We start from the raw sequence: 144,179 nt of genomic DNA, 5'->3' as shown, positions 1-144,179 counted from the left end.
TTTATAAGGTTGGCTAAGAGGTTGTCAATATTACTTTGTCTTTCAAGATCCACTTCTTCCATTCACTCATTCTCTGTACGATTTTCTTGCATTGTTTTCTGCTGTGATCTTTATAATGTCCCCTCTAGTACAAGCTTTGGGCTTGACTTGCTCTTCTCTTTCTAGAATCTTGAGGTTCAACAGTAAGGTGTTTATCAGAATTCATTCTGCATTTCTTATATGGGAATTCACTGCTGTAACTTTCCCTCATATGACTGCTTTTGGTATGTTATATGGGCATTATTATTTATTTGAGAAACTTTCTAATTTCTTCTTTAACTTTATCTCAGACCCATTGGTTGTTCAGAAGGATGTTATTTAATTTCTGTATGTCTATGGAGTTTTTCATGGTTTCTTTTCCATAGATTTCCAATTCATTTGCACTGGGCTCTGCTAATATACATGGAATGATTTCAATTCTTTTGCATTTACTGAAGCATGCTGTATGAGCCAGTGTACAGTCTAACTTGGAGAACATGTTGTGTGCAGCTGAGAAGAATGTGTATTCTGATATCATGGGGCAGAACACTCTGTAGACAACTACTAAGTCCATTTGTTCAAAAGTTTGCCTGGGTTCTGCTATTTCTTTTTCTGATTTGTCGTCTAGTTGATCTGCCTATTTTGTGGCAGTAAGGTATTGAGATCCCCCATTACAACTGTATGAGTGTTCATTTGACTTTTCATGTCTGTTAATGTTTGTTTTATATACTGGATGTTCTGATATTGGGTGATACATATTTATGACTGTTATAATCTCTTCCTCTTGGATTGATCCCTTTACAAGGATATGGTGACCTTCTTTGTCTCTTGACCAGTCTTGGCTTGAATCCACTTGGACTGCAAATAGAATAGCTAGCCCTGTTTTTTTTCCAGTTTCTGTCCCATGGAGCATTGTTTAGGAAGTTTCCTTCTGTCAACAAGGGCTTTTCTTTTTTATGTCCTGCTGCTATCTCCTGCTTTTTTACATTGACTTGAGTGACCTTATGTTATTCTTCTTTGCATCATCACATCGGTGACTAATGGTGATACTTTTTGTTTTTTAGGCTTGAGCATCTGGCTACTTTCTTTCAGCTAGCTGTGATAAAATGCACGTGTCAGTCCAGCATGACACAGCCAGTCAGATGATGGAAATACTTTCTCATGCTGATGTGTATGCCATGGTGATGCAATGATGTTGCAGCAGTTAAAGATTCCCAGACACTGTTCAGTACAGGCAGTGTCACTCTAAAAATTAAACAGTTACAGGCTAATAGGCTATTAAATTAGTACATCTGTAGACAAGAAAAATGCTGTTCTATACAAGACACAAGTTTAGGTACAAGCTTATGTGGTTTATTATCCAATACTTAGATTAAAAAACAACTGACTAAAAGTTATTGTATACTAAGATGAATATGTACATGTTTCAGAGATAATAAAAACACCTAAAAGTTCTGATATAACAATGCCATCATGATGGCTGTGCTAAAATTTTATGCTGTCCTTGATCTTAAGTTTTCTCTGTCAAGCTTTATAATTGTTATCAGTGAACTTTCTATAGGAATTTGACTTGTAAGACAACCATGACTGGTAACATCTACTTCCCATGGTTTCAAAAGCAATAAAATTTGACACAAAGGGATAAAAAAAAATAGAAATGATTGCACATGGCCTCAAAAAGACCCATAGAGAATACAGATAGCCATGTTCTACTGACTGGCTACGAGTCAAAATCAGTTCTCCACCACCGGCAGATACTCACACACTGAAACACACTCTTCAAAGACGCCAGAACATGGATAATGGCAGAAAAATGGGTGCGCCACAAAAACACATGTGTTTACAAAGGAAATATAAACAACTACTCAAGAGGTATGATATTTGAGCTGGGGATTTAGCTCAGTGGCATAAGTGCCTGCCTGGCAAATGCAAGATTGTGAGCTCAATCCCTTCAATCCCTGGTCTTGGACAGGAGTCAGAAAGGGGGTCCCCTAGGTAAGAATGGGATGGGTATTCAAGCCTAGAGGCTCTTGGCTTTTCTGGGCAGGTAGACGCTATCACTTGTAGCTATAAAGTCATCACTCTCTCCCCAATTCAATGATCTCCCAAGACTCCTAGCTCTGAGGGCACCAGGGTTTTGGGGGACCGTCCAGATGTAAACCGTAACACACTGTGAGAAAGAAAAAACAAAAGCAAGCAATCAAGAAAAAAAGTAAGAAACAAAAAGGCTGTTGATTAGGGAATGTCATCAGGTTTCCATTTCATTACGTTCATAAGAGTTTCACTTAAAAACCGTCCATTACGGTGTGAACTCGCCCCTCAACTCTTTCTCTTTTTGACCTGAAAAGGTTCCCCGATGTTTGCGGTATCTGAGTAGGGGGAAAACAGGTAGGCTTAGTGCAAGACAGTGGAGAGGCAGACTGAGCAGCAGCACCTCACTTTCTGGATCGCGCCTTTGGCTTAGATGGGGGAGGGGACAGCTCCATCTTTCCATTTTCCACTGTGAGGAAGGCCCTGAGGTGGGCCCTGGACGGTGACATTTCCCCTCATACGTCTGTGCTCCCAGGAATCCCAGAGCCACTGGCAAGGGTTGCACTTAGTGGCAGGTAAAAAAAAGCGCGAAGGGGGACCATGGAGGTTGGGAGAAAAGCTGACACCCTCAGAGGACTCTGCGGACACTGGGACGCCAAATGAGGCTGTTGAGGCGACAACCATGTGACCACGGCAAGGCACAGGCAAGGCAAATGCTAGCCTTGCTTTCCGATGACCAACCTACTGTGCATACACCTGCAGTACTCAGCTGCTCTAGTTTTAGAGACCTTCCGCTCTCTGGGCTAACCTTCGCTTCCTCCTTCACCCTCTCTCCATTTGTCTCTCTTTGCTTCTCATTCTGTTACGATTTAAAAACAATTCCCAGCCCCGGAGTGCGGGCCTGAGGGATGCTCCAGCCTCTGGGATCTCTGGGCTCCAGACCGGCCCCCTGCGATCCTGTCCTTCCCGGTGGAGCCCCTGTAGGCGGCTCCCCGCCCTTCTCTCCTCTTCCCCCACCTTCCCAGCCAGTTGAACCGGGGCCCAGCCTGCTGCACCCCTCCACCCGCACCGCACCCCCACCCCGAGCGGCTCACGAGGGGCCTCAGGGGGCATCAGAGGGCCTCCCGCTCCACTCCGCCGCCGAATGTGGAGAACCCGACCTGAAGACCGCTTTTGAATACGAACGTCTCCTTTCATGAACTCCTCGGATTGCACTGTAAGGTTTTTCCAAATTTAAAAGCGATAATGGGTGAACGCGCCAGGCTTCAGTTACTGAGATGAGGGTTCGGGCTGAATCCGGTTCTCGGGGACCCACTACGCCGTCACCGCCCACGCGGCTCTCCTGGCGGCCTGAGCTGCACGCAGGACTGCGATGCCGGCAGGGGAAGCTGCCCAGAGGCCGGCAAGAGTGAGCACAGCAGGCCGGTTCACCGCGGCTGGCGGTGAGGAGAGCAGGAAGCGCCACCACCAGGGCGCCCTGGGCGAGTCCCTGAAGCCGCTCCCGAAGCAGCTCTGGGCGGAGGTCACGGGGCGCTTCTGGCTTCGGGCTCCCCCACCCCAGGCTGAAAGGGTTGCTGGCCCAGGCGGGATTCTGTAGCCGGTAAAGCCAGGGAGCTCCTATGAGGTACCTGTGCATCCCTAATGCCCCTTGGGTTCCACCCCAGGCCGAGGCTACTTATGTGCCTCACTCCACGTGCTCAAGGGAGAGATCGCCAGCCCGGGGTGGAGATGCCACGCCCCGGGGGGTCGGGGGTGTCTCTCCCCGCATTCCCAAAATAAAGGTTACTTGTATTTTATACTTCTTATGTTTTCAGCCACCGCAGCCAATCCTCCTCCTCTTCCCCTTGACAGATCTATCACAGGCCACACAGATTTCCTTTTGAAACAACACCAGGATTTGCTGCTTGGCTCTCTCTGGGTCTCCTAGGCTTTGCGAGTAGCACATAAGTCCTGTGAAGCGTGGGGCCCAAGGAAGGAGCACGTGTTGGCTCAGAGCCCAAAGAGTGACTTCAGAGGGTCTCTGAATGGGTCAGATGGCCAGAACTGGTGGTGTGTCCAGCCCACCCTGCTAGGGCCAGCCATCACTTTTACCCTTTCCTGCACTTTGTCAGCTGCACTGTCCTCTTTGTCAAATTTAGTGCCACAAATGTGGGTAACGTTATGCTCCCGGTGTCCCAGCAAGGCCTTCTGACCCTGTTCCTGCATCCTACAGTAGTTGCTGGCCTCTCAGGGTGAGCCTGGTCCACAGCTGGACGGTGCCCGGTCGCTCCAGTCAGGTTGGTCAGACGCTCCAGAGAGCACGTTGCTGCTCCTGCCTGAACCACGCATGTCCTTGTGAGCGTCCACAGGGCCAGCCTGGATCAAGCTTTTGGCAGGCAGGTGCTAACCCCTCACCCAGTTCTTGATTTGTGGTAGATTGCCCTGTACTCCCGTGGCCTCACTGGCACTCGTACCACAGACCCCTTTGCCCCATGGTCTCCCAGAGGGCCTCCTCTAGTAGATGTTTTGGGACTCGAGCAGCAGAAAAAAAGCTATGGTGCCTGAAAGAAGAGTTCCAGCGCGCTTTGAGCTGGGTGTCTCCCCTCATCCCACAGTCCTTGCCTTTGGAGTTGATTACATCTAAAGCAAGACGATGCAGTGCTCTGGGCAGCACCTCAAGCAAGATTTCTCCCAGAATTTCAGTCCAGTTTGGACGATTTTGTTTCTGTCTTTGCAGGACAGAAAGTACTACATGAAGTGAACCTATGGTCTGCAAATGTCTGTTGAAGAGGTGATGTGACAAAATTCAGCTCCATGTGGGAGTGTTGTGGGGTCTCTTCTGCCAGCAGCATAGTTTTCTATTAAAAAGAAACCTGGAAGATACATGTGTTAGCTTAGAAGCCTATAAAACACCACCCTTAAGGCTGGCTGGGTTGTAGGGACCTGAGTGTGGTCTCTAGTTTCCTTCATACATATGGTCTTTCTTTTGATCTTGGAGAGCTTCCCATTTTAATTGGAATGCTACATTCCACCGAGAACCAAGTTGAAACAAACCACCTTCCTTTGCAGTCTTCTTGTTGTTGTCCTTATGAGTGTATGAGTGTGTGTGTGTGTGTGTGTGTGTGTGTGTGTGTGTGTGAGACAGGGTCTCGGACACGTAGTTCAGACTGGTTGCCACTTCGCTGTGCAGCCCAGGCCAGGCAGGGATTCCAGGCAGGCGTAGGACACCAAGTGCAGCTTCGTCTGTCAGCTTAAAAGCTCCACTGTGTGCCTTCGAAGTCATTATTTCAAAGAGGGTACCCCAGCCTCAGCAGGCAGCCCAAAGGCTCCTCCCTCTGACTGGGGAGCTCACGCGGAGATTCTCCCCTGGTTCCCAGTTCAGTTGCCAGTGCTCAGAAAGGAGCAAGGGGCAGACCTGGCTGCCTCCAGAAGGTGGAGGTTTCTTGCTTGTATTTATGCTATAGAGAGAATAACTTTATCAGGGCTGCTACTTGCCTGGAGTGCAGGATATTTTTCCATTGTAATGCAGATGTGCTTACCTCTGGAATTTTGCCAAATGTGGTGGGCACAGCTGCCTAACTTAGGGCAGCAGAGGGCTGGCCTCATGCTCTCTTTTGATGACTTGTCAATGGCTGTCTGATCTCAGTAGTAGGTTTCCACCCCATGTCTTTCTTTTTCTAAGCCTGTTGCTAGGTACGGTGGGGTCAAACCTTTTATTTATTTATTTATTTATTTATTTATTATTATTTTTTAAAATTTTATTTAAGGAGAAAAAAAGAAAAAAAACAGAAATAGGGTACAAGTTATACAGAATTTCAGAAAAAATAAACAGTAGGAAATCACTAGTTAATTACATATTGTCATCTTAGAAATAGTTGTTTAAGTTACAAAATTAAAGCATATAGAAGGGACTTTCAAACAGTGAGACTGTAAACAGTTTTGTTCAATGATCCAACAAAACTCAGTAATATGGTTATCTATCTTATACACTTAAATATATATGCAGTTATATCTTTTAGAGAACTTTCTTTTTCTTTCTTTTGTACAATGACAATTACACATTTTGGGTTTTATTACTCGGTGGGGTCAAATCTAATCTAAACATTTTGCTCTCAGTCGTGGGCCTAACCGTGGCTGGCCTGTGTCTCATGCATGTCAGATATGCTAGCTGGCTAACCAAGAAATGCAAGAAAATGTAAACTATGGGATTTAAAACGAGCAGAGAGACAGTAGAACAACTCTGCTCTCAACGTTGTTGTACAAGAGCCCAGGTGAACCATCAAAACTCACTCAAGGGGAAGCAATCTATTCAACAAATTAGACCTACTATTAACATTTGAAACCACCCCAACTGGACTAGGTGGCTTCAACTGCTGTTGGATCCAACGTTGTAAAAAGACATGTTTCCATATTGACTCCATCATTTTTTCCAGAAAACAAAAGCCAGGGAAGCACTTTGGAACTTGTTCTGCGAGGCACCACCGCGACCAGACAAGACAGCCAGGCTGCTGACCACCTCCTTGAAATCAGCCCTGGAAAGGATGCCAAGCAGCAAGAAGCAAACACGCCGAGCCGCAGCTCTGTAAAGAAGGGAGCTATTTTGATCTGGTGTGTGTGGAAAGTTGATGTTCCCGCGCAACAGACAGGAAGGATAAAAGCACTTTATGTTCTCTGGTGAATCATTCAAGGCTCTGGCCCAAATGCCTCTCTTACACCTTCAAGAAAGAAACGTACCAGCGGCTCTTACCCAGTAGGACACGGTGACAGCTGCGATGTGCTGTGTGGGACTTCCATGCGCTATGCTGAAAAGAGTGTATGCACACAGGAGAGAAGGAACCCCGTGGCCCTGGGCAGCCTTTCTCCCAGTCTTCCCCTCAGAAAGTGCGGAGGTAGGATGACCACAGGCCGCCTTCCCATGCTGCTTGGCCCTGAGAGCGAAAAGTGCTCCCCTTGCTGTCTAAAACCCTAGTGAGACAACTGATCTTGCTGTACCTGCTGCTCTTCACCTGGGCCCATCCGGCCTTTTCCCAGACCCGCCCAGGAGGAGTGGACCGGGTCTCCTCCAATCTCTCATCTCCTCAAGGTTCCTCCCCGACAGGCCACACCTTCCCTGGCCGGTTCGACTGGCCTCCCCACAGCGCAGGAGTGTCCCTGAGCACACCGGGCCTCTCCTTTGGGGAATGTGCTTTCTAGCCGCTGTCCTCGCAGTGAGGATCAGCTCAGTGATCTGTGCAAGGTCCAGGAAGTGAAGCAGAGAACACGGCGTGGATGCCAGGGACCCGCAAGAAGGAAACAACCTCCTAGTGTAGGTTTCAAGGTCTGATATGCAGAAGTGCAAAGATGAACGTGGTTCCTTTCCTGCTGAAAACAGCCCGCAGTTTGTGTCTCGGGAAAGTCTGTTGCTGAAGACCTGGAATCTGGCCCTAGTGGCCTGAGAAAAGCAGGCTAAAAAGGAAAAATTGCAATGCAAAGAGGTACACCCATGGGGAGGAGCTGCATTGGCCAGGAATCAAACCTGGGTCTGCCACATGGGAGGTAAGCATTCTACCACTGAGCCACCAATGCTCCCTGCTGGCAGGTCCCCTGTAAATCTTCTAGCAAAGACACACATCCCACTTCTGTGGTCCTCCAGTGCATCTTAGCTCTGCTTTCATTGACAGACAGCAAAACAGTGCTCAGCCCAACACTTGCCTAGGACCTTTACACTCCACAAAACCCACGGTTGGGGGCTTCAACAAAAACTGCCTGCCTTCAACAAAACCTTGGTGTTTTTGAGCACTCTGTCCATCTCCTAACAAGCTGCTCCAGGAAGAGGTCACAAATTCATCCACTGTTTGGTCTCTGCCTGCTCAGTGGGCTGCAAAAGAGGTGTAATTAGGGCTGGAGAAGGAATTATGAAAGAGGACGAGTTGTCCAAATTTTGTCAAAATGCAGGAGAGATTGTTTGATAGGGGTGAGTTGGGGTCAGGGGAGTCTCTGTGGTTCCAGGCCATCCCCCTAATGACCCATCTCCTGTGACCAGGCACTACCTCATTGCATTTAGCTGTGAACTCATCACTGGACTAATCTATTGGTGAGTATCTCACCCCTGTCATCTAATCACTTTCCCACAGCCCTGCGTAGGAGGGAGGCAGATGTACCTCTTCTCACTGTAACAAGACAGAAACCTAGAGCAGGAAGAGAGACTCCGGAATTTCTGGCTTCTCCTGACACAGTCCACCTAGGGGCCTGGGTGCTAGAGTGTCCATCTCCCTTGATGACCTCAGTTTCACTTCTCTTCTTGTGCACTTCTGGAAACTGGAGTTGGGTCCTCTCTTTCCTCTAAGGAGCACTGGGAAAATAATCCAATAGAGGCCAAGACTGGGTACAAAGGTAGTTTTGCTTAAGAGTGACTCCTCCAGTGTGGGTCTGTCCTTTTTCTCAGGCTGCCTTGAACAGAGGACAACAAAGCTAGGATGATTCAAGGTTCAGGGTAAGTAAAATCTGTAACATCTTGCCTATCTCCACCACCACCCCTAGCTCATCTCTAGCTAGAGCCTAGCTTCCACTGTGAGAGGCATGGCACCAACCATCTGGAAGCCCTGGTTTCAGGAGTCAGGCGATAGCTCTCATGATAACTCAGAAATTGACCTTTGCAACACCCAAGTTCTTTGAGAAACTCAGCCTTTTGGGGTTTCCTTACAGCATGGTTTCTCTGTGGTCTCTTGTGGCCTGCATTTTGCACATCTTTCTACACCTTGCATAGTACTATGCACAGATATTTTCTGACTTGGATTTCTTGGCCAAGGCTATTCCAGGTATTTCCAATGGCATTGAAGTCCTTGAGATGACAGGTGACAGTGTCTCCGTTGGAAGCCTCCTTAGAGCCACATATTCCCATTTTGCACCTCAGCTGCTTGCCCCAGTGCACCCACTCCCCACCTGCCCCTCACCTAACCCTTCTCCCTTAGCAGTGGGGTACACTTCCTACTCAGGCCGTGCTCAGGCTGGAGAGGCTGATGGCGGGTTCGGCCCCTGCCGGACAATCTCCAGTTCATATCAGAACTTGGTCTGACTTTCCAAAATGCCAAGCCAGGGGCTGGGGATTTAGCTCAGCAGCATAGGCGCCTGCCTTGTAAGCAGGCAGTTGTGAGTTCGATCCCTGGTACCGATAAAAAAAGAAAAAGACCAAAAAAAAAAAAAAAAAATGCCAAGCCATCTTACCAGTGTCCCCAGTTGTGACAGAGAAGCACCCACTGAGCTTCCATGGTGCTTTATCCATTCAGGCCTCAACTAAGGCAGCCTGGTCAAGTGTTTGGAGGTAGAAATGAAGCCATGGGTAGCACACCTCTTTCTTTAGCTCCTTGTGGAAGCAAGGAATTAGTCTAAGTCTTATTTATATCTCAGCTCATTATCTTCCATCATCAACTCTCAAAGTATCTATTTTCATTGCCTTTGTAATCACAAGTAGTACAAGCGAACCCTGGGAGACCCACATGTGATAAGTGAATTTCCTGATGTCACAACGCCTAGCTACAGTCTGAATTCAAACAACTTCATCATTCATTAAGGTTCAGAGTTACCACTCATTCCCAAATACTCAACCCCAGATCCTTTCTCCATTTGGCTTTTTAATCCAGGTTGACATTGAACTAGGAAACTCCTGCCTCGGCCACCCGAGTACTGGGGATAAAAGGCATGCTACCATAAGCTAAGCCTAAACTTTACATTGAACCGTTGGTATTTTCACTGTCCACATCTTGTCCCCTCTCCCTGTCTCTGTCTCTCGCTTTCTTTTTTCATTGAGTTGAGACAGGCTCTCACTCAGTGGCTGAGTTGTCCAGATTGCGCTTGAATTTGGCGGTCCTCCCTCCTTAGCTTACCAGCCTTCTGTGGTTACAGGCTTGTGCCACCAAGCAGCGCTATAGATACTGTTTATATTCATAATTTTGTTAGAAAAGGGTGCATATAAATTCTCTGAGTCTAGCTTTTCTCTTACGTATGATGGTGTTAATACATGTAAAGGATTTTGTTTCTTTTTCTCTTTTTTTTTAGTTAAAAAATAAAAAAAAGGAGATTATGATAAAAGAGGACATAGCAACATAACAACACAGGTCAAAACAGAACAATTTAAGCAACATAGTGTTTCACCACAAGATAACCTGATGTAACAGTAGTTACCATAGTGTCTCTTTCCTTGAAATATCTGCGTATAACTTCATATACTACAGCATCAAACATATCAAGACAGTGTAAAACCATTCAAGTATTACAGGGTATTTAGAACCAACTAACAGAAAATGAACAATGGTTTCTATATTATCTCCTTGTCTATAAAAAATTTTGTTTATACTATCACATATAATGAAGCCCAATAAGATACAACATGATAAAACCGATAGAGACAGAAGAACAAAAGCTTCATGAGACTTCAAAACAAGATGATATTAAATCAGCACTAGCTATTGTATGTCTTGTTTTCCTCAAAATAACTGGTCATACCATCACAGGCAATAAATCAAACAACCCAGAATAAAGTCATTCCAATTAATGAATGAAAACTTTATAAGGCTTCAAAACTATATAATGGGAAATAATGATTACCACATACTTTTATGTATTACTATTTCTTGCACTAGGGAAACTGTTCGGTATTTATACATGTGAGTTTGATTTATTTCGCTTATGAGTATGGTCTCAAGCTGCACCCATTTATTTATAAATACCTTAATGTGATCATTCTTTATAGCTGAGTAGTACTCCATTGTATAAAAATACCACAACTTTTTTTATCCATTCCTCAGTGGAGGGACATTTAGGTAGTTTCCAAGATTTGCCTATTACAAATTGTGCTGCTATAAACATGGGTGCACATATATCACTGTGGTATGATGTTTTCATTTCTTCTGGGAATATGCCTAGAAGTGGAATAGCTGGAACAAATAAGATTTCCAATCCCAGCTTTTTTTTTTTTTGTCTTTTTCTCTTCTATCGGTACCAGGGATCGAACTCATGACCACACACTTGCAAGGCAGGCGCTTATGCTGCTGAGCTAAGTCTCTAGGCCTCCAATCCCAGCTTTCTGAGAAATCTCCAGACTGACCCCCACAATGGTTGCACCAGTCTACACTCGCACCAACAGTGCAGGAGAGTTCCTTTTTCCCCACAGCCTCTCCAGCATTTGTTGTTGGTAGTTTTCTTGATCCTGGCCATTCTTTCAGGAGTGAGATGGAATCTCAGTGAGGTTTTAATTTGCATTTATCTAATGTGTAATGATGATGAACATTTTTTCATGTATTTATTTGCCATTTGTATTTCTTCATCTGAGAACTGTGTGTTCATCTCAAATACCCATTTTTGGATGGGCTCTTTGAATTTTTGGGGTCTAATTTTTCTTAATTCTTTATATATTTTAGACAGAAGTCCTTTGACTGAGAGACAGTTCACTAAGATTTTTTCCCAGTTTGTGGGTTTTCTTTTCACTATGCTGGAGATTTCTTTTGACATCTAGAAACTTTTTAAGAAGAGGTGATCCCAGTTATTGATTCTGGGAAGTATTTCCTATGCTGTTTGATTCCTGTTCATGAATTCTCTACCTACGCCTATGTCTTCAAGGTTTTTACCCAATTTGTCTTCTAATAGATTTAGTGTTTCTGTTTTAATATTCAGATCTTTGATCCATTTAGATTTTAATTTTAGTAGATTTGGTATATGGTTATAGGCATGGGTTTAGTTTTAGTTTTTGGCATATGGAGAGACAGTTTTTCCAACACCATTTATTAAAGAGACTGTCATTCTTCCAGTGAACATGTTTGACCCCTTTATCAAAGATAAGGTGGCTGAGTGTGTTTGTAGTTGTGGTTGTATCTTCTTATCTTTTCTATTGGTCTTCAGTTCTGTTTCTATTCCAGTACCATGCTGATTTTACTACAGTTGCTTTGTAGTATAACTTCAAGTCAGGGATTGTGATGCCTCCTGCCTTGCCTTTGCTGCTTAGAATTGTCTTTGCTATTCTAGGTCTCCCCTGGTTCCAGATGAATTTTAGGAGTGATTTCTCTAGATCTATGAGGTATGTTGATGATATTTTATTGGGATTGCATTTAATCTCTATAACAGTTTTGGAAGAATGGCCATTTTCACAATATTTATTCTTCCTATCCATGAGCAAGGGATATCTTTCCATTTTCTGAGATCCTCTTTAATTTCTTTTTTCAGTATATTATAATTTTCCCTGTATAGGTCTTTCACTTGTTTCATGAGAATAATTGCTAAATATTTCATATTTTTGGTTGCTAGTGTGAAGGGTGTGGCTTTTCTTATTTCTCTGTCAGTGATTTGTTGTTAGTGTATAATAATGCTATTGAGTTTTGAGTATTGATTTTGTATCCAGCTACATTGCTGAATTTATTTATTATATCCAAGAGTCTTTCAATGGAGTTTTGGAGGTCTTCTGTGTAGAGTGTCGTGTCATCTGCAAACAATGATAATTTAACTTCTTTTCCTATCTTTACCCCTTTTATTTCTCTCTCTTGTCTAATTTCTCTGGCTACTATTTCCAATACTATATTAAATAACAACAGTGATAAGGGACATCCTTGTCTTGTGCCTGGTTTTAAGGTAAAGGCCTTCAGTTTTTGGCCATTTAGTATGATACTGGCTGTTGGTTTGTCATGGATGGCCTTCATTATATTGAGGTAAAGACTATCTATTCCAATTTTCTGTAAGGTTCTTACCATAAATGAATATTAGACCTCATTGAAAGCTTTTTCTGCATCTATAGAAATGATCATGTGATTCTTAGTTTGGCTTTATTGATATGGTGAATTACATTTATCGATTTACGTATGTTGAACCATCCCTGCATCCCTGAGATGAATCCCACTTGGTCATGGTGTATAATCTTGATGATTTGCTGCATCTTATTTACCAAAATTTTATTGAGGGTTTTTGCATCTGTGTTCATTAGGGAGATTGGCCTATAGTTCTCTTTTGTAGTTGGGTCATTCTCAGGCATTGATACTAGAGTAATATTTGCTTCCAGCAATGACTTAGGATGGATTGGCTCCCTTTCAGTTTTTTTGAAGAGTTTGAGTAGTGTTGGCATTAAGTCTTCTTTGTATTTCTTGTAGAATTCTGCAGTGACTCTGTCTGGGCCTGGGTTCTTCTTTATAGGAAAGGGCTTAATTACATTTTCAATTGTATTAATAGAAATTGGGTTATTCAGCAGTTTTACATCCTCTTGACCCAACTTTGGTACTTCATATGTTTCTAGGAATCTGTCTATTTCTTCTGTGTTATCAAACCTATGAGAGTAGAGGTTTTTGAAAGAGGTGTTGATGATCTTTTGTATTTCTACAGAATCCGTAGTTATTTCACCTCTTTAATTCCTTATTGCATGAATTTGAGCTTTTTCTTCCCTTTTAAAAATGAGGTTGGCTAGGGGCTTATCAATTTTATTCTTTCAAAAAACCAATTCTTTGATTCATTGATTCTTTGGATTGTTTTCTTAGTCTCAATTGCATTCTGCTCTGAATTTTATAACTTCCTTCCTACTTTTGGCTTTGGGCTTGCCTTGCTCTTCTTTTTCCAAATGTTTGAGGTGTAGCATTGGGTTATTTATTTGTATTCTTTCTGTTTCCCTGATGTGGGAACTCAGTGCAATAAATTTTCCTCTGAGGACAGCTTTCATTGCATCCCACAGATTCCAGTAAGTTGTGTTTGTATTTTCATTTGCTTGTAGGTATTTTTAAATTTCTTCTCTAATTTCCCCTGTGATCGACTGATTACTCTAGAGTGTGTTACTCAGTTTCCATGTGTTTGTGGGCTTTTTGCAGTATCTTTTATCATTAATTTCTAATTTCATAGCGCTATGAACTCATAACGTGTAAGAGATAATTTCAACTCTTTTGCATTTATTTAAATAGGTTCTGTGAGCTAACATAAGGTCTGTTTTAGAGAATATCTCATGTACTGCTGAGAGGAATGTGTATTCTGATGTTGTTGGATGGAGCACTCTGTATATGTCTATTAAGTACATTTTGTTCACAAGTGTGATTCAGTTCTGTTATTTCTTTGCTGATTTTCTGTCTGGTTGATCTGTCCCTTGGTGTCAATGGTGTGTTAAGGTCTCCTGTTATAATTGTGTTACTACTAATTTGGTTTTTAATTTCTGTTAATACTTGTTTTATAGAACAATGTGCTGTGAAATTTGGTGCATATATATTTAAGATTGGTATGTCTTCCCCTTGAAGTTTTCCCCTAACTAGTATGTAATGATGTTCTTTATCCCTTTTGATCATTATTGGTTTGAATTTCACATTGTCTGAAAACAGAATAGCTACCCCTGTTTTTTGCGGGGTTTCCTGTTGCATGAAGTATTGTTTTCCATCCTTTGACTTTCAGTCTGTGATTATCCTTTTATAGACAGCATATAGTTGGATGTTGTTTCTGGATCCATTCTGCTAGTTTGTTCTTTTAATTGGTGCATTGAGACCATTTATACATTAATGGTTATAATTGTTATATGTTAGTTTATTGTTGACGTTATCTTTCTGCTGTTGTATCTTTATCTTTCTGTTCTGTTTAATTGTCTGCTTTGCTTAGTGGTTTTTTCCTAATTGTATCTAAACTGTCTTTCAATATTCTTTGCAGGGTTGGCTTGGTGATCATGAAGCTCTTCAGCTGTTCTTTGTCATGGAAGTATGTTATTTCTGCATCCATTTTGAAGGACAGTTTTGCAGGGTACATCAGTCTAGATTGGAAATCATTTTCCTTTAGGATCTGAAATACTTCACTCCATGCTCTTCTTGACTTTATTGTTTGTGCTGAGAAGTCTGCTGTGATTCTGATAGGTTTGCCTTTATAGGTGATCTGTCTTTTCTCTCTGACAGCTTTTAGTATTCTATAATTAGGTTGGATTTCTTGGATAGCAATTGTTATATGTCTGGGTGTAGTTTTATTTTGGTTATGGCTATTTGGAGTTCTATATGTTTCATTGATCCTGATGTCAGTTTCCATTCTCATTTTGGGAAATTGTTAGCTATTACTTCTCCAAATATCCTCTTGAAATCCTTTATGTTGTCCCCTTCTTTTTCATTTATTCCAATCAATGGTATGTTGTTTTTATTTACATCATCTTGCAGCTTTTGAATTGTTATTTCCTGATCCCTTGTTATTTTTAAAAGGTCTTTCCTTTCCTGTTCACTAGCTGCAATCTTGTCTTCAAGGTCTGAAATTCTATCTTCACTTTCTTTGAGTCAGTATTTACAACTTTCGTGATTTCGTGTATATCTCTTTGCATCTGCTTTATATATTCTGTTTGTTTCTTATATTGTTCATCCAGGGATTCTACCTTTTTGTTTAGTTCCTCCAATTTTTAAAGTGTGTCTTCTTTAGATATGTTCAATGTCTCTTTCATTTCTTTTGTCATTTCTTATTTTACCTGGGAGATTATTTCTAGTTTGAATTCCTTTAAAGCTTCCCAGAGTTGCTTCTTTATTTCAGTTGTGATTGTATTAGGTATTTCAGGTGTATGGCATATATTTTCTTCTATCTACATAGCTCCTAAGGTTTCTTGGGATGGGCTGGAGGTTTGAGATTGCATTATGTTTTGTCGTTTTCCTTTATTTCTGTGTTTCAAATGTTATTCCAAGGCTTCCCCAGGGCCTGTTGGAAATCCTCTTCTATGCCCTCAGCTCCTGGGAATCTGACCACACAGTTTCCCAGATTGAGAGAAGGTCACTGGCAGTAAGACAAGCAGTCCCAAGCCCTGTAAGGCAGGTTGAGTGTGGCAGGAAGCTGTGAAGTTCCTTGGCTGGTGGGAGCAATGATCCCAAACTCCCGGGTTCAGGATGGTGGACGGGCACTCACCTCAGGCCACCCCATCTCCAGAATTAAGGGTGCAGGCAGGCCCAAATCCCGAGTCCACTAAACATGGTAGGATGTGGGGAAGCCAGCGCAGGCCGGCTTAAGACCCGCTGAGCTGGTCCAGTGCAGCAGGAAGCCATGAAGTTCCCAGGCAAGGGCCCTAGGGAGAATCCTAAACTTGCTGGGCTCGGGCGATAATGGGGGGACACTCACCCCAGGCTGCCCAGCCTCTGGAACCGATGGCACCGATAGGCCTAGAACTCCAGAGTCTGCCAAGCATGGTAGGGAGGGGGAAGTTGACCTCTTTTTCTCTTTTTTAAAAATGAAATCACATTTGTCCTTACTGTAAATTTTTTTTTTCATTTTAAGGTTTTTTAAGAGTGTCTGAGAAATCCATCTACTCCAGGTCTAAGGACATTGTATCTTCTATTTAATTCTAAAAGCCTAAGATATTTTATTTTCACTTTTCAATCTATGACTCATCTGAAACCTATCATGACCCAGGCGGGGTTGGGAAGGCTAGCTGTTATGGAATGGTGGTATAACCAGCCTGTGACATAACTTCCCAGACACCGGCTTTGCATTTTTTTTTTAATTTTAAAGAGAATAAACCAAAACAAATCAAACAGCGTAAAGCTAATCAGAACAGAACAGTGAAATACAAGACTTCAAAACAAGATATTATGAAACAAACAATGTTCTTTGCATTTTTTATGTAAAAGCTTTCACAGTATTTTCATGCCCAGCTCTAGCTCTTTGCTCCTTGAGGCACCTCAGCCTCATATCCTGGGCTGGAGAAGGAGTGTCCAGGTGGAAACACTGGAAACTGTAACCCAAGAGTTTTCCTTCCTAACTGCCATCCAGGGATCAGGGAGTTGCCATGGTTTCCCTCACCGTGGTCTCTCACACCCACTAAAGTGGTGACAAGGAAAAAGACGGGACAACCAACTGTGAATTTGCCCTAACCCTCTGATTCCACAGCCTTATTGGCCATGAGCAACAGTAAGAGGAAAGTTGCTCACACTCTGCCAGCTTACTGAGGTAGATCTAATTAGTAGATTTTAATTCCTATACAGGGCCCAATCTGCAAGAGATTCTGAAAAGGATATGGTTAATTTTCCAATTTATGCAACTAGAAAGAGGATGGAACTGATTTTGGTTGGACCAACTAGCACTTAAAATCCCCCTCCCCAATGCTCTTCCCCAGAGCACTGTATATTTTGAAAGACATTTCCTATTTAAGTATGCAGAGAAATGGTGAGATGAGAGAACATGGACTAAGGCCTTGTTGCCTGCATTGCTTCAGGCAGAGAAGGGAACAGGAATGGAATCAGGACAAACACAGACAACCATCAAAGACTGTCATTGACCTGCTCAGAGGCCACTTTGCTGAGTTCCAAATATAGGAGTATGGAAAACATCTTAACTCACCTGGGATTTGAAATTTCAAAAAAACAATAGGAAAGCAGAGAATTTATCTAAGCAGAGTAGTCTAGTGAGGAAAGGTAGGGAGAGCTTCAAAGGTCAAAACAGGAAATGCACAATGAGATGGCTGAAATGAGACAAACTGAGAGCAATCATTTCCTTACTGTGATGAGTGCTACTCTAAGGGATCTAACCCTTTCCAATTACATATAATGCAAATACCAGCTATAGTGCACTTAGGCAAGAGCAGTGGACTCTGTATCAGACTAGCTGTAAGGAAAGGAATGAGATTTACAACACAAGTATTACACAAAGACAAATGGCAAAAGGAAAGCTTTGCATTGGAGAGCCAAGGAGCATGCTAGAATGGGCCCCACACACCAGTAGAACTGCTAGATCCTGAAGTAGGATCCTTGGGTCGGGGGAGAGGATATGGGGAAGGAGAGAACCCTTGGGATGAAACTTGTTTATTCACTCTTGAGTAAGTCTCTGCAAGTGTAAGAATTGAAAAGCAAGATTTGATCCTTTCTGCGGACACCTAAGAGGTATAGGAGGTGCAAAGCACCTTGAGGACCCAGAAGGTCTGGAATGAGCTCCTCTCATGTGCACTACAGCAGCTTCCAGGACCTGGGCTGTGCAGCTCACTTGAGTTGGTCTCCAGCGGGGAGGTGAGGATCTAAGAGCTTCCAACTGAAGGCAGAGAGAATATGCTCATTATTATTAGGAGATGAGGACATGAAAATATCATAGATTCTTGGAAGACATAGGCCAAGAGAGCAGACAGTGGATGAATTTGTGACATCTTGGAGCAGCTTGTTACGAAATGGTCGGTGGGCTCAAAAAGACCAAAGTTTTGTTGAAGGCAGGCAGTTTTTGTTGAAACCCCAACCATGGGGTTTTGTGGAGTATAAAGGTCCTAGCCAGGTCCTGACCAACTCCCTCCCTGCTGAAGTCTACAGGAAGCTCAGGGAAGACCTACCTAATGCTGCTATTCCTCAAACTCTAGTGAAGTTGAAAGGGAAGCAATACTCTGGAGTAATTCCTGGAAGCAAGCATTACTTGATACCAAAGCTGGAGAAGGAGCCAATCAAAAACAGAGAACTGCAGGCCAGTCTCACTAATGAGCATAGACGAGGAACTCTTCAATAAAATACTGTCCAACAGAATGCAGCAAATCATCTTGAGGATCACACACCATGACCAGGTAAAATTCCTCCCAGTGATGCAGGGAGGGCTCAATACATGCAAATCAATAAATGTGAATGAATGACATTCTTGATCTTGTAGATCAAGAACTACATGATCATCTCAATAAGCACAGAAAAATCATCAGATAAAGTTAAGATATAAACTTTACAGAAAATGGGACTAGACTGTCTTTAACTCAATCTGAAAAAAGCCATCTATGACAAACCAACAGGCAACATCATACTAAATGGTCAAAGCCTGAAAGTTTCCACTCTAACAATCAGCAACAGGAAGAGGAGGTCCATTACCACCACTCCTAGTCAGTAGGAGTTTTGGAAACATTAGGCAAAGCAATTAGACATGGGAAAGAAATAAAAGGGAAAAGGACAGGAAAGGAAGAAGTTAAGTTATCCCTATTTACATGTGACATGACACTCTATATAGAAAACTTCAAAAACACCACCAAAAGACATCTAGATTTAATAACCAATTTCAGTAGCATAGATGGATATGAAGTCAACACTCAAATATCAATAGCATGCGTGTACACAAGTAACAAACTCAGTGAGAGAGAAATTAAGGAAATTAGTCATTGCTATTGATTATCAAAGCACAAATGAAATTGCTGGAATGCAGAAGAGGTGTATGTTTAAGTTTAGGAGAAGCTAGCAAACTCTTTTCAAAAATCGTTGCCCTAAGGTATTTGGCGAACAGCAATGAGAGACACAGTGGCCCATTATTATGTAATCATGAGGTTTGCACTGTCTTAAGCATCACCTACTCTGGTGAGTGTGTAATGATTTCTGGTGGGTTTCTGAATGAACAGCAATGCTCAAAGTCCCTTCTCATGCCTTGTGAACCCAAAGAAATCCTCTTTTCTGAAGAGGCAAAGAAATCCTCTTTTCTGAAGAGACTCTGAGCCTTTTTCTACTTTTAATTAGCATGATATTCTTGCTTTGTAATACACATTTTACGTTGTATTTTTACAAAAACTGTTCTGTGCATAGTATAGAGAGTACACCCCAGCCCCCGTTTGTCCTATTTGCAGCATCTCACATAAGGATGGTGCATTTCTCAATTAATGAACATGCTCGCTGTTAAACAAAGTCCATGCTTTACTCAGATTTCTTTGGTTTTTGCCTACCACTCATTTTCTATTTCTGGACTCCATCTGGCATGTTCTATTGTATTAGCTGTCCTGGGTCCTTCTGCGCCTCCAGACTGTCACACTTTCCCAGACTTTCCTTGCTTTGATGGCCTTGAAAATGCTATCTGTAGTGGCCAGGTATTTTGTAGCTTGTCTCTCTAATGGGATTTGTCTGGTATTTTTCTCATTATTAAAGTGGGATGGTAGCTTATGGATGGCAAAGTGCCAGTGTCATGCCATTGTATGACAGACACATACTGTGGTGGATTGATGACTGGAGGTCAGCTTGTGGCACCAAGTGAGCCCAATCAACATGGTGCTGAGTGTGGATGAACTACGTGAGGACTGCTGCCAACCACATAGAAAGGAGAATCAGAGAACAAGATGTATTTGTCATTCTCTGCTTCTCCCATTGCCGAAGGCCATCCTGGAAGAGCTTGTCCAGCTTCTTTCCTGACATGAACTTGGCTGTTCTCATCCTTGGAGGGGCTTGGGACCTTGTTGCTGTGGAGAATGACTGTGGTTCACTTCGGGGGAGCTCTGGTCCTTACTTTGAGCATGGCTTGCTGGCTACAGAGGGGAAGAAGGTGTGCTGTCCAGTCTCCAGGAGAAGCTTGTCACACTGGCTCCCTGATATGAACTGGGCTGTTCTCATCCTCGGAGGGGCTTGGGGCCTCACTGTTGCTGAGGATGGCTGTGGTTCTTTTCAGGGGAGCTCTGGTTCTGACTTTGAGTGACACTTCCTGGCTCCAGTGCAGATCCCTCAGCCTGGTGACCCAGATCATTTGTTCTGCTGGCAGCGACTAGCTTCCACCACTGATGGTTGATCCTTCCCACCACAGATTCATGAAACACACTTGCATGAGCCATTGTTGTGGGCTCCAGGCCCCCAGGTGGACTCGTGGGTGGCATTGTTATGGGCCCTATGTCTTCGGCTGGACTCACCCAGGCTGTTGCCATGGGACCTGAACCCTCAGCTGGATTCTTTGGGGAGTTTAGTGTGTGGATGGATTTCAAAATACCTCGTGCTTCTGGTATATGTGACTCTTAGCGTGACTATTATAAAATAGTTCCATAAATTATGTGTCATGGATTAAATTGCTTGCCTTGCAAACCCTGACTACAACACACACTATCAACACAATTTCTCACTGTGCACATGAATCCAGATCACCTGGCTGAGGATGACTTTGCCATGTCTATCTCTAGTGATTTATTCTTTACCCCATTTGTGTACTGTTTCTTTGAATGGAAGTCACCATGGGTAGGAAGTTCTACCCCTGCATCTTGAGAGTGTAGTCGTGACCTCGACTGTTTGGGATACTTCTGCAAGGAATGGTTCTGCAAGGAATGTTTCATAAATTCTTTCCTGCTTGCTTGCTTTCTCTCTTTACCATCCCTTCCCTTCCCTTCCCTTCCCTTCCCTTCCCTTCCCTTCCCTTCCCTTCCCTTCCCTTCCCTTCCCTTCCCTTCCCTTCTCTTCCCTTCCCTTTCTTTCCCTTCCCTTTCCTATCCTTTCCATATGGACATGTGGATATTTCTTTCTTACTTTGGGGATAGGGTCAATATCACATTATTTTGTCATTCATATTATCCAACTAAATGGACTGTGATCTTTGCCAGTTGGCTGCGTATAACTTTGATATTTTCCATCCCTGTGTATCTGTTGTAGTGCTTCCTCATTTTCTGACATGGCAGGATGCCCCAGATGCAAGCAGATGTGGTAGACACAGCCCATAGTCGCCACTGTTTGGCAGCCTACGGCCGAATAGGGATTTTGAGGCTGCTCTGGTCACATAGTGAAACCCTCTGCTAAACTAAAGAAATAAATGTCTTGGCTACTTTGCTCTCATTTCTGGGACAAAATACCCAACACCCAGAATGAAGGAAAGAAAGATTTATTTAGCTCACTGCTTGTGGACATTTCAGTCCAAACTAAGCTGGCTCCAAGGCAGGGTGGCATGGCACTGGGGCAACACTTCAAGGCAGCCGCCAGAACAAAACAGGGAAGAACAAGCCTCTTTTCTTCCCTTCTATTGTACACAGGCCACCGCCATCCCCCCTCCAGGGAAGGTGTGGCACTCACAAAATGCCTGTGTCCTCCTCTTGCACAGGATGAGGATATTTGCAACCTAAGGATCCTGGCTCCCTGCTGAGTCTCTCAGGAAAACTTCTAAACTTCTAAAGTTGACCATGTAGCAACCAAAACAATCCACTCCTTGTCAACCTGGCAACCAGACATATTTCTTTAAATGATCCTCCAAATACAAAGGGATGCTTATTCTTAGCATTTCACAATTTGAATATTATAGCAGAGGTTTAACAATCCTTAACAGCCAGTATTAAGTCTATCCACATCATATTACATTAGAATCATAACATTCCGTCCTTGGCCCCTCAAAGATTCATGCACATCCCTCTACGCAACAGGCATCTAGTCCATCTGCAACAGTTGCTAAGTCCTAACAATTTCAGCATTGCTGAAAAGTTCAAGTCCCAAGTCTCCTATGTAATGGAAGGCAAACCCTTAGTTGCAAGGTCATGGCACAAGATAAACATTCCCATTCCAAATGGTACAAATAAGGGTATATAAAACATTGGAACCAAAGCAAGTCCAAAACCCAGCAGGGCAAAGGATAAGTCCTGTAGGCCCACAACCAGCATCAGAAGCAATCTGTGGCAAATAGTGACTCATGAAAGGCTTGTGTGATTCCACCCCTATAGCCCTTCTGGTGGTTGTAGCTCCCATGGCTTCTCTCTCAGGCTGCCTTTGCCCCGCTCCTTGCAGGTTTTCTTAGATGATCCATGCTCCTGGTTTTTGCAAACTTCTGGGTTCTCCATTGCACCTTTGGCTTCACCCTCACATATGCACACAGTCCTCGCAAGACTGGCCTCCTAGGCCTTCTGAAATCAGAGTAAAGGCCTTTTTAACCTCAAAACTTGTGCATTCTCCATGCTCCTAAAACCAGTGCCTCATGGATCTCGCAAGGTCCACTGTCAGCTGGAGCAAGAGCCATGCTTTTCTCTCTCTTGGCTTTAGGGGTCCAGTGCCTGGGTTACTCAGCTCTCTGAACCTGATTGTGAGGAACACATTCTCTATGCCATCACCAATCTGGAACCTCATGTGGCTTCCACTGCCACTCTGGATCATGGCCTGCTGTGGCTTTCTCCTCCAGGCAAAGTCTCTCACTTTTCAAGGTTTGAAGCTGCAAAGAGTGGACACCCACTACCTATTTCTGTGATGCCCTTGGCTATCTTTTTTGTTTTTCCATTCCTTCTCAGCAATTGAGGTCTCTGGTCTATCTTGACAGTCCACAGATTTCTGGTCAAACTCACAATGTTTTAAATCAACCTGCTAAGCTCTGTGCTCTTGATTCGCAGCATAAATCTGGCTCAAAGCCCCCAACAATATCCATACCACTGCCTCAACATTCGACTGCCTTGAAATTTGTTCTGCTAGATTCATTGATCTGCTTTCCTGAGTCTGAGACTCAGGCAAAGTCTCTGGACATAAGCAAAGTACAGACAAACTTTCTGCCAAGGCATAACACCCATCATCTGGAGTCCAGCACCCAATGCAGTTCCTCCTCCCAGTAGAAACCTCTGAAGCCTGGGCTTTACCAACAGGATTTCTATCAGCCTTCTTGTCTGCTGAACTCTGACCAGAATCTCCCCTACAGAACAGCCTAAGCCATTCCAGGGCTGCTTTTTCAGGTGACATCTCTGAACCTTTCCAAACTTTTCTCACAAGCCATTCCGAAGGGCTCTTCAGCCACTTGGTCAGGTACAGTTCCAGCAATGACCTCACTCCTGGTACCAATTTTTGTCTTGGTTACTTTTGTTTCATTGCTGGGGCAAAATAGCCAACACCCAAAATTAGAGAAGGCAAGTTTTATTTAGCTTACAGTTTTTCAAGGTTTCAGTCTATAATCAGCTGGCTGTATGGCAGGATGGCATGGCACTGGGGAAATACTTCAAGGCAGCAGCCAGGGCAAAGAGAGTAGAGCAAGCTTCTTCTCCTTCCTTATATCATACACAGACCACCCTTCTATGTCTAGGGTATATGTAGCATTCACAAAACCTCTGTGTCCTCCTCTTGCCCATGATGAGGATATTCACAATGTAAGGATCCTGGCTCCCTGCTGAGTCTCTTAGTAAAACTTCTAAACTTCTCAAGTTGACACAATCTGTCAACCACAGCAATAAATGATTTAAAATTTTTAAAAAAGAAAGAAAAAATTTAAGATGCTCCAGACTTATCTTTCAAGTTTCTTCCCCAGTCTAACAGTGAACTATTTCTCTGGAAAGCCAAGAGTTTTTGTTACAATTTCAATTTTTTAATAGGATGCATAAATATTTGCTCTATGTTTGCTTGGTTTGGTTTGGTTTATTTATTTATTTTTTCTTGAGGCTGTGTTGTTTTGCACTACTTTAATAGCACAGGCTAGCTTTCAACTAGGAACACTCCTGTTTCAGCCTTCTGAAGGGTGGGATTTCTAGGCACGCGATGGTACACTCAACTTAAACATTTTTTCTTTGGTGCTGACATTGAGTCCAGGGCCTTCATACTAAATGGCTCCCCAAACCTCTTTTCCTTTTTGTGTGAGACAAGGTTTTGCTAAACTGCCCCTTTAGGGCTTGAGTTTGGTAACTTTCCCTATTGAGTCTCGCAGCTTTCTAGGATTGTATTTAGAATTTGAGGGGATTTAGGTCAGCGGCATAAGCACCTGCCTTGCAAGCACGCAGTTGTGAGTTCGATTCCCGGTACTGATAAAAATGAAAAAGACAAAAAAAGAATTTGAGGCATTTGTTAGAAAAAAGTGTTGCATAAAAATTCGTCCAACCAGACCTGCCTTTGCATTTTCTTACAGTGATTTTTTTTCAAAAATGAAATCAGATTTCCTCTTATTCCTCTTTTAGTTTTCATTCTAGGGCATTTTATGTTATCGTAGAAATCTTTCCAATTGCAGGGTTAAGAATGCAATATAGTGTGTTTCATTCTAAAAGCTATAGCTGTTTCACTTTGAATATTGAACCTACCACTGATAGACATCCGGGTTAGCCAGGCAGCCTTGGATAGGCTAAACACTGGAGAACGGTGGTGGAGCCCACCACTAACACAAGTTCCCAGGTACCTGCTTCATGTGTTTTATATAAAATATTCACAGCATCTTCATGTTCATTTCTGTTTCTTTCTTCCTTGTGCCCTTTGTGAGCTTCAGTCCTTGCTGGAAAAGCAGTGTTCAAGAGGAATCATTGAAACATGGACAGAATTTCCTTTCAAACTGTCATTCAAGAATCAGAGAGCTGCCAGGGCTTCCCTCACCACCAGCTAAAGCAGTGACAAGAAACTACATGGTGACATCCGACCTCAAACATCTCTAAAGCCTCACCATTCCAAGGTCTTACTGGCCATCAGCAACAGCAGCAAGGTTACCTCTCCTGACTCTGCCCACCCCCTGGGGTGCATCTAATTAGCAGAACTGAATTCCCATGCAGAGCCCTACATGCAAGGGAAGCTGAGAAAGGTGATTTTTGCTTTTCCAACCCCTGCGATTAGCAAGAGGACAGAACTGATTTTGATTGCACCCACTCACACTTGAAGTTGTATTCATGCCAGCAGCCCCTCCCCCAGCACTGTATACTTTTAAACACGTTCCCTATTTAATTATGTAAAGAAACTTGGGGGTGAGAGTTCATGGACTAAAGCCCTGGAGCTTGTGTGCCTGAAAATGAAAAGGGGATATATGATTGGGTAGGAAACACACAGGAAAAAAAAGGGGGTGGGGGGGGAGAAAGAAAATGAGAGCCCTGGATGGCCTTGCTATGCACGGCTACTGTGCTAAGGTCCCAAGGTATGGAGCATGATTACTTTTACCCTCTGCACCCAAGATGGAAGACAAATCTTGCCTCACCAGGGACTTGGAGTATGAAACACTTCAGAAAAACAGAGCGTTTGTCCAACCAAAATAATCTAGTCGGGTGAGGTAAGAAGACATTTAAAGAACACAACTAGGAAAAAACAGGAACCACACAAAATACCCCAAGCAGCCAATGACAACTCTGAAAAGAAGTAATTTCAGATCCTTCTAGATTGGTTCTAGAAGCTAATTTCAGCTATTGCTCTTCAGTGGGCAGTAAAAGGTCAAACAGTAAGAGCAGTAAAATCTGTACTAGGCTAATTGTATAGCAAAGAATAAGGTTTAGAACAGCAGTGTTACACAAAGGAAAGTGGCAAAAGGAAAGCTTCACATGAGAAAGAGGAGAAGCACGCTAGAATGCCCCTCACAGTCAAGCAGAATTGTCTGTCTGTCTGTCTGTCTTCTTTGGTTAGGTTTTGTTTTGTTTGTTTTTGTTTTTCAGACAGGGTGCAACCACTATATCATTCAGGCTGAACTTGAACTCGCCATGTAGCCTGGGTTGGCCGGGAACTCATAGTTCTTTTCCTGCCTCAGCCTCCACTGTGCTGGTATTACAAGTATGTGCCACCATACTGGGACAGAAGAAGGCTTTTTCAAGGCCCATATTTCTCTCTCTTTGGAGCCACAGCATGATGTAAATCTCCTGTGGAAATGTTAACTTCTGTCTCTTCCAGATGATGCACAACTGAATGGAACACAGAGACATCTGTGTTTCAGTTGTGTAATTCTCACCTCCTGTGCGGGAGACTTGGGTTCGAATCCTGACCCATGCATGCTTCTTCACAACTTGTGTCCACCCTGTATTGGATCACTCTACAAACAAGTCAGGACATTTCTTGGCCACTAACTCCAGTAACAGCACCCAACTTAAGAGGAAAGACAAAACAACACAAAGCATGAGTGTGCCACCAAGGAAACTCAAAGGAAACCCACTGAGCTCTCCAATGGCCCTGGTCAGACGAAAGATGGGGAGCAGTGGGTACAAGAAGATCCGTTTTCTCACCTAACAGTTTCACGTTCCAGCAGGCAAGCTTCTGCTCAGGAGCACTTCATACTCTAGAGCCAAGCAGCACTGGGAGGAAGCCGTGGCCACCCTGGCTCTGGACCTTTGCAGGAGGAGACTCAAGCAAAGGCAGCCCAGGGCCATGTGGTTCATTCTCACCTGCTTCCATTAACTCTTCTCAGCCAAGCCATGGGAGTCACAGACAGACATTGCAGCTGCCCCTAGACACATTGGGTGACAGCCTCTGATGATTTTCTTTCTAGGAGGTGTGATAAACACAACTGGGTCAGAGCCCTGGAGTGATTTTCCTGGAGCAGAACAGGAGATGCTTTTCTCCATCTCTCTCCACTTCCTGGGAGGATCGGCCTTACATTTACACACACAGCAATCAATCATGGTCTTCAGTCTCTACCAAGGCTTTGGACTTGTAATACATTCTCCATGTCCTCTTTGCAGGTGTAATTCTTTTTCTTTTTCTTTTTTTTTTTTTTCGTTTTTCGTTTTTATCGGTACCAGGGATCGAACTCACAACTGCCTGCTTGCAAGGCAGGTGCTTATGCTGCTGAGCTAAATCCCCAGCCCCACAGGTGTACTTCTTCCATGTATGATTTTGAGGAGGCAGTTAGCAGCCCAGAGCACTTCAACGTTCATTCTGGATCCCAGATCTCTGGTTTTGGTACTGGCCTCACAGAATGAGAAAAACAAAACAAAAGAAGAAGGAGACATACAAAGATAACAAACAAATAAACACACACAAAAATGGTCCATTGGATTTTATATTTTGGAAGAGAATGTGGAAGGAGTTGGATCTATTCCTCTTTTAAAAGCATTTGGTAGAATTAGTCAGTCAAACCACCAGGAGGTGGTGTTCAGTTTTTGACAGTTACCAATTGCTGTTTTCATTTGTTTAATAGAAAAACACCTTTGCAGGTTGTCTGTTCTTTCTGGGTGAGTTTTGTAGATTGTGCCAAAAAATCTAGATTATGAAATTTGTGAGCAGAGGGTTTTGTTCTATTTTTATATGATATGTTGATGCACATGAAATCAGTGTTGAGGACCTTCCCTTTCTTTTTTGATATTCACAATCTGTATTTTTTATCTGGCTATTTTTTTCCTGAGGCAACCAAAAGTTGTTAATTTTCCCAATGATTGCAAAAAGGTAGCTATTTTATTGATTTTTGTACTAATTCCTTGTTTTCATATTCATGTACCTATACTACAGTCCTTATTGCTTCTTTTTACTGCTTACAGTGAATTTAATTTGCTCTTGAGTTTCTTGAATTGTTGATTTTAGATATTTTTTCTTTGTTTAGGTATGCATTTGTTGCTATGAATGTCCCTCTTTCAGTTACTTTTCTCCTGTTGCTGGGAGAAAATACCCAACATCCAAAATGAAGAAGCAAAGGTTTATTTAGCTCACTGTTTGTGGAGGTTTTAGTCCGTAATCAGCTGGCTCCCAGCCCCGTGGCATGTTCCAGGGGCAGCACTTCAAATGAGTAGCTAAGGAAAGCATCCAGAGCAAAACTAAAGTGTGGGGGTGGGCAAGTCTCTTTTCTTCCTTTATATTACACACAACCCAACCCCTCCAGGGACAATGTAGCATTCACAAAATCTCCTTGCCTTCTTCTTGTACAGAATGGGGATGCTTACAAAGGAAGAACCCTGGTTCCTTGCTGAGTCTCTTAGTTAAACTTGCAAACTTTCCAACTTGACACAATGTACCAACTGTAACAATCCCTTTTAGTACTACTTTCCGTGTAATGCCAATTTTATGAATTACATTTTTATTTTTTGAAAGGTAGTTTAGTCTGAAATCCAGAAATTCTCTTGAGACTATGTTCCTCACATTATTTAGAACTCCGTTGTTCAGTATCCAAACGTTTTGGCTTCTAGCTCTCTTTCTGTTCCTGCTTTCTTCCTGAGTTTCCCTGTGGCTTCAGAGCATGCTCCGTATAATTGCTACTCCTCTGCATTTATGGAAAGACACTTTATGGGCCAGGATAGCCGGTTCTCGGTGAGCATTTCCCATGAGCTTGAGAAGAATGTGTGCTCTGCTGTTGTTAAAGAAAGTGTCTGCAGACATCAGTGGATGCATTTGCCTGGTGGAGCTTTCAGGTTTGTCCTAACCGACTTTCTGCCAGCCTTGTGTTCATTTACTGACAAGAAGGTGAGGCCTCTAAGTATAACAGCATGTCTGTTCCTCTGCTGTGACTTTGAGCTTTGTCTCCTGTATTCTGATCTCAGATCACCTTGTCACATGTGTGCACTCCCAGTATGTAGCGATCCTATTTATCCTAGATGGTTTTCGTTGCCCCTATGGCTTCTCTGTATGAAATTAATATTTCTATCATATTGAGGTTTTCTTTTTATCAGTATCAGCACAGTTTATCTTTCTTCTTTTCTTTGTTTCTATTTTACCCGTATTTTGGCATTTGAAGTTAGTCTCCTGTTGGGCACAGTGGTCCATAGCAGTTGTCCTGTACCCTTGCAGGTGGAGGCAGAGGGCAGCTACCCCAGACCACACATTGAAACCCTGTGTCTTAAGGTCATATAAAGTACATATTTTCTGTGCACCTTATATTGGTGCTTTTTCTCCACCCTGATTTTCACTTTTAATCAGTGCATTTGGACCATTCTCCCTTAATGTGATAATGGGTGTAATTGAGTTAACAGCTACCATATCTATAACTGTTTCTAGGTGTTGACCTTCTTTATTGTTTGTTTGACTTTCATACTTCATTGTCTCCATTTCTCTGTCTGTCTGTCTGTCTGTCTGTCTCTCTCTCTCTCTCTCTCTCTCTCTCTCTGTGTGTGTGTGTGTGTGTGTGTGTGTGTGTGTGGTAGTGGTGGTGTAGTAGGCCTGGATCACATGATTTTCCCAAGAAGATACAGCTTTCGCCATTGCTTTTAATGTCATTTTCCTTTTGACACAAGTTTTCAGTTAATTAGTAAACTTCCCAAACTGGGCTTGATGTATGGCTCTTCCTGCCTCAGCTTCCCAGAGTGCTGGGATTACAGGCATGCCATCACACTTGTATTGTACTTTCTCTTCTTGGGCATTTTATACAACTCCCTTTTCTCTTCTGTCTAACTGTATATATTTTATTATTAATTACTTGTTTCATTCACTTATTGATATTGGAGATTGTCTATGTCTTAGTTACTTTTCCCTCACTGCTGATACAAAATACCCGACACCCAAAGTTAAAAGGGGAAAAATTTATGTAACTCACAGTTCCTAGAGGTTTCAGACCATAATCACAGGATCCAAGGCAGGGTAGCACATGGCAGAGGGGCAACAGTTCACGGAGGTGGAAGACAGCAAATGCAACAAGAGAGCTTAATAGCGCCTTTGTGTCCCTTTTATCTCATCAGGACTACCAGGATTAGGGTGGTGCCAAATCAGTCAGTGGACCGATTTAGTAATCTTACAGCCTTTACTCCAGCATCACACACTCTAGATTAGGCCCCTTCTGACAAGCCTATGATCCCATGAGGTGTTGAGGGGACATCTATTCATAAACCATAAGAGGCTCTATGGAAATCTTTCAGATAAATTGAGATATTAAGCTCTGTGTAGCTTAGCACAATTTGGTGTAGTATGTCGGGAGCAGCTGAGTTGGAGATCACTGGTATGTGAGGAGCTGAGAGCCTCGTGTGTCCGAGGAATTCCTGGAGGGCTGCAAGCACCCTGAGCAAATAGGCGTTCCAGCTATGAGAGGCCAGCTAGTTGTTAGGCACAGTGCTTTCATCTGACTTAAACCTGAGCATGTATAAATAAATGTGCTGCAGTTGTTCAGCCCTTTTTTTGTTTTCTGGGCATTTCGTTTTGTTTTGTTTTGGCCAAAGAGAGTTAGAGAGCTCCACCTGATCCCAGCCTTCTGTATTTTCTGTTTACTTCTTCACCTCACCGTCTGTCAAGGTCTTCACCCCAGGAAGTTCAGAAGCCTTGCTGGCCATAGCAGTTTGGCATTCTAACTGGATGGCACCCAGGCATCCTGTCCTGGTTTGGCACCCAGGACATGAGGAAATTCACCATTTGGCAGGTGAGCGGGACACCTCTGGTGTGTGCATAAAAGGGATAGAGGTGTGTCAAGATCAACAGTATTGAGCCCACTGATGCTATGCTTGTGTGAAGAAAGATGAAAGAATTTCTTTCTCCCTCCATGGTTCCAGAATATGGAAACTGTTTGTGACTTTGTTTCCATGGTAATAACGTCATTGGTATACTTACATCAGGAATCTAGTCCCATTGAAACAGGATATCATTATAAAATTGGTTCCTTTGCCTAGCTTTGCCTGGAGTGTCTCAGTTGGAAGTGCTTATCACAATAGATAGCAATGGATGATTTTATGAAATGTAAGTTCAGTTTATGGAGCCAAATAAACTCTTTGGCAAAAAAAAAAAAATAAATAAAAATAAAAATAAAAAAAAAGCAATGTTCCTGATACCCTCTTGAGGAGTTCTGCAGCTTTATGGAAAGAAGGCCCAGGAACACAAAGACACCTCCTGAAAATCTCAAGATGGCAGGAATTTACACTCTAAGGTATTGGGCAGATTGGATGGTTTCTTAATCACTTTCCTTATTGCTGGGACAAAATACATAAGATCTGCAATTTAAAGCAGGAGAGGTTCCCTCTGGCTCATTTTACAAGTTTCAGTCTTTGTGTGATCAGTGGCCCCAGGCAGAAAGGATACCATAAAAGGTTGTGGAATGTAAGCTACTCCCTCACATCATGGCATCCAGGATGCAGAGAGAATTCAGAGAGCACCAGGAAGGGAGTTAAACCCTTCCCCATCACACTTTCTGTGCCCCACCTCTCCTGCTTCGGCCCTGCCTCCTAACAGCAAGTCTCCTCTAAACCCCCATGATCCAGTCAGTTGCCAAAAGCCTTACCCTGGAGCACATGAGGCTCTTGGGGCACAGCGAGATGTGAACCATGACAGACGGAAAGTCCTTGTCTGGCTTCCTAACAAGGAGAGGCTTTGAAATGCTTTACTTAAGATTGATTCCTTATTAAAATTCCAACAAAGCTGACTTCAAAAGAGCCTCAGCACTCCCCTGTGCTCTTATTGCACTTCTGATAAATAGTGAGAACAAGCACAATGGAACCAGTCATGTTTGCAAAACAATTTGTGTTACTGTGATCATCTCTAGTGAACTCAGGGACGACTTTAGAGGAAAAAAAGGATTTTATTGGAAAAGTGGGCCTTTCCTGTGTGTATCAGATGCTAGTCTTTTTTCACAGATCTTGAAATGTTGCTATTGAGAATCCATACTACTGCTGAACCCCAAGAAGTTAGAGCTAGAAATCTGACGTTAAGTTGGAGGACAACTTTGGGCCTCCTTGATAGGTCACTCAAAGATTCAACTGAGATGCCTGAGCATTTCCACATGAAATCAAGAACAAGTACTTTAAGCTCAAATCTAGCCTTCCTTCTGCTGATGTTCCTGAGACCTCAGAGAATCCATTTCTTGTTTTTTTTTTTACTTTATTTTTTCTTTCTTGATTTTGGTTTGCTTGGTTTGTGGGACCCTTGGCCAAGAAGCATTCTCCTGTTCTTTGATAATTTCCTCCTGCTGGTCACACTGGATCTGTGCTGTATCCTCTCAGTGGTCTAAGATGAGCACCTACGGTCTCCCAGGACGTAAACCGTGTACCTGGTGGTCTGTAGAGCAATGAAAATCCAACATAGACAACAAAGAGAATGTCTTCAGTGTGCCTGATGTGGTAACTTATGCATTCTTTGTTTTGGCAAAGACAAAAAAACCTGACAGTGAGAGGAGCTCATGGCCTAATTTTGGTCCATCTGTTTTGTATAAAAGCTGGGGCAAAAGAAGACTTGTTTTGACAAAGGCCTGGCATTGAAATGCCGTTAAACGGAAAAGGACCAGATTTTGGGTTTCTACAAAAGCAAGCCAGAAGCCATTGCAAAAGTGAAACAAAAGTAGAGCCTTTCTTAATCAAAAGCACCAGCTAATCTCCAGGTACCCAGGCTCTCCCCAGTCAAATACAATTTCCTTGTTTTTACTTCCTATGAACACTTTAGACTGTTTTCTCTGCTGCCCTCCCTGCAGAGTGCTACTCTGCTTATAGTTGGCCTGATTTATAAATCACTGACTCACATGACCACTTTCATTCAATGTGCCTTTCATTTCTACAGGCCTACAATGATCCTAGCAATGCAAAGTCACTTGGAGAGCTTCCCTGGATGTGCACAGGTGATGGTTTTGAGATGTATTATGTATTACATTTATAACTGTACAGTACGGTAGTATGTTTTTGCATATGAATACCATATACACAATAAGAGAAACTGGGCACATGTGCCCCAGTCCTGCCTTGAGAATCACCAGGCTGGGATTGGGAGAAATGCGTAGGCCAAGAACACAGAAATGTGATTGTTATGTGGAGAAGTTTGGCTTCCGGGTGCAGTGAAGTGGCGAGGTGGGTTTGAGGTGTCTACATCCGCCTCCACATCCCGGCTGTGCCTGGAGAGCTGTGGAGCTTCCAAGGGGCAGGTGGGTGCACAGTGTCCCTGAGGCCCAGCTTATCTGGAACTGTGGAGTTCTGAACAGGCAGAGGAGGGCATTGGTTCTGCAGGCCCAGTGGCTTGGGATAACGGGGTGCCAGAGTCTCAGTAGCTGCAAACATAGAAGGGGATTTCCAACAGACCCTGAGGAAGCTTTCAAATAACACAGAAATATAGGAAAATGACAAAATGAAAGACCAAATTACAACCTCAAACCTCCAGCCCATCTCAAGAAACCCTAAGAGCAATGTATATAGAAGAAAATATATGCCATTCACCTCAAATATCGGACACAATAGCTACTGAAATTAACAAGCAACTCCAGGAAGCTTTAAAGAAATTCAAACTCGAAGTAATCTCCCAGGTAAAAGAAGAAATGATAAAAGAAATGAAAGAGATTCTGAATATATCTAAAGAAAACACAGTTAAAAAATTGGAAGAACTAAACAAAAAGATAGAATCCCTAGATGAGCAATATAAGAAACAAACAGAATACATAATGCAGATGCACAGAGATATACAGGAAATAAAAAACTCCATTGAAAGTTGTAAAAACTGCCTTAACGAAAGTGAAGATAGAATTTCAGACCTTGAAGACAGGATTGCAGCTAGTGAACAGGAAAGGAAAGATCTTTTAAAAATAGGAAATCAGGAAGGAAATCAGAATTCTTTTAAAAAAGGAATCAGGAAACAACAATTCAACAACTGCAAGATGATGCAAAGAAAAATAACATAAGAATGATACAGATTAATGAAAAAGAAGGAGACAACATAAAGGATGTCAAGAGGATACTTAGAGAAGTAATAGCTGAAAATTTCCCAAGCATGAGATCAGAAACTGACATCAGGATCAGTGAAGCATATAGAACTCCAAATAGTCACAACCAAAATAAAACTACACCCAGACATATAATAATTACCATCCCAGTAATCCAACACAAGAATAGATTATTAAAAGCTGTCAGAGAGAAAAGACAATCACTTATAAAGGAAAATCTATCAGAATCACAGCAGACTTCTCAGCACAAACAATAAAGTCAAGAAGAGCATGGAATGAAGTATTCCAGATCCTAAAGCAAAATGATTTCCAACCTAGACTGATGTATCCTGCAAAATTATTGTCATGGTTTATGTTTGTGTCCCCCGGCCTCATGAGTTTGCATTGTTCATTTGTGATGGTTCATTGTATAGTGCTTGGATTGATGGTGTCAGTGCTCCATCCACATAGGGGTGGAGCCAGGATGTGATGTAATGGCAGGAAGAAGGTGTGTCTTTCTCTGTGCTGATTTGAGTTTGCTGTGGGCGGCCGCCATGAACTGCAGCCCAGCCATGCCTGCCTGTCTTGGAGCCAACTGAGTGTGGACTGAAACCTCCAAAAACTATAAGAAATAAACCTTTCCTTTCCCAACTTTGGGCTTCAGGTATTTTTGTCTCAGCAATGAGCATAAAGTAACCAAGACAACTATCATTCAAAATTGATGGTGAAATACAATATTTCCATGACAAAGAACAGCTGAAGAACTTCATGAACACCAAACCAACCCTGCAAAAAATATTGAAAGACAGTTTAGATACACAAAGGAAAAAACCACTAAGCAAAGCAGATAATTAAACAGAACAGAAAGATAAAGATGCAACAGCAGAGAGATAACATGTCAACAATAAACCAGCATTTAACAGTAATAACCATTAATGTAAATGATCTCAATGCACCAATCAAAAGAAACAGACTAGCAGAATGGATCAAGAAACAAAATCCAACCATATGCTGTTTACAGGAAACCCATCTAACCCAGAAGGATACTCACAGTGTGAAAGTCAAAGGATGGAAAACAATACTTCACGCAGCAGGAATCCAAAAAAAAAGCAGGAGTAGCCATTCTGTTTGCAGAAAACGTGAACTTTAAACCAACAATGACCATAAAGGACAAAGAAAGTCACTACATACTCGTAAGGGGAAAACTCCAAGAGGAAGAGATAACTATCTTAAATATATATGCACCAAACTCCAGAGCACACAGTTATATAAAACAACTATTAACAGAAATGAAAACTCAAACTATCAGTAACACAATTGTAACAGGAGACCTTAATACGCCATTGACACCAAGGGACAGATCAACCAGAGAGAAAATGAGCAAAGAAATAACAGAACTGAATCACACCTGTGAACAAATTGATTTGATAGACATATACAGAATGTTCCACCCAACAACATCAGAATACACATTCTTCTCAGCAGTACATGGATCATTCTCTAAAATAGACCATATATTAGCTCACAGAACATATTTAAACAAATGCAAAAGAGTTGAAATCATCCCTTGCATGTTATCAGATCATAGTGCTCTGAAATTAGAAATTAATGATAAAAGATAATGCAAAAATCCTGCAAACACATGGAAACTGAATAACACACTCTTGAGTAATCAGTGGGTCACAGAAGAAATGAAAGAAGAAATTAAACAATACCTAAAAGAAAATGAATATGCAGATACAACTTACCGGAACTTGTGGGATGCAATGAAAGCCGTCCTCAGAGGAAAATTTATTGCACTGAGTTCCCACATCACGAAAACAGAACAAATACAAATAAATAACTTGATGCTACACTTCAAACAGCTAGAAAAACAAGAGCAAGTCAGGCCCAAAACCAAAAGAAGAGAGGAAATTATAAAAATCAGACCAGAAATCAATGCAACAGAGACTAAGAAAAAAAAGAATCAACGAATCAAAGAGTTGGTTCTTTGAAAGAATAAATAAAATCGATAAGCCCCTAGCCAACTTATTAAAAAAAGGGAAGAAAGAGCTCAAATTCATGCAATAAGAAATGAAAAAGGTGAAATCACTACAGACCCTACAGAAATACAGAAGATCATCAACACCTATTTCGAAAACCTCTACTCTCAAAAGTTTGATAACACAGACAAAATAGACAGATTCTTAGAAACATATGAAGTACCAAAGCTAGATCAAGAGGATGTAAAACTGTTGAATAACCCAATCTCTGTTGATGAAATTGAAAACGTAATTAAGTCCTTACCCACCAAGAAGAGCCCAGGCCCAGATGGATTCACTGCAGAATTCTACAAGAAATACAAAGAAGACCTAATGCCAATACTCCTCAAACTATTCAATGAAATTGAAAGGGAAGCAATCCTTCCTAAGTCATTCCTGGAAGCAAATATTATTCTAGTACCAAAACCTGAGAAAGACCCAACTAAAAAAGAGAACCATAGACCGATCTCCCTAATGAATACAGATGCAAAAATCCTCAATAAAATATTGGCAAATAGGATGCAGCAAATCATCAAGAAGATTATACACCATGACCAAGTGGGATTCATCCCAGGAATGCAAGGATGGTTCAACATACGTAAATCAATAAATGTAATCCACCATATCAATAAAGCCAAAAGTCAGAATCACATTATCAATTCTATAGATGCAGAAAAAGACTTCGATAAGGTCCAACATTTATTCATGATAAGAATTTTACAGAAAATTGGAATAGATGGTCTTTACCTCAATATAATAAAGGCCATTTATGACAAACCAACAGCCAGCATCATACTAAATGGCCAAAAATTGAAAGTCTTTATTTTAAAATCAGGCACAAGACAAGGACGTCCTTTATTACCATTCCTATTTAATATAGTACTGGAAGTACTAGCCAGAGCAGTTAGGCAAGAGAGAGAAATACAAGGGGTAAAGATAGGAAAAGAAGAAGTTAAATTATCATTGTTTGCAGATGACATGATACTCTACATAGAAGACCCCCTAAACTCCATTGAAAGACTCTTAGATATAATAAATAAATTCAGTAATGTGGCTGGATACAAAATCAATACTCAGAAATCAATAGCATTCCTATACATGGACAACAAAATCACATAGAGGGAAATAAGTGAAACTACACTCTCCACATTAGCAAGCAAGAAAAAGGAAATATTTAGGAATTACTCTTATGAAAGAAGTGAACGACCTATACAGTGAAAATTATAATACACCGAAAAAAGAAATTGAAGATGATCTCAGAAAATGGAAAGACATCCCTTGCTTATGGATAGGAAGAACAAACATTGTAAAAATGGCCATTCTCCCAAAACTGTTATACAGATTCAATACAATCCCAATAAAAATACCATCAACATACCTTATAGATCTAGAGAAATCACTCCTAAAATTCATCTGGAACCGGAAGAGACCTAGAATAGCAAAGGCAATTCTAAGCAGCAAAGGCAAAGCAGGGGGCATCACAATCCCTGACTTGAAGTTATACTACAAAGCAACAGTAGTAAAATCAACATGGTATTGGAATCAAAACAGAGCTGAAGATCAATGGAATAGATTAGAAGATACAACCACAACTACAAACACACTCAACCACCTTATCTTTGATAAAGGAGCCAAGAAGGTTCATTGGAAGAATGACAGTCTCTTTAATAAATGGTGCTGGAAAAACCGGCTCTCCATTTGCCGAAAACTAAAGCTAGACACATGTCTATCACCATGTACTAAATTAAAATCTAAATGGGTCAAAGATCTGAATATTAAAACAGAAACACTAAATCTATTGGAAGACAAATTGGGTAGAAACCTTGAAGATATAGGAGTAGGTAGAGAATTCATGAACAGGACTCAAACCGCACGGGAAATACTTCCCAGAATCAATAACTGGGACCACTTCTTATTAAAAAGTTTCTGCATGTCAAAAGAAATCTCCAGCATAGTGAAAAGAAAACTCACAAACTGGGAAAAGATTTTAGTGAACTGTCTCTCAGACAAGGGACTCTTGTCTAAAACATATAAAGAATTAAAAAAACTCAGACCCCAAAATTCAAAGATCCAATCCAAAAATGGGCATCTGAGATGAATATGCACTTCTCAGATGAAAAAATACAAATGGCAAATAAATACATGAAAAAAATTCATCATCATTGGTCATTAGAGAAATGCAAATTAAAACCACACTGAGATACCATCTCACTCCTGAAAGAATGGCCAGAATCAAGAAAACCAACAACAACAAATGCTGGAGAGGCTGTGGGGAAAAAGGAACTCTCCTACACTGTTGGTGGGAGTGTAGACTGGTGCGACCTTTGTGGAGGTCAGTCTGGAGATTTCTCAAAAAGCTGGGATTGGAAGTCCAATTTGTTCCAGCTATTCCACTTCTAGGCATATTCCCAGAAGAACTGAAAGCATCATACCACAGTGATATATGTGCACCTATGTTTATAGCAGCGCAATTTGTAATCACTAGATCTTGGAAACAACCCAAGTGTCCATCAACTGAGGAATGGATAAAAAAGTTGTGGTATTTCTATACAATGGAGTATTATTCAGCTATAAAGAAAGATCACATTGAGATATTTATCAATAAATGGGCGCAGCTTGAGACCATACTCATTATTGAAATAAATCAGTCTCGCATGTGTGAATACTGAACAGTTTCCCTAATGTAAGTAATGATTCAAATATATAAAAATATGTGGTAATCATGATTCCCCATTAGGTGGCCTTGAAGCCTTATAAAGTTTTCACTTATTAATTGGAAAGGCTTTATTCTGGGCTTCTTGATATGGAAATATTTGAAGCTATAGTATATGAAGTTTTATTCAAATATTTCAAGGAAAAAGACAGACACTATGGTAACTACTATTGAGTCGGGTTATTTGGTGGTGAAGTACTAGGTTGCTGAAACAGTCATGCTTTGACCTGTATTGTTATATTGTTATGTCCTGTTTTATCTCAATCTCTCCCTTATTCATTAAAAAATTATTTAGTTACTTTTTATGGTTTTTCTTAATTAAGAGGAAAAGTTAAAAAAATTAGCAGGATATACAATAGTAACCTTTTTTGATTTCCTATTAACTTGTTTTGAAGTCCTGTAATACTGCCACTATCTTGTTTTGACTGATTAGACTCTGTTCCATTCTGTATGATAGTATCAAGTTTGAGGGTATAGGCAACTACTTTGAAGGCAATAAGATTCACTAAGATGCCCATTCTGGTTTGACTATTGTCTCCTTTGGAAGTCCTGTAATGTTTACAATGCTTAAGTTTTAATGGTCTTGTTCCCTACTGTTTTGTTCAACTTTATAATATCTAATGAGATAGACAATTCTTTTTAAGGAAAGAAGAAACATTGTTGATAACCTTGTACTCTGTTTTTACATCATGTGCTATGTCTATCCTTGGTTTTGACTGACAGCTTTGTTTTGCCATATTTGACTTTATTCTCTTTCCCCCCAAAAAAGTAATAAGAACTAAGGAGTAATAAAACCCAAAATGTATAAATTTTGTTGTAAAAAAAGAGAGGGGAAAAAAGTACTCCAAAGGATGCAACAGCAAGTGTGTTTAGGGGTGTTAAATAGCTGACCATATTAATGTTTTTGGTTGGATCATTGAACACAACTGTTTGCAGTCGCACTGTTTGAATGTCCACTTTGTAAGCTTTGATTACTGTGATTTGGGCAACTATCTCTAAGATGATAATATGTAATCTATTAACTGGTGATTTCTTACTGGATTTTTTTTTTTGTTTTTTTGTAGTTCTGTATTGCATGTACCCTTATACTGCTTTGTTTTGTTTTTTTCTCTTTTTCCTTTTAAATAAAATTAAAAAAAAAAAGAAAGTGGCTCTGCCTAGGGAGAAGAAATGTAAGAGGGGGCCAGGGAACGAGTGATATTTCCAAGTGAGCTTTGAACACGTGTGACTTTCAGAAACTCCCATTAGGAATGAAAACAAAGTCCCTAAATTGCACGTCCACTTCTCCACCTACACTGCAGAAATATGTGCAGGAGTTAACAGATATGTGCAAAAGAACTATGAACACAGCACTATTTGGGATCATAAGACCATGACATCAACACACTTAGAAACATTTTCAGAGAGGGTTCATGAGATAAACCTCGTACTGTTAGGTCTCCTCTCCAGAGGGTACAGTTTTATCTAGAGTCTCTTAAAAAAAAAAAAGAAAAAAAACCAAACCAAACAAACAATAAACCTCTATATGTATAAAAGAAGTAGGAAATACATGTTCAGAAGGAGAAACAAAATAACTTTATTGGAAAGAACTGAGAAATGGGAAACAAAATCACTTCTTTGAGAACAAGTTAGAATATCTGTAGATACAGAGTCCACATCTGGCACTGGGGGAATATGGGAGAAAAGGACTCTTTCCCCTGAAGACCTATAATAACTTGATTGGCTACTTTGGGCTCTGCAACACCTGATTTAGCCTTTGGCCCTTTCATGGCTTACTCATAGATTTTTGGATAACCACTTCTTTGGTCTCTTTATGAGGTCCAGATGCTTGCAATTTATGGCAGTTATCTTCAAGGCCAAGTCAGTAGATAGAATATGTGTGCACTTTAATGTATTAATATGGTGACAATAATAAACTATGTATATACTTATATGTACATGGGTGTGTGAGTGCTTAGGTGTTGGTTTGTATTTTACGTACTGAGTGAGTCTTTATGCTAGTGTCCCCTCTTCCCCGTTCTGTTTCTCCTGTGCTTACCTGAAGATGGAGGGGGGTATGTCTTAGCATGCAGTGAGCCAGGCCAGCCTCAGGAGCTCTCCTTGTTTCTCTCAGCTACTCTCTCTGTCTCTTTCTCTAGCTGGGATTTAGAGTCTTTTTTGGCTAGAAACCTCGCTGTGGCCCTTTAACTTTCCCTACCTATCCTCAAACCTTCTCTACAATATTAGGGAAGAATTGCTGTTTCTCCAAAAATGGAGAGGTTGTTTAGGATGATTTCGCAGGTGGCAATATCATTCAGAGGGCGACCACTGAGTCCAGACAGCTACCTGTGTCTAAGGAAGCAGTGCTGGCCGCAGACCACACATGGGAAAACTGAGCGTTCCAGGACTACCCACAGGTGTTCAAATCTGCAAAAGGGAGAGAGAACAAGGACTTGAGGGAACCAAAAGGAAAGGAGAGTCTTAGATCTCTTGTTTCTGAAATGTCTAGGTTTCTGATTTCTCCAGTAGATCATCAGGCCATGTGGGGCTTTCCAGGGAGCTCAGTTGAACCTGAGAGGGAGGCAATTTGGCTCTCCACAGTTGAGAAGGGCAGAGGTACCTTCCTTGCAAAAGTAACCCCTGTCCTCCCTGGCTAGGCTTGGGGAGGTTCCTGTGGTTCTGGGCACTGCTTGGTCCAGTGCCCAGTGCTTGGGAACGAGTGCCCCCCCTTCTCCCTTTCCCTCCTCTCCCCTCCCACCGACCACAGAGCAGTGGCCTCTGCCCATCGGGCTCCCTGTTTAGGCCCGGCGCGCTTCCAGACACTGGGCTTGTGGGGTGTCTTCTCTGGTCCACTCATGGGGGGCGCTCAGTGGGGCTTCATGCAAGGAACCTCATTGCTATCCCTTGGGGTAAGAGACCTCAGCATGGAAATGGGACTCATGTGGAAGGGGAAGGTCTGCTTACACAGCCTCCCTGTGGTTGAGTTCTCAGCCTTGTAGTGGGGGGCTGCCCATGGTGGGGAGGAGGAGGAGGAGGAGGAATAGGAAGTGGTACTTTGGACAGGGGACAACTAAGCTACCAGGGCCTCTTGACTCCAAAACCCTCACCCAGGAAGAACTGCTTTTGTGGCTACAGGGAAGGGATCAAGAGTTTCAAAGTGTTACCTCGCTTCGAATGTACCAGAATGAAACGCACTTATTTCATTTAAAACAAAATTGGGTGAGCTGTTTCTCTACTGTGGCAACACCAGGGTCTAGCCAGCAACAAATAGGACCACCTTCCTAAAGATAAACTGTCCCACAATCAGATAGAAGACTAGGCATCTGGGAACTGCTGTTTTATGCAATGTGTTTTTTCACTGGTTTCATTCTGCTTTGTTTGCTTTGATTTTATTGTCTCATGGTATACGCAGCAGTTTTGAAGATAGCGAGAGGCATTATGGTAGCCACTGATGATTTCCAATTATCGTGTTTTACAGTTCTGTTTTGCTTTCATTGTTCTGTTCTGATTAGTTTCATTCTATTTTGTTTTGTTTGATGTTATTCTCTTTAAAATACAAATAAAAGTAAAAGAAAATTCATCATCTGTTGCTTACTCAGTAACTTCTGCATTAGACTCAAATTTGGAATTTCTTGGTGAAATGGGGTCTAAAGCAACAATAAATAAACTTCAGAAATCCTGTAGCTTCTTTCTCTGTAAATAGATACTATTCAGGTCAACATCCCTTAAACAAGGATAGATTGAGGCAGTGAATCTTTCCTGGCATAGACAGGCTCATGGACCAACTGAGGCCACCCTGGTGACTCTGTTTTTAACTTGGATTCACAGTGTCCAGGGTAGACCCCACCACCAGCACCACCACCAATGCAGGCTGCCCTATGTTCACTGCTGCCCTCACTTCCAAGGAGGTTCCTCCCAGCAAGTCTCTCCCAGCTGCTGCCACCTGCTGTGGCTGCTTAGCCCAGCAGCTTATCTCCTTCCTGCTCCTTAATGTTTTATTCTGCTCCATAGTGAGACAGGGAATAGTGGCCAGGCTAAGACTCAGCATGTGAATCAGGGCTCCAGTGGCTCCTTGGGTTTTCAGGGATCTGCCAGAAGAATAGAAGAACGCAACAGTGATTTTGCTCACCAGCATTCAAGATTGCAGACTCGAAGCAGAAGAAACTCTGGGTCCTTCCACAATCATACTTGCTAAGTGGTTGTTTTTGCCAAGAGAGTAAGAGCCCCCACATGTGTAACACTTGCATGTGTAACACTTCAGAAATCCCAGTCCACTTCCATTGTCTGACCTGGACTGAGGCCCCTAAATGAACACATCTGCCCAGAAAACATAATTTTGAAGGGTAGAAGTGCAAACTCTGAAAGGATACAGTGAGATACTCATCACCTGGGCCAGGAATGGAACCTGGATCTAGGTAAGAGACAAGAATTCTACATGGAGCCTACTCATTGCTCATAGCAGCAAAACTCTGCCAACAATATGCAGAGAGACAATTGTTCCCAAACAAGCTTTTTATGGTGTGGGCTGCAAACTGGTACAGGTGTCCAAGGGAAAGATGTTTTATTTTGTGATTCTGTGGGCTACAAAACTCAGGGTCTTGCACTAGTAAGCTAAGTATCTACCACTGAACTACATGCACAGACCCTAAATTATGGCATTTATGAGAAACTTTGAGTAGACAAAGTTATAAATAGGAAACTATCTTATTTGGTCACACTTGACTCACAAAAAGGCTTTTTTGAGACTGCGTAACAGCGGGGTGTGGTGGCACACTCCCGTAGTCCCTGCAGTGAGAAGGCTGAGGCAAGAGGACTACTGCAAGTTCAAGGTCAGCCTGAAACACGTAGTGTGACCCTGTCTCAAAACGGAACAAAAACAAAAACCCTGCATAATAAATCCATGAGGAAACACTTCTGCAACCTCTACAGGGACTTTCTTTCTGATCTGAGATCATATATTGTCCACCTCCAGGTGTAGCGTTGGTAACCGTGAGAAGATAAAGTGGTTTGTATGTAAAGTAAGTAAAATTCTAATCTGAGGAAGAAATCAGAAACAAACTGAGAATTAGATGAAAGAGAAGAGAAGAGAATCAGCATAGAGAGATAACAAAGGAAAAGTTTTACTTAGCCCTTGGAAAGGAGGGGCCTTTTGAAGTATTTTGTTTCTATAGAAGAGAAAAGGCTCAGTCTTCCAGTCGATGTAATATTACACTCCAGCTGTTTAACTCGTGGAAAGCATTAGAAGCACATGTGACAGACAAATGCCAGCAATGTTTAATTGTTTGGGAAAACCAATCCCCTACCTTAGTGTGCTTTGATGCGTTATATATCTAAGTAGTCGGCTATTGCCAAGAAAATACTGTTAGGTGAAATGTTAGTAGTTTTTTTCTGTGTAGGTGTGTGGGGGTGATTTTTAAATAGAGATTTTCTCTGATTTTCCCTGTGGAGATGAAACTGAACAAACCAGGAGCACTGATGAAGGTGCTGATTCTGAGGGTCAGTTTGCTCTTGAAAGTGAAGATATGCAACATGTAGTCTCGCTTTTCTTGATGAGAAGCCATGTTGGGCAGTTACATGTCTATTTGAAAGACAGGAGCTATGACACTGAATACTGATTCTCTTGCTGAGGAGCCAGGCTAAATTCAGGATGAGTCATAAACACATTTGTGCTCCACAAGCAAATCAGCCTTCACCCTGACCATACAAGATTAGGCTCTGGTCACCCAGATCCAACACAACAGTTCTGGCCAACAGGACTTCAGATTTCATGTATGTACATCAACAACCTGGACCTTTGTTCTCATACCTCATCCTAAGCCACATTATAATTGTTCCTCTAGTCAGTTTCCAATTCCCAGGCCAGTGCTTGATGCTTCATGCTTCTGAGTGTCCTACACGCTCATATGGAGAAAGCAAGTGAGTTCGTCTCATCATCCCACACCACCCTGTACCTCAGCACTCAATGAGAAGAGTACTTCAGTGCTGGAGACCATAAATTCACAGTGACTAGTTTTGCCTATTTCTCTGTGGGATCAAAGGCAGCATTGGGATTGTTGATACCACCCATCTGGGATATCTTCTTGACTGTTCTAAGCCCAAGACCATCTTTGCCTTCTTCAGCCTTTTTAGGATTATACTCAAGGACAAGATACTTCTAAGCATAAAATCATTTACGCCTTCTTAAGGATTAGCCTCGGGTCAAGGTACTTCAAAAATAAGGTTGTCCACTTCCCCTGGAATCAGAGTCTTTAAAGAATTTTAATCCTTTGCTAGCCCCACCTACCACTGTATAGATCAAATAAATAGTGGCTGTTTTGGGGTAGAAGAAGTTGGATCCAGAGACATTGACTTCCCAGCCATTGTTGGAATACAACACTTGTTTCAATTTTTTATTTTTGTCATGATATTTTCGATATTAATGATCAGGGATCTTGGCCAGATTTTCGATATTGACAAGTTGGACTGTTGGCTGCTTTCCAGATATTCAGCATCTTACAGACCAGACTGCTGTGCTGTGCAGTTCAGTCCACTGCTAACAACTGGGGCGTCCCCTGCTATTAAACTTAAACCACATCAACATTAATTCTGTTTCTCTAACTTGCTGTCATCTTTAAACAAACATCCTTCTAACAGAACTATTTGTTTTCAGTGTAGTTTAAAAATGATGCTTATCAACCAGGTATGGGTGGTGCATGCCCGTAATTACATCACTAGGGAAGCTGAGGCAAGAGAATCTTTTTGAGTTCAAAGCCAGCCTCAACTTCATAGTGAGTTCAAGGCCAACATCTACTGCACAGTGGGTCCTGTCTCAAAAAAAAAAAAAAAAAAAAAAAAAAAAAAAAAAAAAAAGAAAAGAAAAAATACCCAATAAATGCAGCTTACATTTGCTGTGTATCCCAAAGCCTATTGCACTTGATCATATCATTCTATCATTTCTTACCTCCCTTCACATAAGCAGATTTAAAAACCAACCTGCCTAAGCCAATGTGGCCTACACCATTTGTTCATCACACGGGATCTTGAGTGACCCTTCCACATCTTCAATCTAGGCATGATTGAAATCTAAATGCATGTAGTCCCCATACCTAAGCCAGCACTTCATTCAAAAATGACAAACATCTCATTATCTGTACCCAGCTTGCCTCTGTACTGGTCAATCTCATGGGTTTTGCCAGTGGTGCAAGCCAGGAGCAGTGAACTTGTTGCTATGCCAGACGTCAGGGAGACAAACTTTCCCTGGTTTCATCCTAGTGGATTTCCAGGGAAATAACACTTGTAGTCAGTTCAGGCTGCAAAAGAAAATTCACTAGACTGAGTGGTTAAAGTTAGAGGGATTTCTTTTCCACTTCTTCAGGCAAGAAATTATAAGATCAAAATGCCAGCTGATGCACATGCTACCCTGGCCAGGTGTCTCTGAACTGCTTGCAAATGACCTAGTGCAAGAGGGGAAGGGAAGAGAAGAGGTATGGGGAGAGGTGGAGGAGGGCAGGGGTGGGAAGAAGCACGGTGGGAAGAATCAGTGGGACACTTTCTCCTCCCAATGTGGAGATAGTCAGAGAGCACCGGACTTTATTCTCTGGGACACCGATCACATGAGGAGCCCTCTGGTCCTCAGCTCTCTATGGACTCACTCCTAATACTTTGGTGTTGATGGCTAATGTTTCAACACAAAAACCCAAACATTTGGAAAGGACATAGATATCCAGTACAGAACCACTTGCACTTGAGATTTAGGAGAAGCAGACCGTACACATTTTGGAGTTTTTTGGAAGCCACCTAGGATGAAAGCAATCACTGCTTTGATCACTATTTTTTCGTGATTGATTTTATTCAAATCTGTTGTTTTTGATAGTATCAAGTCTGAAAGTATAGGCAACTGCTCTGAAGACGTCCCATTCTGTTTTGAATATTACCTGCTTTCGAAGTCCTATGATGTCTCCAATGTTTTGTTTTTATTGATATTATTATGCACTGCTATGTTCAATTATTTTGTGTGTGGTATCAGGGCTTGAACTCAGGACCCCATACTTGCCAGGCAGGTGCTTATGCTGCAGAGGTAAATCCCCAATCCTTGTTCAATTTTCCTATGCCTGATGATATAGACTTCTATTGAAGAGAACAAGACACATCTTAGTAACCACTGTAGATCTTATACTGTGGTTTTAGTCATGTTTTATGTCCATCCCTTTGCATTGAATGACCTTGTCTTGTTGTCTTTCTCATTTGGTTTTGTTCTTTTCAAAATAAAATAAAATAAAACTGCATACTGTCTGTGTGGGGTTTTGAAGCAGGATCCTCTTGTGGGCGGCGAATGTGAGCAAATGCTGTGACTGTGTTAAAGAGGGCTTTAGGGAAATCTTGCACCTTGTGGCTCGTGGTATTAGTTTTCGAGATGGCAAGTTCAATACTGCATTTCAGAGTTTGATTTAAACAAACAAACAAATTAACAAACAAGCACACAAACTAGGAAGCACTGGTTATGTCTCAAGAAAGGCAAATAATGTTGGGCTTTTGTGTCCACTCAGACAGGAAGACCCTGCGTCACTGAACTGTGGCTTTGGGTCTCCCAGCTCCTGCAAGGTTTCCCTCCAGAGCTTGGTGCCCCTGGCTGAATCCCTATATCCAGAAACCGCAGCATCTGCAGTTTTTACACTTGTACAACTCAGAAGCTTAACTTCATCCAGGAGAGGGGACAGCAACCACCCCTGCTGCATAAGAAGACAGCAATGGCCTCAGAGCTCTTGGTCCTGACCAAGTACGGCATCCCACGTCTACCTGGAAACCCTGGCACTGATCCTCTCCCCTGTCTCCTCCGTTCAGACAGTCAGGCCTGTGCACTTTCTTGCAAGCCCTTTCCCTGAATGCCTCCCAGTCTCTAGACTGATGGGGCCCTTGGGTTCCTGCTGCTGGTGCTTGTTCTGTTGGAATGTACTTGTCTCAGTGACCTAAGGGTGACCCAGCCCACGGGTCAATCTGGATCCTTGAGGCAGTTTCCTGGAGAAGAAACGGGGATTAACAAAGACAGGGCAAGAGACAAAGAGAGACGGAGACAAGCTGAGGAAGTCCAATCAAGTCTCGTATATTCATGGAAGGAGTAGTAAATATAAAGGGTGTGGAGGAGGAGGGATTTGGGCATTGATACGTCAGCAGGTAACTTTGCAACAGCGGCAAGATGGAGGTTCATAGGTCAGTTTGTATTCCGTGCAGCAGGCTCACAAGGCAGGCTAATTTACATAATTGCAAGGGCAGGCTGGCGTGACAGGAAGAGGCTACGGGGTGGTCTCTGATGGGTCATCGTCACATCTGTGTACCGTTATGTGAGCAGGAGAGGATCATGGTTGATGTAGGCGCAATATGTGCCCATATAAGGGAGAGGCGGGAAGATAGCAGTGGGGCAGTTGCACCGCCCCCTACATAGTCATCACAGGGGCAAAGCCTGACACCTAAGGGCCTTTGGCTATTTGAAATTATGAAACTTCCAACTCAGGCTAAGTCAGGTTTCTAGGTCAGTCTTGAATTTACTTGTTACCAGCTTATAAGTTTGAGTGTAAACATGAGTTTAGGGACCATCTGGTGGAGTAGAACACAGAGGTAGCCTGTGCAGACCTCTGGGGCACATGATCTCCATGGGGTCTTGAGATTGTCTTTAGTGACATAAGTGATTTATTTTTTCTCAACTGACAGCACCTGAGGGATGAACAATAATTTAGGGGAAATCCAAATTTCAGTCTCAGCGAGTGTAGGCATTTTGCTCCCTCTCTCAGGGAACTGACCTGTACTCATTCTGGCCTGGCCAAAAGAAACTGTAGGATTCCTCAGGAAGGGCTATGATGCCCCCTCGTGTCTGTATCAGGGATGGCACACAGCAGTCTCCAAGGTCCCAGCAGCTGTGGATATCCTGGTGGAGCTGGGACTGGACAGATCTCCTCAGGTCAAAGAAAACCAGCCTCAAGGCATACATGCCCAGCCAGTGCTCAGGATACTAGAAGTAGAAACCCTGCATCTTGGGGACTGATCAAGGTTCATGAGGAACCTTCTATTGCTGTAGCCATAAGAGCAGGTGTCCTTTCTCAAACACAAAGTAGAGGACCTTGAGAGAATTCAACCATCAATGCCTTCTGAGGCACTGTGCCCATGCCTGAAATGTAAGCTGCTCGGAGGCTGAGACAGGAGGATGGCAATGCCAATTTTGGTAATTCGGGGACATTCTTTCTCAGAAAATAAATTGATGAATATACCCCACATGTAGAGTGCTGGCCTGGCATGAACAAGGCACTTGCACAGATATTCCAAATTGAAATGTAATTTTTTTCAAATTTTAATGCAGATAATGAAGGATTTTTTAGCCTCAGAGAGTCTTTTTGTAAGAGTAACTTCAATGGAACATTCAGCAATTTTCTCATTTTTGTTTTTGTGTCTTTTTCATGTGTACTTGCACTATTTAAAAATAAAAGAAGGCCCAGGATATATGGCTTAGCTGCTCTCTGCCTGCCTGTTAAGCATAAGCTCCTGAGCTTGATTCCTAAAGCTTCCCCCTGCCTCCCTACCCCAAAAAAATTTGACTATGTAATGACTTGTTTTCATGAAAGCATTTTGGGGGCTGAGGATGTGGCTCAGTGTAGGGCTTGCCTGACATGTTGCAGGCCATGTGCACAGTCCCCAGCAAGGGAAACACGTCCAGGAAAATGATGCCATCAGTGTTTAACTAATGTCCACAGAAGTTATTTTTCAATCTCACATGTTTGCAATATGAACATATATACAAGTTATTGGAATTCTAGTGAATTCATTCCAATCTACCACTTGCAGTGCAACCTATGGTGAGTATAAAGGCACCAAGTCATATTCATAGTTGTGAGGAGCCAAGGGGGTCCTAACTGCAGCTAGGTTGATGCTTAACAGGAACAAAGGCCTTGACCCAGAGCCCAAAGCCAGATTTTATTAATTCTGCATGAGGGGAGTGGCTTGGAAATGAGTGCCCCCTAGTGGTGCGCGGTATGTGAATGCTATAAGCTGGGCTAGGAAGGAGGCCTGAAATCACCTCTGCAGTATGCAGAGAGGAGGATATGCAGAAAGAGTCATCTGCATAACGCAGTTCCAGGAAATATCTAATGTTTGGGGGTCCATAGCTCAGCTCTGATGGGTAATCTTTTATTCCCTGGGAAGTCATAGCCTCTTACCTGGAGGCTGGATCCCAGCCAACAGCATGGAGCTTGGCTGTCCCACAGAACCACAGCACTGGCTGGCTCACACATGGTTTTTGGGAGCTGTGGGAGCGAGGTACCAGTGACCTCTCACCTTGCTTCAAAGAGTACATGTCAGCACCTGGGCTAGATTGATTTGCATTGCTTAAAGCCAGTTGAAGGGATAAGGAACAGTCCTAGCCAGCTCTTTGCAGAGCAATACATGGCAATAGGGCCATACTTAATGAAAATGGAGATAATTGTTCCTCTTTCATGGTGAGTCATTCGGGTTGTCCTCCATATATATGTTCCTTTGCTGCTTAAATTATGATTAATAAGCATTCATAAGTGTGTAAAAGATGAGCATAATTTAAAATTAGATTAGAAGAAAATTATTATGAAGATGTTAATATTCACTAAATACAGGGATGGAATTTAGTTGAGTGTTTTTCTTCTTGTTCTTCATCTTCTTTTTCATCCTGTTTTCCTATTTTTTAATTTAAAGAATGATGGATAACAAGAGTAGAATAGATACGGAATGGACATGGGGCCAGTAGGAAGAAAATATAAAGGAGAGGGAAAGACATTTTTAGAGAGAACCTGGGGTACACTGCCACTGTCCCACCACCGCCTCACGTGACACTGTCTTCAGATATAAGAGTGCTCCTTTACTCTGGGTACAGGGAGCACATCTCAACTGAGGTTTGCTTTAGGTGAGAAGGAGGGGAAAGAAACAGAGTCCTTTCTGCTGCTGCTGTTTGCACAGATTGCTTCAGCTGCCATTTTTCACTATTCCTAGGTGTCCTTTTGGGGGTATTGTGTCCTGAGCCCCGCCCTACACAGGATATAAAACTCAGACTGTAAACATGCGATATACATGGCTATGAAAACTTTGATGAAAAATACAAACATTGAGTTTTATGTTTTTTATGTATGAGTGGATGAGTTTTTATTCATGTCACATTTTTCTCAAAGTTACCTGTGCTTCAAGCTTATTGGAAAAAATATGACACTCTTCACTCCCTCCTAGATTTCCTGTCCTGTGGATACCAAATTTCAGCAATACTACCCATTATTCAAGGTATTTCTTGACCTCTAAATGTTAGTATTCGTATTTTTCCATCTCAGACTCTAAATTGCAAGAAAACCTGGTGTTTTGTGCTTCCCTTCCTGCCAATCTACTCTTTAAGGCCACAAAGGCCGCTGCCTTAGCTTTCCAGAGCTAGAGAACTAAGAGATCCCACTTTGCTCCTTTGAGTCACCGGAAACTGCAAGACCTAGTGCCAAGCAAACACTTGCTGCTTCAGAGAAAATCCTGCTTCGGGGCAGATGCACACAGTTTGGGAACCTACAGAGGAAAAAGCCCTCTTCCATGCCTGCTGTTTCTCTTCTCTGCTGTCCTGTCTTCACCTCCTCTCAGTCTCCATCTCAGCATCTCCCGCTCTATGTCTTGGGGCCAGTGTTGCCCTGAGCCCTCTGGAATGCACTAGCCACCTGCATGCCAGGGACCTGAGTGCCGTGCCTTGAGTTGCAGGGCTGAGGAGTTTCATTTTGTGCCACACATTCAGACAAGGAATCCGATCCATGAAGCCATTTCCCAACCTGCTCAAGGGTGGCCAGCAGTGTCCCAGTGTAGACATCAGAGCTAGCAATTTGCAATTAAGTGCAAATCTAAAGAGCCAGAAAACAAACATGTGCAGTGCGGTAATCTTCCTGCATAAAGTGCAGTATTGTCAACTTTGGGCTCCAACTGTGGACCCCAAAGAATACACAATCATCAAGGGCTGAGTTCATGCCAGTCCAATTTCTCTGATTCATACTTTCTTACACCAAGACAGTTGATGCAATTGTGAGGTGTCCCAGGTTAGAGACAGCATGGATCATGGGGTTTAGTGGCAGCTACTTTTCCATGCAAGACATTTTCACCCCTGAGGAGGCCTGAGGGTCACCTGAGGCAAGGCAGCTCCCATGCTAGCGAGCCCCAGGACAGGCAGTGTGGCCCAGGACAGAGCAAACAAGCTTGCTGGCTCATCTGTCATGTTCTGAGACTTGAACTCACTGAGCGTCTGGCTGGATCTCAACTCCTGAGGAGCAGATGGACAGCACAGGGGACAAGACTGAGCATCACAAACGGCCTGGGAACAGATGGATGTGGGGACCTGATACATTCACTGCTCTATGCATCTCCTATCTGCATAGTTTATGGGACATGTTTCTGTCCCATAAACTAAGGGCAAAAGTCAAGTACTGGGTTTTAAAATTTTGTGCTTTACATCCATCCATATTGCTGGAGACAAGGCTCTCAAACCCCTGAAGTCAAATGACAGCTTGTGAAAGGGCAATGCTGGGCATCATGGGGTTCAAGTGCCACTTCAGCAGTGAAGGAAAAATGCCTTCCCATCAACTAAATAGAAAAGCCCACCAGGATGTGTATTTTGATTGCTGACCTGAGAGCCAAGAGTGCTCCCCACTGCCCTACAAGGCTTATGTGAACCTGTTCTGAAACACCCTTGGCGTTGTCCCGACGTGCAGAGCATCCGGTATGCCTCCCAATCGAGCCCGAGCATCTTCTCGGCATTTCCTAAAATGATGCCAAATTCACTTTGGGCTTAGGGCTGGAAAGAAGCCCTGGGAGCCTCCATCATAAGCCATGTGCTCTGCATCACTGTACCACACTTGTTCCCCTGAGGTGAAATTTCTGCAAACCACAGTGTGATTTCCATTTAATTGGGCTTCATATCTTTGCCCCTGACTAGGGAAGATCTATAATTGGCAGGGCAGGAAATGGCACTTTCTGGGTTCCTGACTGAAAGGATTTTGGCCCATTTGGGACACAGTAGCTGGTGGAAAGCTTGGAGGTGGAACCAGGGGGCTCTATCTTGAGCTCTATTTCCCTGCCCCTATAAATTTACCTGTGGCACAAAATGAACACCAATGGGCTACCTGCACATCACTAATGCCCCTCAGACACCACCCCAAACCTAAGCTACATATATGCCCCTACTCCATGTATCCCACAGGGAGAATGCCAGCTCCCCTGGAGACAATGCCAGACACCAGTGGGTCGGGGGTCTCTCCCCACATTCTTAAAATAAAGGTTATTTTGTATTTCATACTTCTTATCTTTTTAGCCATGCCACAATTCTATCACTGACCACACAGCACACCTACCAGGCACCACCACAATCTATTAGAGTGCACCAAGCTGGCTCAGCAATGGAGCAGAAGCTTTTGACATTTTGTCATGTAATTCTGGAGTAACTTTCAGTTACTCTGAAGTAAATTTCTTACCATGCATGTATACTTGTTGATCTAAAATAGAAAGCAATTAATGATATTTAATGTTTAGATAAGACACTCAAGCCAGACCACATTCACCTTTTGTGACTCTGAACTGATCCTAGGCTGGCCAGGCGAGGAGGCAGCACTTTGACACTTAGACTCACTGTTTTCTGAGTATTGAATAGGTTTATTACATTCTAATTTCTCCATCATAACCCCAACTTTCTATAGTTTTAAGAAAACATTCGTGTACCAAGGTTGCTAAGGCAAAGAGTACTGTAGCCATGTTCTCTTAGAGTATGTACAGTATTTTGGGGTGTGTGCAGTGTTCTTATGTACACAAAACCTCACCACACCAAACAGTTACCTGTGATAATAGAGCCCATTATATCTCAAAATGATACTCTGTGAATGTTGCAGCAAACTTCTTTAGGTGGCCTTGGATTGTCAGAGACTACTGTGGGTATATTCAAATTTTAGAGAGCTTATATGAGCATTCAGTGATCCCTAAATATACTCACTGTCAGCAGCTTAGCATTCTGCAAAGAGGATCATGAGAGGAAATAAGTGTTATTGGAAAAGGAAAAGAATTCTATTTGACTCGTTAAAGAGGTAAGCACTCACTTTTATATTAGTTGATGCTTTCTGCTTGGTAGAGTCTCTTGTGTTATTGCTTGCTCTGGGCTTTGGTTTGCCATTATGGGAACTCCAAACTCTAAGCCATCTTGGTCTACTAGCATTTCAAAGACACACTGTTATGGAATTTTTTTCCCTAACCAGTTAGTTATAAGACATTGAGCAAACTTTGGAGGCTAGGGAGTTCAAGAGCAATGTTTTAGCTGATTCAGTTTCCACCTTCTAATGAGGTTTCTCTTTCTGGCTTACAACCACTGAGTAGAGCAAGGGAAGAAGGACCCAGCTTGTAAGAGGAAAGAGAAGAGGGAGTGAGACAGAATTAATGATCTCTGTCTTGTCCTCATATTGCAGAGAGAGACAGACCACTCAGGGTTTCCTCCTCTTTCTTATGAGGGCACTAATCTCAATATGATCTTCCAGGGGTTCCATCTCCAAATACCACTACATTGGGGTGAAATCTCCAACAGAGGGATTTGGAGAGAACACAAACTTGCTGTACATTACAATACCTGCCTGGGCATTTAGCTCAGCAGCATAAGCTCCTGCCTTACAAGCACGCAGTTGTCAGTTCGATCCCCGGTACCTATAAAAAAAGTGAAAGCATTACAGTAGCTGCAGAGGCTGGTGAGGTTTGGTTTCTGCTGTGGTAATCACTGGTTTGTGAAGATTTTTGTTTTGTTTTGCTCTCAGTCACCCCTGGTTTTTAAAAAAAGTGTTTTTAAGTTTCTTTCACTTTTCAGGAAGACTTGTGTCAAACTGGTTTTAAACCAGGGACTTTCCACATGTGATATGAATATGATAATCACTACAATACAAAGAATGGTAACCTGATGTTGCCAAGTCTCCTCAATGAAAATATTTCTATTGCTCAGAACAGTCTAATACAAGAAGCCAAACTGCATCCTGAAATTTGGCACAGAAAACAGAATAAGCAACACCATTCCCAGGAAACATCAGTCATCCCTCACTGCTGTGCAGACTTCAGGTTCTGTGCTCACTCGAAAAACCAAGAGCCCAGAGCCCTACTCTCTGAGGGCTGGACAAACATTTGAAGGAATATGTGACTTTAAAGGGTTAGCAGTGCTTGCCATCAATTTAATTGGGGGATCTCAATTCAGAATGAATACTCTGATTTAGATGTATTAGGAGTAGGTTATCTTTAAAAAACACTTATGGAAGCTGTGCCTAGTGGCATACTTCTATAATCCCAGCACTGGGGAAGCTGAGGTAGGAGGATCATTACAAATTTGAGACAAGCCTGGTCTACAAAATGAGCTCAAAACCAGACTGAAACCCCATAGGGAGACCCTGTCTCAAAAAGACCAAAATGAAACAAAACAAAACAACTTACGGTTGAAATATTGACATATGGTATTGGTGTTTTGGTGAAATGCAATTAGGGGAAAAAAATTCCTTTCTCCGTTTTCCTGGGGAATTAAACCGAATAACCCAGAGAGCACATTTTGACCCGAAAGTCATCAGTCTTTAAAAATTAGTAATATTGATCTATGATTCTGCTTCTCTTGTTGAGGAGCTAAGCTTGGGCCTGTCTGAGTCACATACTGGAGCTCAAGGAGGAAATCAGCCTCACACTGACATTGCACCTCTTTGGCTCTCAGTGCCCTCTGCCTGGCCCTGGACACTCAGCAGCTTCATCTGCATGTTGCATCACGATCTGCAGATTCCTGCATCTGTTTGTAAACCGCAACCTGTTCTTTCTCTCCTGGACTCCAAATTCACAGGCCAGTGCGCCTGCCCACCTCATTTAGGAACGTTAAAGCTCAGCAGGTCAGTAGGTGCCTGTCATCATCTCCCAGCACCCTCTACCTCCACACGCAGCTCAGCATCTTCAGGAACAGGACACTGATCTCAGTAGTTCTGCCAGTCACTCTGATCCGTGTGTGTGTGTGTGTGTGTGTGTGTGTGTGTGCGCACGCGCGTGCGTGCGCTTGTGTGTCTTGTTGCTGGTGTGCTAAAAACAGAATTGAGAAGTTGTTTGTCCCTGAACCATGCCCACACAAAGGCTGAGGAAAGCTCTCACTTTTCAGAGGAGAAAAAAGCAAAACCTTGTTTTGACCTGGAAAAGTGGGCCCCTTTGACCTGTTTGTTAGGGGAACCTGATGACCTCTACCCTAGGGAAGCCTCCAGGTTACCTTGGGTAACAGCATTGAAGACACCATTCACTTTCTGGTTGAGGCAAGAGAGGGCCAGTGGATAGGGTGGGACGGGAACCAAAACCTCGACTCTCTTGTTTCCGCCTGATTTCTAAGAGGGCACCTTTCGCGCGTTCCGGAACCTAATGACCGCTACACTGCGGAAACCACCCTGAGGCACCGAGGCGTCTTCCGCAAGGTCTGCTGTGCTCTATCCTCTGTCGGTGTCCAACACAGGAGACTGCGTTCTAAAATTTTATGGGGTGGGGAGTCTCGGGAAGCTGAGAGGCAGGAGGCAAGGAGACTGCGGCTCGCGATGTGCTGCGGCCGCGGCCGAGCAGGGCGAATGCCCTGGGCCCAGGCTCCGGCTTCGGGACCCGGCCCCTCCCGCAGGGTTTCGGGTCCGGAGCGCAGCGCCCCGCTGTACGGGGCTCCGGGCTGACGCCGTGGCTGCCAGAGGCCGTGCAGGAGCCACGGGTTTGGGGCGCTGAGACCCTGGCTCCCCTGCCTGTCAGGTTTGGGCCCCGGGCCACTCTTCCTCCATGGCCCCGCCCCCCGCGCCTCTGCCTCGCCCTCCTCAGGCCAGGTCGCTGGAGTTTCTCTGCTCTAAAATACCTAGAACCAGCCCCAGCAGTGCCTTCCTTGGGCGATCCTTGCTGCCTTCCTTTGCAGACCAGGCCAGGAGGTTAAAGATACAGGAACAACTGAGTCGGATTTCCCAATGATCTAGTCTACTCCTGGGATTTTGAGAGTCCTTCTCAAAGGACAGCTTTTGTTTTATCCTTTACAATGCTCCACTCGTCTTTTATTTGCTTTTTAAACTTTATTCAATGGGTCCTGACTTTGACACCTCTCCCCACCTCCATTCCAGGATTGAACCCAAGGCCTTTGCACTAAACTGTATTCTCGGGCCTTTTTAGTTTTTGAGACTGAAAAACTCTCTAAATTTCTCAGAGCGGGTCTTAGCCAGTTTCCTGCCTCAGCCTCCCAGAGTCCAGGGTGGTTAGAGGTGTGTACCACTGCTGAGAGTTTAGGAGTCAGAAGTTAGTCTAGGGTAGATACAGTGGTAAAGGTGGTTTTCATCAAAAGCTCGTGTCAGGGTCAGTTGTCAGGGTCATCTCACAACAGGAAGAAAGCCATCCATCTCCTCCTGGATCCCTTTGCAGTAAATGTTAAGACTTCGAAGAATGTTCTGTTTTTTGCTAACCCAGTGTCCTTTGCCCAAGAAGTTCACATTCTCCCCAACCTGAGAGCTCACAATTGGTAGCTTATTTTACAATTGGGTGACCTGACTGACACATGAAGTACTTTATTTGGGATGTGAAAGTCCTGGGCCTTTGCTTCCAGGGAAAGACAATGGCCCCTAAGTAAGGGTCTGTGAGCTGCTTAGGACTCATTTGGCTGAGGCATTGTTTTTAGTTTTTTCTGAAGACATTGCTCATGGTATACAATGCAGTCCAATCATGTACTTAACAATCGTTTTTGAATGAAACCCTGAGTTTTCTACTAGTTTAGCTGCTAGCTAATGTTCTCAGCCACCCCACAGGGCCCAGAAAGAAGAGCACCAGGATGAGCCTTTTTAGGGCATCCTGACACCTACCACGTGTGAAAGTGTGAGAGTTTAAAAAACCTTGAAGGGACAGGAAGCTCAGAAATCACATGCCCAGAGGTCACACACGGGTCAGAGAGGTCAAGGACTGGCATCTCGGTTAGGGTTTCAGGGAATTTGCCTTTATGGGATCCAGGGAATTATACAAACAGATTTCTCTTGAGAGGACTTTAATTGGTGGATTTTAAGCAAGCAGGCACAAATTTCAAGAGGTCATTCTATGACTGAGATGTAGTTGCTTTAAGTTCCTAGGAAATGTCTGGTTCATATAAAATAAGCAGTGGGAAAAGCAAAGCCTGCAGTTGGGAGAGCTGTCTCAAAAGTTTTATCTCTGGCTACCACTGGAGCCACTAGAGTGAGTTTTGTTAGAGTTTTCTGGTGCAATAGAGAAGCAGAAGAAAGAAGAGCATGAAAGAGGCTATTTATTTGAGGACATGGAGAGAGGAGAAGAGCCCATAACTGCAGGGGTTTTGCTTTCTCCTTCTGGCAGGATACAGAGGGTCAGAGGATTAGATGACCTCTGGTCAGAAGTGGCACATGGATCTGGCATTGATGCCTTGTGAGGAACTGATTTACATTTTCTTGGTGTACAAAGGGGAAACAGTTTTGGGTTGCAGGGGAAGAAGGAAGGAGTGGTCATCAGGGCAAGTGTTTTTACTTTGGCCTTCTGCCATGTTAGACCATTGCCATAACTGTAAAATAATTTGTATCAGGGCAAGAACCTTTGAGGTATGGTACCAGAAACTATTGAGAGTGACTGCCCTGATTTTGTAATGATAAAGCTACATTATATCTTAAGATGGATGTTAAGGCAACATAAAATTCTAAGCACTCAGGCTGAGAATTACTTCAGTGGTTGAAGTACTTTTTCTTTGCCTGGTAAGCGCAAGATTGTGAGTTCAGTCTCCAATTCCCACAAGTAGATAGATAGATAGATAAATAAATAAATAAAATTCAAATCAGTCTACCCTTGTCCTAAATTTGTGCACACTGCAAATCACTGTGGGTGCTTTGTGAAGAATCGTTGGCTCTCGTGTGAAAAATATTCAGAAACTGAGTATGTCATTGGACAGGGTTCTAGAATCTTTCTAGACCCATCATATTAGATAAAGTAATTTTCAGATTCACTGACTCCTTTCAACACTAAAGTATCTGCCGATGTTTCATTTTTTAAAATTTTAATAAAAAACTTAGATTGTCCAGACACAGTGGGGCATCAATAATCTCACAGTGGGGCCTATAGTCTCAGGGCTGGCATACCTGAGGCACAAGGACTGCGCTGAGTTTGAGACCAACATGGCTATATAGTGAGTTTGAGTGCAGCCTGGACTATCTAAGGAAACCTCATCTCAAAAGAAAAGAAAAAGGAAGAAAGAAAGAAAACCTGTTTATAAGTTAGGCAGAGGAACAGACTAGCAAAAATAACTAAGAAGAGAATAATTAGAAGAAATACTACAACAAAAAGTATTTCAAATGTATAAATTGCTTATCTTGGGAATTTGCTATTTTTCAGGTTCGAGTTGCTTATGGGTGACTAAAACTGAAAAAAGTGAAACCGTGGATAAGGGGACTTCCACAAAGTAAGGCAAAGGTCATCACTTAGTCATCCATGAGACCTCAGTGGTTCATCCAGTGCAGCATTGAAGATCTGATATTGCTCATCCCCCAAGCACTCTAAGAGCTATCAGAATGTGGATATCTGCCTTCCCTACTTTCACTCAGTGTGGAAACCATGTGGGTACAGAATCTGAAGTGACCATACATCTATTTCATAAGAATGAAATACCTTCATCTCTTTCTTTTTTAATGATGTTCAGTTCTCATCCTATGATCATGGAAGTGTGCCAAGAGACTATCAGCTAATAGAAGATGATCTACAATATATCTCATATATTTATGATCTTAGTGTGTTACTAATGAAAAGAGTGCAAGGATACACACCCATAATTGTGAGACAAGTGAAAGTACAGAGAACAGAAATACCAAGACAGTTATTTGGGAACGGAGAAGACAGTTATTTGTGAAGCAACCAGAGTTCAAAGGGCAGAGCAGATAGAGATTGGAAGAGCTGGCAAGATGGCAGCTGTGTGATTCTGGATGCACCAAGAGGGCAATGTTGAGAAAGATTAATTATACAAAGACTTCACTAGGTAAACTGCACATATGAAAGGAATTAGAAAGAACAGAGATCCTTCAGGCCATGGAGCAAATTTGACTGTGAATGAGGAAGAAAGGGAGAGAAGATTGAGTGGAAACATCTAAAACTTCTGGCCATGGAAGAACCATTTGGAATCACTGGGGCAAAATCAGCCAACAGAGTCTCAAGTGTCCCTGGAACAAGTCTACCTAAGCCTCTTCATTGCACTTAGGTATTGGCAGTAAGCAGCTCTTGGGCCTCAGAGGTGATTTTAAAGCATAGAGCCTGGGGTCACATCACTTAAGTTCCATATAGTAGTAGAAAGATCTATAAGATAAATTAACCCAGCTCTCACATTTGCTTAACCAAGAATAGATGGAAGAATTCATCAGAATGCAAGCTATTGGCATGTACAGGGATCAGAAAAAAGAGCAAATGTAGAAATGAGCTCTAAGGGGCAGTAAAGAATAAGCGGATTCAGTTGCCACAGGTCTTATTTTTATGCCTTGGACTAGAAGAGTTCAGTTTCATGCTGATCTCCTGAGGGAAGGCATCTTGTGGACAGCATCTCATTTAAAAATAATAACTATTCTTTATCTGATAAATATGGCAGGCTTCCTGCTTAAGCTTGCATGGTAGGTGAGCATACTGGCAGTGGCTGAGACAGAAGGGATGGCTCAGATTATGGAAGCCCATGTGACTAAAACACTAGAGGAAACAGAAGGCATCATCAAACACTAAAACCTCTTCTGAAAATAGAAGGTAAATATATAAACAAATGGGGTTGCTAAGAACCATGTCTACCCTATTTGTAAAGCCACGGGAGATTGCATTGAGAAGGAATACTGAGAAGCGAAGCAAAGACCTCACTGTGCTTTCCTGAGAACACTAGGTTGAGTCCAAAAGAATTGGAAAATGCAAAAAATCTGCTGAACATCAGCTGAAATAATAATGTGTGTTCTTAAAACCCAAGACATAAGCACTGTCTCAGTTACTGTGGTAGACTGACAACTGCTGGTCAGTCTGGAACACCCCACTGAACTGAATTGTGGCGTTGGTGTGGATGGCCCCCTCAGGATTGCTGCCATCAACATAAATAGGAGAACTGGAGAGGAGGAAGTGTGATGTTGCTGGTTCTCCTGTTGTGGTTGGTTTTTCTGGAAGAGCTTGTTGAACTTCTTTCCTGATATGAACTTGGCTGTTCTCATTGCCAGAGGAGCTCAGAACCTTGTTATCGCTGAGAATGGCTTCAGTTCACTTGCGGGGAGCTCTGCTCCTCACTCTGAGCATCACTTCCTGGCTCCAGTGCAGAACCCTTAACCTACTGGCACAGATCCTTCACCCTAGAGGCACAGACTTTGTAGTTTCCACTGCTAACTTTTGGGCCTTGTCAGCACATATCTGTGAAACAGATTTGCATGTGGCACTGTCATGGGCTCTAGGACTCCAGATGGACTTGTGAGGGGGCATTGTCGTGGGCTCCAGGTCTTCAGCTGGACTCATGCAGGATATTGCCATGGGATCCAGGGCCTTAGCTGGATATTTTGGATCTTCAGTGTGTGGACAGATTTCCTGAACTTTTTGTGTTTGATTCCTTGGTTGACTACTATAAAATAATCAAGATCCCAGAAATTCAACACAAGAACAGAATATTAAAAGCTGTTAGCGAAAAGAAACATCTATTAAGGAAAGCCTATCAGCATCACCACAGACTTCTCAACATATACAGTTAAATCAAGAAGAGCTTGGAGTGAATATTTTGAGTCCTGAAAGGAAACACCTTCCAACCCAGATTGATGTATCATGCAAAACTATCTTTCAAAATTAATGGAGAAACAAGATACTTCCATGACAAAAAACTGAAGGAATTCATGACCACCAAACTAATCCTGTAAATAATGCTGAAGGACATTCTAGAGAGAGATAAAAATAGACCATGTTTCCAGGAACAGGGAAGACAGTAGAATGGAGGGGAAAATTAGGCAGTGAATAGCAGAAAAGTAACATGGCAGAGACGAACCAGTGCATATTGGCCATAATTCTCCAATGAAAACAAACACAGGCAGTGTGGATCAGGAGACAAGATCCATCAATTTGCTTCACACAAGAAATGCATTTGACTTGAAAGGGGTTCATAAACTGAAAGTCAAATGGGAGAGAACAATACTCTCTGGGACAGGGACCTGGAAGAAATGGAGGTAGCTTGCCCATCGGCTGCAGACTGCATAAGAAAGCCATGGCACTTTTATACAGTGGAAAGCTACTGAGCTATAAAGACAGATAACCTTGAGGCTCTTTGTAAGTAAATGGATACAACTTGAGATCATGCTCATGAATGAAATGGTTCAGAGTCACATGGGTGAATATCGTGTTGTCTCCCTAGTATGAAGAACTAGAGGAGTTGGTGGGATCCAAAATGCACAGTACATACTGTGAAAGTGAACAGGGAAGAAGTACCTAAAGAAAGAACTCAGCAGTCATTCTGAATCTATTATGGTGATTTGAAACCCATATTTTTCTCATTGTTCTATTTAGTTTGGTATTTTTCTGTTTTGGTTTGTCTAATCTTATTGTATTTAATGATATGGACAGCTATTTCAAAGATAACAAAATATAGTAGCTATTATTGATTTCCTATTAGCATGTTTGGAAGCTCAGTATAGCTTTCATTGTTTTGTTTTGACTGCTTTTATTGTATTTTGTTTTGATTTTATCATGTCTGATGGTATAGGCAACTACTTTGAAGATAAGTTGCAGTGTGGTACCCACTATGGTTTCCCTATTATTTTGTTTTGAAGTCCTGTACTGCTTCCATTGTTTTTTTTTTTCTTCTTCTGTACTCTTTTGTTGTATTTTATTATGCCTGATGTTATGGGCAATTCTTTTGATGATACCAAGAGGCATTACAATAACCATTATTGATTTTCTTGTATTTTGTTTTAAAATCATGTACCATGTTCATTGCTTTGTTTTGATTGGCTCCATTTTGCTTTATTTCATTTGGTTTTACTCTCTTCAATTGAAAATAATGTGAAAAAACCAGGAACTGAACCTTAAGAGCATCTTTCTGCTCCTTTTATCCTTTAATGGACTGACCCAGCAATCACACACCCTTAATCCCAGCACCTTTTTTCCTAGCATTGTACCTCCTATCAATCATACACTCTCGACTCAGCCACCTCCAAAATACTCTATGACCCCATGAGGTTTGGCATGGCAAGGTATCCAGACACAAACCATAACTACATTGTGTATGCATGCCATTATTGGATCAATGATTTTTATATTGTTTGACATCCTGTAAACTTAATACTCCCAGTAATCATATGAAGTAAATTTTATTATAGGTTGAGAAATTTCACCTGTTTAAATACTTGAGACTCTAACCTGCTTGTATAAAGCAAAAGCAAAATAAATTGTAGATGATAAATAAAAAAAGAAAAAATACCCCAAAATTAAGGCAGTAAAAAATAGGAAACCCATAACCTACTGTAGACTGATGTAAAAAAAATAGGGAAGTATTGTAGTAGAGTCCTACATGCTACTTGAGTCTTTGGAGTCAGATATTTTTAAGATGCCAGAATTTGCTGTTGTTTTAGGAAAACAATACAGAGCACAGTCTCAGTATTACAGAAATTCCTGGATAAGTACTAGGGCTATTTCCAGGCATCCAATGTATTGGGATCTGTAAACATAGGCCCTGCTGCTTTGCCCTAGCCACTTCTAGCTCATAAAAGGGGGACCACATGACTTGAAGTGGTTATCTGGAAGGACAGACATTCTCCTTGGACTACAGATTTTCCTGTTGCCTCCCCTTCTAGTTCTATGAAAGCTCCTGAGGGTAGAGTCACCTTGTTTCGCCCTACTTTCAAACCGAGCTCTTAATGCTGGGGTAGAGAGGATTGCAAGGTCTTCCTAGGAACTCTGTTTCCTTGGAGAGCTATAATTAGTCAGGTTGTGCAGGGAGATAATGGCACAATTTCTCAACATTGCAGTGCAGACAGCTGAGACAAATCTAGTCACACCTATACTGAAACTGAGATCTAAGGCAAAGGTGGAGGACAGGACCACTTCTGGTATCTGTGTTTGAGCTAGCCAATTATAGCCACATCATGACCCCAGGAAGTACCTGCACTTCTCTGAACCAAGTGAAAAAGAGTGATGTCTGAATCCCAGGCAATAGAGCTTAATGCACAGGGATATCCACGGAACGTTGGAGAGTGGTGCAGGAGCTGGGGACATTAAAGATGGCATAAAAAGCTAGGCAATGAAACTTTCAAAATCTAAGACTTGTAGGATTTAAAGTCTCATAGAAACCCTACAGTTGTGTTGTTCCTCTACTAGGATAATGTCAAATGGGAAAGAGAAATCCTTCTTTATTTTTCAAGAAAGACAGAGATGATAGAAACTAATTCTGTTTTCTGGGACCATCACTCCAGATGCCACACCTCAGTGCCAGTGATGCATGGACTGCAAGTAAGGGAAAAGTGTCTTTGCCCTTCTGCCATTTCTCAAGGCAGGGATGAGTTGAACGATGTGCCCCTGGATAGCTGAGTTCAAGAATAAACATAAAACTCCCATTGAACCCTTGGAATAGGTCTAGAACAGGTGAAAGATCAGAAGAGTAATAGTTGTGAAATCTTGCTCCAGTTTGGGACAGGGACAGGGACAGAAAGAGTGGAGAAAGCGGGAAAGTTCTTGCTCTCAAAGATAGGAACTGAGGTGTGAGAGAGGTGAGCACCTTCCCTATTTCACATCTGACTGTTCATACTGTGGAAGGCAGTAAATAGGGCCTGCATTTCCAAGGCGGGTACAATTGAAGCAAATACTACTTCAAGCTGGATGATCTTTGATGAGAACCTCAATATCGCTGGTCCTTAGTGTTCTCTACTGAAAAATTAAAACACTACCACCTTAGGAGGAGACCACTGTTCCAGTGATTCAGGGTCAAAAAACATTTATGATGGCCAAAAATGCAAGCATAATATGTGCTTTAAAAATTCCTGTTTTCTGTTGGGCGCCATAACTGTAGGGGAAGTATTTTGTTGCTTTGCTTCTCTGGGTGAAATGAGAAATAGGAATAGTACCAGGTCAAACCATTACATATGCCTAAAGCGTCAGTTCAGAGAAAAAGGTCAGAGGTTGTCAGGACCTATAGATGTTTCTTTGTATGTCCACATAAAGTTTGATTTGCAGAGTTGCCTGACAATTGAAATACTATTCCCATGAAGGAAATTAATGAGAAAGCTGAGCAGAGGAAAATGAAGGTTTTGTTTGTGTTATGGATTAAGAGCTGGTGGTCAACTTAACGCCAGCAGGATTACATCAGCATGGCATTGGGCAAAGATGCTCCACTTGAGGAAAGTTGCCAGGATAAATAGGTGGAGAAAAAGGGAGGTGTAGATGGTTGAGGTATAAGGAGGCATTGTGGGTTCTCCTATGAGTTGCTGTCTGAGCTGTTGGTTCTCCTGGAGTAGCCTTGGTCCTCACATCAAACATTGCTTCCTGGCTCCGGAGGGGAAGACATGTGCTGCTTGGTCTCCAGGGTGAGCTCGTCATGCTGCTTCCTAGCATGTACCCTACTGTGCTTGTCGTCAGCGGAGCTTGGGGCATTCGTGTTGCTGAGGACGGCTGTGATGCCTTTCAGTATAGCCCTGGTCTTTGTTGTGAGTGTGACTTCTCAGCTCTAGCATAGAACCCTCATCCCACTAGCACAGCTCCTTCATCCTGCTGGCATAGACGTTCTGGCTTCCACCACTGACCCTTAGGTCCTCACGGCACGGATCTGTAAAAGAGACTGGTGTGAGTCCTTTTTGTGGGCTCTGGACCTCCAGTTCAACTTGTGGAGGCATTGTCCTGAGCTCTTCATTTTTGTCTGGACTCATGTGGGACATTGCTCTGGGGTTTAGGCTCTTGACTAAATAATCTATGTCTTTGGTGTTGCGGATAGATTTCCTGCATTTTCCTGTGTTAACTTCCAGTGACCATTATAAAAATATTATAAACTCCATGTCCTAATCCTAATTGTTCTCTGTGTACAACCCCTGGCTACAAACAGTTTGAAACTTTTCCCCCTATTGTCGAGAGTGTCATGGCCTATGACCTCTGGATAAAAAAAAAAAAACTACCTGAGACCCTTGGAACCTTGCCTGGCAGGCACCAAAAATAATTATGAATAATTATGAAAGCTGAAAGGAGCCAAACACTGTGTCCACTTCTAAAACATAAACAGAAAAACTTCCCATTTGTCATAGAAATACTTAATTTATCTTATTTTTCTAATTTATATAAATGACCAGTGATGTCCACAAATCAATTTGAGAAGTGTATCTTTTGAATTTTGAGGGACCTATTTTTGTCTACATTTCAAGGAAATAAAAATGATACCTATTTCTCAGAAAAAAATTTATATTATACAATGAAATAATTCCTTCAAACTACTGAGCACTGTGAGGGAACTAATTATATAAAGTAACATCATTTAAAGTGGAAAAGAAGCAATGGTCTCTATTGAAAATGTTTATTACCAAAGGAAAACAAAGGAAATAATTAGCACGCTTAGGTATTTAGAGGGGACTCATTGCTGAAAATCTGAGTAAATCTGTGAAATTTTTGGTTTCTCAGGACCTTTTTTAGTTTCTCAGGACCTATTCAGAACATACTGCTTGTGTTGTCATTGAATTTTATCCTATTTAAAATATTCATTTTATTAAGAAATCATCTCTAGTTGATATACTATATATCGTTATCTTGTAATATATCAACTAGCACTCTTAATGGTTTTTTTGAAATACTGTACATTTCTACATTTTTTCTGTTTTGTTTTTTTGAAATAAATTCATTTTATTTTAAAGAAGGTAAAACAAAACATTATAAAACAGAAGAAAGAAGATCAGAAGAAATCAATGTAAGTGACAGGATTTCAAAGCAAGACAACAGGAGATCAACAGTGGCTACCATAATGCCTTTTATTTTCTTCTAAATAATAGTCTATATCATCACACACAATGAATTAGTACAAAACAAAATAGTATAAAACTGGTCAGAATAGGATAATGAAAGCATTAGAGGCATTCAAAACCAGATGGAAAATCAACAATGGCTACTGTAATGTTTCTTATTCTCTTCAAAATAGCTGTTCAAATCTTCATATTTGTTGAAGTTTTAAAAATTCATTTTAAAGTCTCTTTTTTGGCCATTTTTTTTAAAAGAAAGAACTAACTTTGAGTTGTGGAAATTATTTCAATGATTTTTAAATCTTAGTTTAAGGAGTTATCAGATGCCTCTATTTCATTCTCTGGAGAACCCTAATTAATATTAACCACATATAAATTAATATGTCATCTTATTGTAATGATATAAATATCTTTTTCTTCTTTCTTCAGTCTGATTTGGATAACTGCAAAATCATTTTATGTGGGGAGTGGCTGAGCCAGGGCTGAGCTTAAGGTAGGCAAACTCCTTGGAAGTAAAACAAGGCCGGTCCAGTAGGTGTCTGGGCTTGGTGTTCTTCTCTATTAACCATAGCACAGATAGCTCTGAGAACACTTCCAGTGTTCTCAGCAAAACACTGGGACCTTGAACTTTGGGCCTCACTGGGTGCTGCTTCTTTTTTGACTGTGTATAAATAAAGACACAGACTGTGCTGGGTTGTCACTGCCTCTCCATCAGAGAGGTCAGGTCCCTCACAGTCCCAGAGTTCTTTTAGTGTGTGTTTAGAGTTTTTCTTACTCTCCCAACACCCTCACTCAGGACCTGGCTGGTTACACAGGTCATGACAATTCTATCATTTAGGGACTCTGTATACTAAGATAGCAGATCAATGGACACCAGGAATCAGTTTTCTTCCTGTTCGAGGATTGCTTTTAGGTAGAATAATTTATCGAAGTAAGAGCTCTTAAGGGAGAATCATTGTGTATAGAGATCATTTTGTTAGACATTCCACTTCTGCAGAAACTGACACCTACTAGGCCTACAGGATTTCATCTATTATTAAACAAATAAAATCACTTTTTAAGACTGCATTGTTAAACATCAGAAAATACCGAAACATTTAGATCAAATAGACAGTCAAACAAAGATGCATAGACTAACTTAATGGTCATGTACTTGAAGCATCAGGTGGATCCCTGTTGACTACTCCTCAATAGAAATCATCTCCCAATGTTCATTTAATAGCATCAAAACCAGAATTGCACTTTGATGCCACTGATGAGAGAAAGTAATTGACAGTGTATTAATGAGGGATAAAAGAAGGCTTCCACTTAAGTCAGGAGAGCAGCACTTCCTTTATTAGGACATCACAGATGTATACAATTTTGTGCTAGCAAGAATAGAAAGAAATAGGTTATTTGAGTTGAAAACTAAGTAGGAACATAAAGTGATACCCCTCCTATGGAAGGCAAATTTACAGGGTTTATCACTTAAATTAAAAAAAGGAACCATGATGATATGGCAGGAGCACTTCCAGGGCTCCATTCTATAAAAATGCTTGTACAGATAGCAAAAGATCTTGTAGGACAACGATAACTGCAGCATTACTTGAAATTATAAAGTCATGGAACCAAATTGATTTCAACAAAACACATAAAGGTTAGATAATAGTACAACAAAAGAAGAAACACCTTTGTTAAAAATAATTCAGAAGATAATAAGGATCCTGACTCTTACTACTAACAGTAGAGATGGAGGAATTACTAAAACTAGGCCCAGCCTCTAGGTATTACTGCTTACATACTACTAATGATACCTTCATATCCTAAAGTCGTGCTTAGATTACACTGCCTTTTCCCATTCCCTGTTTCAAGGACTTCCTTATCTCCTCCACTACCTTTTTTCCCTTGGACTTTCATGGCAGTAATGGTTGGGGGTTGGGGGGAAACAAGTAACCAATAGATCATGTGAGCTGTTTAAGAAAGATATGTTTTTTAGATCTAATCTTTGAGGAAGTGACCAAACTCCTTGCCCTCCCTGGGTGGGTTCAAATCAGCAATTTTTCCATTAGCAGCCAAATGTTCAAACCAATTGTCCTACAGGGCACTGCTGCCAGCTCCTTATCATTCTAATGGCCAGTAAACTCTCACTAAATGCTAGCCAGTACCATCATCTTTTGCAAGGCAACTGGACAAACTCGAAATCCTTGAAAATTTAACCTGAGCAATTACAGCGACAGTTGAGCTGTTGGTCCCATTTGAAATTCCTACATGGAGTGATAGGTAAATATCTTGACCTTTGTCTCAGAACCCAGACACCCCACAGACACCTGGTCCCAGACCCACATTTGAGTGAGAAGTGACTAAGGGAAGCTGAATGCCCAGGATGCTAGGTTAGGATGTGCTGAAATAGTACATTTTAGAGGCTACACTACTCAGACCTTGTATAAACAGAAAGAACTCTAAAGAGGCCCAATCTGCAATCCCTTGTCTACAATGAACAACCCAGGACGCTAGCCTCCTGTAAATCAGACTTGTAGGAAGTCAGACTGTTATATGTAATAAAAAAAGACACAGATAGATAGATTCAGGAAAGTTAGCAACTTCCCTAACAAGCAACTCAAAATAGCCAGAACTTGATCAATAACTGACACCACACCCTTCGTCCTCCTTGCCATTTAGGAACAACCAGGGAATGCCAACTGTGCACCTCTAACTAAAGGCATGGAATACCCCACGTTGTTTACGAGTAGTGGGGGTTGAGTGCAGAATTAGCTCAACTATAGGGTCCTCACTGAACAGCATTTAACAAGGCACATCTGAAGCCTCCTGTTTTTCTATTAGAAAGCTTTCCTGCTTCCATCTGCATTACTCTGTCAAATGCAAGCGCAGGTGCCTACTTCCTCATCATCAAGCCCAGAATAAATTGTTTTGTTTTTCTGACCTAGCTCCTCTTCCTTTATTTCCATGCTTTGCCAACTTTATTAAGCTACTCCTTTGGAGAATTTGTAGTGGAAAATACTGTGGATGAAAGGGTTTATTTTTGAAATTATTTTGGTATACACATAGGAAACACTTTAAAAGGGGGAAGAGAAAAAAGAAAAGAGAACCATAAAGGCAAATTTTCACCTCATGAGCTTCTCCAGCCCATAAAAAGCCAAGAAGAAAAATGCCCTTCCAAAGTGATCAGTCATCCACAAAGATGTTGTTAAATAGGGATGTGGATCAATTTCACAAAGAAGCCCATGAATTCCTTGATAAATCCTGTTACTGTTACCTTGGCAATGTTCTGCAATTCTTTTCTGTCTGATTTGGTGCATTTTAATCAGCCGAATGGAGTCCTTCACAAGCTGCAGACTTGGTTCAACAAACTGCAATACCTGATCCATGATTGCCTGTTTGCCACTATAGGGACATGTAGCCGATAAAAGGTTTTGTGAAGAGGAAATCAATCTTACAAAGATTTTATTCTCCCCAATCCCACCATCCCCCCCGCCCCCACATCCATTGGGACGGGTCCCAGAGGGCACTGCACCCTCAGGCGCCACGTTCTTTGGAACAGGTCACAGAGGGCACTGCACCCTCAGGCGCCACGTCCTTTGGGACAGGTCATAGAGGGCACTGCACCCTAAGGCGGAGTGGCAGCTCTGGGCGCTCAGCCAGACTGCGATCCAGGGCTCTGCGTGGTTCCCCCTGGAGCAGGAGGAAGCAGGGCCGAACTGTAACCGGGAGGATAAAGGAACAGAAGCCAGGTTGAATTTAGGACCAGCCAAGGCGATCCACTCGGAAACGCGCAGACGCACTTGGCTGTGTATCCTGAGGATTGAGAATTGTTTTATGAAAGAAAAACGCAAAAACTTTAGCCAGCCCGAAAACAAAGCAGGTAAATATTGAGTATATTTTCACGTAAAAATATTAAAGGAAACACTCCCTTGTCATCAGGGTTAAGGCACGTTTTAGTCATGAGTACGCTGCTGGTTTGTTTCTTGCCAAGATTTGGTGAGTTTTAGTTTTTTTTAAACCTTGCATTCATTGTGCCCTTTCTGTGGTTGGGCAGCAAAATTTTGCCCTGGCTACCCACAGTGAGGTCAGGCGGAAATCCGCAGAGCACCACCTAGCGTCGAGTCTCAGAAACTTCAGACCGACCAACAGACCCCCATTGACGGGCATGCGCAGTAATCACCTGCTAAGATACCAGGCCTACATTCCAGGAGCTTCCACTATTGTGATGGGGTAATAACTGTAAGCACTGTTTACTGGAGGTGAACCAGTTGGGAGCTTTTTTATAAGCTTAGTGGGGAATTTTACAGTGACGTCTAGTAGGAGAAAGCCTACATGCAATAAAACTAAACCTAGTGCTGTCCTTCAACCCATCCCTTTCCAATTTTTGTTTCATTAGTACTTCTTTGGTTTGACACCAGGTCTCACTATGCAGTTCAGATTGGCTGCGAACTCCTGGCAATCCTCTTGCCTCAGTCTCTGAAGTGCTGGGATTATAGGCATGCATGGTTGACACTGGTATATTATTAACGCATAATTCTCATTCAGTGCACAGGGATGAATTTTGACAAGTGTCACTGATATAGTCTCCCAACCTACTATATGTCCAGTATGAATTTGTGTTCTCTAAAATGGAAGAATGAGTTTTAGGAACAACAGAGGTTAAGAGCAGAATATATTTATGGACAGAAACAAAGCTTCTGACTGAGAGATAGAAGGAGTCCTGAGCGGGTTGCCAAGACCCTGTCTTTTCCAGGGACTTTTATAGAGGAAAATCATGAGGTTAGATGGGTCAAAGGTGACAGAAATGGGAATTTTCAAGGTGGGACATAAGGCAGGACAGAACTGTGTTCAACCAATAAGATTAGTTACTATGATAAAATGATTAAACTAGGAGCAAATGGGGGAGCAAGTCACATAGTACTCTTTGTCACATTGGTTTGGTGATCATAAATTTCTTCAGTTGTTCTTTTTCATGGAAGCACCTTCTTTTCTCCATCAATTTCAATATAACTTTGCAGGGTACATCAGTCTGGATTGGAAGTTGTTTTTTCTTGAAACACTTAACTCTAAGCACTGCTTTAACTATAGGGTTGTTGTGCGAAGTCTACTTGGATTCCGATAGGCTTTCCTTTGTAGGTGATCTAGCAGGTTTTGATATTCTGTTCTTGTGCTGAATTTCTGGAATCTTGATTATTATACGTGTTGGTGTAGTTTCATTTTAGTTATGGCTATTTGGAGTTATATATACTTCATTTATTTGTATGTAAAATTCTTTATTGACACTTGGGAAGTTTTCTACCATTATTTCTGTGAAGAGTTTTAGGTTTTTTAATGACACTTGTACTGTCTTCAGCTTTCTCATTGATCTTTGTCAATCTTATGTTATTTTTCTTTGCTTCATCTTGTAACTGTTGGATTGATTTTTCATAATCACTTGCTATTTTTAATATATCATTCTTTTCATCATAACTGTCTGCAATTCTGTCTTTAGGATCTGAAATTCTATCCTCTCCAATCTGCTGCATACACTTTCAGTGGAGGTTTTAATCTCTTGGATTTCTGTTTGGATCTGTTTCATAGATTCCATTTATTTCCTATGTTGGGTATTTTTTTGTCTCCATCATTTTTCTAAGTTCATCTATTTTTTTAACCTGTGTCTTCTCTAATATCTTTCATTTTGCTTCAGAAATTATTTTCTCTATAGCCCTTTCCACTTATTTTTTCACCTCTGTTGCTATCATTTCAGCACATTTCAGTGTTTAACTTCCAGTTTCATCCATCCATTGAGTTCCAGGCTTGTCCTGGGTGGGGTGGGGATCTAGGGTTGCATTTTCTTGTGTGTCTTGTCATTTTCCATTTTTTCTTTTTTGTTTTCCTTTGTTTTCTATGTGGATGCTTGCCAATTTCTTATTATTATAGCTTTATCAATAGTATTGAGGCTTCCTTGGGAGATGTCTGTCCTTTAGGGATGTCCTTTAGATATACATAGTTCATCATAACTATTCCCAATTTGTAAAGAATGTAAAATTTCTATTTGAGTTAGCTCCCAATCCTTTGGTACTGGGCTGTGGTAATGATTATGACCTCATACAGTCACAGTGTTATCATACAGGGGAGAGAAAATATTAGAAACATGTATGACATCCTGGCTAAAGTAGTACAGTTAGAGTTAGCAATAGTTTCAAGTACAGCTGTGGTTTCAGGTACAGTGTTCCTATGATAAGCTTTAACCTGCTAGTCAGGAGCAAACTCTAAGGTTAGATAGCACAATCAACCATACACCATACACCTCTTTGCAGTGATTTTCCCCTTAGTAAAATGATATTTCTCTTCTGTGTGGGGAGGCTAAGATACATAGGGGAAAGGCTAAAGTAATGAAGTCAGATACAGAAGAGTCAAGGCTAGAGATCAAAGGATTATCATTGACAAAGGGGCCACATAAGTTCACTTGAAGAACGACAGTCTGTTTAATAAATTGTGCTGGAAAAACTGGCTCTCCATATGCTGAAAATTAAACTAGACCCATACCTATCACCATATACTAAACTAAAATCTAAATGGATCAAAGATCTGAATATTAAAACAGAAACACTAAGTCTGTTGGAAAACAAATTAGGTAAAAATCTTGAAGACATAGGGGTAGGTAGAGAATTCACGAACAGGACTCAAACTGCATGTGAAATACTTCCCAGAATCAATAACTGAGATCATGTCTTATTAAAGAGTTTCTGCATGTCAAAAGAAATCTCCAGCACAGTGACAAGAAAACTCATAAACTGGGAGAAAATGTTAGGGAACTCTCCCTCAGACAAAGGACTTCTGTCTAAAACATATAAAGTTAAAAAAAACAGATGCCCAAAATTCAAAGAGCCAATTCAAAAATGGGCATCTGTGAATGAATGAGTGGGCATGAATACACAGTTCTCAGATGAAGAAATACAAATGGCAAATAAATACACGAAAAAATATTCACCATCATTAGTCATTAGAGAAATGCAAATTAAAACCACAGTGAGATCCCATCTCACTCCAGAAAAAATGGCCAGGATCAAGAAAACCACCAACAGCAAATGCTGGATAGGTTGCAGGGAGAAAGGAAGTCTCCTGCACTTTTGGTGGGAGTGTAGACTGGTGCAACCACCATGGAGGTCATTCTGGAGATTTCTCAAAAAGCTGGGATTGGAAGTCCCATTTGTTTCAGCTGTTCCACTTCTAGGCACATTCCCAGAAGAACTGAAAACATCATACCACAGTCATACATGTGCACCCATGTTTATAGCAGCATAATTTGTAATAGCCACATCTTGGAAACAACCTAAGTGTCAGTCAACTGAGGAATGGATAAAAAAGTTGTGGTATTTTTATACAATGGATACTACTCAGCTATAAAGAATGATCACATTGAGATATTTATAAGTAAATGGACAGAAGTTGAGACCATACTCATAAGCGAAATAAATCAAACTCATGTATAAATACCATATAGTCTCCCTAGTGCAAGAAATGGTAACAGTGCACAAGATTTGATGGTAATCATGATTATACATTACATTGTTTTGAAGCCCTATAATGTTTCCATTCATTAGTTGAATTTGTTTTATTCTGTTTTGTTTGATTATATTATCTGTGATGGTATGAACAGCTGTTTTGAAGAAAACAAGACATTATGAAAGCCATTGCTGATTTGATATCATCTTGCTTTGAGGTCCTACCATGCTTCTGTTCTTCAGTTTCCATTGGTCCTGTCATGTTGTATCTTATTGGATTTTAATATGTATGATAGTGTAAACAAATTTGTTATGGAAAATGATATAGTAGGCATTGTTCATTTTCTTTTATTTGGTTCTGAATGCCCTGTAACACTTTCATTGTCTTGAATGGTTTTTTACTATTTTGTTAAGTTTGATATTATTGTATGTGAAGGTATGTTCAACTTTTTCAAAGAAAGACACCCTATGGTAACTACTGTTCATATCGGGTTGTCTTGCAGTGAAGTACTGTGTTGCTTACATTGTTCTGCTCCGATCTGCTTAGTTATGTTCTCTTTTGTCTTAATAGCTTTAAAATGAAATTTAAAAAATAAAAAATAAGGATTATCACCATAGTTTTGGAAAACTAGAGGACACAGGAGGGAAAGAATGAAATAGAATGTAAAGGAGTAATCAATCAGAAAGGGCAGAGACGATGGTTACTCACTTGAAAATTTAAATTCAAGAGGTAGTTGAGGACAAAGAGAGAGGATCAATAGCAGAAAATTAAACAGTAAAGTCAGATTGGGAGGAGCCAACCAACAACCAACTAGCCAGCCTTTCTGTAAAATGTGCAAGCCACGTGGGGGCCCAGGAAGAGAGAGTATTCAGACAGCTCCTCCCATAAGCTTACTGGGCCAGGGGCTGAGAATCACCAACTGCCCCCTCCACTCTCCCTAAGCAACCAGATGTTTCAGAGGACAGACTGTGTTGACAGCAACTGAGGTACAAAACGCAACTGAATACTTCTACTGTTAGGGTGACCTTGCAGGTCTAGGGTCAGGGGTCTGAGCATTTATGGGGTTGAAAACAGTATGCAATATAGCAAGTATGGGGGATTTCCTTCATCTTGGTTTTGAAATCCAACATTGTTCTCACTAATTGTTTTGCTTAATTAAATATTCTATTTTGATTTAAAACCAATTAGCTTGATTTTGCTATATCTGATGGAATAGATGCTATTGTGCAGAAAACAATATATACTATGAGAGTCATTGTTGTTTTCATATCCTGCTTTGAAGTTCTGTACCATCTTCACTGCTTTGTTTTGATTGGATTTTTTCTGTTTTGTTTTATTGAGCTTTATTATCTTTGAAATACATTTTAAAAAGTTAAAAAAAGAAAAATAAGAAACCTAAGCAATGAAAAGAAAAGGAAAATGCACAATGAAAATGTAAAAAAGAGAAGAAAAAGGAGGCTGGAGAAAAAAGGAAAAAAATAAAACCAAATACAGAAGTAACTACAGAATACAAAACAAGACAACATCCAACCATACAAGAAAGGAAGAGCCAATCAGACAAACAAAGGAGGATAAAAGTGGTAAAATACCGCTGGTGTTTACAGTTCTGTGATAGTGTCCATGCTAGATCCCAGAAATGTGCTGGCTACGGAAATGATCTTGGCCTTTGGATGTAGGGAGTGGGACTGGTCTTCTGTTGGTGGACTTCTCCAGAGCCCAGCTGCTGGCTCCTCACTACTGCTGCAGACACCTCCATGTTGGTGGTCCTGCTGATTGCTCTGCCCTCCAAAGGCGTGTGTGCACACATGCTCCCGGGCTGGGTTGTTGTCCTGGATCTTGAGGGTCTGGTTGGTCTACCTGCCAAAGGCATGTGTCCTTACACTTTTCTCACAGGTTCCACTGTCCCAGGGACAATGGATGAGGCACAGAGCATGGACTCTTCTTGCAGGCCTCTGTTCAAGAGACAATTGTATCTTAAATTATTCTTGCTTCTTCTAGAAATTCCCTGTAATGGATTCATGTAATATGCACAGCTTTATCCAATTCTTCCTGCACAATATTTCTGAGTTTTATTCCTATTATTAATATACTAGGTGTTTACTCCACTTTTATTACTGAAGAGTATTCAGTTGGATGTGTATGTCACAGGAGTGCTTTTAAAAAACAGTGTCCTGATAATGCATATTTGGGTTGTTTGTAACTGAGAATAAAATTGTCATTAAAAATTCATGTGTTATAAAAATTGGTTTGTTGTCTGTGTGTTTTTAGTTATTCTGAGAAAAATCTAGTTGAAGAATTGCTACAAACAAAGGACATTTGTATTTAAATTGGTGAGAGACTGTCAAAACAGAGTGGCCATCTTCACCAAGATGTGCTAATTTTTTATTTAATCATTCTTGCCACACTACTGCATTGATTGGTGTCTTAATGCAATTTGAATGTCTACTCCCTGAGAACTAATACTTTTGAGTGATCTTTTATGTATCAATTGAGTAATTTTCTTTTCTCCAGTATCCGTTTAGCTTTTGTCCTTTTGTTTTAAATGAATGGACATCTAAATGTCCATGTTTTAATATTGAGCTTTTAGAGCTGTATATATATCTTGGATATAGGTTCTTTGTCATACATATTTTGTGAATATTTTTTCACAGTATGTGGCTCACCTTTCATTCACTCATTTACGGGAGTCTTTGATGAGAAGACATGTTTAGCATTAATAAGGCATAGTGGTTGATTGATTGTGTCGTGTTATATCTATTTTCTCTAGTAAAACCCTGACTAAAACATAAGGTCTAGTTTTTAATATTTTTATTTCTTTATTTAAGAAATACTTAAATGTTATTTAAGTGTTATGGCTTATACATAGATGTATTCCCCAAAGCCTATGGACTCATAGGTGAATATTTTTTGAGGTGGATATAGGGTGTATATTTATGTATTAAGGGTGTGTAAGTAGATTAGTCCACTAACTGGATTAACATAGCTCTGGGTGTGAAAATAGGAATCTCTACCTGAGATGTGGGTGTCACCAACCAATAGACTTGTAGACTGGATGGTGTAAAAGGAAAGGGAGGCTTGCTGGTGCTGCTTGCTGCCTCCTTCCTGCCCTGCTGAAGACTGTTCCCCCATTTGATGCCCCTCTAATATGCTGCCCTGCTTTAGAGTCAGTCAACTATGGAATGAAAACTCTGCAGTCTGTGAGCCAACGTAAACCATTCCTTTTTTCTCAGCAGCACAAGCACCTGCATAGCAAGTGCAAAGTTTGGAGTTTGATTTTGGTACCAAGAAAACCCCTTTTCTTCTTTAATTTTGGGTGTCAAGTATTTTGTCCCTGCAATGAGGAAGTACCCAAGGTATTTGTTTTCTACTACTGTAACAAATAACCAAAAATAACCAACCTATAAAGAGAAAAAGTTTGTTTTGGCTCACAGTTTCAGAGGTTTCTGCACCTGGTTGCTTGGCTCATTGCTTCTGAGTCTATAATGAGATCCACATAGTGACTGGTATCACCAGTGGAGCAAAGCTACTCACCACTTCATTACCTTCACACCTGAAAATACTTAGTACAAAATCTGTCACAAATTATTGCCTTTCCCACAAGCTTACCTCAAATAAATAAGCAATCAGTTATAGCCTTGAAATGTGTACAAATTTATACAAAGTTTGTGCAGCCAGGCGTGGTGCTGTATGCCTATAAGCTCAGCACCTGAAAGGCTGAGGCAGGAGGACAATCTCAAGCTGGAGGCCATTCTGGGCCACACAGCAAGTTTAAGGGCAGCCTGAATTACAGAGTGAGATCCTGTCTCAAAAAAAAAAAAAAAAAACCGAATCCAAAACAAATCATATGTCATTTCTTATATCCATTAATGGGAACAAATAAAAACTGGCCTGTCTACAGCCAGCTTTGTCTACTCCAATCCATGTGCTACACTCTATGCTGAGAGACATTCCACAGTGTACATCTGGATATGTGTAGACTAATGGTGCTGAGTGTGTTACCTTTCTAGCACTATAGAAAATGCCTATGATAGATAAACTTATAAAAACGAAATGTTCATTTGGGCTCATAGTTTTGGAGTTTTTAATACATGACCTATTGGTACCATTGCTTTTTGCCTTCTGGTGAGGCCACACATTATGGCCTGGCTACTTACAGAATAAAAGAGCTCACCTCTGGGCCAGCAAGCAAAAGAGAGAGAAAGCAGCTGGAGACCAGCTCTTCAGGAGTGGGTGCCCAAAGACCTAAAGCCCTCTTTTCTAGGCCTTATACTTTAAAGGTTTTGCCACCTCCAATAGTGCCACAAACTAGGGAATCTTTGCAAGTTCCCGACTTATGGAATTTTGGGGGACATTTATGATCCAAACAACAGCACTGAGCAATAGCAATTCTCTTCCCTTTGGTCAGTGGATGCACAGAGATCCTGAGGAATATCAGGAGGAGAATTGCCATCGATCAATGCCCAGAGACAGTGCATTCTGAATTTGAAACACAAGTACATATTGGAGAATCTCAAGTCTCTGGAAGTGCTTAGCAATGAGGAAGTAAAAAGGAAAAGGAGTCACTGCAGTGCATAGAGGGAGTCTTTCCTTTTCATTCAGGTAACCATTTTATAAGCTTTTCTTTGCTCTCTCACTTATTTTACTGAACCAAGAAGATAGGAAATTCACCCACTAAGGCAATTTTTATGTTATGTCCTCAATATCACCTCACAAATAGTGAAACTTACACACTCAGGGTCCTGGTATCAGACAAGTCACTACTTACTTTGAATGCCATTTACCATTTCTAACAGACTATCAGGCAAGTACAAGCAGTGTCACATGTGGGGAAGGAATATGCAGAACTGGAATAGGCAGGCACGGCAAATGCAGAATGACAGCTGTTCAGAATGAGAGAGAAACTGAAGTGTGACGGAAGCAAGAAAGTGGTAAAACCACTCAAAAGTCCGTTAGCTTTCACTGCTGACCACTCAATTAACAGCCACACTCATTCACCAGTGAACTGCATGACCACCCTGCACACATGTGGCTGCAGCCAGTGGTAATGTGGGCCCTTCCCTTGCCAAAGCAGAGTATATCCCTTATCTCTGTTTGAATTTGTGTGCTCCAGAAGGCTGAAGGTGCTAAAGATTAGAAAACTTCGGTTTCTTTTGTGTATGCATAGAAAACAGAAGTGATTTAGGGGCTAACAAAAGGGAAAGAACTAGGAAATGGTGGCCACCTATCTCTGTGATCTGAGGAGACAAAATGAAGAGTGACAGGGAACTGATGGTTACTTGATAGAGTGCAGGAAAACTGTTCTGGCCCAAGTATGGTGGGCTACGGTATAATCATAAGGGAGGCAACTACCATCAGAGGTACCATGTATGTGAGCATTTGACCCACAGAGAGAGACAGAAACTAAAGAGCACAGAGAACTGGGCAAAAGTCATAGCATTTTTGTGGTGTCATCCCGCGTTCTTTCTAGCAGTCTCTCACAGGTGGTTAAAAACTTGATATTTCCAAAGGAAAATTTTGACCTCAGGTAGGGCATGGTGCAGGAATCATCCTGAAGCATAACATGACAATAATAGCTCATACAAAAGATTTAGAGATAAGAAAACTTTAGTCATAAGGTAAAGATGAAAATATCAAAGTTGTTGTCTAACAAAATGGTTCATAGAGATTTTATTATTTATTGTTAATCCATGTATGAGCAATTTGCATGAAAGTCACTTAAAAAGTGAAGGCTATACTCATCTGTTATATTCTGTAGTTATGCATATTTCCTTGAATGCTTTAATGTATCCACCTTTTAGTTAATGTTTTAAATAATGCTCCTTTTTTTGTTACAATCTTTCAGTTATTTTCTGCTGTAACTGAAATTAGATATGTCGCCTGAATATAACATATAGTTAGTTCAAAAATCTAATCTATTATGTTATTGAATCATTTCATCCAATCTATATTTAATATAATTTCTGACCTATGTTAACTTTAAATCTATCATCTTTTCCCCCCTTATTTGTCATTGGTCTATGTTTCTATTTCTTTCTTATCTCTTTTGAATTGGCTCATTTAACTATTATTATTTTAACTGTTGTTAATTGTTTTATATACTTAGCTTCATTTTTTCTGTGTTTTTAATTGTTTTGCTTTGTACTCTTTTAGTGATTACTTTAAAACTTATACCTTAACCTTTAATTTATTAAGCATAGAGACAATGTTCTTATTTTCATCCAAAACAATATAAACACCTTGTAGTTCTTATATTCCAGTGGATTTCACTGTTCTTATGTAGTATTTGGTAGAGGTCTAACTATTTTTAAACTGCTGTTGTAGTTTTTACCATCAGTGATACCCAAAGGCAAGTGTTGAAGATTTGGTCTTACTGGAATGGGGTGCAAGCCTTAGTGGGTGAGGTACAGTAGAAGGAAATAGGACCTGCTCTTGATGGAGAGGTTGGATTCTCCTCTTTCGTCTCTCTCTGCTTTCTTGGCCATCTTGAAGTGAAAGGACCACCTCCACGTGTAATCTCACCATGATGTGCTGTGTCACCACAGGTCCAAACCAACAGGTGCAGATTGCGCCTCCTAAAGCATGGTCCAGAATAGGACTTTCTCCTCTGTAACTTGTTTTTCTCAAATATTTTGTCTTAAAGTTAATGCTAAGTGAATGGTTATTTAGATTTCCCTATACCTTGTGTTTCTCTCGCTGTCTCTCTCAATCTCTGTCTCCTTTTCTGTCTTTCTGTCTGTCTCTTTCTGTGTCTCTGTTTCTCTATTTCTGGTTCTCTCTCTCTCACACACACACTTTTCCATATGGAATCATTTCCTTTCTACATGACAATCATCACTGAAAATTTTTTTTCTGTTGGTTTGCTGCTGAGGAAATGTTCTAGGTCTTTTATTCTGAGTGTGAGTCCACATGTTTGTTTTTGTGAACATATCATGGTGTTTTTGTTACTATTGTTGTATAGAATATTTTGAAATTAGATATTGTGGTATCTCCAGCATTGCTGTTTTTACTCATGATTACTTTGAATGTTCAGTATCATTTGTGCTTCCATATGAACCTCAGGATTTGTTTTATTTCCGAGTTCTGTGAGAATGGCATTGCATTGCATTGAACCTATAGACTGCTTTGAGTAGTACAGGCATTTTAGCAATTTCAATTTTCCCAATCCATTAACATGAGAGAGCTTTCTAACTTCTAGTGCTTTCTTCCATTTCTTTCTTCAATGTTACAATTTTCGTTGTGGAGCTCTTTCGTATTCATAGTTTGGCTCTTGTGAATGGAACTGGTCTCCTGATTTCCTTCTCAGAGAGCTCATTATTGATGTACAGAAAAGCTATTGATTTCCGTATGTGGATTTTATACCCTGCTATTTTGCTGAATCCATGTGTGAGTTCTAAAAGTCTTCTGGTGAAGGTTTTAGCTTTTCATATGTGTACAGTCATATCATTTGCAAGCATGAAATGTTTGGTTTCCTACTTTCCTCCATGTGTACCTTTTATTTCTTTCTCTTGCCTTATTGCTCTGATTGGAATATCTAGTGCTACACTGAATCAGAGTGGCGAAAGTAGTCAGCCTTGTCCTGATCTTTGAAGGAATGTTTTCCATTTTTCCACACTCACTGTATTGGTTGTGAGTTTGTCATCTATAACCTTTATTATTTTGAGGTATGATCCTTCCATACCTTATTTATTCAGGAAGGAATGCTGAATTTTGTCCAGGTTTTTTTTTGCACTTATTCAGATGATCATGTGATTTAGATCCTTAGCTCTTATTTATGTGCTGTATCTTTATTGATTTCCATATGCTGAATTATCCTTGCATTCCCTTCAGTAAAACCAGTTTGACATAATATATATTTTAATGTATATATTTTACATGTCCCTGTGGGTGAGATGAGTTTCTTGTATATATCATCTTGTTGAGTTTTATATGTATATTCTGTGTGATTCTTTGTTGAAATTTATGCATATTTTGCGGTATATATTTCTCACCCTTTTATATGGCTGCCCTCTCAGTATGTGGCCTTCTTGTGTCTTGGAGTATCAATTTATTGTATCCATACTGAGTTTATTTCCAACTGGACTCTATAGTGCAGTCACCCTGAATCCTGATGGGCTGCAATTTATGAGTGTGGGCACAGAGCATACCATATCAGAGTCAGAGAGCTCCACTGTCTCTGTAAGTAGTGTGAGAGTGGAAAAACTGTTACTTGAAACAGATGTGGTGTAGGCAATAGAATTAATATACAGAATGTGTCCTCTGTGGTTACCCCTACTAAGGTATCAGCAGTTAGAGACTTCCTAGCTACAATAGCTCTGTTACTTGAAAGTAAACCTGTTTCAGTCATGTCAAAAGGCCTGAAACTCTTGCCCTCTTGTTGGAAAATGATGAAGATCTTGGTGCTGCATGGGGAGGAGGAAGGGCTCAAATTGTATCTCCTCCTTTGTGAAAATTACTTCAGTCTTATCAACCCAATTCTACTTGACCAGGAGTGTTTGCAACTGAGCATAAAATTTTACATAGAATAATAGGCCAAATGTGGTGTCATCCATCTTGTGGGGTTCTCTGCATCTACTGTGGGGTATCTGCCCAGGAACAGGACCTCAGTCTCCTCCTAGATATACCTGTGACAGGAAATCCCCCCCACCAACCCAGTACACTTCAGTTTCTTAGTTGGCCAAGTAATAGTTCCTGTTCCAATTCTGGTTGCTCCTGTGTCCTAGAAATGTCCAGCCCCTGTGATGCATAGATGGTCACTATGATGCACATTGTATAAACCATTCCCTAATTGACAAGTCTCTGCCTCTGTATTTTGTACTTGCTTATTCCAGATAAGCCCTAGACCAGGCTCTCATATTTTGAGAATGATCCTGATCAGTGCCTATTGACATAAATAAGTATGCCTCCAAATCCTGGGTGTCAGTTTGGTGTTTCTGCTTGCCATTGCATATCCACCTAGGAACAGGTCAACAGTCTGAATAGAAGTGACCATCAGGAATCAAGTGGGACTTGGTTGTTGCTGAAGCTGGGCTTATCTCCTCTCAACTGAGCTGGAAGTGTGGCTCAGAGACAGAGCACCTCCCCAGCATATGAGAGGCTCTAGGTTCAATCCCCACTATCGAGGAAGTAAGGAGGGGGAACTGAAGAGAGACAACTAAAAGTAGAAATAAAATAAAAATGAGAAAAAAGAAAAATCAAATTAAAAATAAAGAAATAATGACAGATAGAAAAGATGGAGAAAAAATAAGTCCAAAATTTCTCCCAGCTATAGCTCTCAGAAGCATAGCAAAGGGTGAATTCTCCAATCTAGTAAGGTTGGACTCTACCAGATATGGTAGTGAGGTATAGTGGGTCTGGGCTGCAGTTTCCTGAAAATACTTTCAGCTCTCAATAAACAAGTTAGGGCAGAATGTAAACTGTGTCATGAGTTTCTCACTGAATAGGTTCTCAAAAGCTACTTATAAATTGATTGATTCTGAATCTATGGAATATCATCTGGAAAGCAGCAGGGTCAAGTATTTCTGGGCTCTTCTACAATCTAATCTGCTCTTAATGACATCCATCATACTGGTTTTCATTTCTAGAAGCTGTGTTTGGGTCCTCTTACCAATCTTTTAGGAATTGACATAATTTCCACCCCTCTATGAATACTGGGTATTGTTCTACTTAATCCTTTTGGATGTTTTTTTCCCCAGACCTGGGGTAGTTTATTCACAAGCATTATACTGCTGATTTCTTGAAGGAGGATTCTCTGTAGATCTCTGCAATTCTCTGTGTTGACACCTTTCTCTTTTGTAGTTCTTTGGCTTGTGAACTCCAACCATGCTGGTCTCTCCAAACTCTCAACCCCATCTTCCCAACTCAGGGACTCTCCTGGGCTATGCTTGAATCCCCTGTCCCTGCACTACAGCCCAAGTACATTCTCTGTGCAGTAAGTGGGGGCAATCACAGAATTATTCTCTTTTCATCTCCATCTCGCAAGGGTGACTACTGCTGTTGCCTGATATTCACTGGTTTTAAAGATTCGTACTTTGTTTTATTGGTTTGTTTTAGGTGAGGGAATAAATCTACCCTCTGTAACTCCATTTTGGGTGGAAGCCTGATATATTCAAAGCATTCTAGTTATTCATTTGAATGATTAATTTATAAAGATTTGTTTTGTGGTGACTATAAGCCATTCACACATATATTATACATCCTTTTACTTGTATGAAACATTGTACACCTTTTGTTAAGTTCAAAAAGCAAATGAAGTTTTTTTTTTCTCAGTCTGGAACATGATAAAGGAAGTGGAAATAATCTGTAACCAACCTCTTAATTCACCTAACAAGAGGGGCCAGCATTTACTGTCCCTACTTGCATCTCAGTGACCAACAGCAAACTGGAAAGGGCAGAAATCCCTAGCCATCATACTTCAGTAAAACCATAACCAACAAGGCAAGGGGCTGGGACCTCCACTCTACACCTGTATGGAAAAAACCAAAAACATGACCAAAAAAAAAAAAATAATGAAAAGCCCACAGCCTCCAATCCAGTGAATATTGATCCAGAGAGGTGAATACAGAAGAGCTTGTGGGCAGCAAACATGTAATATCAGACACAGCATCAGCTGATATAAAGAGATATCTTTGTAACATCATAGACAAGCTCAAGAGTGAAATATTCAAGTAAAGCAGTATAAAAAATCAATAAAAGAAATTCTCAGCACCTCTCAAGAAGACACAAATGGAAGAATGAAGGAACACACAAAAAGGAGAGAAATGTTCGATGAAGAATACAAAGAACCCCTAGAATACATGAAACAGATTCAAAGAGATTACCAGGAAATTAAAAATTCAATCAAAACTGAAAAAATTGCCTGACAGAAACTAGAGATAGATTAACAAAATTTGAAGATAGGTTTGCAATATCTGATCCTGAAAGGAAAGATCTCTTAAAAATAAGAAGGGAGGGTCTGCTGGTGCCCTCAGTTCCAGAAGCTGAGTGGCCTGTGATGAGGGTCCCCGCACCATCCCCTGAATCAAGGGAGTTTGGGATCCTCGCTGGGGCCTGGCCAAGGAACTTTGCAGCTTCCTGCTGCACTGGACCAGCTCAGTGTGTCTTGAGCCCACCTGCAACAACTGCTAGGCTCCCTGCCCTGATTGGCAGATGCTGGGTCCCTGACCTGCCAGTGCCTTAGTTCTGGAGGCTGAGCGGCTTGAGGTGAGTGTCCCCCCACCAGCCCCCAAACCAGGGAGTTTGGTATCATTGCTCCCACCAGCCAAGGAACTTCACATCTTTCTGCCACACTCAACCTGCACCATAGGGCTTGTGACTGCCTGCTCCACCCCAGGGATTCTCTCTCAATCCAGGGAACTGGGCTGCCAGAATCCCAGGAGCTGAGGGCATAGAAGAGGATTTCCAACAGGCCCTGGGGGAGCCTTGGAATAACAATTGAAACAAGGAAATACGGGAAAATGACAAAATGAAAGACCAAACTAAAATCTCAAACCTCCAGCCCAACCAAAGAAACCTTAGGAGCTATGTACACAGAAGAAAATATATGCCATACACCTGAAATACCTGACATAATACCCACTGACATAAAGAAGCAACTCTAGGAAGCTTTAAAGGAATTCAAACTAGAAATAATCTCCCAAGTAAAGGAAGAAATGATAAGAGAAATGAAAGAAATGCTGAACATATCTAAAGAAGACACCGTTAAAAAATTGGAGGAACTAAACAAAAAGGTAGAGTCCCTGGATGAGCAATATAAGAAACAAAAAGAATACATAAAGTAGATGCACAGAGATGTGCAGGAAATAAAAAATTGCACTGAAATCTGTAAAAACCACTTCAGTGAAAATGAAGATAGAATTTCAGTCCTCAAAGACAAGATTGCAGCTAGTAAACAGGAAAGGAAGACCTTTTTAAATATAACAAGGAATTATGAAATAAAAATTCAACACCTGCAAGATGATTCAAAGAAAAACAACATTCTATTGATAGGGATAAATGAAAAAGAAAGGGAAAAGATAAAGGATGTCAAGAGTATATTTAGAGAAGTAATAGCTGAATATTTCCCAAACATGAGAATGGAAACTGACATCAGGATCAGTGAAGCATGTAGAACTCCAAATATCCATAAGCAAATTAAAACTATAGACATATAATAATCACCATCACAGAAATCCAATATAAGAATAGAATATTAAAATGTATCCGCAGGAAAAGACAGATCACCCATAAAGGAAAACCTATCAGAATCACAGCAGACTTCTCAGCACAAACAAAAAAGTCAAGAAGAGAATGGAGTGAAGTATTTCAGATCCTAAAGGAAAATGATTTCCAACCTAGACTGATGTACCCTGAAAAGGTGTCCTTCAAAATTGATGGAGAAATGGGATACTTCCATGAAAAAGAACAGCTGAAGAACTTCATGATCACTATGCCAACCCTGCAAAGAATACTGGACGACAGATTCAGTACACTTAGGAAAAAACCACTAAGCAAAGCAGACAATTAAACAGAATGGAAAGATAAAGATGAAACAGCAGAAAGAAAACATGTCAACAATAAACTAACATATAACAGTTACAATCATTAATGTAAATGATCTCAATGCACCAATTAAAAGAAACAGACTGGCAGAATGGATCAAGAAACAACATCCAACCATATGCTGTCTACAAGAAACCCATCTAACCCAAAAGGATACTCACAGACTGAAAGTCAAAGGATGGAAAACAATACTTTATGCAACAGGAACCCCCAAAGAAGTGGGAGTAGCTATTCTGTTTGCAGACAATGTGAATTTTAAGTCAATAATGATCAGAAGAGATAAAGAAGGTCACTACACATTGGTTAGGAGAAAACATCAAGAGGAAGAGATAATAATCTTAAATATGTATTCACCAAATTCCAGAGCACCCAGTTATATAAAACAGGTATTAACAGAAATGAAAAAAACCAAATTAGCAGCAACACAATTACAACAGGAGACCTTAACACACCATTGACACCAAGGGACAGATCAACCAGACAGAAAATCAGCAAAGAAATAACAGAACTGAGTCATACCTGGGAACAAATGGACTTGATAGACATATACAGAATTCAACAACATCAGAATACCCTTTCTTCTTAGCAGTACATGGGACATTCTCAAAAATAGACCATATATTAGCCCACAGAACATACTTCAATAAATGCAAAAGAGTTGAAATTATCCCATGCATATTATTGGATCATAGCACCATGAAATTAGAAATTAATGATAAAAGATACTGCAAAAATCCCACAAACACAGGGAAACTGAATAAAACATTCTTGAGTAATCATTGGGTCACAGGGGAAATTAAAGAAGAAATTAAACAGTACCTACAAGCTAATGAAAATACAAATACAACTTACAAGATATTGAGGAAAATTTATTGCACTGAGTTCCCACATTAGGAAACCAAAATAAATACAAATAAATAACCTGATGCTACCCCTCAAACATCTAGAAAAAGAAGAGCAAGTCAAGCCCAAAGCCAAAAGATGGGAAGAAATTATAAAAATAAGAGCAGAAATCAATGCAATAGAGACTAATAAAACAATCCAAAGAATCAGTGAATCAAAGAGTTGGTTCTTTGAAAGAATGAATAAAATTGATAAGCCCCTAGCCAACCTTATTTTACAAAGGGAAGAAAAAGCTCAAATTCATGCAATAAGGAATGAAAAAGGCAAAATCACTACAAACTCTGTAGAAATACAGAAGATCAACACCACCTATTTTGAAAACCTCTACACTCATAGGTCTGATAACACAGAAGAAATTGACAGATTCCTAGAAATATATGAAGTGCTAAAGCTAGGTCACGAAGATGTAAAACTGCTGAATAACCCAATTTCTATTAATGAAATTGAAGATGTAATTAAGTTCTTACCTACAAAAAGCCCAGGCCCAAAAGGATTCACTGCAGAATTCTACAAGAAATACACAGAGGACTTAATGCTGACACTCCTCAAACTCTTCAATGAAACTGAAAAGGAAACAATCCTTTCTAAGTCATTCCTGGAAGCAAATATTATGCTAGTACCAAAACCTGAGAAAGACTCAACTAAAAAAGAGTACTACAGGCCAATCTCCCTAATGAACACAGATGTAAAAATCCTCAATAAAATATTGACAAATAGGATGCAGCAAATCATCAAGATTATACAGCATGACCAAGTGAGATTCATCCCAGGCATGCAGGGATGGTTCAACGTATGTAAATCAGTCAATGTAATCCATCTCAATAAAGCCAAAAGTAAGAATCACATGATCATCTTTATAGATGCAGAAAAAGCTTTTGATAAGGTCCAACATTCATTTATGATAAGAACCTTACAGAAAATTGGATTAGATGGTCTTCACTTCAATATAATATAGGCCATCTATGACAAACCAACAGCCAGTATCATACCAAATGGCCAAAAAGTGAAGGCTTTTATGTTAAAACCAGGCACAAGACAAGGATGTCCCTTATCGCTGTTCCTATTTAATATAGTACTGGAATTAATAGCCAGAGCAACTAGAAAAGAGAGAAATAAAAGGGGTAAAGGTAGGAAAAGAAGAAGTTAAATTATCATTGCTTGCAGATGACATGATACTCTACACAGAAGACCTCCAAAACTCCATTGAAAGACTCTTAGATATCATAAAAAATTCAGTAATGTAGCTGAATACAAAATCAATACTCAAAAATCAATAGCATTCCTATACACTAACAACAAATTCACTGACAGAGAAATAAGGGAATCCACACTCTGTACACTAGCAAGCAAAAAACTGAAATATTTAGGAGTTACTCTCATGAAAGAAGCAAAAGACCTATAGAGGAAAAATTATAGTACACTGAACAAACAAATTAAAGACAATCTCAGAAAATGGAAAAACATCACTTGCTCATGGATACGAAGAATAAATATTGTGAAAATGGCCATTCTCTCAAAACTCTTATGCAGTTTCAAAGCAATCTCAATGAAAATATCATCAACATACCTCATAGATCTCGAGAAGTGAATCCTAAAATTCATCTGGAACCAGAAAAGACCTAGAATAACAAAGACAGTTCTAAGCAGCAAAGGCAAAGCAGGAGGCATCACAATCCCTGACTAGAAGTTATACTACAAAGCAACCGCAGTAAAATCAACATGGTACTGGAATAAAAACAGAGCCGAAGATCAATGGAATAGATTAGAAGATACAACCACAACTACAAACACACTCAACCTCCTTATCTTTGATAAAGAAGCCAAACATGTTCACTGGAAGAACGACAGTCTCTTTAATAAATGGTGTTGGAAAAACTGGCTCTCCAATTGCCGAAAACTAAAACTAGACCCATGCTTATCACCATGTGCTAAATTAAATTATAAATGGATCAAAGATCTGAATATTAAAACAGAAACACTAAATCTACTGGAAGGTAAATTGGGTAAAAACTTTGAAAACATAGGGGTAGGCAGAGAATTCATGGAGAAGACTCAAACTGCACAGGAAATACTTCCCAGAATCAATAACTGGAATCATATCTTATTAAAAATTTCTGTATGTCAAAAGAAAACTCCAGCATAGTGAAAAGAAAACCCACAAACTGGGAAATAGTCTTAGTGAACTCTCCCTCAGACAAAGGACTTCTGTCTAAAACACATAAAGAGTTAAAAAAAAATCAGACCCCCAAAATTCAAAGATCCAATCCAAAAATGGGCATCTGAGATGAATACACAGTTATCAGGTGAAAAAATACAAATGGTAAACAAATATATGAAAAAATGTTCATCATCATTACTCATTAGAGAAATGGAAGTTAAAACCACACTGTGATTCCATCTCACTCCACAAAGAATGGCCAGGATCAAAAAAACCACCAAGGACAAATCCTGGAGAGACTGTGGGGAAAAAGGAACTCTCCTGCACTGTTGGTGGGAGTGTAGACTGGTGCAACCATTGTGGAGGTCAGTCTGGAGATTTCTCAAAAAGTTGGGATTGGAAGTCCCATTTGTTCCAGCTATCCCACTTCTAAACATATTCCCAGAAGAACTGAAAAAATCATAGCACAGTGATATATGTGCACCCATGTTTATAGCACCACAATTTGTAATAGCCACATCTTGGAAACAACCTAAGTGTCCATCAACTGAGGAATGGATAAAAAAGTTGTGGTATTTTTATACAATGGAGTACTACTACTCAGATATAAAGAAGGATCACATTGAGATATTTATAAATAAGTGGACACAGCTTGAAACCATACTCATAAGTGAAATAAGTCAAACTCACATGTATAAGTCCTGAATAGTTTCCCTAGTGTAAGAAATGGTATGAATACATAAAAGTATGTGGTAATCATGATTCCCCATTATATAGTTTTGAAGTCTTATAAAGTTTTCACTAAGTAATTGGAATGCTTTTATTCTGGGCTGTTTGATATTGTCTGTGATGATATGAACAGCTATTTTGAAGAAAACAAGACATCATAATGACTAGTGTTTATTTAATATCAGCTTGTTTTGAAGTCCCATCAAACTGTTGTTCTTCTGTCTCTGTTGCTTTTATCATGTTCTATCTTATTGGATTTTACTATATGTGATAGTATAAACAAAATTTTTTTAGGCAAAGAGATAATATAGAAATCATCGTTCGTTTTCTGTTAGCTAGTTCTAAATACCTTGTAATACTTTCATCCTCTTGAATGGTTTCACACTGTCTTGATATGTTTGATGCTATAGTATACGAAGTTATACTCAAATATTTCACGGAAAGAGACACTATGGTAACTGCTACTAAATCGGGTTATCTTGTGGTGAAACACTATGTTGCTTAAATTGTTCTGTTCTGACCTGCATTGTTATGTTGTTATATCCTCTTTTATCTCAATCTCCCTCCCTTTTTAAAAAAATTTATTTTTAATTACTTTTTTAATTAAGGGAAAATTTTTAAAAATTAGCAGGATTTATTATAGTAACTTTTTTGATTTCTGATTGACTTGATTTCAAGCTCTGTATTGCTCTTTCCATCTTGTTTTGATTGATTTTACTCTATTATGTTCTTTTTGATATTATCAGTTTTGAGGGTATAGGCAACTACTTTGAAGGCAATAAGTTTCACTATGATGCCCAATCTGGTTTGACTATTATCTTCTTTTGAAATTCAGTAACGTCTCCAATGTTTAGGTTTTATTGGTTTTGTTCTGTACTGCTTTGTTGTTCAATTTTATTATTCTTAATGATATAGGCAATTCTTTTTAAGGTAGCAAGAGACATTATGGTAACCATTGTTGACTACCTTGTATTCTGTTTTTACATCATGTACTACGTCCATCCTTTTTGACTGACTGTTTTTTCACATTTAGTTTTATTCTCTTTCAAAAAAGTAATAAGAACTGTGGTAATAATAAAATCCAAAATGTGTAAATGTTATTGTAAAAAAGAGGAAAAGAAAGTGCTCTAAAGGACACAACTGCAAGTGTGTTTAGGTGTGTAAGCTAGATGACCACATTACTAAGTTTTTGTTGGATCATTGAACTCAACTGTTTGCAATCTCACTGTTTGAATGTCTGCTTTGTAAGCTTAATTTTGTAACTTGATCAACTATTTCTATTATGACAATATGTAATCTATTAACTAGTGATTTCTTACTATTTTTTTGAAATTATGTATTACTTGTACCCTTTTACTGTTTTGTTTTCTTTAAATAAAAAAAAGATACAGACTGACATAATGGATCAAGAAACAATATCCAATAACGTGCTATATACAGGAAACAGGTGTAATTCAAAAGGAAATTTATAGACTGGAAGCCAAATGGTGAAAAGCAATATTCCATGGGACAGGAACCCAGAAAAATGCAGGGGAAGCTATTCTATTTGCAAACAAAGTAAATTTTAAGTGAAGATTGATAAAGCAAGACAAAGCAGGTCACTACATCCTCGTAAAGGGAACAGTTCAAGAAGAAGAGATAAAAATCATAAATATATATGCAAACAATACCAGTTCACACAATTATATAAAACAAATATGAACAGATATGAAAAATCAAATAAGCACTAATACAATTATGTCGGGGGAATCTCAATACCACACTGTCACAAAAAGACTGATTAACAAGACAAAAAAATCAACAATGAAATATTAGAACTGACCCAAGTGTGTCATTGTGAGCTTGATTTCCAGTAACAAAACAAACAAACAAAAAGCCCCACTAGAACTGAAGCAAACTTTTGAGCAAATGGAGTTAGGAGATGTCCATGGAGTGTTACACTCTACAACATCAGAATGCACATTCTTCTCAGCTACACACAGAACATTCTCCAAAATAGACACATACCAGCTCACAGAACCTGCTTAAGTAAAGGCAAAGGAATTGAAATTCTCCAACGCATATTATCAGACCATGGTGCAATAAAAGTGGAAATCAAAGGCAAAGGAAACTACAAGAACTTCATAAACACATGGAAATTAAATAATATCATCTTGAAAAACTGATAGGTCACAGGTGAAATTAGAAAAAAAATTAGACAATTTCTCTAAATAAATGATAATCACAGTGCAACACATTAGATCATATGGGATACAATGAAAGTAATCCTACAGGGAAAGTTTATAGCAGTGAGTACCAGTATCAGGAAAATAGAGCAAATTTGAATAAACAACTTAATGTTGTACGTCAAACTTAGAGAAAAAAAGAAAAAATCAAGCCCAAGACTTGTACAAGGGAGAAAATGACAAAGATCAGAGCAGAAACTAATGCATTGGAGACTAAGAAAGTAATGCAAAAAATCAATGACTAAAACAGTTGATACTGAGGACTTCCAGGAAGACAGCAGCACAGTAAGCAGCAGAGAAAAAAGCCACTCTGAGAGAAACAGTCCAGATGCTGGAATATGTCCTTGTGGGGAAGACAAGAAGAAAGAAAGTGGGATGCCTCGAGCTAGGAAGAATCTAAAGTGAGAATTGAAGCCAACAGAGTGAAAAAGAAAACTTCAGTCAAGAAGAAGGTGGTAGATGGCAGTGCCTTCACCCGGAGCTGGACCCACTATGTGAGAGGAGCTGTCAGTACCTGGGGATGCATGATCACAATGATGGTGGTAGCTGGCAAGCCTGAAGCCCTCTGCAAAGAGACATCATAGTGGATGGGAGTGGCAGATGCAGAGGACTGCACTGACTGGCAGTGAATGCAGGGGTCTTGTTGGCCAGGAGCCATTTTGGAATCCAGCAGGATAAGTCCGGAACCAGAACTGTGGCTGGCTCCCTCCAGCAACTCCTAACTGGGAGCCAGACGTGTGGAAATTGCTCACACTGAGCTCTGCCCCTGTGTGTATTCTAACAGACATGGTGGGGGTTCCCTGCCCTTAACCAGCTTGGTAAGGAGGTAGCAGCTGGTCATGCTCCAGACACACTCTGGCAACCCTCATTGTAGATGCCCACCGGTAACTAGCTAGGGGCAGCAGCCAGCCCCGCCCCAGTGTGCACTCTGTCAGCCACTGGTGAGCCAAAGCAGGCTGGGAAAAGCAGCAGACAGCCCTGCACCAGTGCACCCAATACACAGGCTAGGAATACCAAACAGTCTCCCTTCAGAGAAATTGTAGCCAATACAGGAAGTGCCTGGGAGCCCATCACCCACTTGTCTGGAAGGACCCAGGAATATGTCAGGAGGAAGAAGCAAAAGGCAGTCTCTGGCCTCCAACCCAAGCAGATCTGGTCCAGGAGATGTAAACACGGAAGAGATCAGGGTCACACACATGAAGTTTATGAAGTAATGGCAACTGAAGTAAAGAAATAACTTCATGAGACTATAAAAAAATTACAACAGAAATACTATCTCAGCTAAAAAGATGAAATGAAATACATACTAAATGAACTGCTAAGCACCTCTGAAGAAGGCATAAATGGAAGAATAGGGGAGCATACGAAAATGAAGGAATCCTTGAATGTAGAATATAAAAAAGACTTAGCACATAAGAAACAGATTCAAAGAGATTTCCAGGAAATTAAAAACTCTATTGAAAGCTGATAAAATCACTTAAAATAAACCAAAGATAGACTTTCAAATCTTGAAGACAGGTTTGCAGTTTGCAATTGCAAAAGGAAAGATCTCTTAAAAATAACAAGGAACTAGGAAGTAACATGTCAAAAGCTGCATAACAACCTAAAGAAAGACAAATTAGGAATAATTAATGTTGTCCTCTTTTGTCTTAATCTCTTTAAAATAAAAAAAGAACAAATGTAAGTGAAAAAGCAGAGGTTAGACATCTATTTACAAAAATAATTGCAGAAAACTTCCCACGCACAGGAAAAGGAAATGTCATTCAGATAGGGCATATAGAGCTGCAACCAGTCATAATCAAAATAAATCTACACACAGACATGTAACAGTCAAGATTGCAGAAATTCAACACAAGAACAGAATATTAAGAGCTGTTAGAGAAAAGAAACAGATAATCTGTAAAAGAAAACCTGTCAGAATTACCACAGACTTCTCAACACAAACCATCAAATCAAGAAGAGCTTCGAGTGTAATATTTCAAGTCCTGAAAGAAAACAACTTCCCACCCAGGTTGTTGTGTCCTGCAAAACTATCTTTCAAAATTAATGGAGAAACAAGATACTTCCATGACAAAGAAGAGCTGAAGGAATTCATGACTACCAAACCAGCATACAAAAAATACTGAAGGACATTCTAGAGAGAGATGAAAAAAGACCATGGTTCCAGGAACAGTGGCAGAGGGGTCTCCCTGAGCAGGGCAGACAATGGAATGAAGGGGAAAACTAGGCAACCAACAGCAGAAAAATAGCATGGCAGCGATGAGGCGGAGCATATTGGCCATAATTACTAATATTGATGGCCTCAATTTACCAATAAATAGAAACACAAGCAGAGTGGATCAGGAGACAGAGTCCATCAATATGCTTTACACATGAAATGCATTTAACACGCAAGTGGTTCATAGACTGAAAGTCAAAGGAGAGGGAACAATGTTCTATGTGACATGGAACCAGAAAGGAGTAGGGGTAGCTTGCCCATCAGCTGCAGACTGGATAAGAAAGCCATGGCACTTTTATACAATGGAAAGCTACTCAGCTATAAAGAAAAGTAACCTTGAGGCTCTTATAGATAAATGGATACAACTTGAGGTCATGCTCATGGATGAAATGGATCAGAGTCACATAGCATGTTGTCTCCCTAGTATAAACTAAAGGAATTAATGGGATCCAAAATGCACAATACATCCTATGAAAGTAAAAGTGGTGGATGTGGCTAAACAGAGAAGGCAGTGGCCATTGTTAACTATTATCATGAGTTGAAACCCATATTGTTTTCATTGTTCTGTCTCGTTTGGTTTTAATCTGTTTCAGTTTGTCTAATCTTATTATATTTAATGGCATGGACAGCTATTTCAAAGATAATAGAATATATTATGGTAGCCATTACTGATTTCCTATTAGCTTGATTTGAAGCCCTGTATTGTTTTTATTGTTTTTTTGACAGATTTTATTCCATTTTGTTTTGTTTGATTGTATCATGTCTGATGGTATAGTCAACTATTTGAAGATAGCAAGAATCACCATGGTACCCATTGAGGTTTTATTATTATCTTGTTTGGAAGTCCTGTGCTGTTCCCATTGCTTTGTTTTTATTGATTTTATTTGTTATTATTTTGTTTGATTCTATTATTCCTGATGGTATGGGCCATTCTTTTGAAGATAAAATGAGGCATCATGATAGCCACTATTGATTTCCTTGTATTTTTGTTTTAAAGTCATGTACCATGTTCATCATTTTGCTTTGATTGATTCTATTCTGTTTTATTTCATTTTGTTTTATTCTCTTCCAAACAAAAGAATGGGAAGAAAAAAGAGTTGATTCTTTGAAAGATAAAATAAACTGACAAACTACTAGTCACCTTTACCCTCAAAAAGGGAAAGAAAACACTCAAATAGATCAATTAGAAATGAAAAGGGTGAAATCACAACAGACCTGTCAGAAATCCATATCATCCATACATAGTTTGAGAACTTGTATTCTAATAAGATGAAACATGTGGGAGAAATAGATTCTTAGATACATATGAATTACAAAAACTGAATCAAGAAGATCTCAAAATTAAAAAAAAAACTCAGAATCAACAAAATTGAAGATGCAATTAAAAATCTACCAACAGTGAAAAGCCCAGGCACTGACAGATTCACTGCTGAAATCCACAAGAATTTTAGAGAAGACCTAATAACAATACTTCTCAAATTTTTTAATAAAATTAAAGGTAAGAAATACTCATAAATTTATTCCTAGAAGCAAGAAAGACACTGATACCAAAAGAAAGAAAAAAAAAGAAAAGGATTCAACTAAGAAAGAGTCCTACAGGCTAATCTCCCTAATGAACACAGAGATACAAATATTCTCAAGATACTGGCAAACAATGCAGCTTGTAATCAAGAAACTTATACATCATGACCAAATTTAATTCACCCCAAGGGATCCAACAATTGTTGAACACATATAAATCAATAAATGTAATACACTTTATGAACAGAACCAAAGACAAAAGTCCTGCAATTATTTCAATAGATGGAGAAACAGCTTTTAACAAACTTCAGCACTCATTCATGATAAACATCCCACAGAAAATTGGAATAGTTGGTCTTTATATGTTAAAGACCATCTGTTACAAACCAACAGCCATTACACTAAATGGACAAAACCAGAAAGCTTTCACTCTAAAATCAGGAAAAGACAAAGATGTCCACTGTCTCCACTCTTATTCAACATAGTCGTGGGCCAGAGCAATTAGAGAAGAGAAAGAAATAAGAGGAATAATAATTGGAAAGGAAGAAGCTAAATCATCTTATTTGAAGATGGCATGTTAATTTACATAGAAGACCCCAAAAACCCCACCAAAAGACTGCTTGATTTTAATAAGTAAATTCAGTAGTGTAGCTGGATATAAGATCAACACTCAAAAATGAGGAGCATTCCTATACCAAATAACAAACTCACTGAGAAAGAAATTAGGAAACAATATTTTTCATAATAGCATTCAAAAAAATGAAATACCTAGGAATTAATCTAAAAAGACATAAAAGACCACTATATTGAAAATTACAGTAATCTGAAAGATTGAAGATGATATCAGGAAATGGAAAGATACCCCTTGATCTTGGGTGACAAGAACCTATATAGGAAAGTGGCCACACTTCCAAAACCGTTTTACAGAGTCAATGTAATTCCAATCAAAATTCCAACAACATATCTCATAGAATTAGAGAAAACCTAAAATTCATTTGGAACCAGAAGCAGCCTAGAATAGCAACGGCAATTCTGAGCAACAAAAGCAAGGGAGGGGTATGACAATCCCCAATTTGAAATTATACTGTAAGGCTACTGTGATAAAAACAGCACACACACACACACACACACACACACACACACACACACACACAGACCCAAGGATCAGTGGAACAGTTTTAAAAATGCAGAAACAACTCCAGACATACTCAGGCACCTTGTCTTTGACAAAAGACCCAAACACATTCACTGAAAGATGGCCTCTTTAATAAATATTCTGGGAAAACTGATTTTGCAGATGCTGAAGATTAAAATTGGAACCATATCTTTCACCATACACTCAACTAAATTCAAAATGGATGAAAGGTCTAAATATTCAAACAGAAACATCAAATTTCCTGGGAGATAGGAAAAGTAAAACTCTTGAAGATATTGGTGTAGGCAAAAACTTTATGAATAAAATCTCAATCTCAGAAAACTATCACAAAGAAACAACAACTGGATCTCATTTTATTTAGCTTTTCCACAGCAAGAGAAACCAACAGTCAAACTAAGAAACAACCCAGAGTTTAAAAATATGTTCTCCAGCTGTTCCTCAATAGATTACTATGGAGAACATGTAAAGAACTCAAAAAAGTCAGACCTTCCAAACTTAAAGCTTCAATCCAAAAATGAGCATCTGAGATGATTACATACTTCTCAAATGAAGATACATACAGACAATAAATACATGACAAAATGTTGAACATCACTGGTCATTTGAGAGATGCAAATTAAAACAACACTGAGATTTCACCTCATCCCAGAAAAAAAGTGGCTATTATCAAGAAACTAGCCAATAACAAATGCTGGTGAGGCTGTAGTGGCAAAGGAACTCTTCTCCATCATTGGTGGGAATATAGGCTGGTGCAACCACTGTAGAAATCAGAGCAGAGATTTCTCAAAAAACTAGGACTCAAGATTCCATTTGACTCAACCATTCCCCTCTTGGGTATCTTTCCAAAGGAATTAAAAGCATCTTACCACAGCAATATGTGAATAATTACATTTATGGCTGTAACATTTGTAATGGCCCAATTTTAGAAACAACCCAAGTGCCCAACGACTGAGGAATGGTTTAAAAAGATAGGAGCACTCATCAGCCATAAAAGGGATAAACTGGAAACTTTTATAGGTAAATGGATGCAACTTGAGTCCATTCTCTTAAGTGAAATAAATCAAACATATGATGTCTGATAATGTGTAGATACTGAATTATTTCTCTGATGTGAGAAACTAAAAGTGTAAATAAGTACCCAAAAGTACAGCAGGTATTGTAAAATAGAAGGAAATATTCAAATGTGAAAGCAAACAAGGGGAAGGGGAAGGGGAAAGGAAAAAGAAGAGAAAAGCAAAAAAAATAAATAAATTTGGAGATGAAAACAAAGTTTTGTAAGTGAGAGAAAGAGAGGTTGAAAGAAGGGTAGGGGAATGGGGATAAACAAGCAATATCATGTACAGTTACAAATTCTATACGATGAATATAATCATTACGTATATCTAAAATGTACCAAAAATGTAATTTTAAAAACATATCAATTTTTAACAAATCACTTTCTGTGGTCAAAAAAGAACAATATTTGTCACAACACGGGAAAAATATGATGGTGAATCAATTTTAAAGATCATCATTATGTGTAAATTCTCTTCATGATTCTTGTCAGCACCATGATTTTTACTGACCATTTATTTAATGCTGAACATTACTGTGTCTACATTAGCTGTATTTGCCCCCAGAGTCCTAGTTCTTTTTTCCACAATTCAAATTGTATCATTAACTATTACCTTAACATTTGGAGGCTCCAGATATTAACTTTTAAAAAAAATTATTTCATCCTTCCAGGTCATAAATCTTATATTCCTCTTCCCCAACAATACTCGTTCCCCCATCTCATCCTGATCAATTAATTGCATTTGCTTTATTTTCAAATCAGCAGCTAGAATTTCAAAGAATGAAGTGGACACTGCTATATTCTGTTGGTCAGCTTCTAAACCCAGCTACCTGGCTTTGAATCTGGCTTCTATTTTTTATAACCCTGGGAAAATGCCTAAATGCCTCTTTACTTAGTTTTATCATTTGTAAAATGGAGATAACAATGATGTCTACTCAAAGGTTATTATAAGAATGAAATGCAAAATGAATATGAATCACAACTTCAGTGTGTAGTAAGCTCCCTACATATACATGCAGTGGTGAGGATAATGGTGGACAATGCCAACACTATCCAAAGGGAAGAAACATGTGTACATGTGTTTAGTCACCACTATCAATTCTAGCAGTGAGCCCTGAGGAAAGAGTAAGTTGAATGTTTAAAGGTATTGCAGGGCTGGTCATAACAGTAAAGAATCAGAAACAACAAGAAGGAGAGGTTTAATGAAATAAATTAAGGTACCTCCATAAAGTGGAAAACTATACTGAGAAAATAGTAGGAGTTATATATATCATCTTTGAGTGTAAATTTCAGTGAGCTGAGCCATCTCTCTAGCACATCTTCAATTCCTTCCAGAGCTTCCTAGTTTTCTACTTGTATTGGGTAGCTATTGCTGTATAAAAATGTTATAATCTCAGTGGCATATGTTAAGGTTTGTGTCTAGATGTCCCCCCTAAAGCCTCATGCAGTCATGGAGGCAAGATTTTGGAGGCAGCTGAATCTAGTTTATGATTAATTCATTGTCTAGTGCTGGGATTATGGATGTGAGTGCTGCATCCACCCTATGATATGTAGCTTACATACAATATAAGGGACAGAAAGAGTCTTCTCTTGCACTCCTCCCTTTTTACTCTTGTTGTTTTTTGCTGTCTTCTGTCTCCCAGAACTGTTGCTTCTCTGCCATATCACCCTGCCTTAGACCCAGCAGATTATGCACTGAAACCTCCACAAATTCTGAGCTAAATAAACCTTTCATTTCTTAATTTTAGGCATTGGATATTTTGTATCAGTGATGAGAGAAAAGTAACCAAGACAGCATACAAAAATTTTTCACCAGTTTCCAGGGCAGCTGAGTCAGCTGTGCTTCAGGCTATGATGGTTGACAGTTTGTTTCCTAGATGGTGACTAGCCAGAGAATGTTATCATTACAATCTTAGAAATGCAAAAGGGTAAGAGAAAATAACAGGGGCTTTCTACAACTAGTTCTAAATTCAAAATTAACACAGAGGTGTTTCCGTTCACGTTTTATTAGCCAATAAACATCACATGGATGAGTTCTGGAAAGAGTTAGTTACCCTTTGCTTCTAAAGATATCATGTGGTCAGTGTAGACTCAAAGCAATTAGAGCCAGTAAGTAGCTCTACAATTTTACTTATCAGTGTTCACTCTCTGCCAGGGAACTTGCTACCCAAGGTCCTTAGGGTTCCTGAGTTCATCCTAGTTTCTGCTTAGATCTCTTAACAGAATACCTAAGAGCTTCTTTATATCTTTAAAACTATGCCTCAGGAATACACTGGCATTGGTGAGAGGAGACTTTTCTACTGCTGTCTGAAACCCACATCCACTCATAGGTATGAGTAATTTTTCTTCACTATAGCCTATACATTGAACATTTAATTTCCTTGGATTTAGCCTAAGCAAGCACTACAAGTTCATAATGTCTTCCAGGAAGCTGGCTTTTTATCTTTTATGTATGTACGTTCTTATAATTTAAGTATACCTGTATTCCTCAGAGGAACAGAGGCTGGTTTGGCTGGGAAAGCTCTCGAGTTCAGTAACTCTTTAGAAGCTTCAAAGAGGCTGATGTAGAGTTTTCAAGGTTCAAATTATCAAGCATTGACCAGCTTTTGAACCAATTGTGAAAGTGGAATTTTTGCCATATTCTGGCCCTAAGAAACAAACCAAATAAAGGGAAAATATAATCAGAATAGAATGTCATAAAAATTTAGTCCTTCCATCTGGACTTTCAAAAGTCATAACCCCAAACCAGAGCTTCACACAGAGAGTGGTGCACTAAGGGAATATGAGAATAGAAAAAACATGCTTTGAAAATTAGGCGCATATTTCCCAGGAAAGACACATGATGAATGTGGTCAAAAGAGGCAACTTCCTTCCTCTTTTCTAATCATTGCCCTGGGGCCTCATCACAACCTCTTTCACACTACAGGTTTTATTGCTCTCACCAGCTTGGAGGGAAGATGTGGCTTTTGACAGCTCTTCTCCTTTGGGGTAAGTTGAACTCAGCAAAGTGGTTAGAAGAAGACAAGCTTCACCAATGAGGAATTAAGGTTTTTGTTTGTTTGTTTTTCTTTGATATATTATAATAGGAATCATGAGCATGGAGACAACTGTATCTGGGCTTTGATGGTATATTTTTTCAGTGCTTACTACATTAAAATAATGTAAAGGGGAATCCAGAGTTAACACCACATCTGAAAATCTCATATTAACTAAAGCCTAATTGTGGGTAGGGTGCATCTATGGTGGTAGAGCACTTGTTTGGAATGTGCCAGTCCCTGGGTTTTTTCCCTAGGGAAAAAAGTAAATCAATGCCCATCAGTTCAGCTGATACTTGCTTTTGAGAAAGAGGGATAGAGAATCTCAAGAGACCTAAGGTATCCTTCTGAGTCTACATCATTCTCTATTCCCAACTTGCCTTTTGTCATTATTTCCTACTGACAAACTGATGTTTCTATTCTCTGGTTTCTTGCAGTTCCAGTTGGTGGGCAAGTGGGTGAGTGACCTCCAGCCCAAGTTCACTTATACCGCTTTCTACTCCCAAAGAATGAGCACCATTGACCTCAAGAAGAGGGTTTAGGGACAGGATAGATATGAGAAAGACTTGGAAATTATGTAGAATACTCCCACATTCAGAGTCTGGTTTTTACAGAATCCTGATTTTTAAGTTTTCTTGTTATCTAAGCTTTTCTGAATGACTCCAGACTGATCAACTCTGTATATAGAACTACAGGGATGAGCCAAACCTGCAGAAATGTAGAAGTAGCTCTGCTGGGTTTTCCAACACCCCCTAGACTAGTCTCCTCTGCAGGAGAGCCACATTGGTTTTTTCTCTGCAGAGAGAGCCAGGACGTCATAGTGATATCTTCAAAGGGAGGCATTTCTGATGCAAAAGCCTCTGAGGGTCTATGTTTTACCCTTAGAGATAACACAGCATCAAGGACAAGGAAAATGGCTCCACTCAGTTGTCCTGTCTTAAATGCTGCTTATACCTTACCAACAGGGAGAACCATGTCAGTAACTCAATGTTCCTCCTTAAAAACCCAATAGACCCAACACCCAGATTAAGATTTGATAACATAAACAAAGCTTTTTGAAGTGGGGCTTACATGCTCTTAAAGACGTGAATTCTAATTTGCCTATCTTTTCAAATTAATATAAAAATGCATTTTTCCTTGTGTTTTCCATGAAACTTTACTAATCACTCAGAGCCTTCCTTTCACTCCACTTGTTGATTGTTTCTTGTTTTTATTTCTGTTTTATACCCAAGCAAACTTCACAAAGGCAGTGATCATCTTGCAGCCTCCGTGGGTCAATGTTTTCCGAGAAGAAAATGTAACTTTGTGGTGTGAGGGACCCCAGCTGCCTGGGCACAGCTCCATAGAGTGGTTCCTCAATGGAACAACCATTCAGACCTCAACTCCCAGACACAACATCACTGCAGCAAGTTTCAGTGACAGTGGTGAATACATGTGCCAGACAGGGCTCTCAGCACCAAGTGATCCTGTACAACTGGAAATCCATGGAGGTGAATATGGCATGACTAGAAATCAGAATATTCCTTTGTGTGGATGGCAGATTTGTGTGTTTGTGTACGTGTGTGTATGTGTGTGTACAATGCTCAACTCTATGGGAGATAGAGACACAATGCTCTACAAGGTGAAAGTAAGTCAATATACTCCAAACATTATACAAATGTCCCCCCATTGTGGGCCCCCAGGGAGGAGAGTAATTGGAGAAAAACTCAGACATGAGGATTTTATCATTATTTAAACTTAAGCCTGGGTATAGTAATTAATAATTCAGACAAATGTATAAGGATGAACAATGCAGTCTCCCTACCATTCCATGACCCTAGTCTTGAAAGTGCCTTCCACAGAAGCAAAACTGTTAGTATTTATTAGCTGTAAAGAACTCTATGGTTGATAGAATATGGTACATCTTAAACCTTTTGTCATTTGAAAAGAAAGTCTCTTTATAGTAATAGACATTTCCTTTTAAGTGTTTGCTGTGTAACTATACCATGATTAACTTAACAATTCTTGTTAGTAAATGTGTGTTTCCATTTCCCTACTTTTAAAAGTAATACTGTCATAAAAATGTCATACATATAGTCTGTACAATTCTAATAATATTTTAAATATGGAGGCATATGAGACTGCAATAAATAGAAACAAAAATTCATCACCCTCATAAATCTGTAATTCATTTTATTTGGCAAGAGATGAAGACACAATATTCTTAGGGCAAATTATTTTATTATTCTGGACAATATTTTAGATAGTTACAATTATTTAGTTAGTTGAAAGCAAGGAACTCAGATGTCTTTGATAATATGAGAGGTACTACACGATAGAGGCAGAATTAGATTAATGCAAAGTCTGTTGCTGTTAGAGGAGATATGGTTTAGCTAAGGAAATGTTGAGAATGTCCAGGGAAGATCAGGTGGTCTTCGTGTCCATTAGAACTTTTAAAATACGTTCTTAGTATGGCGAGATGAGGAAAAAGTGAGGGTAGCTAATACCACTGTTGAAATGTGAGATGTTTATTTTGGGTGGAAGTATTCCATTGGCCAAATGAAAAAATATAGTCTGTGGCTGGGAAGAGCCCATTTTTTTCTTTGTATAAACTATAGAGGGCATGTAACAAACTTTAAATGTGCACCTCAGTAAATTTCACCATATAAACAGTGCCTAACTCAAGAAACACAATATCTCCAGGACCCCAGAAACTTCTAATCCATTTCTAGTCACTATTCCCACCACAAGTTTTGTCTCTTTTTGAACTTCATATAATGGCAACAATATGGTATAGGAGGTACTCTTTTGAGTCTGGCCCCTGTTTCTCTACATTATAATTGCAAAATTCATTACATTGGAGTTAATCGCTTTCATTATTCATAGTAATATGTATTTTCTCCTTCTACTGATGGACTTAGATTGTTTCCAGTTTGGGCCTCTTACAAATAGTACTATTGTGGTCTTTTTTCACATGTTGCTTTGTTGTAGAGAAATAACTCCGAACCTGTTAGATGTGTCAAGGTTGTGTCCCAAGATGCGAAACAATGGAGTTAATGACAAAGGAGATTAAAAGAATAAAAAGTATTATTAAGAGAAAGCCCCAGAGAGGCAGGATGGGATCCAAAAGTGGGTTGCTGCTAAGGTTCTTTGTCTAGGGAGGTTTCATGCGGTAAAATCACAGCATAGTTTATCTTGGGTTAACCTTCAACCTGTAGGGTTACAAATACAGTTACTTAACTAGTACTGATTTAATAGGAAAAGTACAGTGTAATGCCTATAATCCCATCACTTGAGAGGCTGACGAAGGAGGATTGTCTAGTTTGAGGCCAGCCTCGGTTACATACTGAGTTCAAGGCCAGCCTAAACTAAACTACACAGTAAGACTCTGTCTCTCAAAAAAAAAAAAAAAAAAAAAAAAAAAAAAAAGAAAGAAAGAAAGAAAGAAAACAAAGTATGTAGCAAGGATACATAGCACAGAGAAGAGCAAAGCATTTCTGGAAGGGATGAGAGTGAGGACCAGTGTGTTCTGGTCATCTATCCGTGTTTCTTATGTTGTTTTTATGTGTTCGTTATATTGCTTAGGCTTATTGGCCCAAATGGTGCTAGCTACAGTGTACCTTTAAGCTATTATTTATCTCTGAGGAGGCTTGCAGGCCATAGCCATTATGTCTCAATCTTGGGGCCTAGTTTCCATCAACTCAGCCCTTAACTATGGGCCTGGTTTATCTCATCTCTGTTTTGATTCTATCTTAGGTCTGGTCTTCTTCTTTTTAACTGCCTATTAACTTCTATCTAATTTAGTTATCAGTATTATATCTTAACTCTCTGTAATATTTCACCCTCTGAAGAGATATCTCCAAATGCCCTTAGGGGAAATGAGTGAAGTCAGTTTAGGATTTTGTTGTTGTTGTTGTTGAAAGGGGCTGCTGTTTTGACTGGCAGTCAGAGACATTCTCAGGGGCCTGTCTAGAGGCCCTCCATAGACATCAGGTGTGGTATAAAGCAGGTGGATACCTGAAAACCTAGAGTAAACAAAACCAAGCAGACAGGTAAGGACACAGGATCCAAATAAGATTGAGAGAACAGTCACTATTCTTACCAGCAAGAGCTTTTATCGGTCAGAGCCAGTAAGGACCTTATATATAAAGAATATAGACACGGCTTCTGGATTGAACATAGCATTAACTTGTTGGAGGTGATGAGACCCATAGAGACCGTAGACAAAGGGTCAAAATACATGTTTAGCCTTGTATTTTCCTTAAAATGTCTAGGGCCATCCAGTTTTGTAGGGCCCTATCTTACTAATTGCACTGTTCTGGTGTCCTTTAAGGCCCTTTGAGTATAGTTAGTATCTCTATATGGTGCATGAGAGCTTTTAGTCCCAGGGAAGGAACAAAGATAGCCAAATGATCATACTGGTGAAATACATTTTGAGATCACTGGTGTTGGAGAGGGGTAAGTCAGTGTTTTTAACTCATCTGTTTTGTAACCCTGTGTTTTTTAAAGAGCATTTCCCCATCTGTCTTAGAGGTAATGAAAATATGCCACTGAAAATACACTATCTAATTTTACCTGCATTGTTACTGGGTGTGTATACTGATCATGTGGATTTTGTCTCATATATTTAATGACATCGGGCCAAGGTGAGTAAAAGTGTTTTTTGCGTTCTTATTATAAGGAGACCTTTTGACTAAGGTATCTTGCAATGGGAGTCAAATACACATAGTCATCCCACGCCTAGAAGTATCTTATCCTGATATCTGTGGCTATTAGGTCTAACAATTGGCCTTGGGACTTTGTACTGAGTTAGAAGGGGCTCTCCTAGTGCCTGTAGTAGGCTTCAGTGGTATTGTTGGGGAAAGCAAATTATGTCATGGACCATAAAGTGTAAAATGTCTAGGCCATTTTGTCATCTGGTAATGGTGAGCTATTTTATGAGTTAATGAGGTTTTTTGTAACAATTTTGTAGTTTGTTTCAATCCTTTCCTAGAGAAGAAGATATCTACCAGGGAAGCCCTGAGGTATTTGACAAGGGAAGTAGGCTGCCATCTCAGCAGGATTTTTGCTTATATGACTTTCTATATTTTTATTGATCCCATATTAAAAAGAAATTTGATTTTACATGTTTTTTGTTACTGGAAGTTTTTTTTTCCAGAAAAGCTTCACTCTGCACAGAGGAGAGGGACTCAGTCCTTGCGGCTGCTTTCCCCATGACAGCCAGCATGCTGCTCAGCTCCTTGCATTTCCTCTTAGCATGGATGTGCATCCCCAATTTCTTGACAAACTGGAGGGCCCGCCTATCCTTGGAGGCCTTGAGCAGCTCCATGGTGCACACACCTCCCGGATCGCATCCCCCAGAGGCTTCATGTGCTTGGTGAGGCACCAGCGGCAGCAGCTATATTTTGGTAAACAGCAGCTATACCTCACACTTTCCACCTTGTGGCCAGTGTTGAGGCCTGTGGTCATGGGATAGTGCAGAGCCATGGCTGCTGCTCTACACTGGCTGCCTGATACCCCCCATTTAAAAAAAATTTTATTTTTAACAGAATAAAACAGAATAAATCCAGTCAAAACAAAACATTGAAAATGATGCAAGAATGCCAAACAGTGAAAATCATGCAAGACTTCAAAACAAGATAATAGGAAATCAACACTGACTGCCATAATGCCTCTTCTTATCTTCAAAATAGCTGTCCATACCGTCAGACATATTGAAATTATTGATATTCCCTTTTTAGGCTGTATAAGAATACCTATGAGAAAAGCAAGAAATAATATTTCAGACTATGTCACTAAAGGGGTGACTTATTTTTAATAGGAACTTTAAAATTTTTACTGGCTTACAGCGATATTTAGATAGCAAATGATACTCTTGGTACCGACACTGGGTCCCATGGCTTAAGTCAGGTATGAGTTATATTGGAATGAAGATCAGCTACTTTGACAGCTGAGGAAGTTGACCTGTGTATGGTCTTTTTCAAGTTGGCTCTAGGAAAGGAGATGAAAAGGGAAAGACTTCTCTAAGACATCCAGGGTAGAATATTGGACTTTTTAACTCTTTTGGCTGCGCCTCGTTAATTATTGAAGGATCTGTTGGAATTCAGCTAATAAGTGACTTATTTTATCAAAGCATGCTTTTGTTGTTGTTCTTTTTGATTTTTTTATGAAAGAAATGATTGTTAGTGACAAAAGAACATCCATAAAGCATTTAAAGGCTCAACATCTGAGGTGTATGTTTTATTTTAATGAAGCTAAGAGAAGCAAGTTAGGCCATTGTAGGAGGGTCTCCTGAGCCATTTTATGAAGGTGTCTCTAAAGGGTTCATCTAGTTTTTCAGTTTTTTTGATGATTGAGATCTCTAAGTACAATGAACATTGCAAAGAATGCTCAGTACCTTGGAAACACCCTGAATAACTGCTTCCTTAAAGGAAGGCCCATTGTTTCTTTGTAGAGTTTAAGAAGCCCAAACCTAGGGACAATTTTTGAGACCGAGACCTTTACCACTCCTTGTGTTCTCTTTGTCTTGTAAAGGAAAACTTTAATCCAATTAGTGAAAGTATCCACCCAGAGTAACAGGTATTGGAACACTTTATTTTGGGGCACATGGGTAAAATCAAGTTGCCAGTATTTGCAGGATATCTGCCAAGTCTCTGTGTGGTTGGAAGCATCATGGTTTGGGTAATGGAATTATTTTTTGGCACAGTTGCATGTCTTATTCATTGGGTAGGTGGAAACAGATTGTTTTTTAGAAATAATTTTGCCATGTGAGAAGTTTTATCTCTTCCTACGTGGACTGTTTGATGTAAAGGTATAACAGCCTTTCATTGATTGGCAGCTGGGAGAACTCGCCATCATTGGACTGTAACCATTCTGATGGAAGGAGTTGGCACCTCCCCCACCCCAGGAAACAGCTCCCTCAAATTCTGATTGATAGTAGGTTGAGTTTTGATCTAAGGGTCTTTCCGAGATCATGGGAGCTTGAAGGAGGGGCCTTGGGCACGGTTTTTGCAGGTGCATTTACTCATCAGTTATCCTGTGACACCTTGTCAAGTCAGCAGGATGTCAAGGAGCTGAGTTCTAGTCAGCAGGAGACATGCAGAGTGGAGTGTTTCAGGCTGAAAAAATCAGGTTTCAGCCTTACACCCAGAAACCAGCTTTACCTTCACTGTAGCTAAAGGTACAGGTTTAGTAGCACTATCCACTAACCCACCAAAAATTTATCACTGTCCTTCTGGGACTAATCAACACAGATGTGAGCTGTTCGCTCACTCTGTCTGCCAGTAAGGGCAGAGACACACCCTACAGTGGAAATTTATTTCTTATTTTTTGCTTTTGTGTTGTTTTCCTGATTGTTTTTGTTTGTATATGAGTGTGAATATTGTTCGTAGTTTTCATGTTGTTCTGCTCCGTTCTTAATTTATTTTTTTTCTTCTGTTTCTTTTTCGTCTTTTTCATCGTTTCTGAAAGTACATATAATCTTCATTTGTCCTCAAACCTTGCTTCTAATCTCTTCCTCTTCTTCTATTTATCTTTCTTTTTCTTCCCAACTTCTTTTAAAATTTCTTCCCTAAGAGTAAAAGTGCTATATTGAGTGCATATTTACTGTGTGGAATTTTCTGGTTTGTTTTAGATTTTGTTCTGTAACCACAAATATACTTCACACAGTTAGAGGTGGAAAATTAATAGTTATCTCAATGCAATGAAACTTTGACTTATAAACTCAGTTTTTTTCTGAAGGCTGATTGTAGCTCACATTGTCAATTAAAGGCTCAGGCTCCTCTATATAGTCTTCAAAGTCTCTTCCTTGTAGACAGGCAGATCTCAGTTTCCTTAAAAAGACATTGGCCCACAATTACTCAATTATTCCCATATAGGAAAAGATGTTATAATGTTCTTCCCAAAAATCTTTAAGGGTTAACTCCATATCTGAGACCAGCTGGAAGCACAAGTGGTAGGCTTTGGGTCATAACTTAAGACTTTGGTAATATGTTACCACTAAAATTCTGATCATAACACAAGTTGTTCATATGTCAGGCTAGTTGTAATTCAGTGTTCTACTGCATGTCATTTTCTAAGATGTGCTTGAGGCTATCATTGCTGATTGTACTCCTTTAAGAAATGTAACATAATTATTCTAATCAGTTGTTCTTCCTGGTATGCCAACACTGAGATTACCTCAGGATCATAAAAATATAATAAGCCAATGCCAAAGAACCAGGACCCAGGCCACATAGGCAGCAACTTCTCATCCCCAATAAATTGAAGAGGTAGGATCTTGCAACAGATTCAAAACCCAAATCCAGCTACACACAGACATCTCTGAGAGGCAGTCATTTCCTAAAAGTTCTGAATACCATCAATAAAGCCATGTGCCATAAGCAATTTACAATCATCAACCCAGGAACTAAACTAAAAGAAAGAAAAAGAAGAAGGAGAAAAAAAAAAAAGAAAATGAGAAGGCATATGCAAAATGCAACGCCAGATTTCCAGCTCACCAAAGGCACACTCAGGCGTCAGTGAGGTAGAGCAATCCAAAAACCACCTACTTGGACACTTTGAGATAGTAACAACAGAAGTACCAAGTAGATGAAAGAGACTCTAGAAAAAAAATTAAATCAGACATAGTTTCTCATAATACTGCATAGATGATGACCCCTGGGGAAACACAGTTAATCAATCTAGAATAAAGACAGAATTAAAAAAATAAAGGCATTTAGGAAAATGATGGAAACCATGGACACCCAACACAGGAAACAAATATAATCAGATTCAAACAGATGTCCAGGAAATTCAAAATTCCATTGAAAATATGCACAGCAGAATTTTCCAAATATGCACAGAGGAAAGAATCTCAAATATAGAAGACAGGATTACAGTGAGCAATCATGAAAACAAAGACTGACTAAAAATAGTGAGGGACCATGAAAAATCAACCCAACAAAGAATAACATAAAATTAGAATCAATGAAAAAAACAAAACAGAAAATAGCACAACTGACCAGCAGGGCATGGTGACGCATGCCTTAATCCCCGCACTTGGAAGAGGAGGATCATTGTGAGTTTGAGACCAGCCTGAGCTACAAAATGAAGTCAAGTCCAGCCTGAACTGCATAGTAAGACACTGTCTCTAAAGGACAAAAAAGGGGAAAAAAAAACTTCATCAAAGAAATGGCAGAAAATTTCCCAAGTATGGAAATAGAATTTGACATGCATATAAGTAAGTCATATAAAACTCCAATTAGTCATGATCAAAATAAATCTACATCAAGGTGTATAATAGTCAAGATTCCAGAAATTTAACACAAGAAAAATATTAAGAAACAAGTCACTCATAAAGAAAAGCCCATCAGAATCACAGTAGACTTCTCACAACCACACTCAAGTCAAGGAAAGCTTGAGCCAGATTGATATATCCTGCAAAACTATCTTTCAGAATTGATAGAAAAATAAGATGTTTTCATGACAAGGAACAGCTGAGGAAATTTAGGACTACCAAACCAGTATTGCAAAATGTACTGAAGGTCATTCTAAAAAGAGATAATAAGGATAACAACTCCATGAACCTCAACAGAATAAATCCATCAGGCAAGATAAATAATTAAGAAGGGGGAAAATGACCAACAATAAGAGCATAATATGTCAAAGATAAGACAATACATATCAGTTATAACCATCAGTGTAAATGGTCTCATTTCAGCAAACAACAGACTGGCAGAATGCATCAAGAAGCAAGATTCATCAATCTGCTGCATACAAGAAATACATTTAATTCATAAATAAATTTATAGACTGAAACTCAAAGGATGGAAAACACTGTGCCAGGAACCCAGAAAAAAAAGCAGGGGTAGATATTCTTTTTGCAGACAAAGAGGATTTCAAGCCACTACTGATCAAGAGAGATAAAGAATGTCACTGCATCCTTATAAAGGGAACAATCCAAGAGAAAGAGATAACAATCACAAACATATATGCACCAAATACCAGCACACTCAACTATACAGAATATTAATGGACGTGAAAAATAAGCACTAATGCGGCTATAATGGGGGATCTCAGTACTCCACTATTACAAACAGACAGATGAACTAGGCAAAAAATAAACAAAATATCACAACTGAATCGAACTTTTGAACAGATGGACTTAGCATATGTCTACAGTGTTCTGCCTCACATCAGAATACACATTCTTCTCAGTTGCACATGGGGCACTTCCAAAAATAGATCACAATCGAGCTTAGTGAACATATGTAAATAAATGCAGACACTGAAATTAGCCCATGTATGTTACCATCCCATAGTGCAATGAAATTGGAAATCACAGAAATATATGCACAGCCATGTTTACAGCAGCACCGTTTGTATTAGCCAAATCTTGAAAATAACGCAAATGTCCACCATCAGGTAAATTGATAATGATGTGGGTTTTTTAAGACAATGGAGTACTACTTTGCCATAAAGATACACTTAACATATTTCTAGGAAAACATGTGTCTTGAGACCATAATCTTAAGAGAAATAAATTGGACCTACACGTGCAAATATCACATTGTTTCTTTGGTGTGAGAAAACAAAAATGTAAATAAGGACCAAAATGTGTAATAGGAACTATGAATTAGGAAGAAAACATTCAAATGGCGAGTAGAACAAGGGGGTGGAGGGGAAAAGGAAACAAGGGAATAGATTTAAAAATGGGAAAAGAAGCAAAACATGGAAATAAGGTTTGAAGGGAGGCTGAAGAAAAGGTAGGGGGATACAAAAAAAACAAGTTATATCACTTGTAGATACAACTTTTCTAAGATGAATGTGATATACATATATATATATCTAAAGTATACAAATAAAATCTGATTAAAAAAAGACACTGGAAATCAGTGACAAAAGAAACCACAAGAACTTCATATACACATGGAAATTAAGTAATATTTCGAGCAACCAGTGGGCCACAGATATAATTAAAGAGAAAATTAGACAATTTCTACAATTAAATTATAATGCCAACACAACATATTAGAATTTATGGCCCACATTGAAAGTTCTCTTACAAGCAGTGAATTCCCATATCAGGAAAACAGTGCAAACTCAAATAATCAAGCTCATGTTGAACTTCAAGCTTCTAGAAAAAGAGAGCAAATTATAAAAAGAAGGAAATTAACAGCAGACCAGAACCCGGTGTGGTGATGCCCACCTGTTATCCCAGGACTCAGGAGGCTGACACAGGATTGCTGAAAGTTCAAGGCCAGCCTCAATTGCACCAGGAAACCCTGGCTCAAAAAGACTAAATAAATTAATAAGATCAGAGCAGAAATCAATGCAATAGAGACCAAGAAAACAATACAAAGAAACCAATAAAAACAGTTGGTTCTTTGAAAGGTTAAATAGTTTAGGCAACAGGTGTGAAGATAGTGAGATTCATTATGACACCCATTCTCGATGACTTTTTTCTACTTTTGAAGACCTACAATGTCTCCAATGTTTTGGTTTTGTCGGTTTTGTTCTTTACTGTTTTGTTCAATTTTATTATAACTGATGATATAGGCAATTCTATTAGAGATAGCGGGAGGCATTATGGTAATCATTATTGATCACCTTGTATTATGCTTTTACATTATCTATTATGTCCAACCTTTTGATTTGATTGACTCTGTTCTGTTATGTCACATTTGGTTCTACTCTCTTCCAAAAAAGTAATAAGAACTGTGGGAGTAACAAAACCCAAAATGTGTAATTGTCATTGTACAAAAGAGAGGAAAAGAAAGTGCTCTAAATGATATAACTGCACGTATGTTTAAGTGTATAAGATAGAAAATGATATCACTGAGTTTTATTGGATCATTGAACAGAACTGTTTGCAGTCTCACTGTTGGAATGTCCACTTTACAAGCTTTAATTTTGTGACTTGAACAATTATTTCTAAGATGACAATATGTAATCCATTAAAAAAATGAAAGGTTAAACAAAACCATCAATCCATTAGTCAACCTTATCCAAAAAGGGAAAAGAAAAGTCTTGGAGCCATGCAGTTAGGAATGAAAAGGATGAAATCAAAGCAGATGCTGCAGAAATCCAGGAGATTATCCAAACCTACTTCAAGAACTTGTATTCTAATAAGATGTAAAAAGCAAAAGAAGTAGACAGATTTCTTGATACATATGAATTACCAAAACAGAATTAAGAAAACATAAAAATACTAAATAAACCAATATCAGTCAATGAAATGGAAGAGGTAATTAAAACCCACCAAGAAAGAAAAACTCAGTTCCTGACAAATTCATTGCTGTTAGATACTCTGCTGAATTCTGCAAGACATTTAAAGAAGACTCAATGCTGCTGCTTATCAAACTCTTTATTGAAATGGAAAGAGAAGTGGTATTCCCAGACTCACTTCTGGAAGCAAGAAGTGCACTGATACCAAAACCAAAGAAAGACCCAGCAGAAAAAGAGGACTATAGCGCAGTCTCCCTAATTAACACAGACACAAACATCCTGGATAAGATATGGTAAGTGGAATTCAGCAAATCATCAGAGGTTACACACCATGACCAAGAAGGATTCACCCTGGGATGGCTCAATATGCAAATATCGATAAATGTAATACACCATATTAACAAAGCCAAGGACAAAAACCACATGATCATCTCAATAAATGCAAAAAAAGCATTTGGTAAAGTCCAACAGCTGCTCCTGATAAAAACTACAGAAAATTGTAATAGATGGTCTTTATCTCAATCTGATAAAAACCATCTATGACAAACCAACAGCCAGTGTTATACTAAATGGACAAAAACTGAAAACTTTCACTCTAAAATGAGGAGCAACACAAAGATGTTCAGTGTTTCCACTCTTATTCAGCATAGCTCTGGAAACATTAACCAGAGCAATTTGACAAAAGAAATGGAATACAGATAGGAAAGAAAACAGTTAAATTATCCTTATTTGAAGGTGACATAATACTCTACGTAGAAAACCCCAAAAGCTCCACCAAGAGACCTCTAGGTTTATTAATCAAATTCAGTAGCATAGCTGAATACAAACTCAATAATCAAAAATTAAAAGTGGTCCAATACACAAATAGCAAATACTCTGAGAGAAATTAGTGAAACAATACCTTTCTCAATAGCATCCAAAATAAAACCCCACATGAAGTACATACAAATCAGTCTAATGAAGTAATCATCTTTACACTGAAAACTATAGTACCCTAAAAAGGGAGATTTAAGAGGATATCAGAAAATGGAAAGATATTCGTTGCTCATGAATGGGAAGGAAAGACCCAGGGAAAAAATGGAAATAAAGCTTTTGAAAATAAAAAGGGGAAGAAGGATTGAAGAGAGGGGAGGGGAATTGGGAAAAAAAGGAAGATGTGTCGTGTACATGTACAACTTCCCTATGATGAATGTTATCATTATGTATATCAGAATTTTAGCAATAAAAGGAAACTAGAGTTGGCCTGTGGCATTACAGTATAACTGCTAAGCTAATACTGATCCAACAGAGAAGCCAGTCACATAGCAAGGGTACATGGGAAGAACAAAGGCATTTTGGGGAAGGGATGGGACTGGATGCTCTGGTCACCCACCTGAGTAACTGGATCCAGATGTTTCAGCCAACCATCTGAGGGACTGAGGTCTATCTGCACTTTACTTGAGCAGATGATACCAATCATAGTACAATAGTACAGTCTCAAGTTACTGTTTAACCCTCATGGAAGCATGTAGACCTGGTCATTGCATCTTTATCGTGAGGCGTTGGCTTCAACATATGCCCCTCAAACCTGAGTTGTGACGCATTCTCATCTTCTGCACTGACTCCTTCGGGGGCCTACTCCTGTCTCACTGTCTATTAATGTGTGTCTAACTTAGCGGCCTATAATAGTGCTAGATACAGCAAAGCTTTGGCCCTTTGTTGGTCATCTCTGCGAAGGCTTGTACGCCTCATGATCATGTATCCATCTTGGGACCCAGTTTCTATCCATTTAACCCTTAACTACAGGGTTGGTTTGTCTCCTCTCTGTTCTGACTCTATCTTGGGCCTGATTCCTTTTGAGCTGCCTATGAAATTCTATCTAATTTTGCTATCGGTAATACTTTGGTGTACATAAATGCCTATCGCTGGAAAATTCGTAAGAGTGGAATTGCTGGGTCACAAAATAGGTATATTTCAGTTTTCAGAGAGACTGCTAAATAGGTTTTCAGAGCTGTTGTACCAATGCATAATTTATCATTTTATACAGAGGATAAGAGATTTAGTTCCTTTCCATGATCCTCAACACTAAATGTTTTCATTTTTGCCATTCTAGTAGATGTGTAGTAATAACACATTGCAGTTTTAATTTGTGTTTCTTTAATGACTACGATATCAACAATTTTCACATGTCTAGTATGTATTTGAATAGCCTCTTTTATAAAGTATCTGGCCAGATCGTTTTGCCTATTTTTCTGATAGCTGTCTTTTTCTTATTGACATACAGCAGTTATTTATATATCTGCAATGAGTCTTTTTTCAAGCACTGCACATACAGTCTCACACTCTGTGGCTTGCCTTTTCACTAGGGCAGCATCAAAGACTACAAAAATTGCTCTATGCATAGCACTGAAATACCTGCCTTTCATTCTTACATATGTTCTGAAGGGAGAAAAGCCCTACTGTCATTTCTCCTCCTCATGTCTCTGAAAGCCTAAATTTATGTAATCTAATAGTCACAGGAAAATAAAAACTAGGGGAAACTTTCATGGTTAAGTACAGAGGTGTATATTGAAGGGGGAGAGCATTTGACCTGACATTTTTTGTTTTGGCTGATGAAATTGTGTGTGGGTATTCCGACCAATTCTGTAGCTCACAGACATCTGGATATGATTGCTATTTTGTCTTAAAATATGTCACCCTATTAACAAATTTTTCAGAAGTTAGGGATACATTTGGTATTTCATTTTAATGTAACAAATTATCAGGGACTTAACAAGTTAAAACAACACATTTATTATCCACCAGTTTCATGGATCCGGCTTAGCAGCATGCTCCACTTAGAGTCTTAACACAGGCTCCGAGCAGGGTGTTGACAGAACTGTGCTCCTTTGTGGCCCTTTTCCAGGGTCATCAGCAGAGTTTACTTCCTTGTCATTATGGACCTGATGTCCCCCTTCCTTGTCAACTGGGAACTGCATTGTTTTTATTCATTTTGGGGTCTTTTTTTTTTCAGCTTGGCTGCCGCTTCAGCCTTCCAAGAGAGTCCTCACTGAAGGAAAACCTTTGACCATGAGGTGTCATGGATGGAAGAATAAGCTGGTATATAATGTGGTCTTCTATCCAAACAGGAAGCCTATTAAGTTTTCTGATCGAGATTCTGCACTCACTATTCTGAAAGCCAACATGAATCACAGTAGTGTGTATCACCGCTCAGGCAAGGGACCTGTCCCTTCACCTGTACCCTTCACGTCAACAAGAGTACCTGTGATGGTGAAAGGTATTGTATCTAAATAGTTATAGAGCTCTAGTTGTAAAGATCCAAAGGCCAAGCATAAATCATCTAAATCCTCATTTCAATTCATAAGAGATAAACTGCTTCAGTGTGTGGGTCTCTTCCGTTGCTCTTTCCCGTATACCATGTCCTATCAATCACAGGAGCTAAACTCAAAGCCAGAACATAAGGAAAACCCATTTTATCAATTGATTTTTATTTGCAAAGAACAGAGACTCCTTCAAGTTAGCTAGAAGAGTTATTAGAAAATAGCCCAGTAGAATTTCATGAATGTACCATGGAAGTGCAAACCAGAAAGACAGTAGGAGCTGGTTAAACTTTTCATCTGTCTCTCAAGGACAGTACAGCCTTTCTGGTCCTACTTCTCTCTGAACATCTGCAAACTAATCAGCTTCACCTGTCCAAGTTTACATGTAGCTCTTGCTCTGACTATTCCAAGATCTTTCCTCTTAGCACCCATAGTCACCAGTGACATTTTTCCATCAAAAAAAAATTCATTCCTGGGGGAACAAAATTACTGTCTCAGATTATTGTTTGAGAGAGGAGCACAAGTAAGGAATCACTGAACTGGCAAGGATGTGAGCTAGTGCCTACTCTGGGTAGATCATTAGTAAGAGGATGCAGTCATATAATAACATGACCTTTTGGAGAAGATTGGGCCCATATAAAGGAATTCTCCTCTATGGATGCAAGCAAGCTGGTGGCCTTAATTATGTCTGTTAGGAAACTCCATAGCGACCCTCTTTTAAGCGGGAAAAATTCAGCTTATGGATGCAATTTCTTGGGGACAAGTTTCCAAGGTGGGAGAGGGTATGACCTTGTGAAAGAACCTTGATGCTGAAGGAGACAACTCTGTCCCCTATCAACTTTCCCTTCAAAGCTGTTTCCACATCCAGTGCTAATCTCATCCTTGTCATCCCCACCTTGGCAGAGGAAACTAGTCAAGCTGAGCTGTGAGACAAAGTTGCTCCCATAGAGTTCTGGCGTGCAGCTTTACTTCTCCTTCCACATGGGCAACATGACGCTGAGGGCCAGGAATACATCCTCTGAGTACCACATTCTAACTGCTAGAACAAATGGTTCTGGGGCCTACTGGTGTGAGGCAGCCACAGAAGATGGAAATGCCCTTAAGCACAGCCCTGTGTTGGAGCTTCAAGTGTGTGATCAGTGAGGATTGGAAGCCACTGGCAAAGGAGAAGGGGACATTTGCTGCCATGGAGCTGAGGCTTGTTTAGGGGTTTGGTGATGGCCCAGCCAGAAGGAGGAAGTGTTTCTAGGAAAAGCTTGGGGTTGGGCCTTTGCACCATTGGTTCAGAACTTTAATATGCACTTCACAGACTTCATTGTTTCCCTTCCTGCCTTTTATTTTCCTTCCCTTCATCTCATTCTTCCTTCTTTTCTTCTCCTTCATTTTGTTTTCTCACTTGCTGTCACTCTTGTGCCACCTTGTTGCCCACTTTTCTGTTCACATCCCTGCCCTGTCCCTCACCAACCATCTCACCAGAATATACTGAGCTTCTCCTGTCTGCTGCTAGTGGATCTGGGAATACAGATACTAGGGTGTCGTTTTTTATTCACACAGTGGATTTATAGGAAGTGATCTTGTAGACAGCACATAAGAACCTGCCCGAGTGTCTGTTAAGAGAGGTAGTGAAATGGTGAGTTCAGGAGGAAAGATTGTTTGGGAAAAACAAAATAAAGTTAATCTTCAACCCAAGTATTAAAAAAGGTAGAAATAGCAGTGATCTCTGAAATTAAGGAGTAAATCCTTAGCTTGGGTCCCTGGTAGTTAAACTCTTCCAAGGAGTTTGTCCCTGCACAGACAGCATAGAGCCCAGCTGGAGCTCCCCCAGTTCTCCAGGCCCCCAAATTGCCAGTGCCTCATGGGGACTAGCACACTAGGCCTCAGTCAATCTCATTCCAGACAGAACTCAGCCAGATCCCTCTGGTGTCTAAGTAGTGTCTCTTCTCTTTTTTCTGTTTCAGGCCTCCAGTCACTAATTTCTGTCTTGCCTTATATCATTTACTACACAACCTTGACCCTACAGTTTTTGCTACATATGTATGTCTGTGTGGGATTATGTCAAGATCTGCCAAGTGAGTTAAACTGGAATTGGGAATCAGCTTCAGCTTCTGATCATGGAGAGGAAGTAACTTCGGAAAATCCCAAAGACATTTAGAAGAAGAGGTGAAATATCAGGAACAAGACCCACAGTGATAAAGGACACATTGAAGCCCAGCAGGGAGACAAGCATTTGCTCAGAGGGTGACCATAGATTTAGGGACAGTCCCTTCCTCTTCCTCACTGTGGTAGTGCTTAGACATAAATATCTGAAAATTAAATGTCACTTTCCAAAGCTTATAACTGTGGGTTCCATAGCTTATAATCCTTAAGTAAAGCTGACTTCAGTTGAGACAAATGTGGAAATTTGGTAATCAAAGATAATTTTAAATGAGATCTACTCTAAATAAATCTTCAAAAGTTTGAAAGCCAAAAAAATTTAGAAATCAAATCTAATTCTACTAATTTGAAAACTACTATATTTTGAAGAACAGGATAAAAATTGAGTGTAGGGGTCAGGGATTCAGCTCAGTGGCTCAAGCACTTGTATGGAAAGTGTGAAGTCATGAGTTTGATCCCTGATACCAAAACAAGGTGAGTGTATGCATAACTACAAAGGATTGAGGCACAAAATGAGAGTGAAAAAGAAGAGATAGAGGAAGGCACGCTGACATGTGCACACACACACACACACACACACACACACACACACACACACACACTGTGAGTGGGCAAGGGGTCATGGAGACCAGAAGGATGGGTGGAGGGTGGAGAGAAGGCAAAGAAGAAAATAAAACTTATACATCTGTGACTTTTGAGAAACTTTGAGAAAGAAAGCTCACATTTGTGTGTTTAAAATAGTTACTTTCCTGGCTTTTCTAGTTAGAATAGAGCATTTCCAATCGTGTTATAGACGTGCAAGGGAGAAAATCATGAGCAGAAATGGCCGTGTAGTTCTTGGCTTTTCATTTGAGGCTTGCTCCAACCCTCTCTATCCAGAGACCCCAGACATCATGTCGGTCCACTCCAGGCTCTGGTCTACAGGAAGGCAGAATGTGGTTGCTGTTTTCTGTAATTAACCCAGGTCTCTAAGAATAGGCTCCAGGGAATTTCAAGGAGGGAAAAGCACTGAGATCATAAAGTCCTGGCCCTTACCTTCAGAGATTTACTCTACTCTTCTGATTCCTAGTTGGACGATATTTTGGAACAAAACATTTTCCTACTACTCTATAACATAGCTGACATTAAAAACTGAAATGTATGAATAAGATTTTAGTAGAAATTGAGGGATAAAAAAAGACGTATAACAAACATAGCAACAAAATGCAGCTTATTTGGCAAAGAGGGATCATCCCCACCAACCATCTACCCTGGCTCCGTGTGCTCCATAAAGCTCACCTTTACTACCATCCTCTTGAGAGGCTCCTCGAGCAACAGGGGGCCTGAGCCTACTGCTTATCATCTGTGCAAAAGTGAACAATCTTCTCTGCTTCACTTTTAGAAAAAAGGCACAATTATTATCTCAATATTATCTCCAGTGTTTGTGTCATTTTATGTGATATCAGCAGTTGAACCCAGCTCTCCTGCCTGCCAGGCAAGCTCTCTGCCTCTGAACTACATCCCCAGCCACCAATGTTTGTATAAAAGAAGTGACTGCATATGGTAGCAGAAGTTTTGTTGATTACACAGATTTGGAGTTACAGGCTGGAGAAACAGGGGAATGAGAACTGAAGGGAATGAGCCTCAAAGGAAAGAGTCCCAAAGACCCTCAGTAGCGACACTATCTATAGAAGACTCCAGAGGAATCACAACTGGAGGAAGGAGTGCAGTTCACACTCAGAACAGAAAGCGCTGCCTACACTCACAAGGTGGTCAGAAATCTCAGGGAAAGGGCTGAAGGGAAGGAGAGCAGACACAGATAGCAAAATAGCATAATTTCCTTCCCATTGTCACCTTTCATGCTCCTTTGTCAGGCTTTTCCAGCTTTGTCACAGTTTTTATGGGACTTTATTGTGTGAATCATTCATTTGACCACACAAATTTCTTAATTGGGCAATTTGCATTTCAGTCTTATTTCTGGCTTATAGCTGTGCCAGGAATAGGTTCTTCAAGCCCCCCATGTTTCTGTCTGCTCTTCCAGCCTCAGGGCCTTGGGCCAGTCACACCTTCTCCAGGTAAGGTCCCAATCCTCTACTTCCCCATAGGGGTGGGTGCCTGCTCCTGGCACTCATCCCTCTCCATCTGTGTGTTCATTCCTCTTTGTTTTTATTTTTATTTTTATTTCACCCAGTACTGAAACATATTTGTTGACTCTGTTGAGGAGAGAGGCTGAAAGCATCCTGACATACTTCTTTCTCAGCAGTTCCCACCTCTGGCAAAGCCTATGTGTGGATAAGGATTTGGTGGTGGTTAACTGTACTTGGGAACAGGGAGACCAAAGACAGGAAAGCAGAAATGTCTCTTGGTCAGCCCTTGAGCAGATGCTCAGGCATTGACAAGGAAACTGTACCTTAGGGTATCACTTTGGAGTCACTAAATTTACTTTCAGACATAAAGACAATGCACCGATCAATTTAAGTCTTCACATCAGGTTTTCAGTTTTCTAAGAGAACTGGAAACACGAGACATGGTGCTCACCAGAGCCTTTGGAGCAGGCCATCTGGCACTAGGCTAGAGCATAGCCGTTCTGTGCCTTGGGACTCACATGCCACTGTCAGTCACACTCACCTGCATACACCACAGAACAGCTAAAACCAGTTAAAGTCTCAGGATGGATCCTCAGTCAATAAAAATAGGAAGCTAGCAGATAAATATCACGCACTTTGCCAACTCTCATTTGGGACTCTATTGTATTCCACTCTGTCTCAGACTGTTCTCTACAGGTCTCATAGTGACAATCTGCTCATTAGAGTCTCTTTTCCATCTTCCATTGCCTTATATTTATAGGGCTTAGGGACAGAATTAGGTGTTAGATGTGGATATAGTAGCCCCTCATGAGATATTCTGAATGTTAGCATATTGTGGAAAGGTGGGCTGGAATTTCTAAACATTTTTATTTAAGGTGTTTTTGTTTTTGTGGTATACAGGGTTGAAACCAAGGCCTTCCCTGTGAGCTACTTCTCAGCCTCCCCTCCTTTTAATACAGGCTCCTTAAATCCCTAAGGCATTTGTATGCTCCTGCCCCAGTCTCCCAGGGTGCTGGGATTACTGCCATGCAAACCTGGCTTCCCATTTAAAGACCTTACCTCTTTTTCTTTCTAAAACTGCTTGGCTGCCAGCGAGACTCTCATGAGAACAAGGAGGACAGAGGAAGGGAAATAACTACTCCTGTGGTCGCAAACAGACACAGCTCTGTACCTGCTCTAGTCATGCCTGAATTAGGCTGTGGCCAGATAGGCCCAGGAAATTTCCTTTTCAGATAAACACTGCATTTCCAAGTAAAGGAGTGCGCTGGAGTTAAATTCCCATTTTCTATTTTGTTGAATCATTTAGAATAATTGTTTCATTTTGCCTAAAAAACACTGGATACCATAAACCTATGTTCATATTATCACGTGAGCACTTATCAGTCATTTATCTGTCCCTAAAAGGGATGTGTTAGTAGGCCCTATTGTAAATGATTGCTGTACTTGACAACCGTCGTTATACACAAATTTGAGCTTGTCCCTCCTCAGAACCTGGGATGGACTAACCACTGAAGGCTCCTGGCCCCTGCAGGCATCCCTCAGCAGGATGTCCCTTGGCGGGCCGCTGGCGCCCCCGTGTGCTTTCCAGTGTGCACTGCTGACCTCAGATGCGAGCTTTTCTGAAACAGGCTTCCTAAAGATATGCTTCCCTGGAACATGGAGGAAGGAAAATTGTGCTCTAAGTGGAGCAGCAGAGGGGATGGGAGTGGGGAGCAGTGATGCTGCTGAAAGACCAGAAAGCAATCGTTCTGGTGTAGTCGCCCCGGTGCAGAGAGGGTCACCAAACCTGTGGGCGTCCCCACAGAATCCCGAGACTGCAGGGGTGACAGCCCAGCGGCAGGAAGGAAGCAGCGCTGGAGCTGAACAATCCTATCTAGATCCGGGCGGCGGGTCCTGTTCTGTATTCCCTGCCGGCCTCCTGGGAGATTGCAGCCTTAGCCACTCCTGGTGAAGGGGCTTCTGCTCTCCAGGAGTGCGGTCAGGGCGGCCTCTCGGATGTGAGGACTCCAGGCCATGGCCACAGAGCTCGCAGGAACCAGCTCCTCGGCCTGTTGCGAGGGACCCAAGCAAAGGTGGCCAGAGTGGGAGGCAGGACAGAGGCTGCAGGGTAGTGGAGAGGGCTCCCTGCTGGCCGCGTCCCCATCACGCCTTGTGGACCCTGCATGCGCGGAGCAGGCCAGCTGCCCTCAAGTGAGCGAAGCACAGAGCGTTGTCCACCAAGGTCCAAGGCGTCTCCTGTCCTGGATAAAAAAAAGTTCCCAGGCCTGCAAGAGGCCAAGGAAAAGACATGAAGACAGGAAGCAGCTGGAGGCATGGCTCTGCCTTCACTCCCAGGTTGGGAGAATCCAATCCCCTGGCCTGGAAGATTCATTTGCAAGGATCTTGGTCCTCTGTAGTTCCCAGAACGTTTTGTGGTTTGGTTTTCTGTTTTAAAGACAAGGCGTCTATGTTCCAAATTCATTCACTTATAGTGAGTTCGAATTCATCATGTAGCCCTGCTGGCCTCAAACTCTAGGAGATCCTCCTGCTTCATCCTCCCAGGTGCTCGATTTACAGGCCTTTGTTATCATGACCTGCTCAGCCTTCTGAGCCTAAACCCGGTGTCCCTGAGTGGACAGCGGTGTAGAACAGGCAACTAGTTGGAAATGAAGTGCATCAGTAGGGTTATCTGTGCTGTCCAGTCTTGGTCTAGAGAACCCTGAACTCTTTCGGGAGCACAGATGCCTCTTTATGAGAGTCCTGGCCCATTTCAGAGCACTCAAGTTTCGTACTTTGTTTTTAAATTTTTTTTATTTTGAAGAGATTAAGACAAAAGAGGACATAACAAAGCAGATCAAAATAGAGCAATGTAAGCAACACAGTATTTCACCAGAAGACAAACCGTAATTAACAGTGACTACCACAATATCTCTTTCTTTGAAATAGTTGAACATACCTTCATATACAATCATATCAAACATAACAAAATAGTATAAAACCATTGAAGAGAATGAAAGTATTACAGGACACTCAGAACCAAACATCAGAAAAAAAAAACAATGGCTGTGATATTATTGTCCATAAAAATTTGTTTATACTATCACACATATTAAAATCCAGTAAGATAAAACATGACAGAACCAATGGAAACAGAAGAACAAAACCATGGTAGGACTTCAAAGCAAGATGATATTGAATAAGCACTAGCTATTGTAATGTCTTATTTTCTTCAAAATAACTGTTCATATCATCACAGATAATACAATCAAACAAACCAGGATAAAACCATTCCAACTAATGAATGAAACCATTATAAGGATTCAGAGCAATGTAATGGGGAATCATGATGACCATAAACTCCTATGTACTCTTACCATTTCTTACACTAGGGAGACTGTAAAGTTTTCATACCTGTTAGTTTGATTTATTTCATATATGAGTATGGTCTCAAGTTGTGTCCATTTATTTATAAATATCTCAATGTGATCATACTTTTTAAAAAAAGATTAAGCTAAAAGAGAACATAACAAAACAGATCAGAACACAACAATTAAAGCAACATAGTGTTTCACCACAAGACAACCCGACATAACAGTAGCTACCATAGAATCTCTTTCCTTGAAATAGTTGAGTATACCTTCATACACTATAGTATCAAACATAACAGAACAGTATAAAACCAAGAGAATGAGAGTATTACAGGGTATTCAAAACCAACGAACAGAATATGAACAATGGTTACTATATTATCTCCTTGTCCATAAAAAATTTTGTTGATATTATCACATATAACAAAATCCAATAAGATACAACATGATAAAACCGATGGAGACAGAAGAATAAAGGCTTGATAGGGCTTCAAAACAAGATGGCATTAAATCAGCACTAGCTATTATAATGTCTTGTTTTCTTCAAAATAGCTATCATACCATCACAGATAATAAAATCAAACAACCCAGAAGAAAACCATTCCGACTAATAAATGAAAACATTATAAGGCTTCAAACAATATAATGGGAATGATGATTACAGTATACTTTTATATATTCTTACAATTTCTTACACTAGAGAGAATACGGTATTTATAAACATGAGTTTATTTCGCTTATGAGTATGGTCTCAAGCGGCACCCATTTTATTACACATATTTCAATGTGATCATTCTTTATAGCTGAGTAGTACTTTGCCACAACATTTTTATCCATTCCTCAGTTGATGGACACTTAGATTGTTTCCCAGATCTGGCTATTACAAATTGAGCTGCTATAAACATGGGGCACATATATCACTGTGGTATGATGTTTTAAATTTGTCTGGGAATATGCCTAGAAGTGGAATAGCTGGGTCAAATGGGACTTTGAATCCCAGTTTTTTGAGAAATCTCCAGACTGACCTCCACAATGGTTGCACCAATCCATACTCCTACCAACAGTGCAGGAGAGTTCCTTTTTCCCCACAGCCTCTTCAGCATTTGTTGTTGATAGTTTTTGGCATCCTGGCCATTCTTTCAGAGTGAGATGGAATCTCAGTGTGGTTTTAATTTGCGTTTCTCTACTGAGTAATGATGATGGACATTTTTTCATGTATTTATTTGCTATTTGTATTTCTTCACCTGAGAACTCTGTATTCATCTCAGATGCCCATTTTTGGATTGGATCTTTGAATTTCGGGAGTCTGATTTTAAAAAATTCTTTGTGTTTTAGACAGAAGTCCTTTGTCTGAAGGACAGTTCACTAAAATTTTTTTCCCAGTTTTTGGGTTTTCTTTTCACTACGCTGGAGATTTCTTTTAACATGCAGAAACTTTTTAGTAAGATGGGATCCCAGGTATTGATTCTGGGGAGTATATCCTGTGCAGTTTGATTCCAGTTCATGAATTTCCTTCCTATCCCTACGTCTGCAAGGTTTTAACCCAACTTGTCTTCCAATAGATTTAGTGTTTCTGTTTTAATATTCAGATCTTTTTCCATTTAGATTTTAATTTAGTACATGGTGATAGGCGTGGGTCCAGTTTTAGTTTTTGGCATTCGGAGAGCCAGTTTTTCCAGCACCCTTTATTAAAGATACTGTCATTCTTCCAGTGAACATGTTTGGCCCCTTTATCAAAGATAAGGTGGTTGAGTGTGTTTGTACTTGTGATTGTATTTTCAGAGAGGGTTCATAAGATAAACCCTGTATTGTTAGGTCTTCTCTCCGAAGGGTATAGTTTTGTCTAGAGTCTGTTAAGAAAACAAAAACAACAACAACAACAAAAAACAACCAAACAAAACCCCCTACATGTATAAAGAATTAGGAAATACAGATTCAGAAGAAGATACAAACTAACTTTATTGGAAAGAACAGAGAAATGGGAAACAAAATCACTTCTTTGAGGACAAGTGAGGAAATATGTAGATACAGAGTCCACATCTAGCACTGGGGGAATATGGGAGAAAGGGACTTTTCCCCTTGGAGAGCTATGATACCTTGATTGGCCATTTTGGGCTCTGAGACACCTGATTTGGCCCTTGGCCCTTTCATGGCCGGCTGGTATGTTTTTGGATAAGTACTTCCTCGGTCTCTTTATGAGGTTCAGATGTTTGCAATTTATGGCAGAGTTATTTTCAAGGCCAAGTTAGTAGACAGAATATGTGTGCACTTTAATGTATTAATATGGTGAGAATAATAAATTCTGTATATACTTATATGTACATGGATGTTTGAGTGCGTAGGTGTTCGTTTGTATTTTATGTACTGAGTGCGTGTTTATGGTAGTATCCCCTCCTCCCCACTCCGTTTCTCCTGTGCTTAATCAAAGATGGAGGGGTTGTGTCTTGGCATGTAGTGAGCCAGGCCAGCCTTAGGAGCTCTCCCTGTTTCTTTCAGCTACTCTCTCTGTCTCTCTCTCTCTCTTGCAGGGGTTTAAGTCTTTACTGGCTAGAAACCTCGCTGTGGCCCTTTAACTTTCCCTACCTGTCCCCTAACTTTCTCTACAATATTAGGGAAGAATTGCTGTTTCTCAAAAAATGGAGAGGGTGTTTAGGATGATTTCACAGGTGGCAACATCATCCAGAGGGCGACCAGTGAGTCCAGATAGCTCCCTGGGAATAAGGAAGCAGTGCTGGTCTCAAACTGCACATGGGAAAACTGAGTGTTCCAGGACTGCCCACAGGTGTCCACTTCTGTAAAGGGGAGAGAAGGACTTGAGGGGACCAAAAGGAAAGGAGAGTCTTAGGTCTCTTGTTTCTGAAAAGTCTAGGTTTCTGATTGCTCTAGTAGATTATCAGACCATGTGGGGCTCTCCAGAAGGGAGGTGAGTTGAACCTGGGAGGGAGGCAATTTGACTGCTCTGCAGTTGAGAGGGCAGAGGTACCTTCCTTGCAAAAGCAGCGTGTACCGTCCCTGGGTGTGCTCGAACCATCAGCCTTTCAGTAGCCGAATGTGCTAACCCATTGCGCCACAGAAACGTGATCTTGAGGCTCTGTAGCCTTCAAAGAGGCTAAAAACACAGGCCTCCAACCCGAACCCGCACCATGAGTGCCCTGGGTCTGGCCTTCTCTTCAGCGACTTCCAAAGCCTGGTGCGGCGGGAGAGAGCAAGGCTGTGACTAGCAGTGCCACCAACCGGCGCTCCTGGGACTGTGAGGTGGGAGGGGCAGCTCGGTGGCTCCCTAGCAGCAGGCGCTGGGAGACCCGGTTGGGCTTGGGGCGGCTCCTGCGGTTTTGGGTGCTGCCCGGGCGCTGGGGAACCAGCGCTCCTCCGTGCTATCTCCTTCTCTCCCTCCCACCGACCGCTCAGCAGCGGCCTCCTCTCGCCCGGGCTCCCTGGTTGGGCCCTGAACATTTCCCAACACCTGGCGTGCGGGGCGTGCTCTCGAGTCCACTTGCAGGAGGCTCAGTGGGACCTCGGGCAGATTCCCATAGCCATCCCTGGGGTGAAGAGCCCTCAGCATGGAAATGGGATTCGTGCGGAAGGGGAAGTTCTGCTTACACAGCCTCCCTGGGGTTGAGTTCTCAGCCTTGGGGTGCTGAACTGCTCATGGTGCAAGGAGGAGGGGGAAGAGGAAGTGGAACCTTGGACAGGGGAAGAAGCTACCAGGGCCTCTGGACTCCAAAACCCTCACCCTGGAAGAACTGCTTTTGTGGCCTCAGGGAAGGGATCAAGAGTTTCAAAGTGTTACCTGCGCTTCGAATGTAGCAGCATGATACACATTAATCTCATTTAAAACAAAATTGGACGAGCTGTTTCTCTACTGTGGCAACACCAGGATCTAGCCAGCAACAAATTCGAGGACCTTCCCAAGGATAAACTGTCCCACAATCAGAAAGAAGACTAGGCATCTGGGAACTGCTGTTTTATGCAATGTGCTTTTTCACTGGTTTCATTCTGTTTTGTTTGATTTTATTATGTCTCATGGTATAGGCAGCAATTTTGAAGATAGCAAGAGGCATTATGGTAGCCACTGATGATTGCCAATTATCGTGTTTTACAGTTCTGTATTGCTTTTACTGTTCTGTTCTGATTAGCTTCATTCTATTTTGTTTTCTTTGATGTTATTCTCTTTAAAATACAAATAAAAGTAAAAGAAAATTCATCATCTGTTGCTTACTCAGTAACTTCTGCATTAGACTCAAATTTGGAATTTCTTGGTGAAATGGGGTCTAAAGCAACAATAAATAAACTTCAGAAATCCTGTAGGTTGTTTTTCTTTAAATAGATACTACTCAGGTCAACACCCCTTGAGGAGGATAGATTGGGGCAGTGAATCCTTCCTGGCATAGACAGGCTCATGGACCACCTGAGGCCGCCATGTTTACTGTTCTTACCCTGGGTTCACGGTGTCCAGGGTAGACCCCACCACCAGCACTACCAACACTGCAGGCTGCCCTGTGTTCACTGCTGCCCTCACTTCCAAGGAGATTCCTCCCAGCAAGTCTCTCCCAGCTGCTGCCACCTGCTGTGGCTGCCTAGCCCAGCAGCTTATCTCCTTCCTGCTCCTTAATGTTTTATTCTACTCCATAGTGAGACAGGGAACAGTGGCCAGGCCAAGGTTCAGCATGTGAATCAGCATGTGAATCAGCATGTGGCTCCTTGCGTTTTCAGGGATCTGCCAGAAGAACAGAAGAAAGCAACAATGATTTTGCACACAAACATTCAAGACTGCAGACTCACAGCAGAAGAAACTCTGGGTCCTTCCACATTTCCACTTGCTAAGAGGTTGTTATTGCCAAGAGAGGAAGGGCCTCCACATATATAACACTTGCATGTGTAACACTTCAGAAATCCCAGTCCATTTCCATTGGCTGGCCTGGACTGAGGCCCTAAATGAACACATCTGCCCAGAAAACACAATTTTGAAGGGTAGAGGTGCAAATTCTGAAAGGATACAGTAAGATACTCATCACCTGGGCCAGGAATGGAGCCTGGATCTAGGTAAGAGGCAAGAACTCTACATGGAGCCTACTCATTGCTCATAGCAGCAAAACTCTGCCAACAATGCGCAGAGAGACAATTGTTCCCAAACAGGCTTTTTATGGTGTGGGCTGCAAAGTGGTTATAGGTGTCCAAGAGAAGGACATTTGTCTTGTTTTGTGATTCTGTGGGCTACAAAACTCAGGGTCTTGCACAAGCAAGCTAAGTATCTACCACTGAACTACATGCCAGACCCTAAATTGTCACATTTATGAGAAACTTTCAGTAGGCAAAGTTATAAATAGGAAACTATGTTATTTGGTCATACTTGACTCACAGAAAGGCTTGGAGACTGCGTAACAGCAGGGCGTGGTTACAGACTCCTGTAGTCCCAGCAGTGAGGAGGCTGAGGCAAGAGGACTGCTGCAAGTTCAAGGCCAGCCTGAAACATATAGTGTGACCCTGTCTCAAAAGAGAACAACAACAAAAACCCTGCATAATAAATCCATGTGGAAACACTTCAGAAACCTCTCCAGGGACTTTCTTTCTGATCTGAGATCATAAATATTGTCAACCTCCAGGTGTAGCCTTAGTGACCCTGAGAAGGTAAAGTGGTTTGTATATAAAGTAAGTAAAATTCCAACCTGAGGAAGAAATCAGAAACACACTGAGAAGTAGACGAAAGAGAAGAGAAGAGAGTCAGCATAGAGAGATAACAAAGGAAAAGTTTTACTTAGCCCTTGGAAAGGAGGGGCCTTTTGAAGTATTTTGTTTCTATAGAAGAGAAAAGGCTCAGTCTTCCAGTCCATGTAACATTACACACCAGCTGTTTAACTCTTGGAAAGCATTAGAAGGACATGTGACAGACAAATGCCAGCAATGTTTGTTTGGGAAACCCAATCTCGTACCTTAGTGTGCTTTGATGCATTAGATTTTGAAGTAGTTGTCTATTGGTCATTTGAGGATTATACTCAAGGACAAGATAATTCTAAGCATAAAATCATCTACACCTTCTGAAGGATTAGACTTGTGTCAAGGTACTTCAAAAATAAGATTGTCCATGTCCTCTCGAATTGGAGTCTTTGGAAGAATTTTAATCCTTTGATAGTCCACCTACCACTGTATAGACCAAATAAATAGTGGCTATCTTGGGGTAGAGGAAGTTGGATCCAGAGACGTGACTTCCCAGCCATGGTTAGAATATGACACTTGTTTCTGTTTTTTTATTTTTCTCATGACATTTTAGATATTAATGATCGGGGATCTTGGCCAGATTTTTGATATTGACAGGTAGGACTGTTGGCTGCATTCCAGATATTCAGCATCTTGCAGACCAGACTGCTGCGCTGTGCAGTTCAGTCCACCGCTAACACCTGGGCCGTCCCCTGCTATTATACTTAAACCACATCAACATTCATCGTATTTCTCTAACTTGCTGTCATCTTTGAACAAACATCCTTCCAACAGAACCGTTTGTTTTCAGTGTAATTTAAAAATGATGCTTATCAACCAGGTATGTGTGGTGCATGCCTGTAATTCCATCACTTGGGAGGCTGAGGCAAGAGGATCACTGTGAATTCAAAGCCAGCCTCAACTCCATAGTGAGTTCAAGGCCAATCTCAACTGCATAATGGGTCCCCGTCTCAAAAAAAAAAAAACCACCCCAAAAAACAGCTGCTTACATTTGCTGTGTACCCCAAAGCCCATTGTACTTGATCATATCATTCTATAATTTCTTATCTCCATTCACATAAGCAGATTTAAAAACCACCCTGCCTAAGCCAGTACAGCCTATACCACTCTCTCACCACATGGGATCCTAAGTGACCCTTCCACATCTTCAATCTAGGCATGACTGAAGCTTAAATCCATGTATTCCCCATACCATAACCAGCACTTTATTCAAAAATGGCAAACATCTCATTATCTGTACCCAGCTTGCCTTTGTGCTGGTCAGTCTCATGGGTTTTGCCAGTAGTGCAAGCCAGGAGCAGTGAACTTGTTGCCATGGCAAGAGTCAGGGAGACAAACGTTCCCTGGTTTCATTCCACTGAATTCCCAGGGAAACGACACTTTTAGTCAGTTCAAGCTGCAAAAGAAAATGCATTAGACCAAGTGGTTAAAGTTAGAAGGATTTCTTGTTCACTTCTTTAGGCAAGAAATTGCAAGATCAAAATTCCAGCTGATGCAGGTCCTACCCTGGCCAGGTGTCTCTAAACTGCTTGCAAATGACCTAGTGCAAGACGGGAAGGGAAGAGAAGAGGTATGGGGAGAGTTGGAGGAGGGCAGGGGTGGGAAGAAGCAGTGGGACACTTTCTTCTTCCACTGTGGAGATAGACAGAGAGCACCAGACTTTATTCTCTGGGACACTGATCACATGGTGAGCCCTCTGGTCCTCAGCTCTCCAAGGACCCACTCCAAATATCATGGTGTTGATGCCTAATGTTGAAACATTAAAACATAAAACCCAACATAAAAACCCAAACATTTAGAAAGGACACAGACATCCAGTACAGAACACTTGCACTTGAGATTTAGGAGAAGCAGACCGCACACGTTTTGGAGTTTTTTGGAAGCCACCTAGGATGAAAGCAATCACTGCTTTGATAACTGTTTTGTCGTGACTGATTTGATTCGAATCTGTTATGTTTGATAGTATCAAGTCTTAGAGTATAGGCAACTGCTCTGAAGACAGTAAGATTCACTAGGGTACCCATTCTGGTTTGACTGTTATCTGCTTTTGAAGTTCTATAATGTCTCTAATGTTTCACTTTTATTGATATTATTATGTACAGCTATGTTCAATTTTTTTTGTGTGCTGTACTTCTGCTTGATAGAGTCTCTTGTTTTATTGCTTGCTCTGGCTTTGGTTTGCCATTATGGAACTCCAAACTCTAAGCCATCTTGGTCTACTAGCATTTCAAAGAAACATTGTTACTGAATTTTTCCCCAACTGGTTAGTTATAAGATATTCACCAAACTTTGGAGGGTAGGGAGTTGAAGAGCAAAGTTTCAGCTGATTCAGTTTCCACCTCCTAATGAGGTTTCTCTTCCTGGCTTACAAAGCACTGAGTAGAGCAAGAGAAGAAGGACCCAGCTTGTAAGAGGAAAGAGAAGAGGGAGTGAGACAGAATTAATGATCTCTGTCTTGTCCTCATATTGCAGAGAGAGACACACAAGCACTCAGGGCTTCCTTCAATTTCTTATGAGGACACTAATCCCAGTATGCCCCACCCTCATGATCTTCCAGGAGCTCCATCTCCAAATACTACTGCATCAGGGTGAAGTCTCCAACAGAAGAATTTGTAGAGAATGCAAACCTGCTGTTCATCACAACAGCTGCTGATGCTGGTGAGGTGTGGCTGCTGCTGTCCTAGTTACTGGTTTGTGAAAATTTTTGTTTTGTTTTGCTCTCAGTCACCCCTGGTTTTAAAAAAAGTGTTTTTAAGTTTCTTTCAGTTTTCAGAAAGACTTGTTTTGACTTGGTTTGAAACCAGGGACTTCACACTTGTGAGGCATATATGATAACCGCTATCCTGCAAAGAATGATTACCAGCTGTTTCCAAGTCTCCTCCATGAAAATCTTGCTGCTGCTCAGAACATTCTAATATAAGAAGACAAACTGCATCCTGAAATTTGGCACAGAAAACAGAATAAGCAACAACAAGATTCCCAGGAAACACCAGTGATCTCTCACTGGTATGGATAATTTAGGTTCTGTGCTCACTGGAAAAACCAAGAGCCAGAGCCCCACTCTCTGAGAGCTGGACAAATATTTGAAAGAATATGTGACTTTAAAGGGTTAGCAGTGCTTGCCATCAATATTTTATTGGGGGGATCTCAACTCAGAATTAATACTCTGATTTAGATATATTGGGAGTATGTGATCTTTAAAAAGTACTTATTGATAGGCATGGGTCTAGTTTTAGTTTTCAGCATATGGAGAGCCAGTTTTTCCAGCACCATTTATTAAAGAGAGTGTCGGTCTTCCACTGAATGTTTGGCCCTTTATCAAAGATAAGGTGGTCGAGTGTGTTTGTAGTTGTGGTTGTATCTTCTAATCCACTCCACTGATCATCGGCTCTGTTTTGGTTCCAGTACCATGTTGATTTTACTACAGTTGCTTTGTAGTATAACTTCAAGTCAGGAATTGTGATGCCTCCTGCCTTGCCTTTGCTGCTTAGAACTGTCCTTGCTATTCTGTGTCTCTTCTCGCTCCAGATGAATTTTAGGAGTGATTTCTTGAGATCTATGAGGTATGTTGATGGTATTTTTATCAGGATTTCATTGAATCTGTAAAACAGTTTGGGGAGAATGGCCATTTTCATAATATTTATTCTTGTTATCCATGAGCAAGGGATGTCTTTCCTTTTTCTGAGATCATCTTCAGTTTGCTTTTTCAGTGTATTATAATTTTATATAACTGGAAGTCCCATTTGTTCCAGCTATTCCACTTCTAGGCGTATTCCCAGAAAAACTGAAAACATCATACCACAGTTATATATGTGCACCCGTGTTTATAGCAGCACAATTTGTAATAGCCAGAACTTGGAAACAACCTAAGTGTCCATCAACTGAGGAATGGATAAAAAAGTTGGGGTATTTTTATACAATGGAGTACTACTCAGCTATAAAGAATGATCATATTGAGACATTTATAAATAAATGGACACAGCTTGAGACCATACTCATAAGTGAAATAAATCAAACTCATATGTATAAATACCAAATAGTTTCATTAGTGTAAGAAATGATAATACATAAAGTATGTGATAATCATGATTCCCAGTCATGTTGACATGAAGCCATATAATGTTTTCACTCATTAATTGGAATGGTTTTAATCTGGGTTGTTCGATTTTATTGTCTGTGATAGTACAAATAGCTATTTTGAAAAAAACAAGAATCATAATAGCAAGTGCTGACTTAATATCATCTTGTTTTGAAGTCCCATTAAGCTGTTCTTCTGTTTCCCTTGATTTTAACATGTTGTGTCTTATTATATTTTACTGTATGTATAAACATACAGTATAAACATACAGTATAAATATGTATTATTATATTATACTATATGTATACAGTATAAGCAAAATTTTTATAAGGCAAAGAGATATTATAGAAACCGTTGTTCGTTTTCTGTTAGCTCGTTCTAAATACCCTGTAATTCTTTCATTCTCTTGAATGGCTTCATATTGTCTTGATATGTTTGATGCTATAGTATACAAAGTTATACTCAAATAATTCAAGGAAAGCGACACTATGGTGACTACTATTATGTCAGGTTATCTGGTGGTGAAACAAAATGATGCTTAAATTGTTTGGTTCTGACCTGTGTTGTTCTGTTACTATGTCCTCTTATATCTCAATCTCCCCCTTTTTTAATTAGTTTATTTTTTATTTTCTTTTTAATTAAGGGAAAACTGAATTAAAAAATAGCAGGATATATTACAGTAACTTTTTGTTTTCTTATCAACCTGATTCGAACCCCAGTATTGCTCTCCCCAACTTGTTCTAACTGATTTTACTATACTCTGTTTTGTTTGATAGTATCAAGTTTGAGGGTATAGGCAACCACTTTGAAGGCAATAAGATTTACTATGATGCCCAGTATGGTTTGACTATTATCTTCTTCTGAAGTCCTGTAAGGCCTCCAATGTAGGTTTTATTGGTCTTGTTCTGTACTGTTTTGTTCAATTCTATTTGTCTGATGATATAGGAAACTCTTTTTAAGATAGCAAGAGGCATAATGGTAACCATTTTTGATCACCTGGTATTCTGTTTTTGCATCATGTATTATGTCCATCCTTCTGTTCTAACTGACTCTGTTTTGCTTTGTCACATTTTTTTCTCTTCAAAAAAAAAAAGTTATAAAAACTGTGGGAGTAATAAAACCCAAAATGTGTAATTGTTATTGTAAAAAAGAGAGGAAAAGAAAGTGATCTAAAAGATATAACTGCATGTATATTTAAGTGTGTAGGATAGAAAACCATATTACTGAGATTTTGTTGGATCTTTGAACAGAACTGTCTGCAATCTCACATGTATGAATGCCCACTTTGTATGCTTTAATTTTGTAATATGGACAACTGTTTCTAAGATGACAATATGTAATCTATTAACTAGTGATTTCTCATTGTATATATATTTTTTGAAATTCTGTATTACTTGTACCCTTTTACTGCTTTTTTTTTCTCTTTAAATAAAAAAAAAATACTTATCGAAGCTGTGCCTAATGGTGCACTCCTGAAATCCCAGCACTGGGGAGGCTGAGGTAGGAGGATCATTGCAAATTTGAGACATGCCTGGCCTACAAAGTGAGCTCAAAACCAGACTGAACCCCATAGGCCAATCCTGTCACAAAAAGACAAAATGAAACAAAACAAAACAACTTATGCTTGAAATATTGACATAATGTATTGGCGTTTTGGTGAAATTCAATTAGAAAAAAAAAGTTCCTTTCTCAGTTTTCCCTGGGGAATTAAACTGAATAACCCAGAGAGCACGTTTTGATCCAAAAATCATGAGTCTTTAAAAGTTAGGAATTCTGATCTATGATTATGCTTCTCTTGTTGAGGAGCTAAGCTTGGGCCAGGCTGAGTCACATACTGGAGCTCTAAGAGGAAAATCAGCCTCACACTGACTTTCCACCTCTTTGGCTCTCACTGCTCTATGCCTGGCCCTGGACACTCAGCAGCTCCATTTGCATGCAGCATCAGGATCTGCAGATTCCCGCATCTCTTTCTAAACCGCAACCTGTTCTTCCTCTCCTGGACTCCTAATTCACAGGCCAGTGCGCCTGCCCACCTCAGGAACACTAAAGCTCAGCAGGTCCGTGGGAACCTGTCATCATCTCCCAGCACCCTCTACCTCCACACCCAGGTCAGCATCTCCAGGAGCAGGACACTGATCTCAGTAGTTCTGCCACTCACTCTGATCCGTGTGTGTGTGTGTGTGTGCGCGTGTGTGTGTGCACGTGTGTGTGTGTTTGTGTCTTGTTGCTGATGTGCTAAGGACAGAATTGGGAAGTTGTTTGTCCCTGAACCATGCCCACACAAGGGCTGAAGAAAGCTCTCACTTTCCAGAGGAGAAAAAAAGCAAAACCTTGTTTTGACCTAGAAAGGTGGGGCCCTTTGACCTGTTTGTTAGGGGAACCTGATGACCTCTACCCTAGGGAAGCCTCCAGGTTACCTTGGGTAACAGCATTGAAGACACCATTCACTTTCTGGTTGAGGCAAGAGAGGGCCAGTGGATAGGGTGGGACGGGAACCAAAACCTCGACTCTCTTGTTTCCGCCCGGTTTCTAAGAGGGCACCTTTCGCGAGTTCCGGAACCTAATGACCGCTACACTGCAGGAACCACCCTGAGGCACCGAGGCGTCTTCCGCAAGGTTCGCTGTGCCCTTGCTGTACCCTATCTGCCGTCGGTGTCCAACACAGGAGACTGCGTTCTAAAATTTTATGGGGTGGGGAGTCTCGGGAAGCTGAGAGGCAGGAGTCGAGGAGACTGCGGCTCACGATGTGCTGCGGCCGCGGCCGAGCAGGGCGAATGCCCCGGGCCCAGGCTCCGGCTTCGGGACCTGGCCCCTCCTGCTGGGTTTCGGGTCCGGAGCGCAGCGCCCCGCTGTACGGGGCTCCGGGCTGACGCCGTGGCTGCCAGAGGCCGTGCAGGAGCACGGGTTTTGGCCGCTGAGACCCTGGCTCCCCTGCCTGTCAGGTTTGGGCCCCGGGCCACTCTTCCTCCATGGCCCCGCCCCCCGCGCCTCTGCCTCGCCCTCCTCAGGCCAGGTCACTGGAGTTTTTCTGCTCTAAAATACCTAGAACCAGCCCCAGCAGGGCCTTCCTTGGGCGATCCTTGCTGCCTTCCTTTGCAGACCAGGCCAGGAGGCTAAAGATCCAGGAACAACTGACTCGGATTTCCCAATGATCCAGTCTACTCCTGGGATTTTGACAGTCCTTCTCAAAGACAGCTTTTGTTTTATCCTTTACAATGCACGACTCATCTTTTATTTGCTTTTTAAACTTTATTCAATGGGTCCTGACTTTGACACCTCTCCCCACCTCCATTCCAGGATGAACCCAAGGCCTTTGCACTAAAGTGTATTCTCGGGCCTTTTTAGTTTTTGAGACTGAAAAACTCGCTAAATTTCTCAGAGCGGGTATTAGCCAGTTTCCTGCCTCAGCCTCCCAGAGTCCAGGGTTGTTAGAGGTGTGTACCACTGCTGAGAGTTTAGGAGTCAGAAGTTAGCCTAGGCTAGATACAGTGGTAAAGGTGGTTTTCATCAAAAGCTTGTGTCAGGGTCAGTTGTCAGGGTCATCTCACAACAGGAAGAAAGCCATCCATCTCCTCCTGGATCCCTTTGCAGTAAATGTTAAGACTTCGAAGAATGTTCTGTTTTTTGCCAACCCAGTGTCCTTTGCCCACGAAGTTCACATTCTCCCCAACCTGAGGGCTCACAATTGGTAGTTTATTTTACAATTGGGTGACCTGACTGACACATGAGGTACTTTATTTGGGATGTGAAAGTCCTGGGCTTTGCTTCCAGGGAAAGACAATGGCCCCTAAGAAAGGGTCTGTGAGCTGCTTAGGACTCATTTGGCTGAGGCATTGTTTTAGTTCTTTCTGAAGACATTGCTCTTGGTATACAATGCAGTCCAATCATGTACTTCACAATCGTTTTTGAATGAAACCCTGAGTTTTCTACTAGTTTAGCTGGTAGCTAATGTTTCCAGTCACCCCACTGGGCCCAGACAAAAGAGCACCAGCAAGGGATTCACCTTCATGAGCCTCTTTAGGGCATCCTACCACCTACCACCTGTGAAAGTGTGAGAGTTTTAAAAAGCTTGAAGAGGCAGGAAGCTCAGAAGTCACAAGACCAGAGGTTACACAGGGGAGGTCAGAGAGGGCAAGGAGTGGAGTCTGGGGTTGGGGCTTCAGGGAATTTGCCTTTATGAGATCCAGGGAATTATACAAACAGATTTCTCCTGATAGGACTTTAATTGGTGGGTTTTAAGCAAGAAGGCACAAGTTTTAAGAGGTCTTTCTATGACTGAGGTGTAGTTGCTTTAAGTTCCTGGGAAATGTCTGGTTCTTATAAAATAAGGATTGGGAAAGGAGTGAAGCCTGAAGGTGAGAGAACTGTCTCTAAATTTTTATCTCTGGCTACCACTACAGTGGTAGCCACTAGAGCATGGTTTGTTGGAGTTTTCTGGTGCAATACAGAAGCAGAAGAAAGAAGAAAGAGGCTATTTATTTGACGACATGGAGAGAGGAGAAGAGCCCACAGGGGTTTGGCTTTCTCCTGGCAGGATACAGAGGATCAGAGGGTTAGATGACCTCTGGTCAGAAGTGGCACATGATTGATGATGTGTGAGGAACTGAGTGGCATTTTCTCAGCGTACAAAGGGAAAACCATTTTGGGCTGCGGGGGAAGAAGGAAGGAGTGGCCGTCAGGGCAAGTGTTTCCACTTCGGACTTATGCCATGTTAGACTATTGCCATAACTGTACAATAATTTATACCAGTGCAAGAACCTTTGAGGTATAGTACCAGAAACTATTGAGAGTGACTGCCCTGGTTTTGTCATGATAAAGCTAAATTACATCTTAAGATGGGTGTTAAGGGAACATAAAATTCTAAGCACTCAGGCTGGGAATTACTTCAGGGGCTCAAGCACTTTGTTGTCTGATAAGTGCAAGGTTGTGAGTTCAATCTCCGGTTCTAACCAATAAAAACATAGATAAATAATAAATAAATAAAATTCTAATCATTCTACATGTGTCCTAAATTTGTGCATATTGCCAATCAGTGTGAGTGTTTTGTGAAAGGTCGTTGGCTCTCATGTGAAAAATGTCTGTTCAGAAACTGAGTATGTCATGGGACAGAATTATAGAATCTTCCTAAACCCATCATATTAGACAAAGTAATTTCAGATTCACTGATTCCTTTCAACATTAAAGTACCTGCCGATGTTTCAGTTTTTAAAAATTTTAATGAAAAACTTAGTTTATCCAGACACGATGGGACATGCCTATAGTCTCAGGGCGGGTATGCCTGAGGCACAAGGACTGCCCTGCTTTTAAGATCAGCCTGGTTACCTAGTGAGTTTGAGGGCAGCCCGGACTATCTAAGGAAACCTCATCTCAAAAGAAAAGAACAAGAAAGAAAGAAAGAAAGAGAGAAAGAAAACATGTTTATAAATTAGGCAGAGGAACAGACTAGCAAAAATAACTAATAAGAGAATAATTAGAGCAAATACTACAACAAAAAGTATTTCAAATGTATAAATTGCTTATATTTGCTATTTTTCAGGTTCAAGTTGCTTATGGGTGACTAAAACAGAAAAAAGTGAAACTGTGGATAAGGGGACTTCCATAAAGTAAGGCAAAGGTCATCACTTAGCCATCCATGAGACCTCAGTGGTTCATCCAGGGTAGCATTGAAGACGTGATATTGCTCATCCCCCAAGCACTGTCAGATCTATGAGAGTGTTGGTAACTGCCTTCCCTACTTTCACTCAGTGTGGAAACCATATGGGTACAGAATCTGAACGTGCCCGTACATTTATTTCATAAGAATGAAATATCTTCCTCTCTTTCTGGTTTAATGATGTTTAGTTCTCATCCTATGATCATGGAAGAGTGCCAAGAGACTATCAGCTAATAGATGATCTACAATATATCTTGTATATTTATGATCTTAGTAAGTGTGTTACTAATGAAAAGAGTGCAAGGATATACACCCATAACTGTGAGACAAGTGAAAGTACAGAGAAGAGAAATACCAAGACAGTTATTTGGGAACCAAGAAGACAGTTATTTGTGAAGCAACCAGAGTTCAAAGGGCAGAGCAGATAGAGATTGGAGGAGCTGGCAAGATGGCAGCTGTGTGATTCTGGATGCACCAAGAGGGCAATGTTGAGAAAGATTAAATATACAAAGACTTCACTAGGTAAACTACATGTATGAAAGGAAAGAGAAAGAAGGGAGATCCTTCAGGCCATGGAACAAATTTGACTGTGAATGAGAAAGAAAGGGAGAGAAGGTTGAGTGGAAACATCTAAAACTTCTGGCCATGGAGGAACCAGTATGGAATCACTGTGACAAATTCAGCCAACAGTCTCAAGTGTCCCTGGAACAAGTCTACCTCAGTCTCTCCATTACACTTAGGTATTGGCAGTAAGCAGCTCTTGGGCGTCAGAGGTGATTTTAATGCATAGAGCCTGGGGTGCCATCAGTTAAGTTCCATATAGTAGTAGAAAGATCTATAAGGTAAATTGACAAAGCTCTCACATTGGCTTAACCAAGAATATAGATAGAAGAGCTCACCAGAACGCAAGCTATTGGCAAGTACAGGGATCAGAAAAAAGCAAATGTAGAAATCAGCTCTGAGGATCAGTGGAAAATAAGTGGATTCCATTGCCACAGATGTTATTTTTATCCTGTGAACTGGAAGAAGAGGTCAGTTTCATGCCGATCTCCTGAGGGAAGACATCTTGTGAAGAGCATCTCATTTTTTAAAAAAACCTATTCTTTATCTGATAAATATGGCAGGCTTCCTGCTTAAGCTTGCATGATAGATGAGCATACTGGCAGTGGCTGAGACAGAAGGGATGGCTCAGATTGTGGAAGCCCAAGTGACTAAAACACTAGAGGAAACAGAAGGCATCATTAAACACTACAACCTCCTCTGAAAATAGAAGGTATATATATATATAAAGAAATTTGGTTCCTGAGAACCATGTCTACCCTATTTTTAAAGCCAAGGGAGATTGGATTGAAAAGGAATACTGAGAAGTGAAGCAAAGGCCTCACTGTGCCTTCCTTAAAACACTGGTCGATTCCAAAAGAATTGGAAAATGCAAAAAATCTGTTGTACGTCAGCTGAAATAATCATGTGTGTTCTTAAAACACAAGATATAGACACTGTCTCAGTTACTGTGGTAGACTGACAACTGCTGGTCAATCTGAAACACCCCACTGAACTGAATCGTTGTGGTGTTGGGTGTGGATGGCCCCCTCAGGATTGCTGCCATCAACATAAATAGGAGAACTGGAGAGGAGGAAGTGTGATGTTGCTGGTTCTCCTGTTGTGGTTGGTTTTTCTGGAGGAGGTTGTTGAACTTTTTTCCTGTTATGAACTTGGTTCTTCTCATTGCCAGAGAGGCTCAGAACCTTGTTATCACTGAGAATGGCTTCAGTTCACTTTGGGGGAGCTCTTCTTACTCTGAGCATCACCTCCTGGCTCCAGTGCAGAACACTTAGCCTACTGGCACAGATCCTTCAACCCATAGGCACAGACTTTGTAGTTTCCACTGCTGACTTTTGGGCCTTGTCAGCACATACCTGGTAAACCAATTTGCATGTGACACTGTCGTGGGCTCTAGGACTCCAGATGGACTTGTGAGAGCCATTGTCATTGGCTCCAGGTTTCCATCTGGACTCATGCAGGATACTGTCATGGGATCCAGGGCCTCAGCTGGATATTTTGGATCTTCAGTGTGTGGACAGATTTCCTGAACATTTTGTGTTTGATTTCTTGGGTGACTACTATAAAATAATCAAGATCCCAGAAATTCAACATAAGATCAGAATATTAAAAGCTGTTAGAAAAAAGAAGCATGTATAAAGGAAAACCTATCAGCATCACCACAGACTTCTCAACACAAACCATTTAATTAAGAAGAGCTGGGAATAAAGTATTTCAAGTCCTGAAAGGAAACAACTTCCAACCCAGATTCATGTATCATGCAAAACTATCTTTCAAAATTAATGGAGAAACAAGATACTTACATGACAAAAAACAACTGAAGGAATTCATGACCACCAAACCAACCATGTAAAAAATACTGAAGAACATTCTAGAGAGAGATAAAAATAGACCATGGTTCCAGGAACAGAGAAGACAGTAGAATGGATGGGGAAAATTAGGCAGTGAATAGCACAAAAATAGCATGGCAGAGATGAGCCAGTGCCTGTTGACCATAACTATTAATACATATGACCTTAATTCTCCAATAAAAAGAAACACAGGCAGCGTGGATCAGGAGACAAGATCCAGCAATATGCTTTACACAAGAAATGCATTTGACTTGAAAGGGGGTTCATAGACTGAAAGTCAAAGGGGAGAGAACAATACTCTGTGAGACAGAGACCCCGAAAGAAATGTAAGTAGCTTGCCCATCGGCTGCAGACTGCATAAGAAAGCCATGGCACTTTTATACAGTGGAAAGCTACTAAGCCATAAAGACAGATAACCCTGAGGCTCTTTGTAGGTAAATGGATACTACTTGAGATCATACTCATAAATGCAATGGTTCAGAGTCACATGGGTGAATATTGTGTTGTCTCCCTAGTATGAAGAACTAGAGGAGTTGGTGGGATCCAAAATGCACAGTACATACTGTAAAAGTGAACAGGGAAGAAGTACCTAAAGAAAGAACTCAGTAGTCATTCTAAATCTATTATGGTGATTTGAAACCCATATTTTTCTCATTGTTCTATTTAGTTTGGTATTTTTCTGTTTTGGTTTGTCTAATCTTATTGTATTTAATGGTATGGACAGCTATTTCAAAGATAACAAAATATATTATGGTAGCTATTATTGATTTCCTATTAGCATGTTTGGAAGCCCTGTATAGCTTTCATTGTTTTGTTTTGACTGCTTTTATTATATTTTGTTTTGTTTGATTGTATCATGTCTGATGGTATAGGCAACTACTTTGAAGATAACAAGTTGCAGTATGGTACCCACTATGGGTTCCCTATTATTTTGTTTTGAAGTCCGGTACTGCTTCCATTGTTTTGTTTTTATTGGTTTTCTTCTGTACTCTTTTGTTGTATTTTATTATGCCTGATGTTATGGGCAATTCTTTTGATGATACCAAGAGGCATTACAATAGCCTTTATTGATTTTCTTGTATTTTGTTTTAAAATCATGTACCATGTTCATTGCTTTGTTTTGATTGGCTCCATTCTGCTTTATTTCATTTGGTTTTACTCTCTTCAATTGAAAATAATGTGAAAAAAATCAGGACCTGAACCTTAAGAGCATCTTTCTGCTCCTTTTATGCTTTAATGGACTGACCCAGCAATCCCCCACCCTTAATCCCAGCATCTTTTTTCCTAGTATTGTACCTCCTATCAATCATACACTCTCAACTCAGCCACCTCCAAAATACTCTATGACCCCATGAGGTGTTTGGGATGGCAGGGTATCCAGACACAAACCATAGCAGATGCTAACTACATTATGTATGCATGCCATTATTGGATCAATGATTTTTATATTGTTTGACATCCTGTAAACTTAATACTCCCAATAACCATATGAAGTAAATTTTATTATAGGTTGAGAAATTTCACCTGGTTAAATACTTGAGACTCTAAACTGCTTGTATAAAGCAAAAACAAAATACATTATAGATAATAAATAAAAAAAGAAAAAATACCCCAAAATTAAGGCAGTAAAAAATAGGAAACCATAACCTACTTTAGACTGATGTAAAAATATAGGCAAGTATTATAGTAAGAGTTCTACATGCTACTTGATTTGAATCATTGAAGTCAGATATTTTTAAGATGCCAGTA

General features: G+C 40.6%; 1 protein-coding gene, 1 long non-coding RNA gene and 1 pseudogene across 2 annotated transcripts; 2 read left to right on the top strand and 1 right to left on the bottom strand.

Moving 5' to 3' along the window:
- Nucleotides 1-55,887: 55,887 nt before the first annotated feature.
- On the top strand, nucleotides 55,888-120,270 carry LOC100723692 (high affinity immunoglobulin gamma Fc receptor I-like). The gene is made up of 7 exons (XM_013142802.3): nucleotides 55,888-56,015; nucleotides 58,939-70,377; nucleotides 101,413-101,474; nucleotides 101,959-101,979; nucleotides 102,754-103,011; nucleotides 116,700-116,963; nucleotides 118,965-120,270. The coding sequence occupies exons 3-7, from the start codon at nucleotides 101,444-101,446 to the stop codon at nucleotides 119,156-119,158; spliced, it is 768 nt and encodes a 255-aa protein (XP_012998256.2). The 5' UTR covers nucleotides 55,888-56,015; nucleotides 58,939-70,377; nucleotides 101,413-101,443; the 3' UTR covers nucleotides 119,159-120,270.
- On the bottom strand, nucleotides 104,967-107,193 carry LOC134477837 (large ribosomal subunit protein eL36-like; annotated as a pseudogene).
- A 16,637-nt stretch (nucleotides 120,271-136,907) lies between the features above and the next one.
- On the top strand, nucleotides 136,908-143,540 carry LOC134477833 (uncharacterized). The gene is made up of 2 exons (XR_010050072.1): nucleotides 136,908-136,982; nucleotides 139,903-143,540. It is a non-coding gene; the product is annotated as an uncharacterized LOC134477833 (long non-coding RNA).
- Nucleotides 143,541-144,179: the final 639 nt, after the last annotated feature.

The sequence above is a fragment of the Cavia porcellus genome, unplaced genomic scaffold (genome assembly GCF_034190915.1).
Source record: "Cavia porcellus strain 051 isolate PalLab524CR breed Dunkin Hartley unplaced genomic scaffold, mCavPor4.1 scaffold_1, whole genome shotgun sequence".
Classification (NCBI taxonomy): domain Eukaryota; kingdom Metazoa; phylum Chordata; class Mammalia; order Rodentia; family Caviidae; genus Cavia; species Cavia porcellus.
This window is presented reverse-complemented; position numbering and strand designations above follow the sequence as displayed.

Coding starts and splice junctions, on each gene's coding strand:
- LOC100723692 (XM_013142802.3), top strand. CDS start 101,444: ATGTGGCTTTTGACAGCTCTTCTCCTTTGGG. Junction 101,980..102,753: donor TCCAGTTGGTGGGCAAGTGG/GTGAGTGACCTC, acceptor TTTATACCCAAG/CAAACTTCACAAAGGCAGTG. Junction 116,964..118,964: donor AGTACCTGTGATGGTGAAAG/GTATTGTATCTA, acceptor TTTCTGTTTCAG/GCCTCCAGTCACTAATTTCT.